Source organism: the organism of the source record quoted next, unplaced genomic scaffold (genome assembly GCF_019419815.1).
Source record: "Pyrus x bretschneideri cultivar Hongxiangsu unplaced genomic scaffold, Pyrus_bretschneideri_v1 Contig18, whole genome shotgun sequence".
NCBI classification, from domain to species: domain Eukaryota; kingdom Viridiplantae; phylum Streptophyta; class Magnoliopsida; order Rosales; family Rosaceae; genus Pyrus; species Pyrus x bretschneideri.
In genome coordinates, this window is record NW_025999479.1 from 5,454,604 (window position 1) to 5,598,782 (window position 144,179).

At 36.9% G+C, this 144,179-nt stretch overlaps 7 protein-coding genes, 2 long non-coding RNA genes and 1 pseudogene across 11 annotated transcripts; 5 read left to right on the forward strand and 5 right to left on the reverse strand.

Moving 5' to 3' along the window:
* The first annotated feature begins 16,057 nt into the window (after positions 1–16,057).
* Positions 16,058–18,838, forward strand: LOC125476227 (zinc finger BED domain-containing protein RICESLEEPER 2-like). Its single transcript, XM_048582087.1, has 2 exons — positions 16,058–18,344; positions 18,441–18,838. Exons 1-2 carry the CDS (start codon positions 16,058–16,060, stop codon positions 18,692–18,694), a joined length of 2,541 nt encoding a protein of 846 aa, XP_048438044.1. The 3' UTR covers positions 18,695–18,838.
* A 7,929-nt stretch (positions 18,839–26,767) lies between these two features.
* On the forward strand, positions 26,768–28,712 carry LOC103954686 (transcription factor bHLH93-like). 2 transcript variants are annotated; one of them, XM_009366515.3, is made up of 4 exons: positions 26,768–27,515; positions 27,828–27,974; positions 28,074–28,241; positions 28,333–28,712. In XM_009366515.3, exons 1-4 carry the CDS (start codon positions 26,868–26,870, stop codon positions 28,417–28,419), a joined length of 1,050 nt encoding a protein of 349 aa, XP_009364790.1. In that variant the 5' UTR covers positions 26,768–26,867; the 3' UTR covers positions 28,420–28,712. The 2 variants fall into 2 exon arrangements, with proteins under 2 accessions (XP_009364790.1, XP_009364789.1); XM_009366514.3 differs by having other exon boundaries at positions 26,770–27,515; positions 27,828–27,998.
* A 1,099-nt stretch (positions 28,713–29,811) lies between these two features.
* On the reverse strand, positions 29,812–34,219 carry LOC103954685. The gene is made up of 2 exons (XM_009366512.3): positions 33,199–34,219; positions 29,812–30,695 (listed from the first exon to the last, which is right to left on the reverse strand). The coding sequence occupies exons 1-2, from the start codon at positions 34,012–34,014 to the stop codon at positions 29,952–29,954; spliced, it is 1,560 nt and encodes a 519-aa protein (XP_009364787.2). The 5' UTR covers positions 34,015–34,219; the 3' UTR covers positions 29,812–29,951.
* Positions 34,220–51,183: 16,964 nt separating this feature from the next.
* On the reverse strand, positions 51,184–52,066 carry LOC103954684 (uncharacterized protein At5g65660). Its single transcript, XM_009366511.3, has 2 exons — positions 51,667–52,066; positions 51,184–51,434 (listed from the first exon to the last, which is right to left on the reverse strand). The coding sequence occupies exons 1-2, from the start codon at positions 51,895–51,897 to the stop codon at positions 51,267–51,269; spliced, it is 399 nt and encodes a 132-aa protein (XP_009364786.1). The 5' UTR covers positions 51,898–52,066; the 3' UTR covers positions 51,184–51,266.
* A 5,241-nt stretch (positions 52,067–57,307) lies between these two features.
* LOC103954722 lies at positions 57,308–61,016 on the reverse strand. Its single transcript, XR_007257553.1, has 4 exons — positions 60,181–61,016; positions 58,533–58,603; positions 58,306–58,425; positions 57,308–58,103 (listed from the first exon to the last, which is right to left on the reverse strand). It is a non-coding gene; the product is annotated as an uncharacterized LOC103954722 (long non-coding RNA).
* Positions 61,017–61,853: 837 nt separating this feature from the next.
* LOC103947647 lies at positions 61,854–65,468 on the forward strand (annotated as a pseudogene).
* Positions 65,469–103,618: 38,150 nt separating this feature from the next.
* LOC103954682 (probable E3 ubiquitin-protein ligase EDA40) lies at positions 103,619–106,183 on the forward strand. The gene is made up of 2 exons (XM_018649270.2): positions 103,619–104,050; positions 104,168–106,183. Exons 1-2 carry the CDS (start codon positions 103,619–103,621, stop codon positions 105,935–105,937), a joined length of 2,202 nt encoding a protein of 733 aa, XP_018504786.2. The 3' UTR covers positions 105,938–106,183.
* A 3,039-nt stretch (positions 106,184–109,222) lies between these two features.
* On the reverse strand, positions 109,223–110,072 carry LOC103954719 (protein RMD5 homolog). Its single transcript, XM_048582088.1, has 2 exons — positions 109,546–110,072; positions 109,223–109,457 (listed from the first exon to the last, which is right to left on the reverse strand). Exons 1-2 carry the CDS (start codon positions 110,070–110,072, stop codon positions 109,223–109,225), a joined length of 762 nt encoding a protein of 253 aa, XP_048438045.1.
* Positions 110,073–121,696: 11,624 nt separating this feature from the next.
* On the reverse strand, positions 121,697–125,196 carry LOC103947645 (protein RMD5 homolog). 2 transcript variants are annotated; one of them, XM_009358576.2, is made up of 2 exons: positions 125,039–125,196; positions 121,697–123,447 (listed from the first exon to the last, which is right to left on the reverse strand). In XM_009358576.2, the coding sequence occupies exon 2, from the start codon at positions 123,388–123,390 to the stop codon at positions 122,230–122,232; it is 1,161 nt and encodes a 386-aa protein (XP_009356851.2). In that variant the 5' UTR covers positions 123,391–123,447; positions 125,039–125,196; the 3' UTR covers positions 121,697–122,229. The 2 variants fall into 2 exon arrangements, with proteins under 2 accessions (XP_009356851.2, XP_009343419.2); XM_009345144.2 differs by having other exon boundaries at positions 121,697–123,404; positions 125,039–125,180.
* A 5,989-nt stretch (positions 125,197–131,185) lies between these two features.
* Positions 131,186–132,600, forward strand: LOC125476154. The gene is made up of 2 exons (XR_007257470.1): positions 131,186–131,691; positions 131,782–132,600. It is a non-coding gene; the product is annotated as an uncharacterized LOC125476154 (long non-coding RNA).
* Positions 132,601–144,179: the final 11,579 nt, after the last annotated feature.

Sequence of the window (144,179 nt, forward strand, 5' to 3'; positions counted from 1 at the left end):
ATTTTTTTTTTTTTTTTTTTTTTTATTTTTTTATTTTATTTTATTTTTTTTATGTTAGAGAATATATATATATATATATATATATATATATATATATATTTTCTAATACATAGTAACATATGTATTTTTTTTTTTTTTTTTTTCTTTTGAAACCAACAACATGTAATTTTTTTTGTACAAAGAACGTAATAATATTGACTTTCATTAATGAAACATTTATTTATTTATTTTGATGTGACTGTACTTGAAGTTTTGAAGTTCCAAGTTGCCTACGTACTCTTTCAAAGAAGAGATCAAGTCATAACGTAGTTCAAATGGGTGATGATTTTGATGATGATTTTGATGATGATTTTGCCGTACACAGTTTATGCTCTTGCGGGCCAGGAGCGTCTTGGTGCCGTTTGCATTTTCAGCTCATGCAGGCAAGGAGTGTTTGTTGTCGCCTTTTATGCTCGTGCGGACAAGGAGCTTTGGTTGTCGCCTTTTAGGCTCGTGCGAACGAGGAGCTTTTTTTTTTTGAATTTGTCAAACAATCTTAGAGGGGCATTCCTTGCAATCTTCATAGCAAGGAGTCTTGACTGAGTGATTGAAGAAGTCTTTGGGGAAGAAATCGCGCATTGTGATGGCAACGGACGATCTTGATGTCATCACTTCATCATCCTCAACACTTTCATGTAGCTTTGAAGGTTGACGGTAGCTGCTTTGCCCCCTTTCCGATTGGTGAACTTGTGGAGGAGACCTATGTTTCTTGTGCATTTTCTTTGGAGTGACATAAGTCCATCCTTCAACTTCACTTGACTTGACTGACATGGTTTTGGAGCATGCCCCCAGCGGTTGAGGTGAAGATTTTGAGTTCAAAGAGCCAGAAGTGACGGTGGTATAGTTTGACTTCACCACATCATTAAGATCTAGCTCGATGATCCCTTTCTGAGCCAACTTCATGATGAGATCTTTTAGTACAAAGCACTTTTCCGTCGGATGACTAATGAAGCGGTGGAATTTGCAGTACCTTGGACTGTCAGTACGGTTCATATCTTCTGGCCGTTTGCACTCAGGTAGGTCGATCACCTTTTTGTCAAGCAAGTCTTTCAACATGGCAACCACGTCAGAGTCGGGGAATGGATAAGTCTTCTCCTCAAGCTCCTTCAAAGTGCGTCTACGTGTCTCTTGATCACGAAAAGCTTCGGTTTGAATCGCCTTGCTTCGTGTAGGGATTTTGACTGGAGTTGTGTTGACCGTCATTGCTTCCTTGGTGGGTTTCCACGTAGCCTTATCCACCTTTGGCCCCAAAACTTTGTCATTCTTGTAGTCGGCGATCTGTTCTTTCTTCCCATGACGGGTGATGCTTAACTCCATATCATGGGCGCGGGTGGCTAACTCCTCAAATGTTCGTGGTTTGATGCCTTGAAGGATGTAATGTAGTCCCCACTGCATGCCTTGAACGCACATCTCAATGGAAGAGGTTTCAGAAAGCCGATCTTTGCAATCCAGACTTAAAGAACGCCATCTATTTATGTAGTCAACGACAGGTTCATCTTTCCACTGTTTCGTGCTGGTCAGCTCTAGCATGCTTACAGTACGACGAGTGCTGTAGAAACGGTTGAGGAATTCCCTTTCTAGCTGGTCCCAACTGTTGATAGACTCAGGTTCGAGGTCAGTGTACCAGTCAAAAGCATTACTTTTCAGCGAACGCACGAACTGTTTGACGAGGTAGTCTCCTTCTGTCCCAGCATTGTTGCAAGTTTCAATGAAATGGGCGACATGTTGCTTCGGGTTGCCTTTTCCATCGAACTGCATGAATTTTGGGGGCTGATAACCCCTTGGCATCTTCAAAGCATCAATCTTCTTGGAGTAAGGCTTTGAGTACAGTACGGAGTCATGCGAGCTTCCTTCGTACTGTGTCTTGATAGTGCTTGCAATCATCTCCTGTAGCTGCTGGATAGAGAGAGATCCCATGGATGTCGTTGCCTGGTCTAACTTCGGCTTCTCTTCGACTTTCTCCGCTGGTGGCTCCTCTTCTTCGTCACCTTCTTTCTTTAATGGGCCAACATTTGGGTCGACTTTCACGTCGAGCTGCGCATCTAGTTGGTTGACGAGTGCGGCAATCTGCAAGTCCTTCTCTTCCACAGTCCATGTGAGCTTTGCAATTGCTTCATTCATCTGAGCTAGCTGCTCCTCGATTGAAGTTGCTCCAGTGGTCATGACTTGCATGGTTGTACTGCCGCTTGAATCAGCGTCGGAGAGTAGGGACTGAGTATTTCCTTGGGCTCTCCCCTTTTGATGCCCTTAGCGAGGCTAAGGTGATCACAGGCTCGTGCCTCAGGTGCTCTTGTTCCTTTGACAGAGTTAATGCAGGGGCGGAAGCTGCGGCAAAAAGATCTCTTGCCTTACTTCGGGTTATGATGCCCGAAATATCACCACTTGCGGCGATGATGTTCTTGTTCTTTGCTTTGATTGCAGGAACAGCTTGATCCTTTCTTGATGCCATTTGCGTTTTTTTGATGATTTGAGGATAGAGATGAGAGGTAGAGATGGTCCCACTGGGCGTGCCAAATTTGTAAACACGAGATATTCCTGGCGAGCGACAAGAATACGTGTACAAAATATATATTTTGTATTAATGATTTTGGGGTTACAATCTCTTTGTAATTTGATCCTCTGATTCTATCTTCGTACGATGTGGGTTTGTGGATGAGTTGTTGATCCAAAGGGCCGTCGGGGCTTGATCTAAGGATGAACAGTTGATGAATGATGAACACTTTCTTCAAGGGGCCGTCGGGGCTTGATCTAGTGTTGGTGGAAGTTCTTCAAGGGCCGTTGGGGCTTGATCTTGAAGGTTGGTGGATGAGCGGATCTTCAAGGGCTTTTGGGCTTGATCTTGAAGGTTGGTGGATGAGCGGATTTGTTGAGGTTGTTGATCCAAAGGGCCGTTGGGGCTTGGACTTAGGATGAACGGATGATGAACGATGAACACTTTCCTCAAGGGCCGTCGGGGCTTGATCTTGAAGGAGGATTTGAAGTTCTTCAAGGGCCGTCGGGGCTTGATCTTGAATTGAACGGATGATGAACGATGAACACTTTCCTCAAGGGCCGTCGGGGCTTGATCTTGAGTTGGTGGAAGTTCTTCAAGGGCCGTCGGGGCTTGATCTTGAAGGTGGATTTGACGAAGAACGAAGATTGCTTCCTTGATCCTTCGGGATTTGCTTGAGAGCTTTAGAGTTTCAAGGCTTCTTTCTTTCTTCCTTCCTTCCTTCCTTCCTCCCTTCCTCCCTTCCTTCCTTCCTTCTTTTCCTTCCTTCTTTCTTTCTTCCTTCTTCTCCCCTTCCCCCATAAAATGAATGCCTTGGCCTTCTATTTATAGAATTCCAAAACTTGATTTTTGGATTTAAATAATCAGATGAAATAAATCATTTCTGCCAGGTATTGACACGTGTCATATTTGATGACTTTTCCAATTTATTTTGATTTTTTGTTGAGTCACACACTACATGTAAAATTTATGTGATATGTGAGCGTTGAAATTTTAATTTTTGGTCAACATTTATTTCATCCAAATTTTGATGTCTACAAATAGTTCTTAATAAAATTCGTTTGATACAAAGCTGACCTTGAGGGTAGTCGAAATAGGTGCCCGCCTAGAGCCCCCACTTTGGAAGGGTCCCCAATTTTTAGGCGGAACTAGGCAGGTATGGACGAAGATATGCAGGAGCTATGCAAGCTTATATGTAAACACCGGAATCTGGAAATCTTTTGTTGCAGAGTCGGCCTCGTACGAAGAAGAAGACAACCATATTCCCAACATCATTTTAATTGCATGATTTTACTTAAGATGATCCCACCATCTTTTTAAAGATGCACGTCTTCTCCCTTTTAAATAGTCCCCATCTTATTTTTACTTTTTTTGCTTCTCTCTTCAATATCACATTTAAGTTTAATTTTATGGAGTTTTATTACCCTATTTTAGGATCACACCACATATATCTTTATTATGTACCTAAAAGATTAAAACTCTCACCTTTTTGAAAAATGACATTATTTAATGTTCAAATTAATTAGTTTATATAATATATAATAAATTATTCAAATCCATCTCATTCGCCTAGGTTCGTATACGAAAATTATTATCCTCTTTACTCTAGTATTTTTACTAGCAATAAGATGTTGTCTCTGTAATCCAAACATTCATTCATTTATTGAATGTAATAAGTAACATTGTAACAATAGAAAAATGATTGGAATTTGGCGTACTGGGTAGGGAGTTCTCTTTCGATTTGAATTGGTTGAAAAATTAGATTATGTAAATTTAATAAGTGCATTTGCATCTAAAAATGTGAGACGAGTAATAATTGAGTAATGTTTGTATATCTTTTTTTTTATATTAATTTTTAATGATATTTGATGTAGAAATAGACTTTTCATGTATTTAATGAATTTTTTTACACATGTCAATGTACAAAGGGTCTGGAGCTAGAGAACTCTAGCACCCCACTTCGAAGGCTCGCCTACGGCCCCCAAATTCTCAAGCCCGACCCTAATTTGATATAAAAAAAATATATCAAATTTAAGAAGTTAATTGTTTTATATTTATATATTACTATCATAAAAGTTCAAATATTAATCTAAATTCATAGTTCGATAACTAACTCCTTTTAGTCTAATAGTATTTCTCCCAAAAATTTAAATCTCGTCTGTTTGATACAAAAATCCACCATGAACATAAATCACATTTTTACATAAATCACATTTTTTTTAAGTAAACTTTCATATAAATAATAAATAAGAAGGATTACATCCAAAAGGGAGAAAACTTAGTCCCCCTCAGAACATGAGCTAAGAAAACTTAAAAACAAAATAGCAAGGTAAAACCCAACCTAACAAAATTGCAAATTGGATGGTCTACTCTAAATTTTGCCAAACAAGCAACCACATGATTACCTTCTTGAAAAATAGATGTTAACTCTGATGCACATAGAAGAGAGCAAAGCTCGATAATTCATCCAACGAACTCTCAAATACTAAGGAACATGATAGTGAGAAGCAAAAATGAAAAGAACAACCAAGGATGAGTCACACTCAATCTAAAGGGAACAACAACCCTTTTCACAAGCTAAGTTTACCACATTGATTATATAGCATACAGTTTAGATCCTAAAGAGGTAGCCACTCCTAAAGAAGTGGCAACAACATCCTAGGCATGAACCAAAATGATCACAAAAGAATACCGTTAGAACCAGCCAAACCCAATGATTCATAAGGTAATGTTTCGGCGCCAAAGGGAAAAATTGTCGTGTATTGTGTTAACATTTGCGTGACGAAATTTGAGTTCACTAGCTTATAGAAAGTTTTTCGATGAACCATTTTGTCGGGCAACGTGTGTTAACCATTAGGCAAAGGTCCACAATGCCCTATCAAAAACCTCATCGATACTTTTTTTACTCAATAGTGTTCTTAGATTTGCCCGGCGAATGTTTTCATCAGGAGAAACCATAAAAAGATTTGTGCCTTCTCTTTCTCATTCTTAATTCTTTTCTTCTTCCACCCACCTATGTGTTGCTTTCTTCCTCAGAAGTCGATGATTTTTCAAGGGCGATGTAAGACGGATAAGAGTATGCCTACCTCAGAAGTTCGGTTATGAACTCAACAGCTTCCATAGCAGAGCTGAGTAAACGAATCAGCGATGCCATCATCATCCTGCTCTGAAATGAGTGGGCGAAGTCAGTTGACTTCGCTGAAATAGACCATTCTTGTTCAACAAGATTTAGGAACCACATCAAGTATGGAATTAGCAGGTTTCTTATAATCTTGGACTCTTCACAATCTAAGGATTAGCGTGCGCCATAAGTATTGACACTCCTAAGAGGATGCAATATCTACTTCCTAGATATCCTCATGGATTCTCCCGGTTTAATACGAATTTCTACTATCCTAAAAGGTTATCTCCTCGACTAGTATAAATACACATTTCTAGGGTTCATCTCTTGTAACACAATTTTTGCACACTTCTTCTCTTGCCTACTACTTGAGTCTTAATATTGCTCACTAACTTAACCTTCGGAAATGAAGGAAATATTTGTGAAAACTAGTTCATTTGAGTAACATCTATGCATGCAATTAACAATTAAAAGGTGGAATTTGCTTGTGTGCACTCAAAAACAAAATTTTACCTATGAAATTCAAGGCCTAGTAATTGTGGTGAACCAAGACTCAACTCACGAACAAAGTGAGTTGAGAAATATTATACCTTTGTTGATTCCTCTTTGCATAAGCAAAGGCTAATCACCCAAAAGAGAGGACCTTCATTCCTAACTTCTTAGCTCCATGGATTTCTTGGAGGAGGATGGATGAATGGATTCTCCAAGTTCCCAAAATAAGGAACCTCTAAGTCTCCACACCAAGGAGAGCATTGAGGAAGAGATGAGTGACCTAGAGGAAGAAAGATTGCTAGCTATTTTCCTTTAGGGTGGCCAGCCTCCTAAGAGAAGAGAGAACTTTCTGTTCTCGTCTTTTCTCTCTAGAAAACCCCTATATAGTCACTTCACTTAAGTGACAAAAAGAACCAAAACCCATTCATTTACAATATGGCTGGCCTTCTTAAGGCTTTAGGCTGTTAAAGCCCTTTTGAGTCTTTAGTCATTAAGTTGTCATACAACTTAAGTTAATGGGCTTGACGGTTCTAAGCCCAATAGGCCTTGAGGTCGAATAATTACTCAAAAGTTAAAAACGAACTTATCTGTTTGATTAATTAACATATTAATTAATCCTAACCATAAATAATTAAACCATTTAATTATCCTTACTCATCTCCGTTGTTTCTTCAATCTCTACCTTACATGGTGTACGATCCATTAGGTTCCTTTTAGCGAGGTAGTGGGCGATTAGAACTCTTCAAATCGATTGTTAATTGAAACATACTTTCAATTCTCTCTTTAATGATTATACACCTTTAGGGCTTCCACAAACTATGAGTGACACCTAACAGTATATCATGGCTACCCAAGCTAATAAGAAGAGGTGGAGAACCTATTCAGTTTAGGATTACAATGCAATATGATCATTCTCTAATACAATACTCATGATCACATTGTTTGGTTTGATAGTTTATTCATGTCTACTATCCAATGTGATTCTTTTACTTATATGATTACCTTGAATGTGATTTGGAACGACTTCATAAATCTCATTCATACTCTGACCAGAGATGCTTAATCATATTATAAAGTATTCTGCCTCAAACGGTTTGAAGGTTAAAGATCCCTTGTTGTGCATTCACTTGCTTCTATGGCTAAGTGGCTTAACCCCAAATATGTCGTGGACACCCTTTGAAGGAGTAACTTTGACATAGTCAAAGATCAAGGGCCTAACCACAAGACAATTGTGATGCCTCAGGTCAAAGGACTACTTTGCATTATCCCAACAATTAGTTCTCATGTGACATGAGTATGAAAACTCCTTGTTGATCGCATTCAGTAGACTCATTCTCTATTAAGCACCTATATGCTTGTCTTGGTGTCAGTCACACCAATGACTCGAGACCAGTCACTCTCTCTAAGAGAAGACATAGCACGTACAGATCTTAACAGATTGTCAATGCCCAATTGGCAATCTTATGATCAGGAACGTTTAGGATATGTATACGAAATAAAATGGTCTCATGAATCTAACTTCTTTAGATCACATTCTTCAAATTACATATTCCTTGGACTTATTGTTTAAGCATATAACATTTATATGAGACGACTTTAAACAATAATCTTTACCCTTTATTTTAAACTATATTAGTTTAACATGTGAAATGTCCATCAAGTATCATCATATGATTGGCTTTAGGGCACATTTTCAATAGGAAAGCCTTAGACTGGCACACCCCCTAGTCCTAGGCTTACTCACGATTGTATGTTCTTTTATAGGTAAACGGATTCAAGCATCTTTGCCATTCACTGTGGTGCACGAATTTGGTTTCAACAATCAGTTATTTTATTGAGAGTTGAACTCAAGAACCTCTTCACCAGATTACTTTACCCTAAACAATGAATGTTAAAGAAAGCTTTGTCAATACCAGCATAAACCAAGCCCCTGATGGCAGCCAACCCGCAGATGACGCATATGGTCGTGCTAAAAAGCCCCCTCCTTGTATGGAATAGGTATGTGATACTTTGTTGAAGATCAATGTTAGAACCAAATATGCGCATCTCTGTGAACGATGGTTGAACACAAATACGAGTAAACCTGAGCAACCTGCAAAACAGTAAAACAACCGTATGTGAACCTTAAGGCGGGGCAATGTGCCGGCCAAAAGCTCTCCAACGGTCACTGTAGACATCAAAATTTCGGTGAAATGAATGTTGACCAATAATTAAAATTTCAACGCTCATGTATCACATAAATTTTACATGTAGCGTGTGACTCAACGAAAAATCGAAATAAATTGGAGAAGTCATCAAATAGGACACGTGTCAATACCTGGCAGAAATGATTTATTTCATCTGATTATTTAAATCCAAAAATCAAGTTTTGGAATTCTATAAATAGGAAGCCAAGACATTCATTTTGGAAAAGAGAAAGGAAGAGGAATTTACATTACACCAAAACCTTCAAGCCTTGAAACTCTAAAACTCTCAAGCAAATCCCGAAGGATCAAGAAAGCACTCTTCGTTCTTCGTCAAATCCTCCTTCAAGATCAAGCCCCAACGGCCCTTGAAGAACTTCCACCAACTCAAGATCAAGCCCCGACGGCCCTTGAAGAAAGTGTTCATCATTCATCATCCGTTCATCCTAAGATCAAGCCCCAACGGCCCTTTGGATCAACAACCTCAACAAATCCATACATCTAATCGTTCTTCAAGATTAAGCCCAAAAGCCCTTAAAGATCCGCTCATCCATCAACCTTCAAGATCAAGCCCCAACGGCCCTTGAAGAACTTCCACCAACTCAAGATCAAGCCCTGACGGTCCCTTGAAGAAAGTGTTCATCATTCATCATCCGTTCATCCTAAGATCAAGCCCCAACGGCCCTTTGGATCAACAACCTCAACAAACTCACACACCCATTCTTCAAGATCAGGCCCAACGCCACTTGAAGATCCATTCATCAATTGTTCATCCTTAGATCAAGCCCCGACGGCCCTTTGGATCAACAACTCATCCACAAACCTACACCCTACGAAGATAGAAGGATCAAATTACAAAGAGATTGTAACCCCGAAATCATTAATACAAAAAATATATTTTGTACACGTATTCTTGTCTCTTGTTTCAGGAATTTTTCGTGTTTACAGTCACATTGGTGAATGATTTCAGACTTAAGCAGTGGACAAGAGAATTCAAGTGTAAAGATTGTGTTACCGTGGATAAACCTTAGATGTATATATTTATACCGTGGGAGATATACCTTTTAAGGATAGAACCTCGTTATAAGTCAGGAGAATCCTAGAAGATATCTAGTAAGTAGATATTGCATCCTCTTAGGAGTTGTGATTACTTGCAGCGCATGCCTATCCCTAGATTATAGGGACTCCAAGACTTATAGAATCTGATTGTGTCCATATCGGATCAGATCGCATGTCTTGTTAACCAAGCATGGTCATCTAGCGGAGTCGTTAGGACTCCGCCTAGTGATCTGTAATAGATTGATGGTGGCACCCTGCTCCGTCTGATAAAGCTCTACATGAGGATGGTGAGCCTATGGTTGGACTTCTGAGGTAATTGTATTCGGATCAGCCTTACTCCGTCCTGAAAAATCATGGCCACCAATCAACTCTGTTTTTGACAAATTACAGCAGGCCTATATTGCCTCTTGCATGGAGAATCATGCAAACTTCGTGGACTTGGAGAAAAGAATGAAGGCTTTGGAGAACTCCACCTAGACCACCCGTAAACTTAAATCTCTATCTCCAGTTATGGTAATATTAGCACCATAACCTTAACGGACAACCCATCGACCCAACCTCTACTTGAACTCTAGTAGACATGGCTGATCCTAGTACTAGCCTGTCTCATGATGGCCAAATCGTCAATCGTACCACTACAGACAAAATGCTAGCTTTGCAGGACTGAAGACCCTCATATGACACCAGGGCACATCAGATGCAGTGTGATAACCTGTATTTTATATTTTCAGCTAGTGGGATTCACCTACATTTGGATCAAATATTTAAGCCCAAGTTTTGAACTATTAGCCTAACCCAATATATTTGACTCCATCTTTTTTCTACATTGACCCGTTTCCTATCCTATTTGTTATGTTAATAGCCTAATTCCTCTCATACCATTTGCATGTTTGCATGCTTTCATCTCTTACATGCAAAAACTAGTGATTAGGCATTTCAAAGACACATGTCTTTATAGCAAAAGCTATAAGCATTATCACCATGAAGTCCGTTGACTTTGCTGTGATAGACAATGCTTGTTACACTAGATACGAAACCTGATCTAGTATGCAATCTGCCATGTTTCCTATATTCTTGAAGATTCCTACAATCTAGTGATTTGGAGTGCACAAGAATTAATCACACTTCTAAGAGGATCAATATCTACTTCTAGATATCTTTTGGAATTCTTATGGTTTAATATGGATTTTATATCCTAAAATGACTCTTTCTTGACTAGTATAAATACACCCTTGTATGGTTCATCCCTGTTATGCAATTATCCCATACTCTATTCTCTAGCCACTGCTTAAGTCTCAGATATTTACTAACTTGACCGTTGGAGAGCCTTTGGCCGACACCCAATTAATCCTAATGTTGCTTTAGATGGAAGAATCTCGGCTTCAAGGTGAAAGAGGCAATGATGGCAGTGCTCTTGGATGTGTGTGTGTGTTTTTTTTTCTATTTTAATACTTTTATTAATCTTACTTATTTATATTGTATTTTTTAAACTAACACTTGTTCTTTGGCTATTTAAGAACAAATTTGAGATCAACCTAGAAGAGCCATTTATGTTCAACTACATAACCTAGTTGTGAACTCTTCGGTTCAAGGAGTGGATGCACAAGCTGCTCACTACTACCAAACTTTTCCATCTCATGATAAAGCTCTTATCAATCCACAACTAGGGACGAAGTTAGAGAATTGTATGAACATGGACATCCTTAAACAACAAAGTCACAACTAAAAAGCTCAAGAATTTATTGAACAAAACACTTATAATTAATCCATTTACTTTTGTCATATAACATATTACAATATTCATCGACTCATTTTCATGTTTTGAAAGCTTTGCATGACAATATCATTATTAATAACATCAAATATCTCTCTCTATAAAAATAGTTATGTTATCATTCATCCATTGATCTCTAAATTAGAAAGCTAAATTCTAATTGTAATGCCAAAAACAAATTAATGAAGTAAAGTCATATAAAATACCTTGTGGAGTAAAATTCTTGTGTCAAATTTTGACACTTGATTACTTGAACTTCAATTCAATTGAGTTTTGGTTTAATGAAAGGAGAGGAAAAATCTGGAGAAGATGAGGAGACTGGAATTGCTCTACCGTACGTGGTGGGATGAGTTCTTGAGGATTAACGACCTAGGATTAGGAAAACGGGGAGGCTCAATTAAATTAACTGTTAATTAAATTGTCATCCGGTAAGTCATTGGGGATGCAAACAATAGACTAGTTTAGTTGTCTACCAATTTTTTTTTAATTTTAGTTTATTTAGGGTTGGTCATTGAGAACTGAAATGCAAACCATACTTCTTCTTTTTCTTTTTTTTGAATGAGTGGGGGCATCTACCCCTTAGGTCTACACTAGCTTCGTCATTGTTCACAGCCAAATTATGTGCAAAGGATGGACGAGTGGCACTGGTTCTGCGGTCATTTTCAGAGCTTGTAATTTCTAAAGGTGAAAATTTTCCAAACTCAAGCAGTTCGACATCAATTAAGAGACAATGCGGCACCGAGAATATATATATATATATATATTTCAGTTTTAGTATATATATATATATAGTTGTACTAACATTTCAATCTCAATATAATTCAATAAATTTTTCTGTGTCGTGATATCTTCTGAGATTAATATAATTAAAGTGATGAAATATAATTACAATTAATTATTGTAAATTAAATATGATTTAAACTAAAAAAACTTGTGACATCCCGTCCCGAGAATATAGAAACGCAAGTATGAAATGACAGTTTTGCCCCTAGTTCGTCACATTTACGTCTAGCGTTATTTCGGGTGGTGTGGACACGTGCTAGACACACACACACCCTGTCATCATTTCTTTCCCTTTTCTTTTCCCTGATTCCCTCTTTTCTGTCTCTTTGTCTCTCTCTCTTCTCTCCCTCCCCGAGTCCTCTACCATTTCATCTTCTTCTCTCTTCAAACACACACGGACACACATACAAACATACTCAAACCTTCACAAATCAAGAAACCAATTACACCATCGAACTCGTGAAGTCGAGAGGAGCACAACCATACCATTTTCAGGTGAGAAATCTTACGTTTTCACGTCGATTCGACGAACTCCGTTTTGAGCACTATTCATGCAAACTTAATCTAGCATGTTTTTGGATATTTTAAGTTTGTAGATGTGTTGGTGAGGTTCTAAGGAGCTTGGGAATGCTTCGTTGGGTGAATTTGGACGTCGGGAAAGCAAGGTTCAAAGTTGGCCGAACTTAGATCGTTGTTGCAGGTATAATTCCTTGATTTTTAGGCCTTAAAACTAGTCTAACGTGATTCTACTAGTCCTAAGCTTCATTTTGGTATAAAGAACATGAAAAATGGTTGAAAAACGAGTGAGAAAACGAAGTTTGAAGTTTTTGCAGTTTTCCGGCGGCGGTGACTCGCCGGAGAGGACAGGGGAATATTCCGTTAAGTTTTAACGGAATATTCCTAAAGGACTAACGGCGTCAGTTAGGGAATATTCCGTCAGTCAAACGGCACGTGACCGCGCGTGGGGGGCGCGTGGGTCCGTGCCATTCCAGGCGCGTGGGGGCGCGTGCGTGGTCCAAAAATTAATATAAAAATATGGTTGTGATCGTGAGGTTGTGTAGATCACTTTGGTATATTCAATTGTCCAATTTGAGCAATGTATGAGAAATTATTACAAGGAATTGGTTATGTGCTTTGAAATTGACGTTTTCGTAGCTTTTTCGCGTATAGGTGATACGTACTCCGAGGACGAGCGTATTCACTCGAGGCAGGGGGCTACGACCCTTCCACTTATCAGTGAGTGGGCTTTTGTTTTCCGTATATACCTATATACTTTAAATTCCCAGAAATAGAATAAAAAGAGTTAATTGATTTATGCCATGCACGTTAGTATTATCGCTCATGCATCATCACATACATTAGTAACGGCATACATTATATATTTGTATTTGGTGCTGTGGACGCACAGGTAAGTGCCAGGTAAGTGGTTTCATGTTGTTATGCAATTGTAGTTTGAGATGCTTAGAGAGCTTATTATCTGCACCCCGGTGTTAGTGCTCCCGCCCGAGGCCAAGGCATAGCCTTCACGTGTATGTTCACCTCCCGCACCACACGCTCAGCTTGGATCCAGGTTAGGTGCACAGCCTGTCGTACAGACCACATTAGGTGGTTCCGACTCGTAGGTGACCCGCGATTTATCGCATAGCTTCACGTGATCGTAGCACTAGAGCGTATATATATTACACCAAGCCTGTCGTACAGACCACATTAGGTGGTTCCGACTCGTGTGCAGATTTGGTTAGTGAGTTGAGATTGGAGCTCTATAGGCCGCCGTACAGGTCACGTTAGGTGACTCCCGGCTGCTAGATTAGATGTTATTGATAAGAGTATTGCTTGAGTATTTATATTTATGATGAATTCCAATGTGACATATTCTCGAGCATGATTGGCATATCTTGGAGCATGATTGGCATATCTATACATATGTACATACGTTCACTTTCTGGGATGTATACAGGTTTTACGGCGAGGGGTTAGAATGTGTTTTTTTAAAGAGTTTTCAAAGAGCTTTGTTTTTGCCCACTCACGCTTTTGTTTTGCGTCCCTCCAGGTTCTAGTTGCTTAGCGGTTGCGGTGGTCTTCCCAGAGGGCGTCCCGGCATTTTTGACAGATACTCACCAATGTAGGGTCACCTTCGGGTGTATTATTGTCGTAGTATTCTCTTTGGACTGTTGTAGTCTTGCTCTGAACTTAATGTCTCACGTACACTAGTACTTGTCTTAGTACTTTGTATTAGGGCTGGAAAAAAATCCCAAAAATCCCAAACCAAACCGAAAAAATCCCGATCCCAAACCAAAAAAATCCCAAACCAAAATTCCCGAAATTTTCGGTAGGTCATCCCGAACCAAACCGAAATTTTCGGTATGGGATTCGGTATTGCATCTCAATTTTTTCGGTATTCCCATACCGAATCGAAATAAATATTATATATATATATATATATATATTATTTTTTAATTATAAGAGAATTATTTCAACCGTTCATTATTTTAGATTTAATCTGTGCCGTTCATTTGTTTTTAGGTTAGATCCCATTTCAATCTTCACTTCCGTTCCATACTTCCACTTCCACAGTTCCACCAGCCTTCCTTCACGGCTTCACCAGAATCACGATCACCCACCAGCCTTCCTTCACGGCTTCACCAGAATCACCACCCAGCTTGCCTTCCTTCGAATCGTCTCTGACTCTCCAGCGGCCCAGCCTTCCTTCACGAATCGTCTCTGACTTCACGACGTTGTAAGTTTATGATGTTTATCCGCTTCATGGTGACTTCACGGCATGAAAAATGCTCCTACTGTTGCTAATTCAGAAAGTAGTCATTATGAGTGAAATACTAGTAGTAATTTGATTAATCCTTTGTACTAAGAAAGTAGCCAAATTCTCTTGCAGCCTTTGTTTCCTGGCGAAAGTGGAGTGGCCAAATAGGCAAATACTAGTTGAGATAATTAAGGTGAGGATGAAGGACCTCGGATAATTAGGATTGGAAATTTTGTATTTAGCAACTAATTATATGGGAAATCATGTCGAAATGGTAAATTATGTATGGGTTTTTACATAATTGTGTTTTTGTGAAGATTTCTATTGCGCCTATGGTGCATTTATTTCACTTTTTTGACATTACTGTAATGATTTTCAATATATTTTCTGATCCCCACTTCTCATTTTGTACAGGAGCCTGAACCCATAGACTGGGAGTACTACAGGAAAGGAATCGGGTCTCGGTTGGTGGATATGTACAAGGAGGCCTAAGTTTGATCAATTGGTTAGTTATCTCTTTCTTGCTGTTTCTCTGTTTATCTGTTTATCTCTATCTTCATCTGTCCTTCAGTCTAACTTTCTGAGGTGTTATGTTTCTGTGGAGTACAGTTGGTGGAACTAAAGGAAGCCGAGGAGAAATCTTTAAAGTAGCCAAATACTAGTTGAGATAATTAAGGTGAGGATGTCAATCTAGTTCTGTGTAGATTGCCATTGTGTATTTATTTAGCGAACTTTGAATATCGAATTAAAATTGTAAACTGTTACTCCTTAGATGTTACTCCTTTGGATGTCAATCTAGGTTCAATCAACTATTATAAACTGTTACTCCTTAGAATGTCATCATTTTTTTTTGGTGGTGAAATCTTCTATGATTTAAAAGTCTACAGTTCTCTAGTCTTTAAGAAGCTGTTGTTTTCATGTTTTCAAATTTCCACAATTATGAAAAGAGGGATGAATAGACATACTGACATACGGTTAATTATACATTTTTGTGCAAGTTTTGGGGACTCCAACCAGGGAAGAGATAAAGTGCATGAATCCAAACTATACTGAATTTAAATTCCCACAGATAAAGCCTCATCCGTGGCACAAGGTGTGTCTTTGCGCGTACTCTTATAGTATTCTTACATGTTATTAAATTGATGACCTGCCGTAATGGGATATGGCCTGAGAGAGCTGATTGATGAATGAAGATTTGTAGGCTCTAACTACTAAAACATGACGTTTTTCATTTTGAGTTTTGTTGCTTCTTTGATTAGAATTTGGATATATGCTGAACTGTGGTTGTGATATATTAATGTGCATTGTTATTTTATTTGTTAGGATGGACGGGTCTAGTAGCCAATCTAGTACACCTATGGTCTCGGTATTAGGAAAACGAAAACAAACCCAACCTAGTGGTACCCTTCAACTAGGCACTCCCTCACCTCAAGATGATTTGCATAATGATTATTATGAAGATTGTTGGGATGATGATCCGGATATGGAGGAGGATATTGCATTAGAACAACTAGAAGAAGATGAGGAAGAGGGGGAAGAGGAAGTAGAAGAAGAAGAAGAAGTAGTGAGACAATGGGAGGGTCCTCCTCGGAAAAAGGGCAATAGGAGAAAGGGTCCAAGTCCGGCGTGGAATGATGCTAAGAGGGTAACGATCACCGATAATAATAGGGAGAAATCTTTCATGGCCGAATGCAAGCATTGCAAACTCTTAGTACCGGCGCACCCTATAATTCATGGGACGACGGGAATTCTTAAGCATTTGAGGAAATGCCCGGGTTCTAGTCTCTTTGAGAATGTGGATCCGAAGCAACCAACATTGACACAAGCGAGGATGGGAGGTCCGGTTGTCACTCACACTTTCAATCAAAAAAGACTTGATAGAAGATGTGTGAGGTGGATTATAATAGCGGAGATGCCTTTTAGGGTGGTTGATCAACAAGACTTTCGAGATTTTATTCATGATTTGAATCCAAAATACAAACTTCCTAATAGGCATAAGGTGGCGGCGGCGGTTTTGGAGTTGTATGTTGAAGAGAAGGCTAAAATAAAAAGTGTGATTGAGGGGTTGAGAGTGAGTATTACAACCGACACTTGGACCTCAATTCAAATGATAAATTACATGGTCATCACGGCCCATTTTTTGGACACTAATTGGGGGTTGCATAAGAGGATCCTAAACTTTGTACAAGTTACTTCTCATAAGGGTGATGATATTGGAAGATGTCTAGAGGTTTGCTTGAATGATTGGGGCATTGACAAGGTGTTTAGCATTACCGTTGACAATGCTAGTGCAAATGACACCGCAATTGCATACATGAAAAGAAGACTCAAGTCAAATGGTACTCTTTTACTTGACGGGGCTCACTTGCACATGAGGTGCGCTTGTCACATCCTCAATTTGATAGTTAAGGATGGAATGACGGAGCTTAGTTGTGAAATTGATGCCATAAGAAATTGTGTGAAGTTTATACACTCATCCCCGGAAAGGTTGGAGTCTTTTAGGGAATATTGTGTCTTGTTGAGATTTGATAGGATGTCAAGTATCCCTTTTGATGTTGTCACAAGGTGGAATGCCACATATGAGATGCTTAATAGTGCTTTCAAGTTTAAAGAAGTGTTCTCTAAGATGGCCTTTGAGTGTGACTCTTTTATTGCTTACTTTAAAAAGGAGGTCTCAAAAGAGGTTGATGGGGTGACAACAAAGACCAAGCGGGTGGGTCCTCCGGAGGTGGATGATTGGGAAAGATCGATGAGTTTTGCTCACTTTCTTAAAAAATTTTATGATGCCACCTTGACATTGAGTGCAACCCTTACTCCAACGTCACACTTAATACTTAGCACAGTGATTGCCTTGCAAGTGGAGATACAAGAACAAATTTTAAACGCCTCTAATGCCACTTTGCAAAGTGTGGCTACCTCAATGAAGCTCAAGTTTGACAAATATTGGGGTCACATTGAAAAGGTGAATCCTATTCTCTTTGTAGCCCAAGTACTCGACCCTAGGTACAAATTTGATATGTTGGAGACAAATCTAGAAGAGCTCGGCTATGGATGGGACAAAATAAGGGAGGAGAAAGTAAGGGTTAAAGGCTATGTAACCGAGTTGTATAATGCATACAAGGAGGGAGTGGTCCTTAGTAGTAGTAGTACTAGTAGTACTAGTAGTAGTGCTACCTCAAATGTGGAGCAAAGATCAAGTGTTGTACTAGATGATGTGGGGGGTGTGATTGTAGATATTGATGTTGCTTTAAGGATGACAAAGAAGATCCAACGAAAGAGAGCGGAGGCACAACAAAATGAGATAGCCAATAAAGTGGATATGTACTTCAATGATCCACATCAAAGCCTAACATATGAGGGTTTCAATCTTTTGGATTGGTGGAAAGGAAATTGTGCTCAATATCCAACTCTTAGTAAAGTTGCTAAGGATGTTTTGGCCCTTCCTAGTAGCACCGTTGCTAGTGAGAATGCCTTTAGTCTTGGTGGGAGAGTTGTTGATCCTTTTAGAACTTCCTTAACACCTAAAACGGTTGAGGCTTTAGTGTGTACTAGTGATTGGCTTAGAGGAAAAGAATTTTGTTTCTACAAGGAGCCTACACTTGACGAATTCCATTTCTACAAGGAGCTTGAACGCTTAGAAAGAAGTAAGTAAACAATTTAATTTCCTCTTTTAATTTCTTAGTATTTATTATCTATTAGACTATAATTCAATGTAAATGATTTGTGGTTTATTGTTTTAGGCACGGCTAATTTGGGAGGTGAGGAGAATACAACACAAGAAAATGAAATGCCACCTCCACCTCCTCGACCACTCCAAGTTGAAGTTCAACAACGTCAAAATCAATCACTACCTCCACGACCACCCATTGCAAGGGGAAGGGCTCAACCATCAACATCAAGGGGAAGAGTACAATTACCAACAAGAAGGGACCAACCACAAGCATCAACAAGATCAAGGGGACGAAGGGGCCGAAGAGGCCAACAATATTTATAGACTTTAAGCTTTGCTTTTTAGCTTTTGGTTTGTAACTTAATTATTGAAACTTTGGCTCATAACTAATTTTTTTGATTTTGGGTTTGTTACTTTATTTATAAACCTTGGCTTGTAACTACTATTTTTGCTTTTGAGTTTGTTACTTTATTTATTACTTTATAATATGTCAAATTTTAGCCCAAAAACATAATATGTCAAATTTTAGTCCAAAAGCCCAAAAACATTTCGGGATTCCCGATTTGTCCCGAAATCCCGAAATTATTTCGGGATTCCCGAAAATTGGGATTCCCGAAAATTTGGTTTGGGATTGGGATTGAATTTGGGATTCCCAAAAATTTCGGTTTGGGAATCGGGACAATGGTTTCGGTATGGGATCCCATACCGAACCACCCCTACTTTGTATGCTAGATTTTAATTTATTCGTACTTTTATATTACTTTACTTAGCTTCCGCACGTGCACATGGTTACGTCACCTCCGAGTGACGGCCAGCACGCCCTGATCTCGGTCGGGGTGTGTCAAAACTAATATGTTTGTCCGACGAATATATTTGTTGAGCATGTATTTTGGTTTTTTTTTAATTTATTTTTTTCTTTATTTTACTTGCCCGCCGAAACTTTCTTTGGGCAACACTTTTTTTATTTAATTTTATTTCCGTGCATACACCGTGGAAAGAAAAAACTCGATCGTTAAGCAAGTTGGCTTCGTCGGGCTAAGTTAGTCAATGTGCTTTGCTCGACGAAACTATTATTAGTAATTTCGTCGGGCAAATATAGTTTGCCTACCGAATTTTAGAGTTCTGTCGCGCAAAAGTTTGCATTGCAATCTTAGCGCGACAAACTTTGCCGACGAAGTTCCTTAAGGCAAAACTGTCGGTGACAAAATCTTATTCGGCCCAACAAATAAGGTTTGGCTGCTCGTGTACATATTAGTTGAAGAGAAATGCGAAAGAAATCCTCTCAAAGTGGGATGAATGACTTTTTCCATTGATTTCATTATTTGTGTTAGCTATCCTAAAAACAGAAGGAAAAGGCAACAAAAAGATTACACCTAAAAATGTCCTAGAAGATTATCGTAAAAATAGTATTATCTTAATGTTAAGCAAATGGTAAGATTAATAATGTGCCACGTACAACTTTTACATGCATAAATAATCAAATTAAGATATACCACTACCATTACGATGTGATATCAACCATACAAAATTCAAGATATATTCTTATTATCCAGCACATATGAATCATGATTATATAAATGTACAGTAGTCTAAATAATGCTGCCACTGCCAACTAAGGGTAGAATAAATCGATGCTTTCTCCAAACCGCGCGGCTATTTTTCCCTTCCCTCTAATAATATTATTGTCGAACTGCGTGTCTGCTTTCTGTAACATATAGATTAGTTTTCCACTGTTTATGTAGACGACAATAATCAAATTTATAATCAAAATTTAATATGCGAGATTAACGTACAATCCCTAGTGGTTTAGCAATTAACTAATGCTCCTTAATTCCAAAAAATATTAAAGACATGATCATCCAATCTCGATACCTAGCTAAGACAAAGCATAAGACAAGATGCGCCCTAGAGAATAATTTGACCCTTAATACAAGATTAAGGATTAATAATTCATTAATTACGTAGTCTCCAGTCCAGGTTGATAAACCTATATAGTTTTGGCATGTGCTTGCTACAATTATATATATAATATATACTAGACACACACACACACACTTTGGGATGTGCTTCCTGAGGCTATTCTTAAAGCATTTCTATGCTTATTAGTGAAAAGAATCAATTCCTAAGCTATAGTCTTAAAAGTTTTCAATTCCTTATATAATTTGGATATAGGCATATATCTATATAGAGCTTGCGAAGGAAATACTGCATATTCATGCCAGAATTATGTTTTCCATAAAAAGAATGATGTATTCAGCTATTCGCCATTTATATTTTCCGTGAAAACAAAAGCGTATTGACATTAATTGGATGTTATGTCCCAAATTCTTGTTTTGGTGACCATAGATGGGCAAGACTATTAGCATATTAGCAAACTTCATTCAGATTATAGATAGGAAGACTAAATAAAGGGTTATTTTGTACCTATTATTTTGTCTAACAAACTATGATATGCCGTAATTTTATACTACTTCACAATCATGTACTTAAACCTCAAGAGGTTTTTAGCGTATATGTAAAGTCACCAAAATTTTGACAAAATTCAACCCCTTATATTGAATGTACTAATTGAATCGATCGAGAGCTATTTGTACAAAATCTTACACATTAAATTACACCATATATGATTAAGTTGAGAACAATGTCGATGTTGATTCGTAATGAGCTGTTGAATTGTCTCTAAGATTTTTCTATTGTGTCCAGGTGGGCTACCTCTAGACCTGGTTGAACTCGAAAAATCCATGAAATCCAAATCAAATCTAATAGGATTATTGATCTGGAATTAGTGTTATGTGTGACAACTCACTAAAACATGGTCTCACGTGATCAAGAGAATACTTACTTTTGCACATATACGATTTACCCTCTCTAGTATCGCCTATATTATTTCTTAGACAATTAGCATGAATGATCATTTTTTGACATTTGGTCTCTAGATTCATCGTTGTGTGGTCATTGTGTCATTGTTGTGGCGTTGATATATAAACAATATGTCATTATTATTAAAAATGATCATTTTTGCAACCAAATGTCAAAAAGTGATCAACCATGCTAATTGCAATATTATTTTTTTTTTGTGAGTTTGTTTGTTAAAAGTTTAGAGGGGAGGGGAAGTTACCTCATCCCATGGCCAAGGCACACCACAAGTTTTTTGAGGACTTATAGAGGAGATCTTAGGCTCTTTTTTTTTTTTTTTTTTAACAGTTCGCCCACCAAGAAAGTTTACCAACAATGAAATTCAAACCTAGATTTTATTCTAGTGAAAGAAATGATAATTGCCAACTCAATTTACCCTCATTTACATTAACCTAATTTTTTTTTTTCCACAAGTTATATCCAATCCAACCGTTCCAAAAGAGCCAACAAACGTTAAAATATTAGCTAATAACTTATATTAATTTACGTAAGAGGAATCTTGTGTGCATGCAACCCTTATTTTCTGTTTTTTTTTTTTTCCTGTTTCCTTATTTCCTGTTTCCTTGATTATTCCTCATCCAGGACTTGAGAAATAATTAATTACGTTACTCGAACTAATCATGTAGGATAAATAGACAAATTGCATTGTTAATGCCAGTTAGAGACAAGTAATGCGTGTTTATCCATGCCTAATAAGTCATTATCAAGAGAGAGAAAGAGATGCATTATGTCTGCATGTTCATCCTGCTTGAGAACTTTTAGAAAAGAGAAATGTCAGAGCTCTTGAAAGTTAGACTCCACATGGATTTGTTTACAGTTTAATTTTAGTTTACATGATAATATTATAAAATATTTAATTCAAAATATGAAGTGATAAAAAGTTTATAAAGAGTTAAATTTTTAAGAAATGAAATTTTTTGTACTTAAAATGAGTATGATCTCTTTATGATCTTAATTATTGATTGACATATATTTATAAATTTTATTTTTTTTAAATTTTATTGTGGCAAATTTTAATGAGAATTGTTATTAACACTCCAAAAATCTCATTCTACACTAAAAAGAAAAATATATTCATAAAAAATGTAGAATGAAAATTTTAAAATGTGAATAACATTTTCTATTTTAATATGCATAAAAAATAATGAAAGCTATACATAGAGACCACACGTATTTTGAGAGCCGAATAGATATCGAAGAGATATCGAAGAGAGTCCACCTAGGATTAATAAATGCCTGACAATCTGATACTAATGCATCCTTTTCCGGTTCAGACAGATTTGTAGGTCAAAGCTTTCAGGGTATCGGATTTTTAAATTATAAAGTTGTCTGATTAATAATTTCGATGAAAAGCACATAAATTCACCTTGAGATTGGGAGAAGGAGCAGAGGAAAAAACAGATTCCATTTCAATATTTAGGGCCATTGCTTAACTATAGGTGCTGCAATGTTTGGGAAATTAATTTTTTTATTAATAAGATTTAAACATGATAATTAATAATTAAATAATAATTTAATTATCAACAACCATATCATTTAATTTACAAAATTAGTATAAAAATTTAGTCTTTGTACCATTATCTCACACACTAATACATTCCATATTCATGTAATGCATTGGAAAAATTACACATAGAGCATACTTTTTATAGTTAAATTTATATTCAACATTTTTTAAACATTCAAGGAGAGACAAACAATAATGAATGTGAAAAATAACAACATTTGTTTTTTTTTTTCCTTTGGAGTTTAACTTACGAAAATACCCTTTATTTTTGGTATCTTTTCATACCTCTCTCTCCAACATTGAGTTGTTTGTGCCACCTAGGCGCCTTATTTCTCGAGATTCAAATAGATGATATAGTATGTGCAGGTTGGGCATCTACATCTTTTAGCCGCAAGAATGAGCGTCACATCATTAGTTGAGGTTGATTAGTACAAAAGCTAAAACAATTATATTTACACTTAGAAAGGAGACTTTAGAAAACCTATTTCAAATTTATTTGTTTCATCAAGTACATCAAATATGCTCTCAAACTTTTAAAAGGATAAAAAAAATTGATCCAAGTAAACAAAAGACCAAATTACAAAACAAGCGTGAATTTTATATCCTTATACATTTGGACACCGTTCAATGAACTCTCAAAGGATTGAACACATGATGGAGCCTACACAAGAGAAATTAAATTAATACACGGTGATTAATTTGATTTGAAGGAGGATGTTAATTAACTTTGAACTTAATTTGATTGATAAAAGGTAAATTCTTTGGAACTTACAAATACCGAGTAAGAATCAATCTAACCCCACACAAACTAGGCTTCCCCATTTACTAATTCTTCTAAAACTATACAAATTGGTTCTATTATAAAATATATAAAACTGGTTCAATTCTGTGCTCTACGATGCTCTCGATTCTTCCATAACCCTCACCTCCTTCGCATGAGTAAGAAAGTTGCATATTTTTTTTGAAAAAGTATCAAAGTCAATTAAGTTGCATATATATTTTTAAAAGTAAAAAAAGTATATAAAACAGATTTTGTATATATTTGAAATTGATTCTGCAAAAAATGAAGACGGTTTGCACTAATTCTGCAAAAATGGTTGAAGGCAGGTTGAACTGATTATGCAAATGGTTGAGAACGAGTTGAACTGATTGTGCAAATGGTCAATGATGGGTTGAACTAATTCTGCAAATGGTCGAGGATGGGTTGAACTGATTCTGCAAAAATGGTCGAAGACGGGTTGAATTGATTTTGCAAAAACTGTCGATGACGAATTAAACTGATTCTGCAAATAGTCGAGGACGGGTTGAACTGATTCTGCAAAAATGGTTGAGTACGGGTTGAACTGATTTTGCAAAAATGATCAAGGACGGGTTGAACTAATTATGCAAAAATGGTCGAAGACGAATTGAACTGATTCTGCAAATGGTTGAGAATGTGTTGAACTGATTATGCAAAAATGGTCGAATACGAGTTGAACTAATTTTACAAAAATGATCGAGAACGGATTGAACTGATATAGCAAAAATAATCTAGGATGGGTTGAACTGATTCTGCAAAAATGGTCAAAGACGGGTTATACTGATTCTGCAAATGGTTAAGGATAAGTTAAACTAATTTTGCAAAATTGGTCGAAGACAGGTTGAAATGATTTTGCAAAAATTGTTGAAGACAGGTTGAACTAATTCTGCAAAAATAGTCAAGGACTGATTGAACTGATTATAGTAATAAATGATACAAACTTATTCTACATATAGTTCAAAACTGATTATGCAGAAATAGTTGAATATAGGTTGAGCTTATGACACATTCATTTTGTTAGAGTTGTGAGAGCTGGGTTCTATTAAAAGCCTAAAATCTTAGGGGTATGGTTGGTATTTTAAAATGTTGCTTTCAAGTTTTTGGGCTGGGCTTTAATTGTTTTTATGCTTTTGTCTCTCCTTGACATGTTTAAAAACTAATGGAGTTTCTTGAAATATAGCAGAAGTTTTTGTCTCTATATATATAAAGCTCCCAAATGCATTCTGATGAGGAGTAAAGATTTTATATGGAGTTCGTTTATCATCACCTTTAGTTTGAATCTATTAGGGTTGGTTTGGAATTGATGTGCTTTGAAAAAAAAACTGTTTCTACTATGTTGTGAGAATAAGCAGTTGTGAAATAAACAACAGAGTGTTTGGTAAACTTTTTTGTAAAAGTGCTTTTAAAAAAAAAATAGTATTATACTGTTTGATAAACTTTTATTTAAAACAGATGTGAAAAAAATTTGGTTTTTCAAAGCTAGGTTTTGCAGCTTTGTGTTTTTGGCTTTAATTTACCCAAAACTGTGAAAAAAAAACTGAAGCTGAATGTTTACCAAACATAAAAAAGCTGGTGATATTGCTTCATCCCAATACCAAATATCAAACACTTGTATTTTAATTTTCAATCAAGGATGCCTGTGAGCACCATCTGTTTTCTTATCAATCGTCAGTAGACGAAATTGAAAATTGGTTTCCAAATTTGAAATAAAATTATTTTCAAATTCCTATCAACATCATTAATTTAAATTCATTATTTTCATCACCACTGATTTTAATTAGCATTTATGTTTATCTCCCAGTCAATTTATTGAGTATCTCAAGTTCAAGGTAAATACCAACCAATCTTTTGTTCAGTTCTTCTTTTGTATATACAGCCTTTGGTATGATATCTGCAAGCCTAATAATCATAATGACTGTAGTCTCGATTGTTGTCCCCATAATTTCTATCATCGTCAATAGACGGTAAGCTTTTGCCCCCATTCCAGCTTTTTTTTATAGCCACTTTTTTCAAAATTATCTCAATACCAAACTAGGACTTATTATAATCATGAGTAGAAGATTTATATATAACTTTGTATTACTGGTTTGAAACGTTATGATAGAGGTAGGTCTATTTCATAACAATGTTATGTGTGTGAAGCCCATAACAATCTCGCTTTGATAAGAAATCATCACTTTATTTTATATTTACACTCTAAGACCATCTTCAACCCTTGGTTTAAAATCTAAAATTTTTAACCCAAAAAATTTGGGTTTTAACCTTCCAATCCTTATGAATTTAATTTTAGCCCGAGATTATTAAAAAATAAATTTAGGATAATTTTTTTTCTTAAAGTAACTTTAAAAAAAAAATTATGTAGACTATCCTAATTTAATTTTATGATCATTTTAACCTAAAAATATTTAGATTTTGATAAATATTGAAAAATCACTAAACGGCACCATGAAACTCGTGGAACACTACGAAAGAATATGAAACACATAAAATAATTTTTTTAATTACTTTAACCATTGGATTTAAATTTGGACCATTAGATATATATTTTTTACCGTTGGATTTTATCAAATTAGATCTTATCTGTTGGATTTAATGAATTTATAAATATAAAATTAAAAAAAATACACATATATGGTAGACTAGCCCCATTGCCCCAGAAATGAGTTTTGGGTTTTAACTCATATTTGCCTCAAGGGTTGGAGCAAGTTGGGGTAAGTTTAGAACCTAAAATTTGAGTTTTACTCAAAGGATTGGAGTAGGTCGAAAGGAATTTCCATTTTTTTAGAATTAAAATTAGCTGTTAGGCCATTTCATATAGAATTTAGACGATTTAAATCGTTTATTTTTTTTTTAAATTGCATTTTATAAAAAAAAATAAAAAAGAAAAACAAGATATTTTATTGTTTAAGTTGCATTTTATAAAATAAAATTGCTCCAAAGGGATGCCCATTTTTCTTAGAAATTAGAATTAGTTTTGGGTTCACTTTATATCGAACTTAAACAATTATTCTTGTAAAAAATTAACTAAATAAAAAATATTTAAGACACCTAATTATGCTAAAACTTTTTACAAACACTGTGTACTGTCCTATCCTATGAAACAATACACACACACATATATATATATACATATATATACATATATATGTATATATATACGTGTGTGTGTGTTTTTCATTTCTTTCTTTCGACTTTTAGTGCAGCTAGTTGGTGCTCTTATGCCTCTGCTTTAGATATTCTATTCCCCATTCCTTAAACAGTGTTGAGAGAGAGAGATGGAGCTTAGCCAACATGGTTTCTTAGAGGAACTGCTGCTGGCTCCAAGAAGAGACAGTTGGAGCAGCTACTCCTCTGGATTGAATGAGTTATTTCCCATCAATGGATGGAGTTTCGATTCTTTTGAAGAGAACCCAGTTCTGGTTTCCTCAATTAATCCTCAATTTGTTGGATTCTCCACCACACAACCAACCTTTGAAGAATGCCCATTCACCACCACCACTACTGCCTCCTCCTCCTCCTACCCTTTTGTTGTTGGTGGCCTCTGTGCAGTCCCAGAGATTAATAACACTACTACCCCTCCTCCATTTCCTCCACAAGATCATCAGGATTACCCTTCAATGGTGGAAGATGAAGAGTTTGGTAATTTTCTTGGGAGTGAAAACCACAGCAGCTGCTTGGAGTTGGAAAAAGGAAAGAACAACAATAATATCAGTACTTGCAAAGTTGAGATGGACCAGCAAGCAGCAGATCATCACATTATTCCTTCAGCTTTTACCATGGGATTGTGTGGTGAAAAGAGAAGCAGTAAGTCTAAGAAGTCAGAAGGGCAGCCTTCAAAGAATCTTATGGCAGAGAGAAGAAGAAGGAAGCGCTTGAATGACCGCCTTTCCATGCTCAGATCAATTGTCCCAAAGATTAGCAAGGTGATCCATCTTTCTTTTGCATTTGTTAAAGTTTCAATCTTTTTTTTTTTTTTTTTAATGTTTTAAAATGGTGGCATTTCCTTTTTCTTCTTGTTTCTTTAATGTTAAACTCTGAGAATTGATTTTCGCTCTTCATTTTCTATTACTTCAAAAAAAAAAAAAATCAAGAGACAGAGACAAAGATATGAATGCAGGAGTAGAAAATGAGAGTGAAATTCACTACCCAAATTCTCCCAACTAATTTTGATAAATTGGGTGAATTACTATTTGGTAAAGATTAATTGAAGGGTTAATTAATGTGAAAAATGGCAGATGGACAGAACATCTATACTTGGAGACACAATAGATTATATGAAAGAGCTTTTGGAAAGGATCAATAAGTTGCAAGAAGCAGGGGTTGAAGAGGGTACCAATCAAATCAGCTTAATGGGCACCTCCAAGGACCTAAACCCCAGTGAGGTACTAGTCAGAAATTCCCCCAAGGTAAAATTCAGTACTTTTTCTTTAATCTCTCTCCCTGTCTCTCTCTCTAACTTTTGCATCATTGGTTTTATACAGTTTGATGTGGAGAGGAGAGACAAGGATACCAGGATAGGCATATGCTGTGCAACCAAGCCAGGATTGCTGCTGTCAACAGTGAACACTATAGAAGCATTAGGGCTTGAGATTCAACAGTGTGTTATAAGTTGTTTCAATGATTTTTCAATGCAAGCTTCATGTTTTGAGGTTTGTCCATAACTTTTTTTTTTTTTTTAATTTTTTTACAGTTAATTTTTTTGATATTAATGCTTAATTAAGTTTCTCTAATGATTTTTAGGGAGCTGGGCAGAGAGATTTATTAAGTCCTCAGGACATAAAGCAAGCATTGTTCAGAAATGCAGGATATGGAGGAAGATGTTTGTAGGAAAATAAGGGATGCAAATTGCAAAAGGAAAAATCGTTTGCTTAGAATTGAAGTGTGTAGCTAGGAGAGAGATGGATTTCGACATGACCCCATGAGATTTTCCAAATAACATTGTCTACTCTCTAATAATTGTGCATGTATTAGATGATCCACCTTGCAGCCTATTCAGTATTACCACTCGGATTTAGGTACATATATACCGACATCTGTGTATACTATACACCGACGTCTGTAGTGGTTGATCTTTTGATTGTTGTATTATTGGCCGCACATCTAACGCTCTATTCATCATATGTCATGCACCAAAGCATTCACTGTTATAAAAATCGTCACCTAGTGGCAACCGCCCCGATTAATGACTAGATGTTTGAAAATTAAGAAAGGGTGCCTAGACTTGCTGAGGCGCCTGCCTAGACTGCCTAAGCACCCGCCTAGCCTGCCGAGACCTACCTAGGTTGCGACTCACTTAGACAGAAAATAGATAACTTTCATTTTGCATTTTATTTTTTTTCAATAAATTGTAAGAGACTTGTTGAATACTTAAATGAACACACATTATATGTTTGTTCCCCATATTTTCATTATATTCCAATACTTCATAAGAAATAATTTAATCTATTTTTTAGTTTATAATGAAATTATATATATTTTAAGTATAAAGAGACACTTATTTACATGACATATAATGTATTTACTTAAATCTGCCTAGTTTGCCTAGGCGCTAGGCTCCAGTCCGCCGTCCGGCTAGCTACTAGCGTCTTTTAGAACCTTGTAGTAGTATTTTAAGCAATTTCAGTCCAAATGCCTTAAGAATTTGTGATTGTTTAATTGTTGTCTTCTTGACCAAAAGAATCTGTGAACAATGTCTAAAGTGCCAGCAACGATAAAACTACACAGAAACCATGACAGCAACCTGAAGAATTCCATTGACCAACACAAGGAAAACCATATCTTGCTCGTAGGATGTCATCAAATATTCTTTTCCCATCATGTACAAGACTTAATGCCAAAACATTTGATTTTTTTTCTTTCACTGTGACATAATGTTGTGACGAGATGAGGACGGCACACGTTTGATAAATGAGCGAACGAATCCGATCATTTGCATGGATTTTGGGTGCCGGGATCTGTTTGACATCTCTTCGATTGCTTAATCGGACGCAATCCCGTACTTCCAATCATAATCAAGGTTTGTTTCGTCGGTATGAGTGTTGTGTTAAAGGCGACGCTCTCTCGACAAGCTTTGTTTTGAATGCGATTCGAATTCACAGGTTGAAATTTCGCTGTCATACCGCAAGGCCACACAAAAATTAGCGGAACTTAAGCCCACGGTTGGTGCAAACACATAAAATGGGATTCTTAGGCTCAAGTTAGTCAAAATAATAGCCGACATGTCTTAGCCATCAGTGTTCCATTTTCTTACTTCTAAGATATGTGTTTAGCTAAAACTGAAATCAGATCAAGAAAAAAAAATAAGGATTTAGCTCTGTTCATATGGTACATTTCTAAGGAAAAGACGAGATAACGTGCTTCTAAGCATCATCTTCACCCTCCTCGTCATCACTTATAATGCCACCATCGTCGAAATCAGAAGAGTCAGCGGTAACATTGGCCTGCAGATGTTGGAGTTTATTGATAGCATCTCTTGCATCAGAAACCAGGGCAATTTTTGCAGTTCTCACTGCATCCACTTCACCAATTCCAGAAGTGGATTGCTGAGTGCGCATAGATGCTGCTTTTCTCTTCGCTTCCCTGGTATGTAATTGGTCTATATACTTCTCATGCCGGACCTTGTTTCTGACTTGCTTCAATACCGGGGGGCTAACGAGAGGTTTACCACATGAGCTACTAAATCTCGACAGCAGCTTCTTATGACCTGAAGAAGATCTTTGACAGCGATTCTGAAGAATTTTCTTCTTTTCCTGTAAATTTTTTGGGGTAGAAGGTATAACACTTGCATGACTCTCGCTAGGTGAACCTAGACTGGGCTCAAGTACCCTAAAAAGATCTCCCTCATAATCTTGGTACACTTGATAATGTTTTTGTAATAATTGTCGGACTGTTTTCTGGGCAACATGCCTCCTCTGTTTACTGCATTCTTGCCTTTTAGACTTTGGCTCACTGGGTTTAAGCAGTTTACTTGCAGAGAGTGAAAACTGTCCAAGGGGGGACGAATTTGTTAATGTGTTTGCCCTCGACCGGGTATGAGGTTGAGGTGGAGTTCTATGCTCAGAATGGACTCTATCAAAGCACTCCTGTGCAGATTTTCCAGGCACCTGAAATTAGTTTGTATTAAACACAAGTTACTGTGGATATAACCTAAATAAAGCAGCGGTGATATATTGGCTATGCATGTCAAAGGACAAAGATACATAGTTACTCACTCAAGAACCAATCTAACTAACTGAGCCCACTAAATGCTCAAGGAACTTAAAACAAAGCATTTATTCATGGCTGAAAACTTTGCTGGCAGCTAGCTGTACAAACAAGTAACTGGCAAAAGATTGAATAAGGAGAGAAATCTGCAGTTGGTTGTAAGTTAAAAAAAAAAGTTCTTTAAAAGCTTTTCAAACTTCGGAACATGAAACAACTGTTAGAGCTATCCACACAAAATTAAAGGTTAGAATGTGATTCCTATCTCATCTGTAGCATGTAAAAGAAAATTAAGATTTTATAAGTGACTCAAATGGAAACAGATGTGGTGTCATTCTGATGGCTAGCCTTAAGTTTATGAATTGTCTGCAACTACTAAACATGACCTTCTCAGCCCTGCTTTGCTGCAAGTAACTTGGTTTTTTGTTGCGAAAAATTAAACGGAAGTGAACTTAAGGAGTACCAATAAGGTGGAAAACCAAAGCTATGCAACATCAATAGATTGGTTATAAAAGAACTATCCTTTCTGCAACGAAAACTAAAACCGTCGCCGAATTTAATCAATAAGACATTGTTAGTTGAAAGATAAATGCCCACGATCATCACAAGAGAGCAATAATGGAATTTTATAATTGCTTTAACATTCAGTCTATTTTGAACATATGTAACAGTTACTAAAGTCATTCCATTTGGTTCTTAGAAATCTTATTCAACTTGTCTATTAGCTTTCCAAGAGTTTTCTGGTATTTAATAAATAATAAGTCTTTAGGATTTGCGTCTTTTGGTTCTATATATGACATGTATAAATTTTATTGAAAGGCTTTGTTACCTTCAACGCTTAAGGCCTTGATATCTCCATGCATCTTTCTCCTCTTTTACTTTTTTTCTACCTCACAAATTTCTCGGAAATTATAGTAACCTCAAAAACTTCACTTTGGTTTGTGTTTTTCCGACATCATTTGAAAAATAATCTTTCACCAAGAGACCTTGTAGCTACAATTGTTATCAGTTTTTCTGTTTGAGAACATTTTGGTCATCAAACTCTCAAGCAAGAGAAAAGAGTTACGAAGTGCCAAAACAATTAATCGAAAACAGTCCCCTTCTTGGGGAGGCCCTACCCAACAGAAGTCCTCTATATACCTAATGTACTAACTTTAAAAAAAGAAAGGCTTATGGTTCTTATTGAACACTGGCATTCTTTTATCAGGTTGAGTCTCACATCTTTATTACAGTCAAACATTAAAAACCCAAGTGCTTCAGTCTAAAAGGTATGTGCTTAGGTCAATTGAGGTAACTACATCCATAGCTGGTTATTCTCAAAAGCCATACCTCTAATATGGTGCTTTGGTAAGCCCAATATTAGCCTATCGCCATTACGGCCTTTCCTTACGATGAAAAGGACTATCAGTCTATCAACCAGGCCATATCACCTTCTTGCATAATAATAAGCCTTCATAAAATATCATAAACAAAACCTTCTCAGGCTGGTAATATTGTTAGAGTTCTATACTAAGGTGGACTACTATATCAGCTCCACTCTATATATCATAAATATCCAAAACTGCAATGAATTTGATAAAAATTGTTTAAGACCAGTTCCCCGCATTGTCACTCATTGGAAATAGCATCATGTACCTATATCTTAAAAATCCTCCTTTCAAGAGTTAGAGTGATCTTCATTCCACAATTGAACTATACGAATTTCGCACTCACTATAATATATTTCCCCCCGCTCTTTTGGCTTTCCGTTGAATTAGAATAACAAAAGACTTGCTGAGATAAAAACAAAAACAAGATGTGGACTCCTAGTCCCACTATATCAAAAAAACTTAAGGACTAATTATCAATGACTCAATATCAGTGACAAAGTTTACAATTTTTATTAATATAATCTAGATTGCAAACTTCAAGATCATACTTAAAGACACAAAAAGATTAGTACTATTATTCAATTTAGCTTTCATATTAAGAGGCTAAATTATACTTTTGATCCCAATAGTGTAAGATTGAGACTCCACTTTAATCTTACAATCCTAATTTCAACAAATTTAACTTTGCAATTTGGTAAGTTTTGGAATGTTGTCCAAAGTATACATTTCCATCACGTTGGTTAAGAAAACCATCAAAAGCGCAAAATAACTTATTCATCGTGGTGTGGTTCTATATCGCTGTCACATTAGTTTTCCCAGCTTAGCAGATATAGGGAAACATCTTTTTCATCAAACAACAGAGGAAATATAGGGCAAACTATAAGGTTGATTTTGTTAAACTTTGAACTACAGAAACTGCACAATTGGGCCTAACAAAATTCAATCTTCTTATTGCCAGTAATATGAAAGAAAACTAAGTAGCTTGACATGAAAACAAAATTTTCTGAATTAAAGGATCATAAGAACAGCAACATACCAGTTTGGAAACCTTCTTCCAGAAGTGGGGTGTTGGCTTTGCTATTAAATAAGCTCTCTGCAATGCCAATTCTTGTTCCTTTGTCCACCCTTGAACAACCCCAACACCTTCTTCGTCCCTCTTTCTCTTCCTCCTAACCCCCACTTCTTTATTTACACCATCGATCTCTTGCATTTTGCACTTTTTCGAAACTCCTTCGGATGAATCAATACAAGCTCCATCTTTTCCAACACTTGAGAACTCCTCTTTCTTCAATGACCTATTTTTTCCACTCTTAGATCTAGACCCAGTTGCCTTATCAGTGCATTGATTCACAACAGATTGCTCAATACAGAACCTGACAGATTTTCTTCGACATTTTGCTGACCCAGAACTCAAATTTCCGCAATTACTCGACCCATTTTCCAATTTGCCCAATTTCTTAAATATTTTTTTCGAGGGACCCTTACCTTCATCAACAAGGACGAGCTGCTTGTTCAAAATCCTTGAAGAACGTCTAAGACTCTGAAACCCCTCAACCCCATTGTTCAATCTCAGAGATCTTCTCGGCCCATCGTGAGATTCACTCGAATTCTTAGAGCTAAGTGGAAGACTCAATGAACGTACGACACGGTTACTTCTGGCTGTGCATTTGGGGGTTCTCGGGTTTTCAGACTCCGCAGCGCTCCTTTCAAGGCAGACAAGTCTCTGAGATTTCCGGACAGTGGCGATGGACAGCTCTGGTTCTTGAGTTTTCTGGTGGTGGAGAAATCTAGGAGACCTTCGGAGAGTTGTGCTCTGTTGTGCTGCCTTGGCTACGGAGGCTCTCACGGCCATTTTCGCAAACACTTGGTGGGCTTTCTTTTCACATGAGACTTTTTAGAGGGAAGAGAATTTGAAATTCAAAAGTTTACCCTGTTCGGCAGTCCCAACCTCATCGTCTAATTACGAATTTACTCGTCAGTCTTATCTCGAGTCCATGTCCGAGTTCATCCAGTCCAAGACCACGCTCTCCTTTTCTCTCTCCTCATCCGTGGGTTCGGTGGTGGTTTTTGCTTTCGAAATGAAAACGAACGGGCTTTTACAAATGGGCTTTAGAAACACTGCGGAATGGGAAAATTGTAAATTGGGCTTACCCTGTAAAAGTCAGACAATTATTGAAAAAGAGTGGGCTAGGAACGAGAAATCCAAACCCCATCTGACCAATTTCCATTTTACGAGTCATTCTCTCTCCTGCGCTCGTGATTTAACAACAATAAATAATTGAATCTCTTTTAGTTAAATATTAATTATTTATTTGTGAAAATACATGTACCGAAGAGAATTACCGTCTACTTTACTATCCTCAAATTATCTAATCTTTTGACTTCACCATCCCTTTTTTTGTCTCATTATCATTACCCAAACTATACTTATCAAATCACTTATAATTTTGTCTTTGTCACTAAATGTTACGATTTAGTGGTATTCCTCTTCATTTGTAAGTGTGTTTGGGCCCAAAATATTATTTTGAGCCGAGCCTAGGATTATTCTCGCCCTATGGCGTTTATCTAGAATTTTCTTGTGGGTCATCCAGTTAGGGCTGGCTAAATCTTGTTGCGAAGGGCATTGGTTTAGATAAAGGGTGAAGTAGACGATTCGTAGTGAAACAAGGAGTTTTGAAGCCGAAGGTGCTTGGGATCAGAAGATGAATCTGATTTGTTATGGGGTTTGGTTCAAAGTCCTATTAGAGCTAGGACTGGCCAAAACCTAATCAGAATGGGTTGTGGAGTTCTAATCCAAGTACGATTCTAGCTCGGCCATGAAGGGGTTTGCTACTATAAATACAGGAGGGGTGCATTGTTCAAAGTCTCTCCAATTCAACACATAAATTGCCCCACGCAAAGCTTCTCAACAACCTGAGATTTTATCCTTCTCCCCTTTCTTCCACCAACACATTTTCAGTTTGGATAAACAGCACTGTGAAGGTAACCAATGACATCTTCAGTTTGGATAAACAGCACTAGAGCCGTAGAATCATCCGATCAAGGAGCACCTTCAGTTTGGATAAGCAACACTGCTTCGAGACCGACTGGTTATTTATCCAAGTCTCGGTCGAGAGGGACTTTCGAGTTCTTGTTAGTAAAGGTCATCTCATCAACCTTCTCGACGAAGTGAGGTGCTACAGGTTTCTAGGCTCGGCATATTGAACACTGAGTTGTTTTATGATTGGATATTAGCAAGTGAATTTCAGAGTTCGGCATTCCGACGACCAAACCACATTTACTATCAAGACATACATCTCTTTCAAGTACTTATGTCCATATAGCATGGTGCCAGTTCAACGTGCTTATACTCTTACCAAGATAATCACTATGACCAAACCCCGCGTCGACGATTTGTGAACTTCACAAAACTAGCAGCCTTCCTCGACTGCAATCGCAGGATCAAAAAGTCAACAACGCGCTCAACGCAACATCAACACATTTTACTCCCTGGTCGAGCTCGGTCGTCGAGTTGGTACGCCCCGCACATAATCGAAAGACGTAGTTAGCTTACTAATTACTCAGTATGCGCGCCACGTAAGCTTGGTATCTTTTAGGGTCAACATTTTGGCATGCCTAGTAGGACCTAATGCTAAAGCTACGAAGTTCATGACCATTGAGACACGGTGAGTAAAGAAGAAAACAGTAATGGGTAAGTCAACGACTAATCTTCCAGTCCAAAACCCATGACAAGATGACTTACCACAGGCACAAAATCTTTCTACTGCCGCGACACCTGAAGCTACAAGTGCGACACGCCGAGATAAGGAAGTAAATCTCGGCAGTCAACCTCGTGATACAAAAATCCCCACCAAAACGACAAAAGGAATTTTTGTTGAAGGATTAGTGAAGGATTGTGACGAGGACGGTGGTGAGGCCTTTGATCCACTGACTAGGTCATTACTTAGATGACGACTTGAAGAGCAATCTTGGCAATTTGAGCAAATGTTCAGTCAAAAGGTGAAAAGCATACTCAAAGAGATGCGCGATAATAGCGCTATACATAACAGGTTGCTCGAAGTAGTAGTTAATAAAGCCCACGAAGGAGGGCCTTCTAATCGTTTCAGGGAGCCTCCATTTAAGAACAATCCCCTTCCAATGGTACAAGCCTAGACAGGATCTGCTTAGCTCAAAATGATCGATTTAGAAAAGAGAGGTGGGTCAAGCAGTAGATCGAATGAATTTAACTAAGAAGCAAAAACGACATCTATTAATATGGTCGAGGTTCAAAAAGTGATTAATTTGACTCTAAAAAGGGGCCGAAGTTTCCGAAATTCATTCGAGTACCCCAAGGGATTCAAAATTTCGGACTTCAGCTTTTTCACTGAAGAGTCAACCCTATCGTTGTTAGAACACGTGACTCAACTCACTGCCCAATGTGGGGACGTTAACAGTTATTTTCATAAGCTTCGACTGTTCAACTTCTCGTTAACCGGCTCAGCATTAGCATGGTATATAAACCTTTCGCCCAATTCCATCCAAATGTGGGATGAAATAGTAAAGAAATTTCATGAGTAATTATATCGACCAAGGATGGAAGTGTCAGTATCTTCTCTAGCCAAGATGGCTCAAGCTTCTGACGAGTCGCCAATGGAATACCTTACAAGGTTTAAGTTAGCCAGAAACTAGTGTCAAGCACCTCTCCCGGAAGTCGAGTTTGTTAGGCTTGAACTAAACGGCCTGGATGTGGAATACAAAAAGAAATTCTTAGGGGTAAACTTCCGAGATATGTACGAACTGGCTCAATATGTCGAGCAATATGATTATTTGCTCCAAGAAGAAAAGATATCGAAGTCCCCATCTTGAGGAACAATCTACAAGAACCCTACGGTCAGTTATGCATCAACCGAAGGCGAAGAATCCCAATATGCCAGTATTGACGTGGTCAACAAGCCATACATATGTAAAGCATTGGCTCATGTTAAGTCTAAGGATGTCAAAACCCGATCAGCATTTGAAGAAGCTACCATCAAAACCTTAAAAGTTTATACTTTTGACATCACCAAGGCTAATGCTATCTTCGACTAGTTGTTGCTCGCGAAAATTGTCAAGCTTCGGCCAGGGGATAACATTCCTAAGGCTGATGAATTAAAAGGCACCACAATTCGAACAAGCATACGACAAATAATTGTTTCGTATTTCGTGATGCCATTCAAAGCTGGATCGACAATGGTAAGCTCAAGTTTCAAGAGAAACAAACATGGTATATGCTTATCTACCAAGGGATAAAGGAAAAGGAAAGGTCGAGTTCATTCCAATGTAATTCGTCCCAAAGTATTGTTGAGTCAATGTCGGACTCCAATATAGAGGAAAATTACAGGCCGATGGTTTTATGTAGTCAATGCAAATAGAGCGTCGTCTTAGCTGAGCCAAAGGAAAAGCCACGTAGGGCTGAAATACCACAACAAGTGCCTACAGCCGCGGTAACATCCCAAAAGGTGTTCGGTACAGGCCAACGTTATAAAGTTTTTGATAGGCTTGGCCCTCAAGTACAAGATAACAAACCATCTTCGCTCAAATGAGGATTATTATGCGCACAACTCTGGCAATCTTAATTCACCTGTAAACTAGCGCACCTTTAGACCTCATGAGCCACGTGATTAGCGCTGGTATACCTACAACTCCCTTACTGGTATATATACAGCATTGTCTAAATCACAGAAACGTTGACGCCAAAGAATGAACTGTATAGCCCGCCGACAAGCAGCTCAGAATACCTCGGCTGCCAAATGGTAGCTGAAGGAAACAGCCGGTAATGAAAATGATCGACAACCTCCGACGATTATGACCAAGCTGCTCCAAGGGAAGAAGGTGATCGATCATGACTTTGAAACCACGATTGAAGAATTCGAAAAGCGAATGAAACTCTTTCTTCGACCTAGGGAAATAAAAGCTATCCTCAAGCACTTCCAGAAGGAAACCGAGAGCAAACTTCCTCTGCTACCTACATAAGAATCGTTGATTAGAGTCAGACGGAATCTCCACCCACTGTTTCTCGGTGAAGCTTTAGAATACATGCGGGAGTTTCACAAGAAGCATTCGGCAAATGACTTATACGGCCTGCCAAAAGCATGCCAAGATACTCCAAAAGACCTCGGATCTAGAGATAAAAGCCAGATTCCATCATATACGTGAGGTTCGAGTTCTTGACTTTGAGGTAGATCCATATATGGATATTAACGCTTTCGAATTTCCCTTCTTCCTCGATGACCTCTAATATCTACAATACCATTTCGAAGTCTTTTCAGCTGTTTCCCTCTTTGGCCTTACAAAAGATGAAAATGAATGCGTAGCACGATTAGATGCTTACCTTGACACGAGAGATGTCTGCATCGTATATTAAGAGCAAACTCGTATAACATCACATGACCAAAACCCAGTTCCAACACTGAGCGAACCCGAGGTTGATGTGAAAAATGAGAAGGCTCCAATAGACATACCTCAGGAACATACCCTGGCGCCAGCCAAAGAAGATCAAGCGAATACTACCCACACACAAGATACCTTGCCCAAAAGTCCAAAAGAAGAAGATCGTGACCCAATGGGTCATTCGGTCATCGACAACATGGAAATTAACATGGTCCATGTTTTACCTGCCGAGTTCCAGTCAACTACACCTTAACCAAATTTCCTGGACGACGACGTGGTTGCTGAGGAAGCCACGTAAGTCGATTTTGTGGTCGCCAAAGAGATTGAGCTGGCAACAAAAGAAGATAAACTTAAAGCAACTCTGGGCGAACTATTTCCTCATTCTTCATCAGTTAATCTCCATTATTTAAAGTCGTTATATGTTATGGCTCATATTGAAGGATATCTGGTCTCCAAAATTTTCATCAATTGTGGAGCAATGGTTAACATCATGCCCGTTGCTATCATGAAGGCATTACATAGTTCCAACGATGAACTTATTCCATCAGGGATCACCATAAGCAGTTTTGTCGGTGACAAATCCTAGACCAAGGGAGTGCTTCCATTGGAAGTAAATATCACAGGTCGTAATCATATGACCACATTTTTCATGATCGATTTGAAGATCGAGTATAATGCATTGCTCGGTCATGACTAGATCCATCAAACAAGCTGTATCCACTTCTCATTATATCAGGTCCTCATCTTCTAGGGCTGCAAATTAGTCGTGGTTCATCCTGCCGACAATCAGCTATTCGAAGCTAATATGATTCAGACTCACTATTATGACGATCACGTTGGCTACATCACCCTATAAGGTTTTAACGAGGAAGGACGGCCGACTCAGATCTTAGTTCAAAAAGCCATTGAGGTAAACTCAGGTTGGCCAACCTGATTGCTGATCCTGATGTCTGATACAACGGTCTAGTTCTATTAGTTGACAAGGTTCAAGCTACCCTAGCCGAGCTTGAAGACAATCAACCCTAAGTCAATGACCTTTTAGAAGAAATAAATATTAGAACGGCCAAAGACTTGCGACCCTTATTTATTAGTGCTTTGTTACCCCCAACCTATGAAAACCTAGCTTTGTAATTTACTCAAGGAATTTAAGGATTTTTTGCTTGGAGTTACCATGAGATACCTGGTCTAGACAAAACGCTTGTCGAGCATGAATTACGCATCAAACCTGGTTGTAAACCACTCCACCAACCTCCCTAACAATTCTCGATCGAAGTACAACTCGGCATAAATGATGAACTCGTTCAACTTTTAAAAGTTGGGTTTATTCGGACAACTAGATACGTCGAATGGTTAGTGAACATCCTCCCAGTTTTAAAAAAAAAGTTGTGCTCTACATATTTGTATCAATCTTCGAAATTTGAATTTGGTAACCCCTAAAGATGAATATACCATGCCAATTTCATATTTGCTAATCGACGCAGCAGCAAACCATGAGATGTTATCCTTCATGGATGGCCATGTTGGTTACAACCAGATTTTCATTGTCGAGGTTGATGTCCATAAAATTGGTTTTCGTTGCCCAGGGGCACTCGAAACTTACAAATGGGTTGTCATGCCGTTCGACCTTAAAAACACCGGTGCCACATACCAACGCAATATGAATACTATTTTTCATGATTTAATTGGTACCATCATTGAGGTCTATATAGATGATGTTGTAGTCAAATCAAAACGTCACCGAACACATTTAGATGATCTTCGGTAGGTTTTCCTTCGTATACACCAACATAACTTTAAAATGAATCATGCCAAATATGCCTTTGGTGTATCAGCCGGCGACTTCTTAAGTTTCCTCGTACATCATCGTGGCATCGAAGTGGACGTAAATAAAGCTCGAGCGATCATTGATGTCCCACCTTCGACAACCAAGAAGCAATTACAATCACTCCTCGGTAAAATCAATTTCCTTCGCCGCTTCATTTCCAATTCGGCAAGGAAGATGAAAGCTTTCTCCACGCTCTTGAAACTTAAGAATTCTGACAAATTTGAATGGCATAAGGAGCACCAATATGTGTTTACACAAATTAAGGTATCCCTCACTACCCCACATATCCTTGTGCCACCTCGATGCGGTAAACCCCTTAAGTTTTATATCTCAGTGGCCGAAGAGTCCGTTAGCTATCTCTTTACATAAGAAAATGACAGGGGATAGGTGCAGGCCATTTTTTATCTTAGCTGGAATCTTAAATCGGCTGAGATAAATTATTCACTTGTCAAGAAACTTTGTTTGGCTTTGTTCTTCACTACGTCCAAGCTCTGACATTACATGATCATTTTCGCTACGCAGGTCATCGCCCAAACAGACGTTATTCGATATATGCTTACTCAGCCGATAGTGAAAGGCCATTCGCTCTCGTCATCCTAGACATAAAGGGGGATTAATTGCCAATTAGGAGATATAGTTAAAATGAAAGAACATAGGAGATTGTCATAACTCTTCTTCCAGGACAACCATTGGAGTCACATTTGGATTAAGGGGAAAGTTTCTCTTGGCTATGGTGGCCGCCACTTCCGCTACAGTAGTTGCTGGGCCGATAATAGCAGGAGCAATGACTAGCTCCGAAAGTGCATGTTCCTCGACCGTAGATGTGGCGACCGGTTCGACCTCAACAATGGCCTGCGTTGTAGGCCGTTGGGGCCAAGGGGTTTGGTGGCACTTCTGTCGAGACCTGGTTAATGGGAGAAGAGAAATATGCACTAGGAGTAGTTGCTCCCGTAGTTTGACTCGAAATAACATGTATCTCCCACTCTCCATTCTTTTCCATTTTCTTAAGGCTTTTTTGGGGCCAGGCAACATTACCAATCATCTCAGCTTCTAGGCGAGGCTGTTTTCTCAGCGCGGTCGGCACAGCAGGGGTCGCTACTCGAGTCGATTCAACTGAAGGAACGGTGATCGCAGCCTTCTTGGGAGGATGAGTGAGTTTCATTTTTGCTGCAACCATCGTAACCACGTCGACCCGTTTTATAGCATGACCCCTTGGAAAAACTGAGTTTAAGTCAAAACGAAGTTTAAATAAATGAAGTTGGAAGGAAAATAATAAAAGTAGAAGATATATACCTTGAGCCATTTCTTTGGATTTTAGGGCGAGAGTCTTCCTTGGTCGGTTCCTTAAGAGTTTTCTTGAAACTTCCTTGACCAAAGTACCGAAGAAATCCTTGACATAGGCATCTCACCAATCGACGAAGGTGCTGGTGCAATGGGTTTCTTGGGTATTCGATCAAAGGCGGAACTTGGTGTATCACTCTTGGAATTCCTGCTCAACGTCATGGCATTCCCTCTCCAAGGAGCCGGAGATGCGTTCTCAGCTCAAAAGCGAGCGAGAAATGAGGAGTGGCATAGGACATGCATAGAGATAGCCCAGTTGACGAGCCATGAAGTAAGGGTGGTAAACCTCTTAGTTAGCCCGTCTAGTATCGCAGTCGAAAGGAAGGTCACGAGCTAGGACAAAAGACCCCCAAGCCTATTGAAGATCAGCGTCTTCTATTTTTGTTCCCACATCGATAAAGGGAGCTTGATGGAAGAAGAGTATTTTAGGCAGCAGCATACTAGAAACTCATCATCCGACAAGTTTTCAAGCCGAAGAAGTACTTAAAGACATCTTTGGCTAAACGAGCAAGACTGGGGTGTGAGGCTTGCTGAAGGCCCATCACTTTAGAGGAATTGAAACTTAGGATTTCCGACCTCAGTGTGCAGAAGTAAACCTGCAGCCACAGTTAGAAGACCTAAAGTGGGCCATTCTGGTGTGGATTAATTTTTCCTATTGAAGCCTATGCTAAGCATCGAGAAAGATTGGCGATGATGGCTGAACTAAGGGCCAGGACGTGGCCATTGGGCAGAGCTTTGGCCACGGGCATGTTTTTGGCCAAGCATTTGTTCGACTTAGTACAAAAGATAAACTTATTATACCAGTAGAACAAGAAGGCTTCATGGTCCCCCTTCTTGAGATCTTCCCCCTTTGAGCCGATGAAGTGGGTGATCAAAGTGTTGTAATTAAAGAAGTTCTTGTGCATCTTGTGCACATCGTCCTTCAACAGCTCCTAACAGTTCTTCATTAGAGTTTCAACAGGGCGTTCGTGGAAAACCGCCTTGAGATTTGGGTTGAATTGATACCTAGAGAAGGCGGTATCAACTGGAAGGCCAGAAGGGAAAGTGCCAAGTATGACCATGACGTCTAGCACAATCGGGCCAATGGGGCCGAAATGAAGGACCATGGTGTTGGTGGCCGAACACCAAAAGCTCAAAGCAACCATTAAGAGCTCTCGATCCATGTTGATCTCAATGGTCGAGAGTTTAATGGCACCGAAGATGCCAAGAATCTTCCATTTGCTTCCATAATGAAGCTCTATCCGAGTAACCCAAGTAGTCCAGGCCGCGGCGGTTGAGGGCCAAACTCCCTTGAAATAAAGGTTCAAGATAGTTGGTTTTCAGCATCTGAGTGATGATTTTTGGGATGTCTCCTTAAAGAAGGGTCTTAGAGTTTGGTGGGAGGCGGTCGAATCATCTTCGAATCAGATGGTTTTGGTGGCGTTCCAATCAATGATGTCTCGGCACTTGTTACACTCTTCTGTAAGCTTGGTGATGAAGGTGTTGGCATCCATTAATGAAGGTTTGAAGGTTTTCTGGGTTTTAAAGTTTTTTTTCTAGGTTTGAGAGCAAATGGCAGGAAAATCTAGAGATATGAAAGCATAAAAAGGTCAAGTGAAATTGGATTGAGTATTTATAGGCATCTGGGAAGAAGATCAACAAGTTGATTTTAAAAGAATAAGGGGTAAGTTCGACCAAAATACTTCGTAATCATGACAAATATTTGAGAATCCAAGTGAAAAAGCCAAAAAGCACGTGGATTGAGGATGCACAATTGAGTGTGACGGAGAGGTTTATGGCAAAGGGACGTTTCAGTGTCTACATGCCTCAAAAAGGCTAAAAAACTAGCGAATTAAGGTTACATGATTGCGTGTGACAGCAAGTTTAATGGCGAAGGGACGTTTCAGTGTCTGCATACCTCAAACGTTATTATTAAGGGACAAACATACCAAGAAGATGCCACATGGCAAGGAATCTGACAGAACTAAGATCATGCAATCGTGCCTCATAAATGCGCTTGAGTGGTTAGTATATTCGAAGGGTTTATTTTGCTTCTTCAAGGTTGAGGTTCGGGCAAGAGTTATAGGTCGAAGACCTCAGAAGTGAGGAGGTAATGTTTGGGCCTAAAATATTATTTTGGGCCGAGCCTAGGATTATTCTTGGCCCAATGGCGTTTATCTAGAATTTTCTTGTGGGCCGTCCAGTTAGGGCTGGCCGAATCTTGTTGCGAAGAGTATTAGTTTAGAAAAAGGGTGAAGTAGTCGATTCATAGTGAAACAAGTAGTTTTGAAGCCGAAAAATTAAATGTGGCCTATAATTCTTGACTAGAGATGACCTTAGTCATCAACAAGATCCAAGAATATATATAAATACATTTATCAGCCATTCTTTTCCTTTCCTTTTTCCTTTCCGTCAATTATTATGCCGTCTCACACACTCCCACCATGTTTAAAGCAGTGATTAGGACAATATATATCTAATTAAACATTTGATTAAGGAGATGGGTAATCTCATGTGTGATAGCCTGTAAGAACAAAACTGCACGTTACCTCAGCAGGCATTGTTGAGATAAGACCACTACGATCCACTAACAATTGTCCATCAAAAGCTTCTCTCTACTGTCCCCATGTGATTTTAGTGCATTTTGGGACCAGATAATGCATATATAGCTTGCTTATCACTCGTACGTTTACAAACCCTACTTTACACTTGATTTTCTTCGAATATATATGTGTGGGAAACAAATTGGGTTGGGAGGTCGAGACAGCGGCTGGTTTTGGGTGGCATGCATGGAAGGACAAATATGAAATGAGATCTCTTAAAAAAAGCTGATGTGTTGAGCGGTTGGGATCTCTTAAGAAAAGCTGATGAGTTGAGCAGTTGGGATTATGTAAGATTAATTGGATCAAGTCACTTGTGCTTCTCCAATGTAATTTGTATATTGGATCCCAAGCATTAATTGGATCAAGTCACTTGGATCATCATGGCTTATAATAATGTAAAATGCGTGGGTTTAAGCATAATCCGAGTGGGTTTTCTTAAGGTGGTTTGAAAGTTTCCTCAAGGATTTCCTCTTTTAAGATTAGAAAACATTGGTCATGCACTAAGCACCTAATAGCACACCACACGGCACATTACAAAAAGTAATGCTAAAAGAATTACATTAATTTTGAAAATATATTAATTGACCGTTGACACGTAAGAGTTGGTTGTCAAATTAATACATCATATATCCTGTAATCTAATGTATACATATGATAAGAAAACATCTTTTTTCTTAATTAACATGCAAATCTCGTGAGTTCTGCTGAAAGCAAGACGTATGTCTACGACAAAATTTGACGCTAAACATTTCAAAAATAAAGAAAAGAGTGGAAATAAGTTTGCTATCTCCTACATGGCAAGAGTGCAAAGATATTTATTTGGTCCCCAAAAATCCTCTATGACCTAGGAGAGAGAAGGTCGGTGGAGATCTGTTGTTTGTGTAAAGACAAACAAATTTTCATGAGAGTTGTTTTCACAACACACCAACTATTTGCCCACTAACTAGCTAGTTTGTGATTGCAACGAAGAATCCTGAAAATGGCACAATAACAAAGAGAGAGAGAGAGAGAGAGAGAGAGAGAGAGAGAGGGTACAAAGTTTCAGTACAGAGAAGAAAAAGGTCGCGAGTACTTCATGGATAAGCACCATGGTCCACGGAAACAGTGAAGTTAGGACATGAAAGTGAAGGATTATCGGTGGGAGGGTGGGAGAGATAATAAAAGTTTGAGTGGTTGAATGTAAGATAGTCTTTGTTGGCCATCATGTACTCTTTTGGGTCTTGAAATATCACTTTCCATGACGCCAAATCAATCGGTTAATTAATTAAATTGTTTAATTTCCTTGAAACTTCTTGCTTTATCTTGCATGTCATATCATTATCGGGTTTTTTCGATTTCAGATTCGGAATGTTTACTTATTGTTTTTCTCTTTCTGCACCTTTGTGCTTGTTTTGATCTCTTAATTCTCCTTTATTTTGTTCGATTCAAATGTCAAAAATAAACAAAAATGTGCATAAATAGAAAATTAGAAAAATCGTTTCCCCTTCAATTTCTTTTGGTGTGGTGCAGTTTATTCGTCAAAAATAACCGCCATCACTATCATGATGCATACATTAAACATATTTCTAAGCATGTATATCTTATTCACATTAAAATAAAGAAACAAATTTATTTGTACCACAAACTACAAATACTGGCAATTATGTAAAGAGGAAAAACACGTATAAGAGGAGGCTTGAGAGATTCTTCAATCGCAATCACTAATGTAACACTTTCAAAGAACAGAAGAATTCTTACTTGTGCCGGAAGCAATCGATAGTCATGCATTTCGATCCACCATAAACAGTAAGTTCCCCGCATATTTTTGTGAGATTCATTGCGTTTTGTAGACAGCATTTTTCTTGATGGAACCATTGACAATCGTGTACAAACTGTTAATATTACAATCTACAGTTATCGCCTTGCGTTTTAAATGTACACAGTCGGAAGCTTATAATTTAAAAAATAAAAAATAAAAACTCAAACGTGATTACGTCGATCCACTACCTAAATGATTTGACAAATAAAGAAAATTATGGACAGGAAAAATAATAAAAGATTGGGTACTCCAGGGTACTCGGTACTTGAGATGTTTTAATTATTGAATCTTAATATTTGTATATTTAAATAAAAATATAATAATTAAAGCACTTAAAGTATCAGATACTCCAGAGTATTCAAGAAAATCCTAATACGAATTGGAGATTATTCGTCTTCATGTCTGTCACTATACAATAGCCTGTATTGCACATAATTGTGTGCTTTGTCTACTTGTTTATTAGCTGGTAGTGGTGCTTATTGGTCTTGATTGGGTACTTAAAACACTTTTCGGCTCAAAATTGGGTCGTTTCTCGCCATGTAAATTGATCGACTGAAGAGTAAATTATTGGTCCTGAAAACAAAAGCAAACCGGTGATTTGTTTTCCTTTTATATGTAAGATATAATTAGACCGTACTAATATATTTTTTGGTTAGAAGGATATCTAGACCAAGTCTTTGAAAGATTTTGATGTGCTTATCACTTGTCGGCCATCATTAACAAGGCAAACATGCTTGACTTCTAACCATAACATGAACCCAGTAAAAAAGTAAACCTTTCAAAGAAAATGAAATTCTTAGAAGCTGAATCTTCTATATATAAAGCTGGAAGGCTCTTTTGGTGTCACGGCTTCGACAAAAATATTAGGATAAAATTGCCCCTCAATCCAAAAAATCCAAAAGTAACCTAATACAATATATCAAATAATGCAGGGCTAATTTGGTAATCATAAAATATAATCCATATATAAGTGGGAAGAGAGAAAAGAATAAAAAATAAATGGAAGGATGAGTGAAAGTTGATGTGCCCATGTGAAGGGGATAATAAAAAAAAATAAGGAAAATCATGAATATTGTGTTCAAAACATCTTAAGAGACGTGTATTACCGTTGATAAATTAGTAAAGTTTTTTTTTTAAAAAATAAAAATAAAAATTAGTACCTTACAATAGGGTAGCAATAATGTGATTCAATCAATTGTTTATTAAATATTATTTTCTTTATAAAAAAAAAATTTGCACACAGATAATAATGTAATTAAATTAATTGTCAAATAATTGTTTTATTTTATTTTAAAATAAACGATATTATCTACACTAAAGGATAGGGGGTGAGCTTAGCCTCACAATGTGTTAACAATAATGTGATTCAATCAATTGTTTATTAAATATTATTTCTATTCTTAATATAAATTCTATAAAAACCGATTTTATTATATGAATTCAGCTGCGTTAATTGATTTATGACAGGTTTCTTCTAGCATGATCTAAAATTATTCGTTTACTTCAAATATTTGACTTTCCTTTTATCAATTTACACATATAAATATATTTAAAATATGTAAATCGTGCATAGCATGCTGTGATTTAAAAAAATATCTTCTGCACGTTCGTGAGCACGTTCATAAAGGCTATATTATATATGAAAGATGTTGGAATTTAATAATAACCCTCAAAATGGAGTAAAGCAAACCAGTCGGTGTGCTTGACAGATGGCATGGGATGAGTCCAATGGGGAAAAAGGTAACAAAAGCAGGCGGGGCCTGTGCCGGGCCGTAGTCCTTTGTCACCAACTCCCCTGCTTCCACCTTTCACGTCTTTTACCCAACATGCTCATCCAATTTACATGACTTCTATTATTTATTTATTTATTGTTTTATTTCTGGGTCAGATGAGTTCGAAATTAGATTCCACCGCTTGTATTTACTTAATTAGGGGCCATTTCTATCATTTCGTACCAGACTGGGAAAGGGTTATATGTACTTGAATCATGAGAAGGGTTTTTCATGGTGGAAAGTTTGTAAAGTTCAATTATAATTGTCTCCACTTGGTTGGAGAAAGTATATTTTTATCTTTATTCATGCAAATAATATATATTTTACATCAAGTTTTAGAGGAGTTTTTAAGCACTTAACACTACGTTTTAATAGTATTTCTCTTCATTTATAAATGAAAAGTTTTAGGTTTAAGATCCATAGATGGCGAGTTCGATACCAAGTGATTGTCTTGTTATGTGGCTTGGTCCAAATATCGCTCTTCACTTATAAGTGACAGATCTTAAGTTCGACTCTAGTAGATGGCAACTTTGATACCAAATGGCTGTCTTATTAGAGCAGCTCCACTGTCAGCAATAGCCCGATGGATTGGCTCTCAAATAGGGCCAAAAAGCACAAGCAACTTGGTCTAGCGTGTGCTGGCTATGGAGCCCGAGCGGGCCCGAGGGAGAGGCCCGACAGGAGTTGCCAGCCCGAGAACCCCGAAGGGCATGTAACGCAAGGCTGACGTCAGCCACGTGGTGAACGGGCCTGGACAGCTCTTCGCAGAGGTCGATCTCGACGCCGGTGACGCCGATATCTCAAAGATGGAGGGCGAGCTTCTCGTCGACGCAAGAGGCGACAACGACTCCTCTCCCCAATGCCTCCTCATCCCTTCACAAAATGATGCCCAGCCGGATTCTTCCACATCCGCAACACATGTCCCGCTCGCCAACATGTCGATCCTCCTGCTCGTCTACTTCCACAAGGCGCTGCAGGCCGAGCTCCTCGATCTCCACCTCGTGACCATCGCCGCCTTGGAGAGTGGATCGCATGACCACCAAGACCGCGACTTCGTTCTCCTGCTTCTGCGGCGATTTGAGTACCTCAAGCTCGTGTATGAGTACCACTGCTCTGCAGAGGACGAGGTCAACTCAAAGTTTCCGAATTGATTAACAGTTTCTAATTTTTCGTAATTTAACTAATTAACTAAATCAAATTCTTTAAAGCTGAATTCTTTAGTTCCGAATTAGCTAATTGTTTCTAATTTCTAATTAGAAATTAGAATTGCATAATTTGATTAGTTAATTGCTTGAGCAAATTGTTTTAAAGATGAAAACTTTAGTCAAAATTTGACGAGTATGAGAAGCTGAATTAACTTTGCAATGGAATTTGTATCTTTAATCTTTAATCTTTAATTTTTACTTTTTTTTAATAATTATTTTGTATTATTTTATAAATAAAAAAATACTATTATTTTATTGCCTATTGCTAGGGCTATTCAGTATAGGGGTGGAGATGCAAAAGGTAGTTATTGTTTATTAAGGGCAGTTACTGTTTATTAAGGGCAATTACTGTTCACATGGTGGATTAAATAGTGAATAGCCCTAGGGGGGCCTTAGCAACGATGGAGTTGCTCTTATGTGGCTTAGTTCAAATCCCACACCTAATGAACCACAACAAGTGGTCCAGTAGTAAGGGTGGAGACTGTAACTCCACAATAAACAAAAAAATGTAGGAGGTCCCCGAGTTCGATGCTCCGAGCTGGCAAGTCTGCTTACTATGGGTACAGGTATGGTGAAATTCCTTATAGCCTCTTTGAGCCCAGAAGGGTGAATAACCATAACTTATCACCAGTTATCCCCATTGAAACAAAAAAAAAATAAATAAAAATATTCCCACACCTAAGGTACATTTATTGTTGTATTTTAAAAAAAAAAATTCTTGTAGGGCCCACTCCGTAGCTTTTTTTAATAATCCGAATAGTTTATATTTCAATTCATCATTAATATATTATTGTTGCAAAAAATTAGGCAAATCTAAAACCAATAATACACTTATTTATAGTGAACAAAATTAGACAAATCTAAAACCAATAATATGATTTTACAAAGAAACACAAAAATGTCTATCAATCTAACAATCATATGGTTTTGGATTTAGGTGTTTTTATTTATTTATTTTATTTTTATTTTTATTTTTTTTAGTAGATATAATCCTTGAAGGAAGACCTAAATGACAAACGATTAGATCGTTGAAGTACAATATAAAACGAGTCGTACAAAAATCTGTATCAAAAAATAAATATCCCCGATCCTATCTCATATATATAATATGAGTGGTAAGACTTTTTTCAGGTTCCTTTTTTCATATATTCATACAATAAATCAATCTGCACCTGCTTCAAATCCAAAAGCTGGTGTTCCCTTCAACTTCAAGCTGGCTTTTCACGTTAAGTACACTTGGCAATCCAAGTCTGAATTGCATATTTGGCAGCATATTATTACCGCACCGAATGGCGAATGGTTCCACTTCCATTTTAATCACCATCATTTAGGTCTTTCGAAAATGTTAATCAACATTCGTAGTACTTGAAAGGATATCATATGCTTAATTAGCTAGAAAGCCCTAGAAAAGAAAAGTATAGCAATTAGCAAAGCACTCTATTGACACACACTTTGCGTCTCTGATTGAAGCACTTTCCCTTCCATTAGTATAGATTCGTGTAGAAGGATAATAATTGCATCTATAGGTAAGGATGCACATATTTTCCATTTGTGAATACCATATCTTTGATTGAATAAAATCAATGGTTAAAACCGTTCAATTTATAAATCTTCATTAAAGATCACTTATGAAAAGAAAAAAAAAAATATTTGAATTAGAGATTGTTTAATCATCCAAACGCATCAAATAAATGGACATTTCATCACGAATATGTAATTTAATTACTACACCGTCAATTCATTTTATACATTTGAATGACTAAATGGTCTTCGATTTAAATGATTACTTTAGGGGTAATCTTCAAATGAAGATTAAAAAATTGAACGCTTCCAATTATGAAATTTGTACGGTCGAAATACATTATTTACAAGGAGAATGAGTTCATCCTTAAAGAGGAGAATGCAAGTATTATCCAGTTTAGCATCTCACTTTTAATATAAAACTGAGCTACAAATGTAATTAAAATGGTGGTAGATAAAACAAGTGTAAAATAAAACAGGTAATGGTGGTGGAAAATTTGTAATGTATCCCTTTGTCTTATAAAAAAAATGACTAAAACGTAATTTTCAAATTTTTTTTTTTTTTTTTGGTATAGAAACTAGAATGTAATTGAATGTTACATATTATATATGATTATGTAGCATGTACGCACACCAAATGGTCAACAAATTGCTAATACAAAGGGACAGGAAATCGAGGTGGCTTGGGCTGCTTTTGCACCTTCACCAGAGTCTTCTCATCCCTCGGAGGTTCTCTAGGACATGGCAATGCCATAAACTTTGGAATCTGGTCACCTGCCATTATCACCGGCAAGCTTTCCCTCTGCTTCTGCTTCAAATCCTAATTAAGAAACAAATAACATCATTAATCTCTTCAACATCCGACATGTTATGATGAGTTTAACCGCATTTCAGATCCACAGTCTGATAACATAGGATACGACATGTTATGATGGAAGACTGTGACAGTATGATAACATAACTTCGTATAGTAATTTGTCGAGGGAGGGAGTCAGAGGGCAGTATTGATGAAGTAAAATTACTGAATTTGTTAAAAGTAATTAATTAGTTACCAAGTGGGCAGGTTTAGATTTGGAGGGAGATGGCGGTTGGACATCGGCCTCGGGGTCAGCGTTTTGGTTGAAAGATCTACGGAGTGATCTAAGCTTGTCCCAGTGGTAGCAGCACGAGAAGATTCCACTGAGGCTGAATATGATGATCAAGAGAAGAGCCGTGCCGAGAGGGAAGCCCAAGGACGGCCGAGATGCATCTACGTGGGGTGGTGAAAAGTTCTGGCTCTCCATCACTTGAATCCGATGATAACAACGACGATGGCAGCTGTAACGGTGGTGGCGATGCTCTTCTTCCCTCACTCATGTGTTGGGGAGGACTCAGAGGAGCCAGTGTTGTTGTTGGGTGAAGGAACTGGGATTTTGGTTTTGGTTTTGGTTTTGGGGAGTTTGGAAATGAGGGATTTATTTATAAGAAAAAACAAGAAGAAAGAGTACGCGTAAAGACAGACTGAGGTCCTTGTTACGGGATGAGAGTGGGGTCTAGCTTTAGATGGTTGCTAAGCATACGGAATTAAAGAGGGAATTTGGTCTATTGGATCTAATTGTAAAATCATTCGCCCGCTTAGTACTACATTATAGTAATATTAATCATTTTTATTTGTAAGTAGAGGATTTTAGGTTCGATTCTTATTAAAGATGAATTTGAACCACATTATTACTAACTCATTATGAGACTTAGTCCATTTTTTCACCCTCTTAGCATAGATAGTATCGCTTGTTAAAAAAAAAAATGTGAAAGCATTCAATTTAGTGTTCATGAATGGATGGCTATGCCCGTGCTGCATGTTATTGGTGATTAACATGTGCAAAAGCATTAATGGGTACCCAAACTTTTATAATCGACTCCTTCAATCAGTGTTGCATGAGGTTGGTGAGTAATTCCCTGCAGATTTATATTTTTCATTTGTCTGTCAGCGAGAGGGACAACGAGGGAAAAGATAATCGATCAATAACAATATTTCAGGCATAAATTTTTTTAACTACTTTGGGTTACACGACACTTGCTTCAACTAAGCTTTCAAATTAAAAATGCCTATTTTTGCAATGCTTATCCCTTGAGGATGACGGTGGAGCTAGGGGTAGGCATGGGCCGGACCGGGCCCAAATTTAAGGGGATTGGACCGGACCTGCTTAAAAAGAAAACGGGCTAGGCCGGGTATTGCAAATCTGATCATTGGAACCGGACCTAACATGACCCGTTTCAAACGAGCTGGTTCAGGACGAGTCCACAGGTCCTCTTTACTTTTTTTTTTATCTTCTGGTTTTGATCGTCTCCCAGACTCGCTCATCCTCCTGATCTTCAACTCCCTCATCGTCTCAGCCAAGCCCGAACCGACCCAGGCCCAGACCCGCTCCACCATCACCATTGGATTCGTCGTCACTACAACCTTCCTCTTGCACTTGTCGAGCACCTCGAAGCTCTCCGCCCTCACATCCGCCGCATAAAATCTAACAATCATTTCATAAATTCAAAGCTAACATTTTAAATTAAAATATTTAGATACACATATACGTGTGTATATAAGTGTGTGTGTGTGTGTAATTTTACTGTACCTATGGAGGACGGCGGGGGAGGCGGAGCTCAATGTCGCGGATCTTGAGCAGATTCCTGGGTATATGTCTGGTTATGCTTTGTGAAGGTTGGAGAAGACAAAAGGAAGAAAGGGGTTGAGTTGGGTTTAGGGCGGGTGAGATGGGAGAGAGAGAAAGGGAGGAGATCGAGAGGTAGGAGATCGGGAAGAGATTGAGAGAGATCGAGAGATGAGGGAGGAGACTCGGAGTGGACTCGGGAGAGAGAGTGAGGGTGAGGCTTGAGTGAAATTAGGTCTGAGAAGGGTAATAAACAATAGTCAGTAGGAATGAACGATCAGGGTCGAGGACCCGTTTTCTCTAACTTTTAGAATCGGCCCGCCCTGTTATTTACCAGGAACCGGCCCGACCTGGCCCGTTTTGTATTTATAATTTTTGGACCCACCCCGACCCGTGGGTCTAGGACCCGTTTGCCCACCCCTAGGTGGAGCCTTAGTCTTAGTCCTTTTCTTTTGGGGGCTAAAATGGTAGACAACTAAGATACGTGAACTTTTTCGAGCGGAAGTTGGCAAGTAGGGGTTTTCCACTTATGAGGCTGATACAACTTTTCCATTCAAAGCTGCACACTCAACTCTTGGAGATGAAGAAAAATGTTGCTTGGTGTTGTGTAGTCATGTAAATGAGCAGTTTGGCTTAAAAGTACAAATGTACTTCGGTGCATCTTAAGAAAAGCACTAAAATCATGAACCTCTCAATTAGCCTCCAAACCTACAGCTACGCTTCTTTCCGAGTGTTTTTTCTTTTTATCTTTCCTTTTTTTTGTTTGTTTGTAACGCTTTGTGTTGTGCGTCGTTGATGACTAAAACTAGTTCAATACTACCAATTCAGATGTTGGCCATTAGATTGAATAAAGCAAACAAAAACAAACATATTTAAAACGCTAAAGGAATGTGCGTTTATCATCCCTATTATTATAGGGATTGTTTGGAGTATAATTAACAATTGAGTAAGAAAAACGAATTAGGAATGAGAAGTGTGACTTATAGTCAATTCATTGAGTGTGTTGTTGAAGAGATGGTTAAGGTCGTGTAAATTAACTATAAAGAGGAAGAAGAAAAAATGCACCAAAACGTCCAAAACGGACAACAGAATTTGTTACTAGTACTGCTACTGTCAAAATGTCTTATTCAGTAAAGCAGCCATTATGCACATGAACCACAATGGGGTTGCTGTCTTTGAGAAGATATGCCGTGTGGAACTCAAATTTTGAAATATTGTTTACCAGATAATTGGCCTGTATTTTGACTAATTTTTCTTAGACAAAGACTGGCAAAATCCGTCCGTACTAATTTTTCTTGATGATGTAGACTTGTTAACGTGCAAATGAAGCTAAAAAAAGTGACCCAAATGATTCAATAGTTGTGTCTCTACTTGCCATAGAAAAGTTCACTTGATCTACAAGTTCCTCTCACCCGTAGAAAGAAGAATTAGAAAGGAGGAAAAGCAAGAATTCGAACTCGTGCAATTTTCAAAAAGAAAATGAAACAAAGATGGAGTTGCCAAATTTTGTTTTGGTACAATTAACCATAGGTCCATAGTATTGTCTCGTATCGAGAAAGTAAAACTTGGACAGCAGAATAACGATTTTGGTATTTTAGACATCTTAAAGGTACATCTAAGTTTCACTCGGATGAGTTACAGTTTTTTTTTCTTCTTTGTATTATGTATGAGTGACGACTGGTGTTACATTGAAAGTTGCTTGGTTGGAGTGCATCTGCTTTTGTTGTGGGGGGAGCTAATTTCTAGCGAGTGGTGTAGACAAGCCAAAAATTTGCACCCGGTTTCTGGGTTTAAAGAAACCTGCACAAAGCTAGAGCCACCCTAGTCTAAGGGTGGCTCCGCTCTTGAACGTACCAACTCGTTATCAGTTAATTTCAGTTTTGATTTAATATAACGATATAAATACGAAAGAGTGAAAAACTTGAACTAGGTCACATAATGGGGCAAACCTTAATAATTTGGTACCAAACTTGCTATCTACAAGAGTTGACCTTAAGAGGTACAAATAATGATAAATCATCAGATCATAACTAGGGGCCGGGGAATTAATTTTGAATTAGATATGCTATCGTACCATGGAATTTGGCCAAAGCACTTAAATCAAAACCCAAAAATAACATCAGCAACTAGGTTGGTTATTGCTTGTCGGAACAAAGTGAAATATGGCCACCCTCTCTATTGCGTACACCTGCTAAAACTCTGAAGCCTGAGCGCTCCGCTATCTGCTAATTTTGGGTCACATTTGCGGACCCATCGAAGCTGGGTTGCTTTCCAAAAAACGCAGTCTCCTTTCTGTTGGAGAGCATTGAATCGATGATTCCCGCATCTACGCAATTTCGTGGTAGCTTCTTTTTTGTTCTTACCTCCTTTCACTTTCAAGACAAATTTCATCCATGCAAATGGTAGGCCAAAAAAAAAAAAGTTGTGAAAACATATCATATTATATGTGTGGATCAAAATTTCACCCAAGTCCCTGTCTTATGTTCCTTTCTGTATCAAAGGATTTCCCAAAAGGTTACAAAGTTGGAATTTCAGTTACCCTAAGAGCAGTTTTAACCATTTTGGTGGATTTGGCTCCCAAAAGAGGGTTGGGGGAGTTATTATTAACATGAATAGTGAACTGCCTTACCAACGATTAATTTACTCTCCACCCATTAGAATAGGTTGCTATAGTTGTGCTATGCGCCCACATTTTATATTCGATAAGAAAATTGAAACTTTTTTTTAGTTAAAATACATTTTTTAAATTTTAATAGGTTTTTCATTTACCAAAAAATAAAGATCTTTGAATTGAAATTACCATTAAATCAGAATGCCAAAAAATTATCACGTGACAAATTCAAATCAGAAGGCCAGAAAAGTGTCACGTGGCAAAGCCTGATGCATTTCCAGCTTTCTATCGGGCTCCATGTAGAATGTTCACATGGGTGACTTTATTCTGCCATGGCTGCGAGTTGCCAAGGCTCACAATAATGGGTAAAGGGTGTTTGGAGTGGTTTTGTCACCTTGCCATGACAAAAATGATGGGTTGGAGTGCTCTAAACAACATCATCCCAAATGAAGTGTCTTTGGCAGGTTTTTATTAGGTCAAGTTGTTCGAGGAGTGTGATACACTATTCAAAGTCAAGTTCGAACCACCATTTTTGTAGTTTAGATGAATTTGTTGTAGTTATTTAATCATTTGTAAAAAAGTAAAGGACCCAAACTTTAAATACCAACCCAATTAAACTGATGTTGTTATACTCAATTCGGAATTGGGTCTAATCATTCAAGACCTAATTTTATTTACAATGATATGGATCAATAGTACTACAACATATGTCCTCTTGAGTTTTGAAATTTAGTGGAGTACTAGATAGTGATGTCCGCGATTAGATGGATAATTATATTTCTAACATTGCAGTATATAAATTTTAATTAATAAGTGTGTGCAAAGAAACAATTTGTCATGATATAGTGAATATTTGCTAAACTATGCCATGAGATCATCTTGCTGAAGATGAAAAGAAATTTATACAAACAATTAGAAATCATATAATTGTAAATGCCAAGTCATGTGATCTAATGGATAAAAATTATGTAAATTGTTTTATGTATCAAGAAATGGAAAGCATATGGAAAGTGAGTAGTTACTTGAGCTGAGAGTTTACATAATGATAGAGCGGCAAAAGTTTTGTTGGATTGTGCTGGTTGCATGTGCACACGGACAAGTTTCAGATATATGTTAAGATTATTAGGCTAATTTAGATTTATAACGTTTGAGGCAAAAAATAAGAAATTGAAATAGCTATTCACTTTTTAACACTCGAAAACCTGCAAGCCAGTGGTTCTAAGATGGAAAAAAACTACACGAACCTAAATCAACTAAGTTACAAAACAACTAAATATGCAAACAACATAATAGTTTGTGTAGTGATCTAGTTTTTTATTTTGAGTTAAATTTAATCTCAAATTTTTGCCCAACAATGGAACCATCAGAGATTGTGCAACAATGGTGTAGTAAACACCATAAGAGAGTGGGGATAAATTGAATGCTAATACATACACATCTATCTATATAGTAAAACTAAAAGAAACTGAACATGTAACATAATTTCTTACATGTTAGTAGAGAAATTAAACCCGAAATGTTAGTAGAGAACAATTTCTTACATGTTTCAATATATCCAGAAAAGAGAAGTGTTATTGGCACTCCAAAAATCTCATTCTACACTTCTTACAAGTGTATTTTTCTTTCAAAGTATAGAAAGTTTGAAGTATATAATGAGAAATTTGGAGTGTCGATAACAATTTCCCTAAAATAATGGTTCTTTTTCTTTATGAATTTGACATGGACACCTGCAACTCCCCTATAGAAATAAATAAACAACTTGAAAAATTAAAGGGAAATGATCAGACCCAATACTCTCTAATGAATTCTAGCAAATTGAATTGGGGTTCAGATAAATTGGCAGAAATAAAAAAAAATGCTTTCAAATACATGAACAAAAGACATTAGAACAACAAAAAAATCATGAGAATTCAACTTTGCAATAAACTCTGGATCCCAAAACAAAAAGAATTATCCCTTCTCTATTTCCTTAGCTAGCCACCACTCTCAAAATTCCTCAATCCCTTATATCTCACAAAAAAAACACATGCATGTCCATTTCAGCTCTTAAAATCGAAAGAAATGTTAGGGTTTCTTAGTTTCTTACCCAAATCCACCAATTTGAATCAAATCTCTGCAACACTGATGTGCAACTATCAATGGTTCTTTTCCGCGTCTTCTTTAGATGAATTTTTTTAGTAGAAGAATAGAACCAATTGTACAAAGGCTAAAATTGTTCCTCAATATCATTTGGCATCTGCATCCAAAATATTGAAGAAATGAACTTAATGATTATGCAATGCAAGTGTGATATGGTTGATTGGTGCTTAATGTGAAGGACATTCAACCACGTTTTAAGATGCCATTAGGACCAAGAAATGAGAATGACAAATAGGTGCCTTGATGATCGAGATTATATAACTGCTGAAATTCTGGATTGAATGATATATAGTACTTACATAGAGAGAAAGGTTCACCTTGAACACTCCCTGTGCAATGAATGAGAAACTCACTACGAAATTTGCAAAGAAAAGATTAAATGGCATGAACTCAACGCTTTTTGTTTTGATCACCAAATTCTAAAAAAAAAAAAAGGCATGAGTGAGAACAAATTCAACCATCTAAGAACAATCTGAATGAAGATCATTCGACACGAAGTTATGATGACAATCAATGGCAAACATACATGAAAATTAGTGAAGGAGTACTCAAGTATCCAATGAATAATTGCCTCCCATTGTAGTCCAAAAATTTAAGCTGACAAAGACAATGGACACAAATAGAACAAAAACTGCTATTAATTAACAATGTCAAGCAATAAACATTTTAAAGAATAACAAATAGTCAGTAATGCATAGTTGTAAAAGGTACCTTAATAAGAAGAGATGCAGGTTGATTACCTTAAGAACTCTTTTAGTATAAGAAATGAAAATGCTCAAGTAGGCTACCTAGAAAGCAGTCCAACTGAATTGACTATAGTCCTAGTATAATGCCACTCTTCACTCTAGGCATTCTATACCAGCAACATATCAAACAATTCGAAAGTCCATATATGTAAGGCATTCAACAAAATTATTTTGTTGACTTGTTCCTAATAAATCTGTTAAATGTTCACCCGAAATTAGAACATCAAAGATTCAACAATTAGTAGGGAAGTGCAAAATATTGAATATTAATTCAATTCAGGAACTAAAAATTTCATAAATGGCTCTTAAATATTGAACCCTAAAAATTCAAACATCAAAGACAATATATCTAAACTATGAAAGATCAAGTCAATTACCACCCAAGGTTACTACAACATGAAGCACAACCACTTTGCATCACTCATAGAGAAATACAAAATTTTAACAAAACCCCATTAGTTAAAATTGAAAATTTCATAGAAAATTGAGAAAGAAACACAAATTTACTAATAAATTCAAGAATTTTAGTCAAATCCAAAACACAAAAATCCAAATTTCATAAGAAAATCAAGAAAAAAAATATTAAAATTACTGGTAAAAATCAATAATTATTTTCCTTCTAAATATACCTTGTGAGAATTGCAACACTATTTTGTGAGATATAAAGGAGTCAATTTTGGAATAAAAAGTATCAACTTTGGCCACGACGAACTCGTCCTCGGAACTTCAAAAACCCAAATAAATAAAAAATCAATTTTTCATTCTATAGATGTAAAATTAAAGCAGAAATCAATTATATGTATGTACATAATGTATACGTAGATATACTTGTAGAAAAAACAAAGCAGATGACCGACTGAGAGGAGAGAAGTTGATTTGAAGCTACTGTGAAAAAATTCATCAATGGAGTCAAGTTAAAAAAAGAAATAATTTCAAGTTAAAAATTGCTTACCCACAAACCCAAACCACATCCCTAAACATTACACACCATGAAACCCTAGAAATCACTAGAATTGAAAACCAGCACCAGTGGGATTCCCATGGTGACGAACTCCGATCATTTTCATCGATATTCACACCAGTCACGACTTTCATCTTTCATTAGGAAAAAAAAAGATCAATATCATTAGTGTATTGTGTTATAGATATCCTCTGCAATTAAAAAGTGCATAAACTATAACTAACTAATCATCAAATAAAACTGAACGAAATATGATATTGAAGGGAGATAATAGGCATATCTTGGAGAACAAAAAGCTCTTAATTGGCAAACTAAATTATTTTATTATGATACTTTTGGTTGGTTAAATGCTAATATGTATGCAGTAGAATTAGTTACTTTAGCATTCTAGACCATAGAGATTGAACGGAAGAAAGAGAGAAATAGAGAATCGCAAACAAAATTCTAGACAGTGCGAGATGACTCACTATGAATTCAAAGCCGCTTGAAGAATTTTCTTCAAATCGGGACATGATCTGTGTTAGGTCGTCATTGTTGACAAAAAGCATACGAAATCTTCTTCGACATTGAGACCTTACGAAATCTTGGCGTTAGGGACATCGTTGACCGAGTGCTTCTCGACCTCGAACTGGAGCTGGTGACCACCGGGGCGTTCGATGTTCTATTTGGCCAAGAATTTGGAGCTTCGAAGACAAAAAGATATGTAGGAAAGTTAAAGTAGATGGAGTTGACGAAGGGTAGCTAAATCGGAGTTGGACGATAACGGCAAATGGAGAACGAATGGTTTCTGGGATAGAGATTTCTAGTGATTGTGCTTTCTGGAAGCGACTGGAGATCGAAGAGCCTTTTCATCCCCCTTCCCTCTCCAAGATGGCTGACATGTGCATAATAGGGGAATAGTGCTTTGTCGAAGTGGTAAAAAATGGCCGATAACAAAGGAATTGGAGGGTACTTTAGTCCGTTTACTGTTAATGAACAATATTTTTGTGCTGGGTTTTAGCATAGGTATAATTTAAAACTTCTCAAAACATTATGGAAATTTAAAAAAAAAAAAACATGCGTTGTAGTATTATTGGTCCACAAAATGAAGTATGTGCTCTTTTGAAAATCGTTTATGTAGGAACAACTTACGTTCATAAGCACTGCACTTTAGTTAGAAGTGCTTTTAGTTGAACCGTTTATTAAAAATTCAAGTGATTCTTGGGGTAACATCTCACAAGTGTTTCTCTATAAAGCGCATGTATGATAAACATAATTTTGTTGTTGTTGGGTGCTCAAATCCCAAATAACTGACCACTTAGCAATGCACTAACCAAAGCTCAAGGCTGAGGCCCCCAACTTAATAGCCAAGATGCGAATTTGGATCCGTAAGACTTCAACTTCAATCTTGGAGGTGAGGAAATTGGATTTTGGCCTGGGACTCTGGTAAGAGTTTTGTGTTCATGTATGAATTTTTGAGCAGTGTGGTCTCAATTCACAATAGACGTTAACATTAGTTGTACAAGAAGAGGTGGGTAAAACATTATTAGTGACTAAGTCGGTGAATATGAATTTATCCGCCTAATTAGTCATATCTAGGTCTTTACGCATCTCATCATTTGCACAGCTAACGTTAGTGGCTATTGTTAATTTGTTTTTTTGCAGTGATCATTAGGTTAGAGGCTCAAATTTTGTTCTTGCACCAAAGATTGAGAGCAATAATGCGCTATGCCATTAATTACTGTGTTTTAATCTCATAATACATCAAAACATGCATAGTTAAATGATCCCCTTAAACGAAAAACACTAATACTAAAAGGCCAGTGAGAAGAGAACACAAGCACTCATTTCATTGCATTACTAAACTAATGAAAATGATTTGAAAATTTTGAATTTTAACGAATAAAGGGTAAAATGAATAGTATAAAGATTGACTTTTTAATATAAAAATATAATTTTTCGTTAAAATAATTTTAACAGTACGGATAATTTTTTGTTAAAGTTGCATTTTTTTTATCTCTCTCCTTTTTCTCTGCTTTTACTATGATTCTTCCATTGCTTTTTCTTTGAGAATTCAGAAAAAGGGTTCGTCGGTCTTCTTCTGTCTGATGCACGCAAGTTCATCAGGTACGTGCTACTCCCAATGTTCCCATTTCCCTGCTAATTAAAAGATTTTTTTTACAGTCTTAATAATTATTTATATATAATAAACATTGTAGATGGTTGTAGCTGAGCTCTTTTTTTGCTTGTTTGAATTCTGGGTCGTCGAGTTTTGAGATCTGGATGCTCTGTAACTTTTGAGTTCGTTCTGAAAGCTCAGTGTTCTGTGATTTCTCTGTAATCTTGCCTCTCTGGGTTGGCTTTATTTATTTATTTTGGGTTTTTTATTTTTTCACAATTGCATATTGTTTTGTTCAATATTTGAAGGAAATTCCTGGAGCATTTCAGTTCAATTTGCTCCCCTTTTTTGGGGACTTTTATATCGTAGTGGATCTGTACAATTTTCTCTATTTTCTTTTCAAAGTTGGTTTTGCATTTTCTGTTTGGTTTCCCAGAAATTTTAGGGAGATGAGAAAATGGAGAATAAAAGTATTTAAAAAATGGTAATGCTCTAATGCAAACAATATGCTAATAACCCAGTTGACCTTTTTCCTTTTAAAGAAAGTATAAAAACGCGGTTCTCTTTTCAATTTGTTTTTAATGGTACATTTGGTTTGACTTCTGATGGAATCACATTACAAGCAGCAAAGTTTCCTATTAAGCTTGTGAGGTGAAGTTGTGGAGGGAGGATACTTGTTGTGTTTGTTACAACCTTTCGTTGCCGGGGAATTTACTTTTCCATTTTTGGTGTGATTTTTGTGCAAATTGCTTCCTGAGATTCTTTCATTCTTACAACTATCTTAGGCTGTTCATAATGTATTGTTCATGTTTAGTGTTTGCTTAAATTTATGGATTTTTTTTATATGGAGCGGTATTTGAGGGAGGCGGAACCGAAACTAGGATCTTGGGTGCAAGGCTAAATGCTCCTACCCAGTTGAGCTACAAGTGCCTTTCATCTGATCCTTTAATTTGGGCTATATGGTGGCTTGTGGTCTGATTTAAAGCCCCATTAAGATCTGTTGTCTGGTTCATTGATTATATGTGCACTACCAGTGAGCTCTTTCCCAATCTGGGTTTTGTTCCCCTTTCATGGATTTGATTGTATTTCAACTAATCTAGATTTCCCAGACGGATCCTGTCAAATGTTTTAATTTTTTGTATGAATACTTACTATATCCTATGAATTTCATTGCACCGGAAACTACTACAGGAGAAGTTCGAATCTGTTTTGTTCAGATATTGATCTGTCTTGGTTTGACATGGATTATGCATTACTGGTTTCTGGATAGGCACTGTTTGTTTTAGCAGAAAGTTTTGTCTACTGAAAACCCCTTTATTCATGCCTTCAATTATTTTGGTGGCAAAAGAAAATGCATGATGCTCAATCGATTAAAATTTCTTAGAACTGTTTTTTTTTTTTTTTCACATTTTGTGAATTTAATTCAGATGACAGTTAAACCTCAACCTTAATGAAGCTTTCTGATCTTGTGCTATTGAGATCTTCATGTTCTGGTTTCAGTGGTAGTTTTACAAGCATGAATCTGATAATTTGGTTCTGTTTCCCTTTACAGCAGTGTAGTTGCTAATGTCTCCACCACTATTGGGTGGTGAGGAGGAAGGGAAGAGCAATGGGTCTATGGACTGTATCTCACATAATGGCTCTGGACTGAAAGAACTTAACTACCATGGGCTGTCAGATTGTTCTTCAGTCGACAGCTCTGTGGTCTCAAACTTGTCAGAGGGGAATAAGAACAATCTGAATTTTAAGGCTCCAGAGTTGAGGCTCGGTCTTCCTGGATCCCAATCACCAGAACAGGAATCAGATCTTTGCTTGCTGAACTCAGGGAAACTTGACGAGAAACCACTGTTTCCTTTGCTTCCTTCAAAGATGGAATCTGATCCTCATCACAGAAGGATGGGGTTTTGGGCAACAAAAGGGGCTTTGCTGACACCATGGACGGATTCTCTGAAGTGAAATGTTCTGCATATACTCAAAGAATAATGATGAAGTGAACGGAAAACCTGGTCCCGGTGGACTTTTTGTCAAGTTCAGCATGGATGGGGCTCCCTACCTGAGGAAGGTTATAACACCTGAGAACATATTCTACATTTCAAGATCTGTCTTCTGCTCTGGAAAAGATGTTCAGCTGTTTTACCATAGGTGAATTATTGCCGTATTTAATATTGATATCATATCTTCTTTTTTTCTTTCGTACCAATGTGGTCATTTCATTTTACATATAGAAAAAACATTCCATTTCTGCTTGGACCCAATTTGCGCACTTTTAATTGTGATTTCAGTGCAATAAGGGTCCCGTGGAGCTCCTGGGAGGCAAAGACTGAGTGAGAGTAAGCTGAGAGATGATCTTCATGGATCAGAATATGTGCTTATATACAAGGATAAGGATGGTGACTGGATGCTTGTTGGGGATGTCCCGTGAGAGTAAGTTCTGATTCACGGCTTTGCCATTCCTGTATTTTTCTTAAAAATTGAAGCTTTTGTTTTGAAGTTAACCCTTCTCACACAAAAAAAAGTATAGTTTGATGTATTGCGTACAATTTACATGTATGGTTTGTAAAACGGGGAATGTTAGGATTCCCCCATCAATGAGAGTGAGGACTTACCTTGTGAAGGAGGGTGATACTAAATTTTAGACATATGAGAAGGATGAGAATCTTCTTAACAAAATGCTACATTACCCCATTGTCAAGATGACAATACCATATTGTATACTTGCAAGAAACTAGAGATCTTAATCATCTGAAGGACTGGATAGTCTGGATTAATCTACATTTTATCCTTCTTAATTCCCAATTTATCCACTAATTTGTATCCATGTGATGATTATGTATGCATGCAAGCTATGGTATTGGACGTCTATGATGTGTGTAGGATGACACGAACAAAAAGTTTGTGAAAGCATACATGAATCTTAGTTACTTAGCATATAAACTTTTGAGGTCCAAATGAACCCTTGCATACACTAATTTGTATTCATTTTCAGTATTTTTTGTAGGATAAAATACAAAAAGATACGGTGGTGCTATCCAGACACCTCTTTTTACCTTCCACACACTCCTGTCAATTTCCGGCTGTTCGATCGAAGAATGGAACTGTGGTATTTGTGGGAAGTAGAATGATTTGGCATGCACTTCAGTAACTCAGTTAGCCTTACGGTAGACAATTGCTTTTATTTTTGCTAGTTCTATTTGGCTCTGCTGTACATAATTGTAATGTCTAGTATTTTACGAGATAAACATTCTGATCTTTTCACCTTTTGATTTAAATGATGAATTGTACTCTTATCCCATCTCATCCTGTTTCTTTGTTCCATAGCTCCTAGGGCCATGGAGAAGTCCAAGAACCGGAACTAGCCAGTGGCAGAAATCGACTGCTTCAGGTTGCCAAATTCAAAGTAAACATCTGAGCTATGGGGAAAGAGGTGTGAGCTGCTAAAGTCGGAACTTTGGAAGGATACACTGGCAGTGGCCTTGGGCTGGATGGTACATGGTAGCATCTCGGCGATCAACTCGTCTTGTTCATGTTTTGATGTTTGAGTCGGGTCGTTTTGTGTCTGTTTATTATAAAACATCTTAAAACTGGTTAAGAATGTTAGTAATTTGTGGAATTGATAATGTTATAGCCAATTTAGTTGAAGTTGTTTAATTTGATGAATCTGTGATGCTGATTATTATTTTTGCATTTCCCTTCTTTTTAGTAGTAATAGTTAGTTCTGTTCTTCCTTTCATCTCTAGATTGGGCTGAGTTGGGCCGCACCATAACTACGTTTTAAAACGTGTTGGCATTGGGCGGCCCGGCCCAGTACACTCAGGGTTACATATAAAACTCAGTCAAACGTTATGCATAAATATTATTCTCAACAAACCGTATTCTAAGTTTCCATAACGTGCAGAATGGATTATATAAGAATTGATCGGCCGACTCCGTCGGGTTGGATTCTCTTCCTCTCTGCGCCTTGACTACCGCCCCATGTGGTGGCCTGTTATATAAAATTGCTAGACAACGTTGCTCAAGTGAGAACTTCGACAACATTGTATATATAATAACTGAACAAACAGTGTGTCGTGTCTTAATATTTTGTTTCCTTTGTCCTATTGGTTAAACAGGATTTAGCTCCTGGTAACAGATATGTCATGTTTTGTTTTTACCACTATTAACTTTTAGTACAACTTAATTAGTTTATTAAACATTTTTTAATCTCCGATTCGTTCGTCGATGTGAATTCGACAGAACTTGGATCAGAAGGATTTATTCTGATCCATCTGACATAATTTTCCGTTCTGAAATTTGTTGTTTTTCTTTGTCATTTTCTCTTCCATTCCGATTGGATTGGTGGTAACAATTTTCGCACTTTCGTTTTTTGTTTCCATAATTCTTCCTTGTTCCTTAATACTTCTATGATTTATTCATCCAAAGGTTAGAAAAGAAAGGAGTGCTGGGAAATAGATAGGATGTTTTAGGTTTGATTCTCGTTAAAGACGAATTTAAACTACATTATTAAAAAAATTACGATATTCAAACCGAAAGTCGAGTTTGCTATTTTTATGATTCAAGTGACTATAAGATCCAGTAACTAAAATAAAGTGCATATTTTATAGATCCAGTTGATTGGAATGTTATATGACTTCTGATGAAGCAAAAGCAAATCCTTCACTTTTCTTGTGGTGGAAGAATATTTGCTAGATTTGCCAACAAAGTATAATGGGGTACGTATGTCAACAAATACATTTTATGCCACAAAGAAAAACAATTCAAATGCATTATCACAAAAAAATTAAACTTTATTTGTCATTATATTTGATGTGACAATTATATCGACTTTGATTAATGAACCTTTTGACTTTATTTCTTGTGAAATGCTGACCATTTTGGTTGGCAAAGCTAGTGATCATCATGTGTGGTATTTTATTTTGGATTTAAGCCATAAATTCCTTAATTTAATTATTAGTATTATTGTGAGGCCAGTGAGTTAGTTAGTGTTAAGCATAATCATGACATTTCATTTTAAATAATATAATTTCAAACTAATATTTTGATTGTAGTTGGATTTGTTAATTTGTAGATAACATGAATGATCATGTTACTTTTGATTTCAATCATATGAAGTGGGTGGCTTATTTTCATATAACCTTTGACTAAGAATTAACATGATGTTTTTTTGTTATTTTCTTCCCATTTGCCATTTATTATGGAGAATGGGGACTTAATTAGTGTGACAAAGGCAAGACATTTGATTTGTAGTACAAGCTTAATCTTTTGGTAGAATTGTTTAAACATATCTAAAGGGTGATTTTGATTAATCTTATTGTATATTTGTACATCAAATCAAACTATTAAACTCTATTTTGTTAAAAAAAAAAAAATGCAATCTCACGTTATAAATTTGACAAAAATTAATTAAAATTTATATTACACGGTTTTACTTCTAATTGTACCGATACTTTTTGTGTAAAATTTGACACTTGATAACCTATGCAAATTGTTAAATTGGAACAATATAGATGTAATCAATAGTAAGCCACATATCTGATTTTGAAATCTTGACATTAGATTTTCAAATCTTAGTTCACCACCCAAAATCTTCCCATTACATTTTCAATGTGGAATTATAATATCATAGTTCACCTTTTAATCGATCTCAAAATCTTCCATGTATATAAAAAATACAATTCAAGTTGACTTTAGGATTCGTAACCATTGCTTCATTACCCAAAATATTCTTATGCGCATTTTCGATGTGGAAATTTTGGGCATCACAACTCCTCTTTTCACTTGTAATCTTGTACCTTGTTTCACATTCACCACCAAAATAACCGGTTCTTTGGCTGATCCAAAATAAAAGGTAAAGTGAATAGTATCATTATTGATTTTTTAATGTAAAAATATAATTTTTTGTAAAATGAACAATATCATAAATTTTTCGTTAAAACTCTTAAAAATTTAAATTAAATGTTGGGATTTTAGTTTTTTGACGAGGACCAATAATGGGCTTATCATGTGGCTCAAATCAAATCTTCTTTGAAGCATAGACAGATGCGCTGCTGATGGGTTGCGGTCAAAGTAAATGTGATTGACGGCAAAGGTCATTCTTTGTTGGGGCTGATGTAGTACCTATATCTATCTGTATATACCTTATATATATATATATAAGAGGTATTCACCTAATTCCCTCCTGAACTTGTAAAGAGCTGTCAATTTCCTCTTTAAACTTTAATTTTAGTCAATTACTATTCTGAATTTGTGTAATTCACCAATTTACCCCCTACCGTTATATCTTAAAAATTTCCATCCAATTTGGTCACATGCTCAGCACATGCTAATGGTGTGAGGGCAAAAAGGTAATCATATACCACAACCAAACCTAATCGTTGTCGGGTATATGGGGAAGCAGGGGAAGGCAAGCCGCATCCTAGGGTTACAATCTGAGAAAAGATAATCAAGAAGCAGGGGAACGATGAGTATTGTGGTTAGAGATGGTGGGCATCCTCCAAGATACAGTAGGTCTTCAATTTTTCCTTTTCAGTTTCCTCCGAGATACAGACCAAGCAAATAATTAGCAAATTATTCTCTCTGTCTATCCCTCATGTACGCTTTCTAGGTGTTGTTGCAATTGTCCATGTTGGGATTTCAGTGCTCTTCGGATTCATCTTTGCATTTTCAATCAAGGCATTGAACTTCCAAAAGAGATGAAAACAACCCTTATACATGTACATGTGAATAAATTAAGGGACTTAATGATCTTTAGTTTTGCTCAGAGTCCATGAACATGTCCTACAAATTAACGTGTGACTGGATTTAACATACTTGGGTTTAGGGTTTAGGGTTGCTTCACACTTTTGTCGACATAAAAGACACATTTAATTGGGTGAACCATCTTCTTGTTGATTATATTTTGATGCCTTTGTTGTAGGTAATCATGACCTATTCACACTTGATATACACCAAGGTGGTTTCTTTAAAGCTGGTCAATATGTGGATGGTATTGTACAATGGGTTGACAATTATACTAAAGATTATATGTCCATGCTTGATCTGTATGAGGCTGCTACAGTACTTGGGTATAATAAAGACATTGCAGGTTTTTACTATTGGCACCAAATAAACGGTTTTTTTTTTTTTTTTTTTTTTTTTTTTTTTTTTTTTTTTGCAAATTGAATGCGATGCAGATGTGTTTCAGTGGGTTTCACTCATATCTCCTCAAGTTAGGCTGCATTTGTTATACTTGGTTGACTTAAGAAAAATCACAAACAATCTTGGGAGTGATTCGTGTACAGCTTCCTTTGTTGATGTGGATATTCAGTTTGAGGGGTTTAATGCGGATGATGAATACGAAGAAAATAAGAGTGTGGAGATTGTTAGAGACACTATAGAAAGAATAGATAAAGAGGTTACATATTCAGAAAAAGAGGAAGATGATGATGGGGTTACTTTTAAGTTCAAGGATTCTGACCATGAACAATCTGAGGAAGATGATGATAAAGGTACAAAAAATGTAGAGGCAAATGACATCTTGTTTGATCATATTGTAAGAACTTGGTGAGATATGCACCAAAGAATACAATTCAGAAGATTTAGATAGTGTTAGGTTTGAGTCTGAAAAACATAAAGCCAATGTGAGGGTTAGAACAAGACTCAAAACACCTAAGCTACCTCAATATAGTTGAGAGTTAGATAAAATTAATCCCACTCTTCATCTAGGGTTGGAATTTCCAAACATGAAACAATCCAGGGAGGTAGTAAGGGCATATGGCGTGTTTGTTTGTCTATCACTAGATTGGGCAATGAATGATTCCAACAGATTGCGGATAAAGTGTCTAGGAAAAGCTGCAGTACCTTGTCAATGGAAATGGTATGCCTCTTTTGTGAGGAAGGGACCAATAGTTAGAATTAAAACCTTGTCACGTCCCGACATGCGAATAAAGACTATTTAGGAGCTAGGGTGTGAGACATATCTTAGCTATAGGAATAAATTCTACAACCAAGATATGGTGGAAAAATTAAAGTAAATTTATTTGGAGCTGGTTACACAATACATCATATAACACTAGTTAACAACTTTTGCATACTAAATGCTTGAGTTTACTACATATAATTTATTGAATGCGCAATAGAAATAAAATATTAGTATACAAAATTAATTCATAACAAAAGTACCAACAAAAATAATAATTGAAATGAGTAGCTCTTGAAAATACATAAAATGTATGCAATGAGATGCATAAATGTACTCACTCCCTTCTAATCCCATCAACACATACCTAAGGCGCCCAAGCCTGCACGTCTCATACCATACTTATACCACTTGGTTCCAAGTACGTTAGAATATGAGTTAACTCCTGTTCATCCCTCAAACCCAGTTTTTGTAATTAAACTCTCAGTTTCCACTTTATTATACAAGCACTTCCCCTGACGCCCAATTGTATATTCAAGCTCTTCCCCCGACGCCTGACATATACAAGATTTCATGATTTTATAATCAATTGTTTGTATACTCAAGCTCTACACTCGACGCCTGACATATACAAGGTTCATTATTTTTATATTCAAGGCAAACTTCAGCCCTTGAATATCCTCACAACTTAACTCTTTACAAAAGTGAGCATTTGACACAACACAATTCTTTTTTTTTTTTTTTTTTTATTGCTTTGCAATGCATATGTATATGCCATGTAACAAGGATATCAACAATCACATGCTCTATAACATCTGCAACACTAATCAAACTGTTAGTAGCCAAACTTGTATTGTATTATCAATAATAAAGTATTGATAACACACAACAATATAGTTGAGAAATACTACTTTACCATTTTACTCCATCTCTCTCTAGGTGATATTGATGCATGACTCCATTTGAGTTCCATAAAGCAATTCTGTTGGGTAAGCTCTCATGCATTTTCTGGGATTTGTCTCTCTTATTTTACAACATTCTCAAGGAAAGTAAACGGATATTTTTGATGGTTTGATGGGAGTGCTTCTTATGGAAATGATCTCCAAAATATAAATACATAAACAACACAAGATTTAAGTGGTTTGCTAAATCGACTACATTGACTGGGTTTACTTTCATTATATTTCACTATATATGAGAAACTTACAAATACAATGAAAGATGGCTTAAAACCTTAACAATATGTATATAAAAGATAAGGGGTAATATGAAAAAGGAGAATGGCTTTGGAGTTGTTTTTCTTTTTTTCTTCTTCTTCCTCTCTCTTTTCTCCTTGTCTTCCGTTGGTTCTTGCTCCTTCCTTTATAAAGATTGTATGACATCTTCCTCTACAAAGAATCTTCACACGTGTGCCAATAGAAAGAAAGCAAGTGTTGTGCCAATCATTAGACATAAAATGTGTTCCAATAGAAACACACCAATTGTTAACCTAATCATCACCATGAAATGTGTTCCAATAACAAGGCAACAAATGTTGTCCCAATCCTTAGCAATAAAACATGGTCCAATAGAAAAACAACAAATGTGAAGCTAATTATGAACTAATGAATAATGCAAGATGTTCCTTGCATCAAAGGCCACGTGAAATGTTCTACCCACAATAAGTTGTCATCTTCCTTTATTTAGAGTGGTGAATATCATGCAAAATGGACAAAAGCTCAAAAGCCACATTCAAAATCTAAGGGATACGAATCCCACCTCTTCAAAATTTGGAGGGATGAATCATCACCAAACATTTAACTCTTAGATTCCTAATGAATACAAACTTGCCAACTCACCCTTAAGTAGACTTCCACCTTCACATTTAGAGTGGTGAGTAATCACCAAATCATTAACTCCTAATGTTACAAACTCTCCACCTCATCTTTGAGAGAAAATATCAAGATAAAATTACTCATTTAGTCCAACCTCAAACTCTCGGCCCTTTTTGAGGAAAATCAAACCAAACTCATTTAATCTCCCTTCTCCAATTCAAACTAAAAATATCTTTAATTACATATGAACATGAAATAGCTAGTTGTTGAAATAATTTGTAGCAAAAAGGATTTTACATTGAAACTATTTTACGTATCGAAAATAGGTTCTTGTACGTAAAAATAATTAGCCACATACATACACATATACATATAACCTTATTTTTTTTAAATACAGGGTATTACAAACCTATAATCCTGAACACATTTGTGTAAAGGAGAAGCATTCTAAATTTGCCACCTCCTCATGGTTAGCTGATCGGTTCAATGAGGAGCTTAGATTGAAATCCGATATGAGTGTGACTGGTTTCATGGAACTTGAAAGAAAGCATTATGGTATTGACATAACAAAAAACCAAGTTTACATAGCAAAGAGAATTGCCAAAAAAGTGACAGAAGGTAGTATAGATGAGCAATATGCTAAGCTTTGGGATTACCTGGAAGAGTTGAAAGTGACAAATCCTAGGAGTACTATCAAAGTAAAAACAGATTTCCAAGGTGAAAATCCTATTTTTAAAAGGTTGTACATATGCTTTGCTGCATTGAAGAAAGACTTTCAACAAGGGTGTAGGTCTATACTGGGTTTTGATAAGGGACCCCATCCTGGTCAAATCCTAAGTGTTGTTGGTGTTGATGCCAATAACAACATGTTTCCAATAGCATTTGTTGTTGTGGAGGTGGAAAATGGGGAGGCTTGGACTTGGTTTTTGGAGATCTTTCTTTAGGATGTGGGAATTGAGAATGGAAATGCTTGGACATTCATCACTGACAAAAAAAAGGGTCTAGGCGATGCTATTCGGAGTCTGACTGATGCCAATTGCAGAACATAAACATTGTGTTAGACATTTGCAGAATAATTTTAAAAGTGTAGGTCACACCAGACTTGCCTTAATAGAGATTGTGGGCAGCAGCAAGGGCAACTACTATACCTGCTTTTGAAGCTGAAATTGAGGTGATGAATAATCAATCTGATAAGGCAGTGAAATGGCTAATTGATAAGCCACCTTGCCATTGGAGCAGATCTTATTTTAGAACATCGATAAAATGTGATTTGTTATTGAATAACATGTGTGAGTCATTTAATTCTGCAATTTTAGATGCAAGAGATAAACCGATTATTACGATGTTACAAAGGATTCAAAAATATTTGATGTTGAGAATGGCTAGGCTAAGAGAAGCTAAGTGGACGCAACAAGTTGGACCTAGAATTTTAAAGATTGTTGAAAAAAATCAAATGGATAGTTTCAATTGTTTTGGCAATTATTTAGGGAATGGTCAATATCAAGTGCATACTTTCATTGGTAGTATGTTTGTAGTAGATTTAGAAAGCCACACTTGCTCATGTAGGAAGTAGTAGCTATGTGGCATTCCTTGTCCCCATGCTATATCCACAATTGCTAGGAAGGAGGCTAGTCCACAAGAGTTTGTTCACTCACTTTACAAAAGGCCAGCTTATGATGGGTGTTATGAAGGGTATATTGCTTCTATGACTAGAAAAGAACAATGGAAAAGAACCTACCTTTGGCCTATTAAACCCTCTTTTTACCACAAGCAACCTGGAAAACCTAAAGGTAAAAGAATAAAATCACCAGATGAGATAAAGAATGGGGCAACAAAGCTAAGGAAATATGATGTTGTAATGCATTGTCAAACCTGTGGAGAGGAAGGACACAACAAAACAAGTTGTCCACAAAGGTTATTACAATCATAACAAGGTTTTGGACTCACAAAAAAGGTAATTTGATCAACAAGGATTGTATTTATTTTGAGTCTTGTTATATCACTTATCTAGTTGCTAAGTGAACATAAATAATGCAAAGTCATAGGCAAACAGTCGGTACAAGCATATCTAAAGGGTCTAGCTCAAATGCAAAAGGACCTAAAGCAACAAAAGGAAATAACACAATAAGAGGTCTTAGCTCAAAAGCAAAAGGATTGAGCACAATTGCAAAGGTAATTGTAAATTGGACTTGTATCAAATACTCATATTGTGTTTGACTCTACTTTATATGCAATTGTATGAAATTAATAATTGGGTATAAATGTTTTTGATGTAGGAAACTGGTGCACATCACCACTCGGGGGCTGCTCCATCTCAAACTAGGCCACAAGGAACTTCTAAACTACATGTAATAACAAGAATTTATCTTTTTTAATTAAAAAAACATTTGTTATAGATTAATTTCTGTTGTTTTGGGTTTGCTAACATTTTTGTTACTTCTGTGCTGAATTGAAATAAGTGAATCGAGGCGGACGTGTGAACCAAGTCACAAGGAAGGCTAATGAAATGGCATCACCACCCCAACATGTTGCCAAAAAAGCAAGACCATGGAGAGTGTAACTATGATGTGTTGGAGGGCCTTTCGCACTGTTAATATAAACCTTCGGTGTTGAGGTTAAGTTGTTCTTTTAATGGGATTATGCTGTAGAACTATAAATTTGATAGGTTTTATTGATTTGGGTGCAAGTCTGTTGCATATTTTTTGTGGATGATGTAAACTTTATTGTAGTAAGAATCATTAATTTCATTTTGGTAAACTGGGCACAGAGCCAATATTTTGCAGTTGCTAATTAGACTTCTATGGCTAATTTAGATAAAACTGTACGAAGTGAACTAGCAGAAGAGAAGAAGAAGAAAAATATAATGTCCACATTATGGATAAAATGACCTTTTTACCCTAAAAAAATTGGCATGTGCCCTGCGTGCGACTGAGTTGGATGGAAAATTCTCAAATCTAACATCAGGGGATAAATTGGCCAATTACACAAGTTCAGGGGGTAATTGGCTAATATTAAAGTTCAAAGGGGAAATTGGCAGTTCCTTATAAGTTCAGGGGGAAAACGACAAATACCACTATATATAAAGTCAGCTGCCCTAGTTTCGGGCCACGATCATATAAACAGTATTTTTTTAATAATTAATTTTTTTGTACAATTAATTTATTTATTTTTTTATAATTAGTACCTTATAATAGGCAAGCAATAGTGTGATTTAATCAGTTGTTTATTAAATATATATATTTTTATTTTTAGACACGTTCAAAACATTTTAAGAATTGTGCAGTGCCGATTATAAAAAAAAAGTTCATCAAAAAAATACCCTCTGCACTGCATGAAAGCTAGTTATATACAGTGGGATACAACTTACATGTTGGTAAAATTCGTACTCGGTAATGAATTACTAAACTTTGGAACTAGTCTCCATGTAGGATGTTCGACAATCTTGAGGTGACATATTCCACTAAACTTGGTCAAATTTTGCAATGTCCGCAATTATCGTTCCACTTAATTTCCAATCTTCAAACATGAGATCATAACTAAGATTGTATGTTTAAAAATCGCACCCAAAATAGAAAACATATGTGATTTAAATTTTCTTGAATTGTACCGAAGTTCATATAGTTTTAATTTCATGCCTATAATTTTTATTGCTTCAATAGCTCAATTTGTTAAAAAAATTATTTATAACATAAGTGGACAATATAGTGACATGTCACACACTGATGAAGGCATTTGAGATTCATGTAGTTAATTTGTCCCAATTTCAACTAATGCCTTATTTTGTCCGACGAAACCCTTTCGCCTGAATTTTTTTTGTAGTGTGACTACTTAAAATGGGCTTAAATAACCTAACACGTATAAAGATGTGACCACGTCATCCGCTCAATTCAAAGGATACAGGTTTGTATTCAAACTGTGAACTCTAGACAACAACAAATTAAGGTCGACTAACAAAACCGAAACTACCAGGACATGACCAAAGCTGAGCAAATTATCATACACAATTCATTGAACAATCGCTTTAGGCTCTCGGCCGGGCACCCAATGTTTTCCAAAAATGTTCAAATTATACCTTGGAAATAATATGATCATTACTCTTTTTCTCCATAAGTGATATAGAAGTCCTTCTAAACTGGGGCCTTTGATGGAGCTGTCACACGAGAGGAGCTGAGTGATCATTTTCAAGGCAACAACTCATATACAATTGCCCTGAGTGAGTGTGACATTTCGTCATTGGATTATTGGTGTTCGCATTTGTATAACAACGTATTCATTTTATTTTGTTTCATTTGCTTTTTAGGGTTAACAATGATTCATAGGAAAAATATGGATAATATTTTGAAACAAGGGTTTTACACATTTACACTTTCTCTGTAAAAAATTATATGGCACTTCGGAACATCAAATACTTAAGATTTTTTTAACTGGTATGTAATATCACTACTACGTTTTATTATTTGTGCCACAAACCAAAGTTGGTCGTGCAAAGTGTATTTTCGTCACACGAACTTTTGGATGACGGAAACTTCGTCGCACAAAATCCGTCGCACAAAGATCATGAAGAAAGACTTTGTGCGACAAAAAATATCATTGGTCGCAAGAACATGGCGCAACGGTTTAACCTTCGTTGCATAATTTTTTTTAGGAACGAATGCGTTCGTTGCACAAAATACTAGGATACAAACGTGGGACAATTAATATTCGTCTCTCAAAACATTGTGTGACAATAATTTATTCTTGTGCGACGAAACCTTGTTAGTAGCTAGAATTTTGAGAGACGAAGGTATTCGTCGTGCAAAAAGAATAATTATTTTTTTTAAAATTAATTCTTTGTTATGTTTTTTTTTAATTTTGTAATAAAATAATAAAATTAAATTGCAAGTAAAAAATGTAATGAAGACAAAAATAATTTATTTAAATAAATATAAAATGTATGTACAAGGAAAATGTTTAAAAAGTAAAGGAGTACAAAACTAAGAAAATAATGTGGCGTAATCTACAGGATCGTCATTCGAAGGTGGCTAGAAATGTTGGGGTAAGAAGGTCGAAGGGGGGCAAAGTTTTGGGCATGCTCGGGTTGGAGGGACTCAGATGTCGACGAGGAACGAAGTTCTGGGAGACGAATGTCGGACTGACTGAGGGCCTGTATAATCTATGACATTTGGCTCTTATAAGAGGCAAGCTCAGTTCTAAGGTCGGTCACCTCTGCTGTCAAAGCTATCACCTGACTCTTTGACTGGGATGATGAAGAGGCTCTAGGTTCTTGCCACCGGGCATTCCCCATCCCCCTACAATACATCCCTGGCCTTTGCCTGAGAGGTTAATCCAAGGTCTCTGTAAGGATTTGAAACCCAGCATCCTCTGGGGGAATCTACATACTTGAGCGAAATCTTGGGAGGAAGCTGGGAGGTGGACTCCTGAATAACCAACTGCCTTTTCTCCATCATCGTCGTCTGTGTAATATAACATCAAATATTAATAATAACATTCAATTAATAACCATGAAATTTGAATGTGTAAGATAGTAATTACAATTGATGAATACTTACATGAAGGGACTTGTCCAACTCATCCCTAGGTCGAACATAAACGTCGCTAAAAACATCAATCTCCGGGAATTTTGAACCCTCCTGAATAGAACAAGAGAAGGAAAATGTTAGTAGGAAAAAAAAATTAATCTTATTGACATATTAAAAATTGAATATGAAAAACTTTATTATTATCTGCCGATGTGCCTCCATCCTATATGAGAATGGCCTCGAACCAGAATGGTGGAGAAGTGTCTTCTTCTTCTGATTGCTCTTGTTGGCTTTTGTCTCCTTCTGTTGTACAAAAAATAAACGTATTAGTTATAATTTAAATGAAATATAAAAAAATAAATAAACACTAGTAAGAAACGTATAATACTTTTAAACTTAATATAAAATACCACATAGTCGGGCTTTCATTTCTTCCACTGTTTGTACCGTTCAGCTAAGAGCCTATTAACGTACGCCAACATAACATCGTTGATGTCGTCAAAATTGTAGTTCGTCTGCAATGTAACAAATTAATTACATACATTAAGTAATATAAATATATAAAATTTAAAGGAAAAACAATTAAAAGGTAGGATACTAACTGACAACTGTGTCCGCACCTTCATCCTCACCTCGTCTGGCATCGCCTTCCAAGACTTCCATTGCATAGGGCAATAGGTTTGAACAACGTGACTAATGTCGTGGGCTAATGTGCTATGCTGCTTCGCCGTTGGTGTAGCCCGATGCCGATCATCGTATCTAATTGTAATACGTCCGTTGGTCACTCTTCAACTGGCAACAAAGTCTCCGGGTATTTTTCATTGTTGCAAAAAATAAAAAACAGTTAAACAAACACAACAAAGTAAACCAAAATTTCTTTCTACTTTAATTACCAGCGGTGGAGGCACATCACAACTATTGGACTCTAAAAACATATAACAAAATAAGAACATATTCAACACTAGTGGTATAAAGTTTATGTGGAGGAAGTGGTGGTGTGCGATCCCTCACCATTTTCACCCTCTTTCCTCGTTGTATTGGAGCTGATAATGCAGATAGACAAACAAAAAATACATTACTTTGGCAAGATTTGTGACAACTTTACTAAGATAAATATTTATAAAGAGTTGTCATTTAGTATTTTTATACATGGGTTATTGTTTACTAGTTCTTCAAGTGATTGTGATGGTGATAGGGGTCGTGGTGGTGATGGTGGAGCTAGTGGTACAGGTGCATCATTTGGAAGAGGTGGTGTGCGATCTATCACCCTCTTCACCTTCTTTCCTCTTTGTGTTAGAGCTGCCATCTAAATAAAGAAAAGAAACAAGTTAGAACATAATAACATCACAAAATAATCTTACATATAAGCATAGCATACAAACCTTTTTATTTTAGAAAAATAAAATTAACGTATCATGCATGAATCTCACCAAAATCATTAGTCATAATCACTATATGTATCAGTTGTTTCACCATCTTCATTCTTTCCAAATAACAAGTCCTCATCCTCCTCTTCCTCCTCCTCCAAATCTTTCTCCCCTTCCCCCTCCTTATCTGTCTCCGCCTCCGCCTCCGCCTCATCCATTTGTTGCCCCATTATTACACCAAGCATTCTTTGAATCATTTCGTCAACATCAATTGATTCTGGATCAATGTCCTCCCTGCATAATGATATAGTACCTTCATCATTGTCATCTTGAACCGATCGTATTGAATTATCATTTTCATGCTCATACTCATCATCATCTTCATCATTTTCGTCATCATTATCATCTTCATCTTTATCAAGAACATCCTAAACATGCCTATGTTGAATCTTCTGCACAACTTTCCAAGGATGACCCAACTTTAAATCGTTAATATAAAATACTTGTTGTGCTTGTGTAGCTAACACATATGGGTCACTATCATACCACCGATTGTTTACATTCACCGATGTAAGATGAAAATCCTAAATGATCTTTTTTCCTTTGGTATCTGTATTGTACCAATGACATTTGAAAAGAATTACCTTAAAACCTCTTGTAAATTGAACTTTAATGACATTAACTAAGTTGCCATAAAAGTTATACGGTTCACCATTATATGATCCATATGTCATTACCCCACTATTCTGTGTTGTTCGGTTTTTATCAACAAGTGTGACCAAATACCATATGATGTTCACAATACACCCTGTGCATTGGATAGTGCGTCGATCAAGACCTTGGGCTAATGAAAAATTTTCTTCACTTACCAATTTAGGTTCTTGAAAATATAATGACATGACTTGCTTCCTAAACCTGTCTGGAAACAATTGTTTATGTCTCTGTTCTACATTAGCATGATTCTCTCTTTCCAAAAGTTGAATATGCTCACTACATAAATATAAAAAATATTAGTTAAAATAATGGAATTACAAATATCATAAGTGAATCTTGAACTGCTAAAATCACATACTTTCTGAAGTCTTCAATTTCGTCACAATTGTCTAAGATATACCAATAAGCCATTTCTATATCTTTCCTCGAAAGTTCAACCATTACATGACCTCCAATTAGACGTGCTTTTTGAGCAAAAACAAAGAGGAGTGCATTGGTATCATCACCATCATTGTTTCTTTCTGGTCGGGTGAATTCCATCTCAACATCACATAGATACATCAAGCAAAATGTTGAAGATTCGTATGCCATGTGCGCTTCCACAATAAAGCCTTCAAGTCGAGCTTTGTTACGAACAAATTTCTTGTACGTGCCTAACAATCTAAAAGTTAAAGTATTGTTACTATGTAGAAAAACAAACTAAATTAAACTAAAGCAAACATAATGACACATTACCTTTCTACAAGATACATCTAGCGACATTCAACTGGTCTTGCTAATTTAGATTCTAGTGGAAAATGCACAGTTAAATGAACCACGGGAACAAAGAAAGCAGGCGGGAACATTTTTTCTAGTTTGCACAATATGAGCACAATATCTTCTTCCAACTTATCAAGATCAGCAACAGTAACTATCTTTGCACATATTTGTTTAAAGAAATTTGACAACTCAACAATTGGTTCATATATCTGCCTTTTCAAATGTTTCAGAATACCCACGGGAAGTACATGTTGCATCAGCACATGACAATCATGGCTCTTTAAACCTAGAACTTTTCCTTTATTTACACGCACATTTCGTGAAATACTAGATGCATAACCATAAGGAAATTTAATTGATTGCAACCATTGCAAAAAATCTTTACGCTAGGAAGGCTTGAATACATACTGAGCTGGTGGCTTATCCAATTTATTATTTTCATTCAATTCCAATTGCAAACTTTCCCTGATATTCATGTCTTTTAAATCCGTCCTCGCCTTGAGTGTGTCCTTTGATTTCTCTGTGTTCAACAATGTCTCAATCAAAATATCAAATATGTTCTTCTCAATGTGCATGACATCAAGATTATGCCTAATCTTCAATTTCGACCAATATTCCAACTCGAAAAAAATACTCTTCCTTGTCCAGTTTAATTCTTCAGCATTTCACTTCCTCTTTTTGTCTTTATTATCACGATGCTTACCAAATGTGCGAGGAACAATATAATCTAATTGATCAAGTATGTCCTCACCTGAGAAATCTCTCGGACGATTTCTCATCTCTCGATGACCATTAAAGAGTGCAGTATTCTTCCGCCATGAATGATTCATTGGTAAATAACGACGGTGTCTAATATGACAATACTTACTTCTCAGGTTAGTGTATGATCCATCCTCATTACATACTGGACATGCCAACTTACCGTGAGTGCACCAACCTGATAAATTTCCATAAGCAGGAAAATCATTGATGGTCCATATCACAGCTGCATGCAAACTAAAAGTACATGCAACCATCTTATCATAAGTTTGAACGCCACTTTCCCATAATTCCTTAAGCTCATCTATTAATGGACACAAATATACATCAATCTCATTTCCAGGTGCATTAGGTCCAGGAATTAACAAGGTGAGAAAAGGGAATGGCTTTTTCATACATTTCCATGGGGGTAAATTATACGGAAACAATGGCCACATACTAAAAGGCTTGCTCATATCCGAAAAAGGATTAAACCCATCAGTTGCAAGGCCCAATGTAACATTTCGTGGGTCTTGAGCAAAATCAGGGTATATTTTGTCAAACTCTTTCCAAGCAATAGAGTCAGATGGATGCCTCATTGTGTTCACATCATTGACTCTTTCATCCTTGTGCCACCTCATGTCTTTGCTCATATGTCTTGACATGAATAACCTTGCAACCTTGGTTTAAGTGGAAAATACTGCAATACTTTTCTCGGAACTTTCTTTCTTTGCTCACAAGCACTAGCCTTATACCTTGGCTCATTACACACTAGACATCTGTCTTTCTTTTCATGTTCTTTATAAAATAATGCACAGTCGTAGTAACAAGAATGGATATTTTCATACCCGAATCCAAGACATCTCAATATCTTCTTGCACTCATAGAATGATTTAGGAATGTGGTTGGGTTGGGGACACATCTTCTTCATCATTACCAACATCTTATCAAATGCCCTATCAGTCATATGGTTGTTAACTTTGTTGTGAATTAATTCCACAACGTAGGTCAAAACTGTATATTCATTGCATCCATGGTATAGTTCCATTTGAGCTTCATGAAGGAACTTCTCATAGTTATTAAAATCTACCCTATAAGCATTATTCACCTCACCACTCCACAATGTATCTTGCTCATTATCATTATCATTATCATCCAATATTTGAAATGCATCCTTAATCATATTGACCATGTTGCCATTAGGATTACTAGTCTTCTCGTCATTCGTAAATCCTGAAGTTTGTCGTTGCACTTGATGGATCCTCTCACCATGATATATCCATGTATCATAATTCATATCCATACCAGAATTCAACAAATGAAGATGAACATCTTCAACAGAATGAAAAAAATCTGTTATGGCAAATTTTACAAGGACATGATATCTGATTATTCTGGTTCACATGATGACGAGCAATGTCAATGAATGACTTGACCCCTTCTCTATATTCCAAACTAAGGAGATTCCTATTACAAATCCATTGTTTGTCCATGATGTCCAACTATATTTTAACACAATATTAACTTACTAAGACTTATTTTTCAAACACTATATGTTTTAGATTAAAATAATTTCGAGTAGCTAGATATGGAATTTACATAAACTAGGAAAAGATATATTAATTTCAACAACATAGGATACATGTCTTTCATAGGATGTGTGTGTGCATACATAAAAGCCATATGATATTATTAAAGTGACAGAATTAATAAAATTTGTATCCTAAAATTCCAAATATTGTATGCATTAATAAATAAATAAAAAGTATATAGATTGGTACATGATTGTTCTATTCTCCAAAGTATTGTAAAATGTATCTTATCCTCCGTGCTGATTCCCTGAAAACACACAGCAAAACACACCACATATAGGTCAAGGGTTTGTTTTGTTGCTAATGAGAGAGTGAGAATTAAAATACTCTGATGCTAAAAACAAATATGCAAAACTACACTCTTGCAAATTGGAAACTTTAACAAAACTTAGAGTATTTCAATTTAAATGGATCCGCCAACCTTAAATTTAGTAGAGTTTTAAAATTGTATTACAATTTTTTTTAGCTGGGTTTTCGTTAGCAGGAAATATAGTTGGAGGACGTTGTTGCAATAAAAACTTTGCCCCCTCAGTCGTAGTAATTGATGCATACTTCACCAAAGCCTTCCACAATGGATGAATGCATACAAGAATTTCTCACATCAAATCGTCGATACAATTGATAATCAAGTTCCTTTGTGACAAAGATGTAGGGAAAATAAATGATTTTTTATGCAAGCATTTGTTAAAAAATACAACACCAGCCTAAAAAACCCAAAGAATAAGGTTCATCTCATTATAGAAGTCTTGGTGTTCTAGGAGAATCATGCATGGGATTTTGCTAGAGAATTCTAGCAAGCAAGTTTGGTGCATCATGCACAGGGCGAATCTTTTAAAGGACCAGGGTGGTCTCGGGACCACCTGAAGCTCGGAAAAAATGGCTGTGAGGATCTTCAAGGACCACCTATGTTAGTGATGCTGCACAAGTGATGTTGCACAAGTGATGTTGCACCAGTGATGCTGCACAATGTGCTTGAAATGATTGTTGATGATAATACCATTGATAGTGTGGCCGAAGCAAATAAGTTATTGAAAGACATGCAATCTTTTGAGTTTGTGTTTCTCATATTTTTGATGAAATCTATATTGGGAATCACGTATCATTTATCACAAGCATTACAAAAGGATGTTCAAGAGATTGTGAATGCAATGGCTTTAGTAAACACATGTAAAGAACATGGAAGCTCACATATAATCATTTCCAGCACTAAATACATGCTTTACTACATATATCAGTGAAATCATATATAGCATAAATGTATGCAGCTTGATAACTAACTTGGAAGCTTACAAATCCATGACAGATAAACTATTATATAAAATTAAAAGCAACACGACGGATAGACAAGAAAATAGCTATAGAAAATGTAAGGGAAAACTAGGGATATGTCATAAACTTATCAAGGGTATTACGTCAAAATAGATTTTTTTTTTTTTTTTAAATGAATCAGTTGGTAGATCAACTGATATCACACAGCCCTTTCAGCTTTCGTATGAAAACGGCCAACACAAATATGTAGTGCATAAAACCAAATGGATTAAGATTTCCATCAATATACTTTTTAGCTTCTATAAATTGCCATAGTTCATTCAAACAAAAGTTTATGTGCATAACCTAAAACAAAATTAAGATGAGGTAAAACCTTACCCACTTACAACCATCAAGTTAGATGCAAGTATCTGGGTGTTGAGGAGAGTGAGGCAAATTAAAGTGCAATGGGAAAAAAAAAAAAAAAAAAAGGTGCGATCTGTGGGAGATGAAGGGGAGATAGGTGGTCGCCGATGATGGCAACCACCGAAGCGCAAAAGAGGGAGATGAAGGGGTGGGGTGAAAAGGGACGAAAGTGAGAGTGGGTACTCTCTGTTTAGAAAACCAAAGGAATATGAAGGTGGACTCTGTGGAAGAACTTCAATTATTTTATTCTTCAATTATTTTATTTTAAGTTTTCATATTTGGCTTTTATGAATAATTTTTTATATATAATCAGTGAGGCATCTTTAGCCTCACATTTGAGTATGTCATATTATTTAACATTATGAGATGCATTCTACAATTCATCACCAATAAACTTTCATTTGGGCGGTAAAATTTCCCGCCCATTATTATGTGGCAAATTTGAAAGTTACATGTGACGGATTCAATCTAAAAAATCATGTTGGTCCCGCGAAAGTTTTTATGTGACGCTTTCTAAAATCTCCTCACTTATTCTCATCATATATGACTAATTTCTGGGCGCCACCATAAATTCCGTCATATATTCCTTGTTTTCTTGTAGTGATTATAACGAAACCGAACCTATCATAATGAAATTGTCTATCCCTCCCAAACACTAAACCTTATATGTTAACAAACTAATAGACTTCAAATGCAGAATGTCTACATTCCATTTTGGGCACTCAAAATCACGACCCATACGGCTCCACCTTATCACCTCCGTAAGCATAAACACTGTTGCCATACCAGCATTGGGACCAGCATCATACCGCTTCCCATATGGATCCAAACCCAAATCGGATTGGCGTCGGTTGTATCCCCCATACCTATCATCTAAATAGGAGCCACCACCGTGATTGAATTTCAAAGAAGTCGTATGGATTTTCATATACAGAACATATACATGAGCATATTGGAACAAGCTTTGGGATTTTTACCTTGCACAAGAAGCCGCGGACTTGGGTGCGCAATCAACGGAAGGGAGGACGAGTTTGCGAGGAACTTGCCGGGTTTGCAATTAGAGATGGTTTTGTTTCTGATTTCGAAAAGGTTGAATTGTGCTCGGGTATGCAAAGGTGGAGGCGTTTGGAAATTTCTGAAGAGTAACAGAGAAGCTGCAAGTGAGAAATGAAAATGAGGAGGGAGAGCTAACGCGCTCTCTTTGAAAATAAGGAGTCAGAGATTTTGGCCGCCATGCCAAAATTTTGGCAGCCCCTCCAAATTTTTAATCTCCCGCCTCCTCCAAATGTTTTCAATTATGAAGATAAAAACATCCACCACAGGTCAAAGACGTGGTGAATTCACAAAAAACGATGTGATAGTTTGAAGTAACCACTTCGAACATATCTCGTGGTAATTATGATATTTTATCACGGATATAAATGTCTGTTGTAGATTATTCGCTTTTAACAACAGGCCAAAATTTAATCGTGGTGGATTAATATTATCTACCACAAGTTAAACTTGACCGTGGTAATTGAATAGTTTTTACCACGAGCTATATATGCCAGTGATAGAATTGATGTGGTAGATGAACTGTTTTGTTCTAGTGAAACCTTGCAAGTCAAAGAACTATCGTAAAGGCACCACAAGAAAAAAACCTGACCAAACTCTAATGATCTATCATCAAAGAAGCATTGCTATGAGTTACTTCAAACAAGCATCAAACTTCTACTTCAGAATCTTTTACCAAGCACACAACCACAATCCAAGATATGAAAAAGTCATTGGTCTATGATTTAAAATTAAGCAGTCAGTCATATCAGCTACAAAAGGCTCTCATCAGTGGATCGAAATGGTAGAAGATAAGAGAAGGGGCGCCGCCCCTAGGGGGAAGGGGGCGGTGGGAAGAAGAAGAGGTAAGACACTAAAAGGGGACTGTCACCAATCCCAAAGCCAAAGACAGGGGGTCGGTGGATGTGGATGTGGATGGTTGGGCAGAAATATTGAAAGTGAAAATTCACTAAGATGGTATATCTGTTAAAAGACGAGATAAGTATTTAAACAAGTATGGTATTTTGCATCGCAATTGTTGTTGTCCATGTTTCCGTCATTCTCAGCAGTCCCCCCTTATGCCCTAAATAGTAGGTCCACAAGAATAATGAAGATTTTAACATAGAAATAAGAGTTGTTTGGCTGCAATAATGCTTCTTCCCATTGAAATGTTGCATATTCATACATTCCTTTCGAGTCCTTAATACAACCCTCACCACCCCCACCACATTCATTAAGCTGATCAAAGCATTCACTTTCACCAGTGCCATGATGCTTCAGTCACCTAATAGATATAGTGCATATACATGATCTCTATACTGCCACATTGCTGTCATTGTGCTATGTACGTGCTCTGTGCTATGCCACATTACTACTAGCTCTCTATACTAATTAAATGGCTGCAAATCTTTCCCTCTCAGTCTCCCTTTCAGTGAAGCGTGCTTGTGCCAAAATCTACGTATTTAATTTATTCAACTAGCTACATATGACATGTATTTAATGATCATCTTTGTCAAAGTTTTGCAGATGGGCTAGAGGCCAACTACTAATCACATTGATTTTGTTCTAATTTAACCATTTGTACATTCCGACAGATGTGGGTTATATGATAAAAGACCTCCGTTTAATTGTAAAACAATTCATTAAAAATTAGAATTATTTTGTCACGTTCACTATATAAATAGATCGATTATTTTAAGTGTATGTCATATGTTGATTTTGATGCAAAATTATGCCATTCTAACTAATTTTCTAGTTACAAATCTGTTCAGATGTTATAATTTCTCTCGTTTGTTCACATCAACCAAGTTTTAAGCAGCTTTTTCAAGAAAATGAAGTCCTGGGAAAATAAAACATGGAAACACGCGTGCATATACTATTTAAATACGTGATAATTATTCATATTATCAATAGTGCCATTAAGCAGTATATTAGTTGCAACAGAGTCTCTTTAACAACACCCTTTACCTTCACACTTCACAGTATATATGAATAGAAGTCATCGTCCTAATCAAGGCCTTAGAATCTCATAACAAAATGAAAGAATTCTACGCATCTTCTGATGAATGAATACATTATTTCTCTTTTCGATTCAATTATTACGATTGGGTGACAGCCACCACAGGGATCGTAGCAGTTATATATGCATGGCATTGGCTTGTGCCCCAACACCAACAGCGACTACCTCTCGCAACTACCAACCAGAGGCCGGGCATAATCTTTCACAGTTTCATCACAATTTTGAATGATTATTATTAGTCCTATTTATTATTTATTTGCCAACTGATTAATTATATTTATTAGTCCTTTATTTAATATGATTAACTGTGCATGCATGCATGTGAGTCTGTGACCTTACCTCGATCGCTAGGTTTTACCAAATGGCACAGACAGAGTTACCTAATACAGTACTTTTGTACTTTAAAGTAGTTCAATTTCGTTCATCAAATCTTTCTTAGGAAAATGTTAGCAACCTTTTCATTTAGACCTTCTCGTATACCTTATCAAGTCTCCCCTCTTATCTTGCAAGGCTACAAGATGATCCAATCTTTATTTTTGCAGAATTGATCTTTAAAAAGTGATTTAAATAGTAAACGATTCAAATCATCAAGCAACATTGTAGAATTAAAACCAAAATGAAAAAGTGACTTGAAAAGAGGTTGCCAACGTTATTATTGCACATTTTTTGGTTAAAAGAAAATGAAAGGTGTAAAGATTAATTTAATTTTTCTATCTTGGTTAGGTTAGGGAGAAATTGTATGTCTCCACCAACCATTGCCACGGAGGTATACATTTTAGAGCACTTTGAAACGTTAGTAAACTATACATAATAATTAATAAATCTATTGGTTTGCAATTATAGAGATTGTTCAAAAAAAAATAAAAAATAGAGCTAAACTACACATACTTCATACATACATATACATATATATATATATATATATGTATGTTTGTATCATTGGATGCATGCACGAGGATAGGTATGTGAAAAAATAAGGCTACGATTTAAATAATATAAAAAGTTAATTATTATGTTTGGACATGTAGACCGAGTAATTTAGTTAACTCATCATTGGGTTCTGTCGTTTTTTGGGATGAATTTCAGACTTTTGGCAAGCATTCCCACCAGAAGCTGGTGGAAGAGATGATGTACTATAAACCTTTATCTTTTCTTCACCAAATTCTTATGAGCATCAGCTGTTTATTAACCTGACAAATGCTTATTAATCATCCTCTTCTTTTTTTTCAACGAGGATCGTCTTCAAATCTTCTTTGTAAAGATTTAGAGAATTCTTTAATTGTGTCCGTTTATCGTAAATTATGCGGTTAATTTTTGTTAAATACTATTTGTATCCAATTTTTTAAATATAAAATTTAAAATAATTTTTTATCGCGCGATATACGATGAATAGATATGATTAAAGGATTTTTGGGATCCTCCCAAAAATGATCTGAATAGTATCCTCATTCCTTTTTTTTCAAGTGGTATCTTAGTGTTCTTTTCCAACATTAGTGCTTATCCACCCCACATCCTCATTATGCAAACTTGCTTTTCGAAAACTTGGGTTTAGAAAAATTAAACATAAAGATTTTCAGAAGTTTTAACGAAAAGTTCATGGTACTGTTCACTTTAATGAAAAACTATATTTTTACACTGAAAAGTCAAACATGGTACTATTTATTTTATTCTTTATTTTGTCCTTATCGTTAAAACTCAAAATTTTCAAGCCTTTTTCATTAGTTTTCCTAAGATTTTTTAGTTTTAACCTTATGTAACGGTTATATCTGTGACATTCCCTCAAAAGAATGGGAGAAATTTTTTTTTTTTACCATCAATTGTATGCAATCATGTATCTCTCTTTTATGACAGGACTAAATCATATAACACGAAAGATAGACAACCGTTTACAATAGGTTAGCACTTAAGTTTGCTTGTGATGATAATGATATAGAAAAAAAAGAAAAGGAGAAGAAGATATTAACAACGGCAAAAATGTGCATCATCTGTCTATATTGGTTAACCTTCTACACATGAGAGATTATCTTTTGAGAAAGGAGAAAAACTTCTTTATCACCTTGCATGCAATTATGTGTTACCTTTATATTTAGGGGTGTGATATCCACACACCCCTTTTACTTCTTACACATTTTTTTAATTTTCGGTTGTTGAATCGGATGAATTGAAGAAGATCGAATGACAGAAATTAACAAAAAGTGTGTGTAAGAAGTAAAAAGGGTGTGTAGATAGCACACCCCTATATTTATTGCGAGACTAGTCATATGTAACTAATAAGAAAGATAGACAGTTGAATATAACCGGTCAATACTAACGTTTCTTATGGTGAGAATGATATTCATTATAAATAAAAAATAAAAAATAAAAAATAAAGGAGAGAGATATTGATGGCTGCAGGAATGTGCATCAATATGTCTATAATATGTTACCGTGTAGGCTTAATGCCTTAACCAAGATCTAAGCAGATATGATTATGTTGTCCTAAACTTTGCAAAACTTAGTTTTAGAAAATCAACTTATTTAAGTATTACTGGATCGATCTATCATGTGCGTTGGGTCAAATTTTATGTGCCATGGTCATTTATTAAAATTATATATTAAGAACGGCAGTGGTATGGGTGCCCAAATGACGTTCAATTGCAAGATACCCATTCTTTATACGAGAGAATTTTTAGTATATTTGAAATATGAGTTGGTACATCATATATATAATATAAGTGAAGGGACATTAAAAAAATACATTTTTTTTCCACTTATATTATTATTATACGTGATATACCAATTTGTGTATATACATAGAAAATTCTCACGGTTGATACAAATACTCTTGTGTAACCAAAAACATAACCAATCCATCCTTGAAAAATACGGACAACTCACACGCCCTTGTACCATCAGGTGCATTGGAAAATCCCTTGCAAGATTATGATAACATGCATACATACATACATACATACATACATACATACATATATATATATATAGGGGTGTGATATCCCCACACCTCATTTTACTTCTCACACACCTTTTTAATTTTTGGTCGTCGGATCGGATGAATTGAAGAAGATCAACGGACATAAATTATCAAGGGTGTGTGAGAAGTAAAATGAGGTGTATAGATAGCATATCCCTATATATATATATATATATATATATAAGGAAAGGGATATATATATATATATATATATATATATATATATAAGGAAAGAGTTTCTCCACTTAAATATATTAATAATTAATTTTATAGTCAAAAGAGAAATGGGGTAGCTTAAGTTGGTCTGGTCAATGGTCACAATATTGGGACCTTTACTATTTTTAACATTGATAATTGTTAATTATTATAAAGCTCACCAATACATAATATTATTGATATATATTTTTTGTCAAATCCTTTACTTACATGTATTCATGGAGTGGTCAAAGGCAGGTGTTCCCTTTAATATACGAGGAAAGGGTTATCTTATTGGCAACATTTACCTTACCATGTGGATTTTCTGTGTACGGGCATGGGGATACACTAAACCATTTAAACGGTCGATAAAAATATAGAAGAGAAAATGATTTGGGTGGAACCAAGCAAGCAACTTGTGGCCGATCTTTTGATTTTGTGTCCTCACAAAACTCAAGCACAAGGGCATGATAAATTATTACCATATACATGAGGTGCATTGATAGTCAAATATAGCCCCAATTTTATAAATATTTTACGTTGTACTTCAAAATTAAATTAAGATAGGTTTCATTGAGACGATTTAGTGATTCGGATATGAAGAATTCATTAGACAGTAGACGGATGAGACAAAATGGAAGGGTTCCACTAACCAAGCTTAATTTCACCGATAAGCGATGGTAGCTTGCTTCCTGTTAAATGGTCCAACACGAGTAGTTTGTCTAACTTAACAAATTTCACATTTCAACAAGTGTGAGGTTTTATCAATAGTCGAACAACTCATTTATGTACTTATATATTTAAATTTATCAAGTTTTAATGTTAGATTTTAACATTCTCTGGCTGCATGTAACAATTAAGTGATATTTTTTTGCCTGTATAGGAGGAAAATTTGCAATCGCCATATATGAATAAATGAAATTCAAATTATGAGTAAAATATTTGGGATCACCAATTATTGAAGGCAACAACATTTGTCATATCTTTTTGTTTCCTTACACAGATTAGAAGGAGAATAAAGCAAAGCTCGTGGAACATGATTTGTACTTAACAATCATAGTAGCTAAAGTAGCCAAAAGAACCGCGAACCCTTTACCGGAGTTTGATTTTAATGCCAATATCTCAACCTAATCTAGGTTTTTGTGTTTAGTACATGTTTATGTACTTGGAAATGGAAAAAGAAGCAATTGTAACAAGAGGTAAGCAAGCAGTAGAAAGTTTATTGGTATAATGCAGTATGAATCCATGAGACGTAACTTTCCTCTGAAACTCCATACTAACCCAAAAGTGTGTTAGAAACCTTAAAAACTTATTTTTAGCTATTGTCCTCTGTACTCTGATAAAATCTCGTTTTACTCTTTACACTCCGTTTTATTGCACTTTACCCCTTTGTGCTTGTTCTTTGTGTTTTACGCTACTTCATTCCATCGATTGGGTTGAGATAGACGTTTTTAAGTCTTTATACCAATGATATAAGGATAGTTCAATCAAATTTTTTAGTTATGATTATTGGTTTTTTTTTTTTTTTTTTTTTTTTTGCTACGGTGATTTTTGCGGTTTCAATTATACCAAATGAAAAAAACTGTTTGAAAAGACCAAGAAGCTCTTACTACTTCAGTGAAACTAAAGTCTCTTTCAGTGTAGCTGAGGAATAGAGACTATTGAGTAACGTAAGGTGCAAATGAAGAGTACAAGAGACAAATTGCGACAGAACAAAGTGTTATAACGAAGGGTATTCATTAACATACATCAGATATTCAACGGAAACAAAATTACAATAAAGCGTAACAAAACCTACTGTTGACTGTACTACACACACCAACAACAGCCCTTGATATCTTTTCTTTTTTTTTTTTTTTTCAAAACTGTAAAATACATAAATAATAAATTTTAGAACGAGATATCACTTCCTTCGTGCCTTATAAAAATTTTGTCATCAAAATTTACAACTTGTTATCCTTAAAATACTCAAATTATACAAAAGAAATGTAAAAAAGAAATCAAATTACACCGGTTTCATATATAGTGTCAATCCGTTGCGATCAAAATGTAATGATTCTTTTATCATGCCTCCGAACTCACAATCACTTTTTCCTTCTGTATAATACTTATATAATAAAATAAATGAAAAGGACTAACACTGAAATAGAAAGCTGAAATCCAAACTGAAAATAAAAATGACCTTTACACTTCCAACTTTCCCACTTACCCATTGTCGAAACTAATAGATCCACCTGAAGGCTCAACTAATGAACTAACTAATACAGATCGAGTTGCCTTGTCTTTATAGGCACACAACTTCGCAACAGAAACACACAATGAACAAGAAAGATGACAAAAGCAGTCATGTATGGTGGTATTCTTCTTCATTCGGAAGTGAGAGATCTTAGGTTCGAATCTTGTAGATGGCGATTTCGATGTCAAATTAGATTGCCCATTATATAGCTTAGCCGAACTTCCCCTCCCTTTAGTGTAAAAATATCAATGTACTAAAAAAAAAAAAAAAAACAATCTAAGACAACCGCTTACGTAAAGTCTTAGCTACCGAAGTTATTCCCCATAGACTAGATTCTCTAGTCTCACACTTTAGGCCATGTAAGTCCAAATTCTAGGTCTCGACGCAACTGATACAACAAGACATGTTGTACACATGCAAATTTCGATGAATAAATGATCACCAGACACATTAAATTTTGGCATGCAAGGGCTTACGTGGCATGCAAGGATGGCTTACGTGGCATATGCCTCATCAAGACCGGAAATTAATATTTGATTTTAATTAAAGCAAACAGAAATGCCAAATTGGGCAAGATTGATTATTTAATTTTTATTTAAATTAAATAATTGATTTATTGATGGAAATAAATCACGAACCAAGCCACAAATCAAGTCCAAATTCATCCATGGGCAAGGCTTGGAAAGTATATAATACAAGGCCCCAAGGCAAAGGAAAGGGATCTAGAAATCATCAAGCACCCAGACGTTGTCAAAGCTCAAGCACCCAAATCCCCAAAACACTTAGAAGAATTCATAAAGTTCTCTGCGCTCTTCACCAAACTTTCGAAGAATCATCAAGCACTACTACTCATGTCCATCCTTCAAATTGCCAAGAGACCAAAACCTCGCGGCAACTGTTCATCTGAGATCAAGTCATCACAACCTTTGGATCAACAACCTACACATCCATACATCTTTCGGAGATTGAAATAGAGGAAACTTGCAAACAAAGATGGTAACCCTACAAATTTATTTTGTACTCGTGTTCTTGTTTCATTTGTCACATGAATCTCCTTGGCTGAAATGCAAAGGTTCAGGAACCAATGCTCTGATACCACCAAAAGTTGTCATGTCCTGATCCCGAGATACTGCCAAGATCGACACGTGACAAAAGGAAGTAGCAGTAGAATAACTCATAGAGGCAACTGAAACACATACATGATATATATCAAATATTCAGCGAAAACAAAATTACAATAAAAGATAACAAAAACCCACTCTGAGTGCCTGCACACACCAGCTATACCCCTTGATATCATTCTTTCAAAACTATAAATAAAGAAATATAAATTCCAGAATGGGGTGTCACAGTGCAATTGACATAGCTACAATTTAGTCAGCATTAGAAGTGTAGACGGTTTAAACCAGAGAGTGGTGGGCTTAAAAGTAACTTTCATGGGGCTTGGGAGGAACATAGTGGTGTAGGGGCTGTGTGAGTCGTAATCGCGATGTCATGGGCAATTTTGTGGCAACTATGGCCACGAAAAGGACGGGGATTTCTCCCTTGTTGCACGCAGAGATGGAAGCAACACGTGCTGCTGTTGTTTTTGCCCAGGAAATGCAGACCGGGAAGATGGAGTTCGAGGATAGTACTATCATGTAATTTTGGTACGAGACGTTCTTTTTCCCTTCGATTAGTTTGAAATTCCCAACAAAATTTTTATTGAGATTCATTATTGCATCCTATACTCCATTTTTGTATGTATTCGTCAAATCTTATCAATTAATATCGTATTTTTCTCAATTAAAAAAAAAATATGCCAACATTAGTCATATGTTAGTACATAATTCAAGTACAATCGTTGATCAATATGATATTTACATGAGCAACTGTCACTAGAATAACTCATTAAACCTAACAAATATGTGAGGTATAAAAGCTTAAATTTAAATTTGAAACACATCAAATTACACTATGGTTTTTCATTAATATGCATTAATATATGTCACTAATTTATAATTTAATTTAAGTTGAAATTTTATTAACAAATATAATAAAAATGAAGAAATGTTAAGAAGACTCTCTTAAAAGTGAAACTCTCCGCCACCTCATCTTTTTCTCACAGTGTTTTATAATGTTGGTAAGAGAATTAATGTTAAACTGTGAGGTAGTAAAGAGTTCATTGTGAGTCCCACTTTGAGAGAGTCTTTTTAGCATTTCTCATAAAAATTTAGAGAAAGTTAATGAGACTCTTTCAAAGTGAGACTTTATATAGACTTTCTGCCACATCACAATTTAATGTCAATTTCTTTGCTAACATTATGAAATATTATGTCAAAAACATGAGGTGAGGAGAGTCTATACAGAGGCACTGGTTCATTATGAAATATTATGGAATTTTTGGGGTGTTGGTAGCGCGGTTGGGCTGGGGATTTGGGGTGTCGCCAGCACCAAATGCTTGAGGGAGATGGCACTGGTTCATAATTGAAATTAAAAAGGTAATGCTTTCTCAAGAAGAGGCACTGATGTGATAAGGTTTTTCAAGGTTCTGATGCGATGGATCAGGATCCTCTTCTGATCTTTGTATGAGGATTCTTATAATCAACAAGTGTGGATCGTTAGATGAAAATCTAACGGCTATAATTATTATAATTTTAAAAGGACTCCCTACTTGTAACCGTTGGATGTTCATCCAATGGCCCACACTTGTTGGCTATGAGGATCTCCATACAAAGATCAGGAGAGGATCCTGATCCTGATGCGATAAGTTGTTTTGAGGAAGATCGAGAAGTTAAGATTTTAAATAAAATAAATTATTATTTCAATATCTAATATTATACATTTTTCAATCATTTAATATAGTCATAGTAGTTTTATGTAAAAATTTACCAAACAATTGATTATGCTTTTTTTTCAAAGCATTTTTACAAAAATAAAAAAAAATAAATAAATAAATAAAGTTTACCAAACACCCTACTTTTTTATTTTACAACTTTTTATTTTTATAACACAGTAAAAATAGTTTTTGAAAAAATCACAGCAATACTTAACTAGCTATCCATATCATATATAAAAGTTAAGCTGCTTCAACCTTAAGAAGCAAGACCAGCATCGCCAGTCATCCCTGACAGGCAACCAAAGCCTAGGCTTGCTCGTAGGGAGGAATCACGTGCCACATGGCAAATACATGTAACCTACTGAACCATCCACTGTAGCGGGTATCCGGTGAAAATTACAATGCTCTGATTACAAAAAAAAATTACTTAATACTACAGAATAATAATATTTTTTTTTTATTTATAAATTTTAGATTATATTCTCGTTAAAAATAAATTTTAATTATAATCCTCTTTTTTTAATATAAATAATATTGTTTTTTTTAATAATAAACAGAAAAATGAGTTTTCGGTTTGGACCAATTAACGAGGAGGTTAAGTCTTAATTATTTGTCATTAATTACATCATCCAGCCATTGCACAAATTTTCACGGTGACGTTAATGATGACTGAGCCAGTTCCAACTTCCGAGGTAAAAATAAAGACGACCAAAATGTGCATTTGTGACTTGGTGTGACTTGTGAGGCAGTTGACTAACGCCGTCCAAACGACCCGGTTTCCCAGTCGGTAGGAGGTTAACGAGTAGATGACGGCGTAAGTGCTTGGAGAGGGCACATGAGTGTCAGTCGTCTGTCAAATAGTGTCAATAGTCAAATCAATGCCCCTCCGGGGTTGCTCATTTTGGGAAGGGTACTACACTTGTCCTTCAGCTAAAAACAGGTTGAATTATTTGAAAAAATTGTTGAAATATATAATAAAATTGGAAGTAAAATCATAAATTAAAATGGTGATTAACATGAGTAATCTCCTTGGCTCATTTAGTGGCGGATAAAAATTCTTAGCAGTGCAGTGAGGAAATTTTTAGTGTGATATCTCATCGATCAATCAATAAGCTATGATCATCTGTCGAGCCATATTGCGCGGTTGTTAATAAATTTGACAACTTCTGAGCAAGTCTTTCAATTGGTGTCGACATACACAGTGAAGTCTTATCATTAGATGTCGACAGCAACGGACACAAAGGCAATGCCAAGTGTTGCTAAGTCTCACTTAGGCATTTTATCAAGACCTATGTGCACGAAGTGGTTACACCGGACGACTAAGGGATCATCTAAGGCAGTCCTGAATTTTTCAACTGCCACAGGTTTAACTGACCCTGTCGACCCCAATGTGAATCCGCTGGCAACCTCAGCCATGGTTTATTGGGGGAATGTCAGCAACATTTTTAGTTGGGTCTTCATGTTACCTTGCCACTTCTATTCATTATGCAATGTTATATGATAAACCAAGTTGTTTAATTTCTAGACCAACGTTAAAGATTAGCTTACCTAAAATTAATCAACTTTGAAACCATTAAAAGTCATCTAACAATTACTTAATAAATAAGCAAGGCCATGATAGTCAATTAATTACTAAAACATTGATAACACAAGTTAAACGATTTCTTATTTAGTTAATTCTCTGCAGAGTTAATTTTTAAAGAATAAACTAGAAAGTGGACGATTTTGATCATTCTGCAATATTTAAAATTAGAAACGGAGCTAAGAAAAAAATGAGAATTTTCGAATAAGAAGGTTGTTAACATCTCCACGTACTGTTGTAGTGTTTGAATTTTTTTTTTTTAAACTGATTTATTAGTTACGCCTTCTTTGTACAAATCAATACTTTGACTTGTACTTTAAGATTAAAATTTTGAGAGACCATTAATAAAAAACTAAAACATGGGAGATAATATTTTCTACACAAACTAATTATTGATTTAAGGGGAAAATGTGTTGACCTTACGACACATTTACTAATTCGTAGTTAAAATTGGTGGAATTCAATGAAGGAGAAATTTGAACAACAATTTTTTAGAATCAAAGTAAAAATGGTACTAATTGAATATAATTATTTATTAATTCACTTGAATCAGAATAAAAAATGAAAACTAGCTCTTGACGGCAAGGATGCTGTTTTTTTTTTGTTCTTTTTTTTTTAATTTGTAGAATTTTAGTAATTATGTGGGACCATTATTGGTCAGCAATCGAAATTTAATTTCTTATTATGATTCCCATTACTGACACACCCCGACCGAGATCAGGGCATGCTGGTCGTCACGAGCTCGAATATGGCCTTGGTTTCCTCGATCTGTAAAGGTTTGATAGGTTTTGTGGGTGTGTCCGTACGTTTTCAAAGGAAATGGAAGGAATGGGGACTCGGGACAGTGCAGGAAACAGGAGGAAAAAGGCTGTGGGGTGTGTGGGAGTATGTGTGTGGCTCGAAACATGCCAACAAAACCCAAAAACAACTACAAAACATGGAGAAAACGCACTAGGGGCAAAACTATCTTTTTACACGTACGCTTTAACATTCCCGGGACGGACTGTCACAATTACAGTACGTAAACACATCATTAATATATTAATGTCGTTCCGAGAGTCTATCCGTCATTAGGTTTGCCACAAGATTCAAGAAAAGCTGCTTGCATATATTTATAATATGGAATCAGAACCCCTTGTCACAGTATTAATGGTGTGCCTATGTTTTTCATAAACAAAGCTGGTTCCTAGCTTCTAAAAATTAGTAGAGTATAGCTTTGTCAATAATTAGATAATTATTTTGGCAAATGTAGGCAACTTGCTGGGTTGCTAAATTGCTATGGCCAATGGTAACTTACATGTTCAATCACATGGGATTTATTTAACGATTTAGGTTTGATTAAAAGGAAAACTAATTAAAAAGGTTTTAAAATTTTGAGTTTTAACGATAAAGACAAAATAAAGGGTAAAGTGAATAATACCAGTATTGATTTTTTAGTGCAAAAATATAATTTTTCGTTAAAATGAATAGTACTGGGTGTTTTTCGTTAAAGTTCCCTTAATTAAGCTATGGTCAACCAATCTAAACTTATAGGCAATTTAGTAAGCTCATTAACATCCCAAATATGACCATTCATCCTAATTAACATATTTATTTGCTAATGAATTACGTTTCCAAAACTCCAACAAAAAATTAATTAATTTTTATGGCCTGGATTGAATGCTAAGGCATTTCACAATAATTTAGGTGAGTACGACTCTTTTCATAACTCTTATAAGTTTGATAAAAGTAGATTTATCTTTCATGTAACTTAAATTTCTCGGTTCTCTATAAAAATTTAGTTTCGATAAACTTAAAAAATTAAGCTTAACTTTACAAACCATTGTGCAGCGATTTGGAAGGCTCGATGTACAACGATTTTTTATCAAAAACCTCCCTCTCCAAATCAGGTCATTCACTCTATTTCTTGTGCGGTGAACACCTTTGTGGCCGCTAATCTCAGGGCTGAGGCTCCCTCTAGTCTCAGGCAAAAGCAACACCAATCTTCCTTTAACCAACGCTCACGCTTTGTCGGTTACAACCGACGCCGGGTTTCAAAATATTTAATAAAAAAGTAAAACCTATGTCGGCTACAACTGACACCGGCTTTGAAAATAATTTAAAAACAATCATTAGTGTCGGCCAGAAGCGACAATAGTCTTCTTTTAACCGACGCTAATGTTATTTCTGTTAAAAGCGACACGGTTTTTTTTTTTTTTTTTTTTTTTTTTTTTTTTTTTTATTTTATGTGACGCCACTATTAAAAACTGATAAAATATATGTCGGTTATAAGCGACATTAACAGTTTATGTCGGTTACTACCGACAATAATTCCGACACCATGTTAAGTAGGTGTCGGAATGTCTTATCTACCACTATGTTATAAAACCGACACTAACCGCCGACACAATAAGACCCCTTTGTAGTAGTGCTCCTCCCTTTCCTTTACGGAAAGTTAATGTGGATGTTAATTGTTGCATGACGACGAGGCAGGGATACTTGGGGATTGTTATCAAGGTTCACGCGAGAGTGTTTGTTGCAGCTCGGCGAGGTCCAATTCTGGCATTGTCGGTGTTGGCTGCGAAGGCTTTGGCGGTGCTTGGGGGGGTGTTTGTTAGCTAGGGAGATGTGGTTTTCCAATATTGTGGTGAAATCAGATTCGAAAAAGGTTATCTCTTCTTTGGAAGGCTCGATTCACCTTGGAGGTTGGGAGGTTTTCTCGACCCTTGCCAGGGTCGTTCAGTTGGGAGAGTCCCTTCAAGCTTGTCGCTTGTCTTGGATTCCAAGAACAGGCAACTTGGCAGCAGACATGATTGCGTCAAAATTGTTTCAGGAGATGGATGCTAGCACTTAGGTCGTGAGACCTCCATCTTCTTTGGTGCATGTTCTTAACTACAACGGTTTGCCGTGTCCTCCTACTAGTTAGTTTTCCTTAGATTTTTAGAGGGTGACGCTTTGCACTCAATGTAGTGTCCGAGACTCCTTATACCCTCAACATTCCAGTTGTTGTTTGTAATCTGTTATGCTTTCTATTAGCCATGTGTCTTTAGGCTTTCCATGTACTCAATTGGCTTTTGTCCTGAAAACGAATTTACCAGTTTCAACTAAAAAACAAAAACCACTGTTAAAAAGCTCGAGTACAACCTAAAAATAAGATGAATAATGGGTCAAATAATATAAGCAACAAAAATGACAAGTGACCTTCTATCACAGTCAGTTCGCTAATTTAACTTGTAATCTAACAAAGGAGAAAAAAAATATAAGCTACGTAAAGACAGGTTGAAAAATACATGAGGCACTAATCTAACTTGTAATCTTACCAGGGAGAAAAAAAATGTAGCATCTCTGCTCTCACAGCGCTGGGATTTTGGATTCCTGGGGATCGATGCGACAATAGCAACGGCAAATAATAGTACTCTATCACAAATCAGTGAGTGCAAATGACCATTATGGCCCTCGTAACGAACGATTCCAACGGAGCGGACCCCACATTTGAGCGGATAGGAGGAGCAGGCAGGAATCAAAGTTTTGTGGGGCCAGCCTCAGCCGAGACTGTGTGTGATGCACACTGCAACGATACCAACATGACTGAAATCAATTCATGGCAATAACAGGTCATTTCAAAGGGAATCACCAATTTCGATATTTTGTATTTTGCTTTGTCAATAAAAGCTAAAACATGTACAAGAACAAGACTAAAACTTCAATAATTGAAATTTTTTGTTTTAGTGTATCTTAAAAATGTAATTTTTTGTAATGAAATTTTTTATAATTAGACCATCGATGAAGGATTAGCGGCTAGAATTTTATGTGTATTAACAAAACTAGAGTAAAATGATTTAACCATTTATATTTTTAATGCACAAGATAAAAATTAGAGCGTATGGAAAAATTAGAGGGCCATTGAATGAAATCGTCTAATCTAATAATAATTTTTTCCATTTATAAGTGATATTGTAAGTACACCGTATGTCATGTTAGAGAGGAGATTTGTGTGCAGCAGAGGTCGGTGTCCATGACATCGTAATGGGGGCAATGATGCCTCAATTCCAAGAGTGGATCCCGTTGACTTGTTACAGTGGTTGGGTAAAACTAAAAACAATCTTCACTTGCCAGTCACCTAAATTAAAAATGTCGATCTCCATTAGAAACGGAAGTGGTCATTTACTATAATAATGGAAATGTGTTGAGTTATTGTATGATTATGTGAGTTTAAATTTCGTCAGTAACTAATTTAACATTTAATCTAATAAAATTTATAGTTTGACAAAAAAAAAAAAAAAATTAGAAACGTTAAGCTTATGTGGAAATGGTTGAACCCCTTAAGTTAGCAAACGTTAATCAATTAGAGCGGGTCCCGTTGACCTGTTACTGTAGAAATGGTTGAACCCGAATGACCTGAACAGATCAACCGTTTCACTCGTTTATATCTGTTAGCAAAAAGTAACTTTTACAAAAAATTCAGATCCGTTAAAAAGCGTCCAGACCCAGTACCTTTTGAAGCTTTATGCTCTCTCTCCCTCTCGCCAAAAAGTCAAAAAATTAAAAAGAATAAGAAGCAGCTGCTGAACTTATTGCAATTTTGCGGGTAGATAATCAAGCTTTTTATAATGGGAAAATTTGAAATAGGTCTAATTTTATAGATTACTTTTTGAAATAAGTTCAATTTTTAGTGACTTTTAACTTTTAAAATAGGTCCAATTTTTAGTTACTTTGGACCCATTTCAAAAAACTCCTTTTATAATTTGGTCATATGGCACTTCGATATTGTCTGAAACAAAAAAATTTAAAAATGTTAAATGACTTTGTATATATTTTTTAACTTGTCATATAAACCAAAATTTTAAGCAATTTATTATATTAATTTTTCAAAATTATTAATTTGTCACCTCACTTCAACTCAGTTATGTTTTCCATTTAATATTTTCAAGGTTATTTCAATCTTTTCAGCATCTTTTCATAGTTTTATTTTTTTTCATTAGTACAAACGCTTAAATTTTGTGTTCGTGAGTACTCACGGGGATCGGTGTGAACAAAATCTCTGAGATCAAGTATAGCATAGCAGCAACCCCTTCTGTGGCTTTAGAAACCTTAGATTTTTTTTTTTTTTTTTTTTTTTTTTTTTTTTTTTTTTGTGGAATACAACTTAATAAAAGGGAACTTATAGTGGATGAAAAACTTAACGGATTTTGGGTAAGATAACAAATTAATGATTTCAGAAAGTTGATATGACAAATTGCTTAAAAATTTAGTCTATATGACAAATTGAAAATTATGTACAAGTTCATATGGCATTTCAAAAATTTTCCCTTGCTTGAAATCCAAAGCCTTCAAATGGAGGAATGTGAATGTTTGTTAACTGTTTCAAACTATTAACGGATTCTTAACGGTTTTGTACTTTGACCAAATCGAACCGTTAAGTAATGGTTCATTAACAGGTTCATTCATTATCAATCAGACCCGTTAAGCATCTATTTAAATACTAATTTTAACGGGTGGGTTGATTCGAGTTAATGGGTTGCATGCAAATTGCCACCTCTAATCTCGATGGTATCAATTAGAGGTGCAACTAGGCCGGGTTGGGTGGTTAGATAGTCAACCCAATCCTAACCCAACATTCCCAATTTAGGTTTGTGTTAGGTTCGAGCTTACTCGGGTTGGATTTAGATTTCTCCAATTTTATCAAATTCAATCTTATAACACATTATTTTATAAGATAAATATCAAATTATGAACCAAATAACGGAAAACTATTTAAAATTCAATTTTACACCACCATTCATACAAATAACATGAGACACATTTTTCAAGTTTCAACCATGCAAAGTTAAAATTAAATGACAAGACAATACCAACATTTTAACCAAAAGAATCGTAAAAGCAACACTATGCTCATTTTCAAATGAAAAGCAAACAACAAACTTCCAAATAGAACTCTCCCAAACTTGTATCTAGCTCATGTAATATAAGGTGGAAGGAAAGGGATCGCCTCTAGATCCCTTCCACCTAATCCTCCTCATCAAACAATCCGGGCCCTTAAAATTTGATCTAAGGGCTAAAAACACGAGCTCACTCTAAAAGTTATAATAACTTTAGCTGTTGGATCAAATTTCAAGTGTTTGGATTGTTTGATGAGGAGGATTAGATGGAAGGGATCCGGAGAGGACGGGCAAAGCAGCAACCCAATCCAACTCAACCCAATAAATAATCAAGTTGAGATCGGATTGAGTTTGGACGGATTTTTACTTCATTCTAACCTGCTCAATCAAATTTGAATTCACGTTGAACATATGCAGATTTTAGTTGACTCAACTTAAATTGCACCCCTAGTCTCCATCCTCAAGTTTTTCCAAGTACATAAATTGCATTAATAGAAACCAGTATAAATATCATAAATAATTCTTGGGTAACAAAAAAGACTTCTTGTTAATAATAGAAAGGGAAGGGAAAGGAAGCCTCTGTAGTTTGTCTGTGTATTGTGTATTACATATTGGCACATGTCATATCTCTACCATCCTATAGCTAGAGGCCCAGAGAGAGAGAGAGAGAGAGAGAGAGAGAGAGAGAGAGAGAGTTTTAGAGAAAGAAGCATTGGATAGAGAGAGAGAGAGACAGAGTATTGAATTTTGGCAAGCGCAGTGAGGGCTTTTCAATTGCTGTGTTGTGTTTCAGAAAGAAAGAGAAAGCACAGCGGAAGACGCAGAGCAATTGATGCAATAAGAAAAGCAGAAGTACTTCTTACTCAGAAGCTGCAGAGTAATAAGGAAAAATGGACACATGAGAGAGACCAAGGTGACAAGCCTATCTACTTCTTCCTAAATCCCACTCTATTCCATGTCAAACCCCCTTTTCCTTTTTCCAAAAGTGCTTATTTGAGAAGCAGATTTTGAGAGAGATTCAAAAATGGTGACTGGCTGGCGAAGGGCCTTCTGTACATCCATTCCCAAAGACAGAGACTCAAAAGTGCGTATTGAGAAGCAGCAATGCAACGACAACGGCAATCAGCAGAATCCCAGAACCAGCTCCAAATTTGGCTTCTTCTCCAACCCATCAACCCCACGCCTGCAATCTCAACCCCAAACTCAACCTGTAGTATCTAGCCCCGGCGGCCTCCGCTGCCGAACCACCGCCACCTCCACCGCCACAAACACCCCCACTTCCTCACTACCTAACAGCCCAAAACTCCAATGCGACGTCTCGTCCGCCGCCACAACCCCCCAAAAAACCACCAGCTACAGCCCGAGACTGCTTTTCCAGTTCCAGCGCTCCAACCCATCGTCCCCAAAATCTCCCTCCAGGTTCTCAATCCTCAGGTCCACCCTACGCCTCTCCAAAGTAAGCATCTTTTTCCACAATCCCCTTTTCATAATTCCCTTTTTTTTTTAACAAAAGAAATTCAACTTTTAGTACTAAAAACTTTTTAGTGACGATTGTTTTTTCTTCTCTTTGCAGAGTAGATGCGGAATCTGCTTACAGACTGTGAAAAGTGGTCAGGGCACCGCCATTTTCACGGCGGAGTGCTCCCATTCCTTCCACTTCGCCTGCATCTCCGCCCACGCCAAGAAGAACAGCCTCCTCCTCTGCCCCGTCTGCAGCACTGCCTGGAAGGAACTGCCGTTAATCTCCGTCAACAAACCACAAACCCAGCAGCAACCGCTGCCATTTTCATTGCCCAAGAAGCCCAGAGATGTTAAGACCAAACCTCCGAGAGTTTACAACGACGACGAGCCGCTTTCGTCCCCGACTTCCGGTTCCCAGTTCAACCCAATACCAGAAGAGAACGATGACGAAAACGACGCCGTTGAATTCCAGGGGTTCTTTGTCAATGCGAGTTCCAGGCTTCAATCACGTTTCCCTTCGGCTGACCGGAATGTGAAGAATGTGGAGGTCAGTCTGTTGCCGGAACTGGCGGTTGTGGCTGTCGGAAGGAGTTACGAGACGCACGCGGTGGTTCTGAAGCTCAAAGCACCGCAAACCAATGAGTCCAAGACGGCGTCGTTAGAGCTTCGCGCTCCGATTGACTTGGTGACGGTGGTGGACGTGAGCGCGAGCGCGAGCAATGCAAAGATTCAGATGATGAAGCGCGCGATGCGACTTGTAGTTTCGTCGCTGCGCGACACTGACCGTCTCTCAATCGTCGCATATTCCTCCACTTCGAAGAGGCTGTTGCCGCTCCGGCGAATGACCTCCGCCGGCCGACGTTCTGCTCGTCGGATTGTGGACGCGCTCTGCGCCGTCGGCCAGAGGATGTGTCTCAACGACGCGCTCAAGAAGGCCGCAAAGGTGATCCAAGATCGGCGCGAGAAAAACGCTGTTGCGAGTATCATGCTTCTATCGGATGCCGCTCAACCAAAAACCAATCAGAAGCGATCTTCTTCCCCCGTCGTGTCCTCCACGCGCTTCCCTCACCTCGACATCCCCGTCCACACAGTCGCATTCGGGGACGGTTGCGACGACGCGCTTGTAAGGTGCATTGGAGGCTTACTAAGCGTCGTGGTCCAGGATCTTAGTCTCCAACTCGGCGTCATTTCGGGTTCATTACCTGCCGAGATCGCCGCTGTCTACTCACTCACGGGTCGGCCCGCAGCTCTAGGATCCGGTTCGATCCGACTCGGCGACCTCTACGCTGGAGAGGAACGAGAGTTATTAGTCGAACTGAAAATGCCGTTTTCCGCCACGGCGGGGCCCCACGCATCCCAGAACGTGATATCCGTGAGGTCCACACACAGGGTCCCGTCGTCCAATGAGATTGTGTGTTCAAAAGAGCGGGTCCTCCTCCTACCTCGATCGCAGACAGTCCGATCGTCATCGTTGAACCCGAACATCGAGCGGCTGAAGAACCTCCACGTAGCGGCTAGAGCTGTGGCGGAGTCGCGGAGGTTCGTGGAGAGGAGCAGCGACTTTTCGGGCGCCTACCACCTGCTGTCGTCGGCGCGAACGTTGCTCCTGCATTCGAGGTCAGCTTCGGCGGAGGAGTTCCTGCGTGGTTTGGAGGGGGAGATGGCTGAGTTGCAGAGGCGGCGGCAGGTTCAGCTGCTGGCGAAGGTTGAGGCGAAGCAAAGCAAGAAGGGATTCAACAACGGACAGGTGGAGGAGAAGCAGGATCCGCTAACGCCGACGTCGGCTTGGCGCGCCGCCGAGAAATTGGCTAAGGTGGCTACGTTAAGGAAGTCCATGAACAGAGTCAGCGACTTACACGGCTTCGAAAATGCCAGATTTTAGTTCCTGTGTTTTCTTTTTAGATTTTATTTTAATTTATTTTTGATATATTTTGTAATTGTAATACAAAAGGGAATATAATGATATCAAAAAATTTCATGGCGATGAAAAAAATATTTGAAAATATGGGCCCAGGCCCATAATGGCGACAAGTAGTAACGGACGGCTTGGCCCTTTTGGAAAGGAGAGGAAAAGTAAAAAACATTGAACAAAAACCCCCCAATGAAAAAAAATTGAATATGAAACGTTTTGTTGGTGGGGATGACTCCTTTGATTTTGTCTCTATCAATTAGTATATTCCCCACCAAAACCCAAGGAGTTGTGCTCATCAGTCGCGTAGCGTCATAGCCGTTGATGAGGACGAGACCCACGGTGAATCCACAATCATCAACGGTTATATTAGCATTCGCTTGCAACTGAAACTAGCACTTCTCATGCATAAACCTCCAATAACGTGATATTCAATGAACTCTTTCCATATATTTATGTAAAGGAGCACCAAGGAATGGGTTGTGGAATTCTTAAATAATGAAGCATGTTTTTGGTTTTTTTGGATATGGTGGTTGGGTCTAATGAATAATGAGTTGCCGGTGATGATGTAGGGGCTAGAGTTTGTAAGTTTGTGTGAGGTGGTGTCATGTTGGTGTGGTTTTTGGTGGGTTTAAGACAAATGGCTTGACTGCATGACAAAGAATCATGCTTTTGCAGGAGGCAGAGAGTGATGCCAAGACCCAAAACACTTACAAATTGGTTATTTATTTATTTATAATTATACTACTCTGCTGGAGTATAGAATATTTTGTACGGTAGTGATTTCTGCGTTTCTTTTGTTACTTCTTGCGTTCCTCTATTTTTCCCTAGCTATTAGATTGAATTAATACAAAGAGAATTAAGAGATCCCAATTAATCTGTGACTGTATTATTTTGAAATTATTGTATATAGCTTAAGTAGGTAAGAACATCTTACAGTGCATCCGATGTGCTGTATTTGGATCCACCTACATCACTTGTTTCATAAAAATAAAATCTGCATAACTAACAAAAAAATTAAAAAAAAAGAAAAAAAGAAAAAGAAAAAGAAGGATAGGAAAGAGAGGTGGAATGCACATGTTCCCTTTATCCATCATAACGTTAGGAGAAGGGGGGGGGGGGGGGGGATCATTCCCAATCAATGGAGACCCCACGATTGTCACAAATGAAATGGGGGTGATAATAACTTGTTTGGAATTGGATAGCATGCATGCACTGTTCTTTAATACAAATTACACACACACACACACACACACACATATATATATATATAGTTATATATGCGCGCACACACAATGTTTCCAGATTGCAACCTAGTGCGCTCTGAAACGTTTGCGTTGCAACAAAACAAATAGAAATGTTCTCCCAACCACCAAATGAAACACTAAAAGCACATCCACACATCCTCCGTTCTTGATATCCAATTCAATCCTTGGTCACCAGATAGCCAAGAGAATGAGACTCACAACACAAAACTTGGACGGTTCATTGAGCTGTCCAAATCTTTACCTTTAAACAGGAAACATGATATGCTTTGCAAAATTAAAAAGGAAATAATCTTTCACAAGGTCCCCTCCAAAGAAGTAACTAGTAAGTAACTAATCACATGCTTATATTCATGGACCACTTGCATTCCCATCATATTAACCTGAGACTACTTCTAATACCATGACCATTTTTTTTTTCTTCTTAAAAAGGGGACCAGCTAATGGCTTCGCCACAGTAATCCATCCTTCTAGGGTAGGGAAGACTCAAAGTTGCATTTTAGTCTCCCTCGAGCTGCCATCGTGTGATTCACTAGTGCAAAAAATCTAACTCAGGACGTGTTATGTGAAATACGGGCCTGAAATTCATCCCCAACCACTGGACCGTGGTGATTCTAATACCATAACTTCAGTTGCACGTTAGTAAAACGTTTAAAAAGATGAAAAAGGTTCCAAAAACGCTTTACAAGTCTAAATCTGCGTGAAGATTGGTGACAGTAACTTGAGCTTGAAAAAGGGTTTTGATTTCTTCCGAAACACAGACACTTCCTTCTTCCATGGTTCTGTTGTGGCCAGAGGCCAGGGAGAGAGCTCTTTATCGCACTTTTTAGGGGGAAAAGGAAACTCATAATTTCCTTAAATTTCGCTCACTTTTGGAAGCACTTTTTCTATGAGTGACTGCTTTTTTTATTGCTGCTGCTGCTGCTTTTCAAATGTGCTTATCTCAAAGCTCCACCAACAACTTGTATATAAATTATATCCCTAAAGCCACTTCGTCTCTGCATAAATATGTTACCACCATGACATGATTACATGTGTGTGTGAGAGAGAGTGTGTGGTGGTGCTGGTGTACGATTACTTAATCCCTTCTCTATCTTGTGGTCGTTGGATTGAATAAATCAAAGGAGAATCAAATGACGGAAATTAACGGGGTGGGGAAATCCTTTTTCTTCTTAAATCAAGGAGGCAACGAGAAAAGAGGAAAGAAGGGAAAAGTGCCACTCACTAGCTATCCTGAACAACAAACAAGTAAGAATCCAAAGATCTATCCAAAATTTGTTTGCTAAGACAAGAAATTGAGAAAACTGACTTGATTAAATTACTAAAAGTACAAATTCACAGTCTCTGTTGTGTTGGTAAAAAAGATGCAGATAAGAGAAAAGTGAGAAATTATGGAAGGGCTCATTATTCTTCTAAAGGCAGGCAGGTCATTTGGGTCAGTTTAGATGCAATAGACTCTACACTGCCCCAGACGACGCAGTTTTATAGTATCGGCCTGGATTTGAGATCCATGAATTGAGGAGCCAATTACAATTTACATGACCGAGCAGGAGAATTAGAACTTATTCATGAGAATGAGCCAGCATGTCCTTGTGTTGGGGATCCTGAATCCCTGATGATGATGATGCATTCAAATTAGTCCCAGGGGAAGTGGATTGATTTAACCGCCAGAAAGTAAAAAGAATATGTATTCACAAACAATGCTTCAACACACCAAATAAACCGGCTTTTGACACCATAACCACACATCCTACCTATGCGACACAGGATGACTAGTTTCTACAAGCTTAACGAGTGGCCTGCACTGTGCTGAATCAACGTCGGAAGGACAATATGGACACTTGAAAGCTTTTGTCCCGTTCTTTGACATCTTCGTAATAGACTGCTTGCAGAGCACATGTCCACATGACATCAACATAGGCGGATTTTCTTCAGTCGACTGTTCCTTCGACACAGGACACACAAAAATAGAATGGAATTGAAACTCATGGTCTTACTCTACTAGCACAGGTAACTGCTTCTGAGACTGCCATTCCTGTCTCTTTCCTGCCATTACATTCACAAACTTGAGAAGAGGCGGCAAGCCCTGAATCCCTGCACCCATGGTCACACTCAACGGGCTCTTGTAAGATTGGCCCAGAATATTGCGGGACTGCCTGGTTAGCTCCCCGGTAACTTTGTCCCAATTGGCTGGTGATAATAAGTGAGAGTATGGGGAGTACTCAAGCCTTCCAGTCCACAGAAGACCCCCCCATGAGCTTTTGTATTTCAGCCATATAGTCTGAAGCAAAAGGAGCAAGACAAGTTTTTGAGTACTGGAGAGCTCTATATCTGTTTCCCTTTTGCAGTATTTCGACAAATTGCAGACTGTGAAGTTTCAGTAACATGTCTGATCCATTTGGTTTGAGTTTATTGGAATTAGTCGCGGCCCAGCTCAGTGCTGGCTCCAGATTCCGATGTTTCATTGCCTCAACCATCCGAAATAATTCCTGAAACTGAGATTTCAATGCAGCCGCAGCTTCTGATTCCTCAGTCTCACTTATAAAACAGTCGCCAACTTCGAATAGGCCCTGCTGATAGAAATGGCCGCCAATAATCGCATTAGTTGTGTGGGTATCAAAGTCAATGTTTCTATAAGCCTTGGTAATATCAGGAATGAGGGATTTCTCCATAATCTTTGGATATTTGCTAAGTGCTAGGTTCAGTTCCTTCTGCATGCTTTCCAACTGAGTGAGGGGAGCTATATCTTTTATCTTGACTTTAAGTTCAGCAAGAGAAGACTTACAATCAACCTGAGATTCACAACCATTAGACGATTGTAGCTTTTGTAACGTCTGCTTCATTTCTTTGTCGATCAGATCGAACACTTCTTGAGCTTTAGACCTGGAATATCAGATGTTTTATCTGGCTCTATGTTGCGCTATATTTTTTTCCCTCTCAATGGGGGATCTATATCAGTTCAGAGCTAGTTACGCATTGGATCCACACCGCAGAGGCTACGACATAAGTCATCTTACAAACTAGAACAAACAAAGCTTGACAGTGTATTTCCAACTTTTTCCCACAGTTGTCTATTGCCCAAAAAATGTACAGCCACCTTAACATACAAACATTTGGATATGCAAGTGTACAAGAAGTGAAAGAACTATGGGAGTAGTGTAGAAAATAGTGAGAGAGTTAATTCCTTACACTAATCACCTTTCATGTTGGCAATGGTAAAAATGGGAGAGCTTCAAAGGGTTGAAAAACGGAAGGCCCTAGATTCCAAACCAGTTCAAGGGTCAACCATTTTTCTTTATGTTTTTTTTATTTTTTATTCCGCGATACTTTACACTACCCTAATCTACACGGAGAGAGATTCGAACTCGGTTGCAATGGAACGGGCACACTGTCCTAGACAACTAGCCTAACCCGCATCCAAAATCAGCAATATGGTATGAAAAGGGAAAAGCCTTGACATATAAAAAGTATCTAAACTTGACATGTTGGGTCAATTTTAATTGCAATTTCCCAAGATTCTTGATAGGTGCATTATTTATCATATTTTCATATTAATTATCCCTAAGTTTTGTTAAGGAATTGATTATATATGAGCCTTATTACTTTCCTTTTCTCAGTTTCAGCCATTCTGTGCACTTAGGACGTTTTTGGTGATAATTCAACTTCCCGGAGAAGTTTTGATGCAAGGCCAATTGGAGAAGGAAGCTAAGAGGTTGAAGATCGTTTTTCAAAATTTCATAATTTTCCATGGAGCCATTCATTCCACTTTTACAAATCAATTCCGCAGAAGTTGTTTTCCCTTCAGAATTGCACAGCTGTGGGAGAATGAAGATTTGGAGGCTTTCCTGATTTTTCCTAGTGGTGTGTAATATATGTCTGGAAAGATAAGAGATAAAGCTACGTTTCCCATATTTTTACAGATTTTTCCAAAAGATAAATCGACCCTAAAACTAGCGTGCAAAACAGATGACGTGTTTCCCAAGTCAACAAGGATTCTTTCTTAGTTTGTGTCATTAATTGTTTAGGAGTTTGTTTTATTTTAGGAGACTTTCTCCCAGACCTTTTAGGGTTTTTCTAGTATAAATAAGTGCCCTAAGCTCTCTCTAAGACATCCATCAATCCATCAATCCATCAATCCATTGATCCATCCATCCATCCACCACCGCACCATACTACCATTCACCATCTCCGCAATTTGTGAGGAAGAGCTTAGGGACGTGCTTTGCCATGGATTCCGGGTTCCATCTTTCTTTTATTTTTATTTCTATGTGTAACTAAGTTATTTTCTAAGGTTTATGATGAAGCCATGTACATGAATATTTGCGAAGTACTTTGTTGATTATTATCCGATTATACGCCATGTTAGATTCTTAATCTTTGTGGGTATTTTATTCTAGGTTCGAGTTTCTAATGATTGATCACCTTTAGGAATTTTGCATCTAGAGATTTAGATAAATCTATGAGGATGAACAATATCAATTAGGTTTATTGGAACTAAGATTAAGAAGAGTAGACAAACTAGTGAGGATGACCAATATCAAGCTAGTCCTACTTGGTTGACAGGATTCTTCTATGCTTATTGGGTTTTTATGTGTTTAATTGTATGCCTAACCAATAGGATATAATTATCATGTAGAGATACAAGAGTTGATGTCTGACCACTGATTAATTCATATTTTAGAAAGAACAACATTTAACATTGGCATGGTAATTGGATAGTAATTGGCTCTAGGAAAAGTAAATAGGATTGTTATTGGTAGATTCATAACCTTAGGCTTTCTTGTGTCGTGTGTTTGTTTTAATTCATTGTCTTTTCTTTTTCTTGTTAATTATAGTTTTACTCAATTATTCAATTCTATCTATCCTTTGTTTGTTTAATGAAGTCTAGTGTGATTAATCGGTTAAATTGGTGTTAAAGCAATCCCTGTGGGATCGACCTCGTATTTTCATATATTACTACAATTGATTTGTGCACTTGCGAATTTAATTTGGTTTAAGTTAATCTATTATTTAGGTTAGTTTAAATCTACATCAAGTTTTTCTCATTAAGCATATCAATTTCAAGGGTCAACTAAGTGGGAGCTGCATGTGGATGGGTCATTTTAATTTCCCTTGAGGGGGTAGACCTGGAGTGTTCAGTTCGGTTAGATTTTCCAGCATCAAACAATGTGGCGGAATATGAGGCCCTGATATTGGGCCTCGAACTTGCGAAACAATTGAAGATAAGCCACATTATCATGCATAGTGATTCACAACTCATCGTTGGCCAAACAAATGAAGAGTACACAACCAAAGATGCAAGGACGGAGGCATATCAGGAGCTGGCAAACAGATTCAAGTATTTCGAACATAACCAAATACCTAGGGAGATGAACAAAAGAGAGGACCAGCTAGCATGCATTGTGTCTACAATTCAAGATAACTTAACAAGGGTAACCGCGGTAGAGGGTTTATACTCTCCGAGTATTGGAACCATGGAACCAGAAGTGATGCAGATAAACGGGCAAGAGTCGAGATCTGACGACACGTTGCCAAAGCAAGCTCAAGCTGAAGATGAAGAATGTTGGGTGATGCTGGTCGTAAACTACCTGATGAAAGGGATCAAGCTAGAAGATCCGGCGGAAGCGAGGAAGCTCCGAATAAAAGCAGTAAGATACATAATCATCAACGACACGCTTTATAGAAGGTCATTCTTAGGACCTTGCCTTAGGTGCTTAATCTAAGGCAATCTGAATAGGTTATAAGAGAATTGCATGAAGAAATGTGTGGTAATCACTTTGAAGGAAAAAGCTTAGCACATAGAGCATTAACTCAAGGCTACTTTTGGCCGTACATGGCTCGGGACGTAGAACAGTACGTAAGGAAGTCTGATAAATGCCAAAAGTATGCCTTGGTTGTCTTACAGCCTGCTGAAGAACTCAATCCAATCGTGGGACCTTAGCCATTTGTAAAGTGGGGCATGACATCGTAAGCCCGTAGCCGAGGGCACCTAGGAATAACAGATTTTTCCTTCTCACCACAAACTATTTCACTAAATTGGTAGCAGCATAAGCGTACATTTCTGTTTCACAAGATGATGTAATAAGATTCGTATGGCGGAACACAACATGCCAGTTTGGCATACAAAGGGCAATAGTGAAGGACAATGGAACACAATTCGATAATTGAAAATTTAGAAGTTATTGCATTGAGAAGAGGATCACATTACAATTCTCTTCCACAAGTTTGGCATACAAAGGGCAATAGTGAAGGACAATGGCCAAACTGAGAAGACAAATCGAACGAATTTTGATTGTTTAAAGAAAAAGTTGGAACAATGCAAAGGAAAATGGCACGAGGAGCTACCCAATGTACTGTGGGCTAATTGCACCACGAAATAGAAGCCAACGGGTGAAAGCCCATTCTCCCTCGCTTATGGCACTGAAGTGATCCCACGGAAATCAATCTACTTGCAATTAGAACATTAGTGGTGGAAAATGGCAAGAACGATCAGCAGCTAGCCTATGACCTCGACTTAGTTGAGGAACAAAGAGAGATTGCTGCACTGCGACTTGCGAACTACCAGAACCAAGTTGCCACTTACTTCAACAAACTGGTTAAATCAAGAAGGATCAACGTAGGTGAATGGGTATTGCAAAGGTCATGAAAACAAAAAAGATTTGAATGCAGGAAAGCTTGGACGCATATGGGAAGGACCATACGAGGTGACTGAAGCCCTTGGAAAGAGTAATTAGTTATAAAACAAAACAATAAAAATAGTCACACAACTTATTATCCTATTTTGTAAGGGTAGTGAATTCTGCATTTCTTTTTTACTTCGTGCACTCCTCTCTTTTTCTCTAGCTATGAGATTGAATTTATTAGAAGGGAATCAAGAAATATAATTAAGCACAAGAGTGCAAAAGATTAAAAGGGAGCGCGGAAATTACTTCCCATTTAGTAGAGATCCCAATTAATGTGTGAGTGTATTATTTTGAAATTATTTCATGAAGCTCAAGTAGGTAAGAACTGTAAGAATATGAGCATAAGTATGAATTTGTGATCTTGGTTATTGGAATTTGAGATTAAATAGGAAGTCTTATTGGGAATGGATTTGTAATCCATATTATACTAAATTACTATTTGTAAGGGATTAGTTTTCTATAAGAATTCTAATAGGGGAATCCTTATAGAACTTGGCAAGGATTATGTTATGTATATATATAGTGGCCTCTGCTCTTGAAGTGTATATGCTCTTTTTCTAGATTAAGACCTATTATTAGTTAAGAGCAAAACTGATTACTGAAGAGAGGAAAAGGTGCACATCTGTTGTATTGCAGAACTCAGACATGGCAACTCTTCTAATTCATCTGCAGGTATGGTTCTTTTCTTTACGTTGTGTTGGTGAATTATGGTTGTGTTTTGATTGCAGTAATTTATATTACTTGTTCTTGGTTTTATGTTTATTCTAACATGTGGTATCAGAGCTTGGAATTTGGAACATTTGCAATATCGTTGAAGACCTTGAATTTGTCAAATATTCCAACACTCACCCGGGGGGGGGGGGTAACTACAAGAAGTGGAAGAGAGAAATTGGTTTGATGCTGACAATCAATGAATATGATATAGTCATTGATACTCCAAAACCAGTGATAATAGATCAAAGTACTAGAGCGGAGAAGGCTGATCATTAGAGGTGGACCAGAGCAAACAAAGTTGCTCTCTCTATTCTTGAAAATGGAATGACTGATACAGTTAGATGAGGGATTAAAACACATGACTTGGTAGCAGAGTATTTGAAATCCATTGAAAAGAAGTTTAAGGAGTCTCAGAAAGCAGAGATCAGTCAATACATGTCACTCCTAACAACTTACAAAATCGATAATGCTGGTTCAATCAGAGATCATATTATGAAAATGACTGATGCTGCTGAGAAGTTAAACTTCATGGATGTCAATATTGGTGAAACACAATTGGTTTTTATGGTTTTGCAAGCCCTCCTAAATGAGTATTCTCAATTGAAGGTGTTTTATAACACACAAGATAAAAGTTGGGATGTGGATGAGCTCATTCGACAAAGGCAAGAGAGAGGCAAGGACAACTGAAATTGGGAAGAGAGGAAATTCAATAATGCTAGAAATCATCCAGGCAATGCTGGAAATAATCTAGGTAAGAGTTTCAAGCACCTTAAACCTTATGATAAGACTAGAGCTTCTGCTAAAATGCTTGAAACCTTTAAAGGATCTAACAATCTTAAACCAAAAGTTAAAAATGTTGCTAAACTTAAGTGTATTTTTCTGCAAAACTCGAGGTCATTTAAGAAATCAATGTGAACTTTTTAAGGATTATCTGAAAGCTAATAAGAAAGATATGGTTAATGTCTGTGTAGAGTCAAACTTGATTGAAGTTCCAATTGATTCATGGTGGTTTAACACTGGTTGCACAGTACACATAACTAATTCACAACACGGTTTTGAAAAACAAAAGGACTCAAGTTTTAACTATTATAATGTTTTTGTGGGGGAAGGAACAAAAGTGGCAATTAAGGTTGTTGGGACAGTCAAGCTAAAATTGTCTTCTGGTTTTGTTCTACAATTGCATGATGCCCTTTATGTGCCAAAGATGAGGAGAAACCTATTTTCAAGCTCTAAACTTGTAAAACATGGTATTTTCTTTTTGGATGATAATGATTGTTTGAAACTTTATCAAAAAAGGTTGTATTGATTCAATCTTTGCTACTTTGGCTGAAAATCTATGGCAATTGGAATGTAGTGTAATTCTGAATGAACATTAAACACAAGCACCAAGAGAATGTTAAACACAAATAGTTCTTATATCCTTTGGCACAAGAGACTAGGACACATTTCAAAAGACAGAATCACTAAGTTGTCAACAGCTAATTTGATTCCATCATTTGATTTATCAACTGAAATTGAATATGTGGATTGTTTCAAAAGAAAACTCACTAATTTTCGAAATCTTAAAGCTAAAAGAAGCAAAGATTTTGCTTGAGATAATTCATACAGATGTTTGTGGTCCCTTTCCAACTAAAACAATTTGTGGAAACAGTTATTTTGTTAACTTTATAGATGATTTTTCAAGATTTGGTCACACTTTTCTCATAAGTGGAAAGTCAACAGTTCTTAAGTATTTCAAAAATTTTAAGACTGAGGTGGAAAAACAACTAAATAAGACAATTAAGATTGTTAGATCAGATATGGGTGGAGAGTATTTTGGCAGGTACATAGAGTCTGGTCAACATAAAGGTTTATTTGCCCTCTACCTTGAAGAACAAGGAATTATGGCTCAGTATACAACACCTAGCACACCATAGCAAAATGGAGTGTCAGGAATGAGGAATATAACAGTAATTGGAATGGTGAGAAACATGATGTCAAGGACAAGACTACCTGGTTTTCTCTGGGGTGAAGCACTCAAGACTGCCAATTATATACTTAATAGGGTTCCTAGCAAATCAGTTTCGACTACCCCATTTGAAGTCTTGTATGGAAAAATGCCAAGCTTTGGGCACATATTTGGGGATGCAAGGTAGAGGCTAGGTTCTATAATCCAGAAGAAAGAAAGTTGGACCCGAGGACTGAATCATGTTATTTCATTGGTTATTCTGAGAAATCTAAAGGGTTCAAGTTCTATTATGCACAGGCTTATACTAGAATCAAAGAAACTCACAATGCTAGATTTTTCGAGGACCAAGATGTTTCACACTTTACTATTGAGAACTTCGTTTTTGAAGAAATTGAATAGCAACAACCTGAAAAACTTTCCATTGATCATTGTATAGTTTTGGTGTTTCCTCAATCAAGGGTTCAAGACATTGAGCATGATTGTTCTGAAGAACTTGTTTAGTTAGAAGAGTCTTAGGAGCTACTGAAATAAGGGTTACTGAAATGGAAACTGAACCAAGTCAATATATCATAGATCAAATAGCAAGTGTGCAAATATAACCTGAGATTAGGAAATCCACATGAACAAGAAAACTTGTGATTTTAAAAGATTTTATGTGTTATCATCAAGAAACTGATTACAATATTGGAGACATTGATGATCCAGTGACTTATGCACAAGCTATGAACAGCTCATAGTCAACCTTATGGCAAAATGCAATGAAAAAAGGACTGGAGTCCATGTTTAAGAACAAATTCTGATCATTGGTAGAACCGAAGTCTAAACTCAAGCCTATAGGATGCAAATGGGTGTTTAAGACAAAGAGTGATGCAAATGGTTAGATTGAGAGGTATAAAGCTCAACTTGTGGCAAAAGGATTCACTAAAAGAGAAGGTATTGACTATAATGATACATTTTCACCCGTATCTTCTAAAGATTCAATGAGAATAATCATGGCAATAACTGAACACTATGATCTCGAATTACATCAAATGGATGTAAAAACTGCATTCTTGAATGGTGATCTTCAAGAAGACATATGTATGGCACAATCTCTTGGATTTATTGAAAGGGGGAAGGAGAACATGGTATGTAAATTGAACAAGTCAATCTATGGTCTAAAAAATGCTTCTAGACAGTGGTATTTAAAATTTGATCAAGTTGTCACATCAAATGGTTTTATTGAAAACAAGTTAGATGATTGCATCTATCTTAAATTCAATGGAGCAAAATTTATTATACTTGTGTTGTAAGTTGATGATATTCTGCTTGCTAGCTTTTGCACACAATTACTAAAAGAGACCAAGTCTGTGCTCAATTCGAAATGAAGGATCTTGGTGAAGCACATTTTGTTCTAAGGATTGAGATTGCAAGAGACAGAAATAAAAAGTTGTTCGGATTGTCACAAAAGAATTATATTGAAAGAATTCTAGCCAGGTTCAATATGGAGAATTGCAATGGATGTCATGCACCATAGAACAAGGGAGATCGGTTGTCAAAAGACCAATGTCCTAAGATTGAATTTGAAGTCAAGAAAATGGCAGAAAAACCATATGCATCTTTGGTTGGAAGCTTGATGTATGCAAATATTTGCACGAGGCCTGATATTGCTTACATTGTAGGGTTATTAGGCAGGTTTCAATCCAATCTAGGAAAAGCTCACTAGAATGCAGCCAAAAAGGTTTTGAGGTATCTTTGACAAACTAAAGGTCATATACTTATGTATGGCAAAAAAGACAATCTTGAGGTTGTAGGGTACACAGATTCCGATCTAGCAGGTGATTTAGATGACACAAAATCTACTGGTGGTTATGTTTTTCTTTTTGGTGGGGGTGCAGTGTCCTGGAAAAGTGCCAAGCAGACAGTCATTGCAACTTTTACTATGGAAGCCGAATTCGTAGTTTGTTTTGAAGGAATGAAACAAGCAGTTTGGTTGAGAAATTTTGTGGCAGAACTTAAAATTGTAAGATCAATACAGAAACCTTTAAAGATGTATTGTGACAACAACTCTGCAGTTTTCTTTGCAAAGAACAATAAAAGAACATCTGCTTCGAGACTCATGGATGTTAAGTTCTCAAAGGTGAGAGAAAAAGTCAAACAGGGAGCTATTGATGTGCAGCATATAAGTACAAGCTTGATGGTTGCTAATCCCTTGACTAAAGTCTTGCTAGTTGGTGTTTATAAGATGCAAATCTCTCGGATGGGTTTACTTGAGTCTTTTGATCAATGGGAGTAGTTTGTTGTTCTGTTTTAGAAAGAGGAATTGTTGTTTTGAAGACAGTTGCAATAATAAAATTTGAGGAGTGCTGCTATTGTGAAGTTCGAAGCGCTGGTGTAGCAGTAATGTTCTTCTCTAAAGATAAGTTTATGTTTAGCTAGTATAATTATCAGTTAGTTAGCTAGTTCTATTGCAATTAGAGATTCAATTTTTTGTAATTGATTGGTCTGATATATATATATATATATATATATATGTGGTTTTTGAATTCAGTTCGATGCTTTGAGGATCTTTGTGATTTGACTCGAGCAGTTGTTTGAATTCATGCATATTGATTTGGAATGGATTACAAGTTTACAGTTTTGCTATCTATGTTAGGCTTAATTGTTTCAAATTAAGTTATGAAATAGTGGGACTGGATATTTGGATCCACTTATATCAGTTTGATCATAATGTTATAAGTACAAATTGAACATAAGTAATCTGAGAACGTTAGTTACATGTTGGTTGTGATTATAAGCTTTTGGATTTAGTGTTTTGAAATGTACGGATAGATTGTTTATGATGTTACTCAAAAGGCTTGGTGATCACCTTATTGGAATCTTGATTGAACTAAGTTTATTTGGTTCATACTGGCTCAAGTGGAAGAATGTAAGAATATGAGCGTAAGTATGAATCTGTGATCTTGGTTATTTGAGATTAAATAAGAAGTCTTATTGGGAATGGATTTGTAATCCATATTATACTGAACTACTATTTGTCAGGGATTAGTTTTCTATAAGAATTCTAATAGGGGAATCCTTATAGAACTTGGCAAAGATTATGTTATCTATATATATAGTGGCCTCTGCTCTCGCAGTGTATATGCTCTTTTTCTGGACTAAGACCTATTATTAGTTAAGAGCAAAACTGATTACTGAAGAGAGGAGAAGGTGCACTGTTGTTGTATTGCAGAACTTGGACATGGCAACTCCTTCTAGTTCATTTGTAGGTATGGTTCTTTTCTTTACATTGTGTTGGTAAATTATGGTTGTGTTTTGATTGCAGTAATTCATATTACTTGTTCTTGGTTTTATGTTTATTCTAACAAGAACGTCTTACAATGCACCCAACATGTTGTATTTGGATCCACGTCCATAACTTGTTTCATAAAAATAAAATCTACATAGAATTAAAAAAAAAAAAAATTAGGAAGGGAAAGAGAGGTGGAATGCACATGTTCCCTTAATCCATCAGAACGTTAGGAGAGGGGGATCATTCCCAATCAATGGAGATCCCACGATTGTCACAAATGAAATGAGGGTGATAATAACTTGTTTGGAATTGGACAGCATGCATGCACGTTTTTTTAAATACAAATTTTATATATACATATACATACATATACATACATATACAGACATATACATATACATACATATACATACATATACATATACATATACATATACATATACATATACATACACATACACATACATATACATATATATATATACATATACATATACATACACATACACATACATATACATATACATATATGTGTGTGTGTGTGTGTGTACAGAGTGTTTCCAGATTGCAGCCTTGTGCGCTCTGAACGATTGTGTTGCAACAAAACAAACAGAAATATTCTCCCGGCCACCAAGTGAAACACTAAAAGCACATCCACGCATCATCCATTGTTGATATCCAATTCAATCTTGTCACCAGATGACCATGAGAATGAGACTCAACACAAAATTTGTACCGTTCATTGAGCTGTCCAAATCTTTACCTTTAAACAGGAAACTATCACATGCTTTGCAAGTTATTTAAGGAAATAATATTTCACAAGGTCCCCTCCAAAGAAGTAACTAGTAACGAATCACATGCTTATATTCATGGACCACTTGCATTCCCATCATATTAACCCGAGATTACTCCTAATACCATGACTTTAGTTGAACGTTAGTAAAAAGTTGCAACAACGACAACAACAAAGTTTAATCCCACTAAGTGGAGTCGGCTATATGAATCTTAGAACGCCACTGTACTCGGTTTTGTGCACGTTAGTAAAAAGTTTGAAAGGTAAAAAAATGAAAAAGGTTCTAAAACACTTTACAAGTCTAAACCCGCGTGAAGATTGGTGACATAACTTGAGCTTGAAAAGGGTTTTGATTTATTCTGGATCACGGGCCCTTCCTTCTTCAATGCTTCCGTTGTGGCCAGAGGCCAGGGAGAGAGCTCTTTATTGCACTTTTTAGGGGGAAAGGAAACTCATCATTTCCTTAAATTTCGCACGCTTTTGGAAGCACTTTTTCCATGAGTGATGGCTTTTTTTATTGCTGCTGCTGCTGCTGCTTTTCAAATGTGCTTATCTCAAAGCGCCACCAACTTGTATATAAATTATATCCCTAAAGCCACTTCTCTAAGACTTACGACTATACCTCTGCATAAATATGTTACGACCATGACATGATTACATGTGTGCGTGCGTGTGAGAGTGTGTGTGTTTAGTGGTGGTGGCGAGGGATTGCTTAATCCGGTTTCGACTTTGAACTGGAGTTTCGAGCGGCATATGTTCGAAGAACCCTTGTAAGAGTTGAAAATCCAAGGTTATAGAGACTTTTCTTAATGGGAAATGATTTTCACAGCCCTATTTTCTCTCCTCACACACCCTTCCCTATTTTATGGCCGTCAGATTGAATAAAGTAAAGGAGAATCAAAGAATGGAAATTAATAGGGGTGCGGAAATCATTTTCGTTCTTAAATCAAGGAGGCAACGAGGAAAGAAGGGAAAAGTGCCACTCACTAGCTATCCTGAACAACAAACAATATAAGAATCCAAAGATCTATCTAAAATTTGTTTGCTAAGACAAGAAATTGAGAACACTGACTTGATTAAATTACTAAAAGTACAAATTTACAGTCTATTATGTGTTGGTAAAAAAGATGCAGATAAGAGAAATGTGAGAAATTATTGACGAGGCTCCTCATTCTTCTAAAGGCAGGCAGGCCATTTGGGTCAGTTTAGATGCAATAGACTCTACACTGCCCCAAACGACGCAGTTTTATAGTATCGGCCTGAATTTGAGATCCATGAATTGAGGAGCCAATTACACTTTACATGACCGAGCAGGAAAATTAGAACTTACTCATGAGAATGAGCCAGCATGTCCTCGTGTTGGGGATCCTGATGATGATGCATTCAAATTAATCCCAGGAGAAGTGGATTGATTTAACCGCCAGACAGTAGAAAGAATATCTATTTACAAACAATGCTTCAACACACCAAACAAACCGGCTTTTGACACGATAACCACACATCCTACATACACGGCACAGCATGACTAGTTTCTACAAGCTTAACCCAGTGTGGCAGAAACACAGTTGCAACTAGTTCCTTTGCAGATACATCAGAAAATTAGTGGCCTGCACTGTGCTGAATCAACATCGGAAGGACAGTATGGACACTTGAAAGCTTTTGTCCCATTCTTTGACATCTTCGTAATAGACTGCTTGCAGAGCACATGTCCACATGACATCAACATAGGCGGATTTTCTTCAGTTGACTGTTCCTTCGACACAGGACACACAAAAATAGAATGGAATTGAAACTCATGGTTTAACTCCACTGGCACAGGTAACTGCTTCATAGACTGAAATTCCTGCCTTTTTCCTGCCATTACATTCATAAACTTGAGAAGAGGTGGCAAGCCCTGAATCCCTGCAGCCATGGTCACACTCAATGGGCTCTTGTAAGACTGGCCCAGAATATTGCAGAACTGCCTGGTTAGCTCCCCGGAAACTTTGTCCCAAATGGCTGGTGATAATAAGTGAGAGTATGGGGAGTACTCAAGTCTTCCAGTCCACAGAAGACTCCCCATGAGCCTTTGTATTTCAGCCATATAGTTGGAAGCAAAAGGAGCAAGACAAGTTTTTGAATACTGGAGAGCTCTGTCTCTGTTTCCCTTTTGCACTATTTCGACAAATTGCAAACTGTGAAGTTTCAGTAATATGTCTGAACCATTTGGTTTTAGTTTATCAGAGTTAATCACGACCCAGTTCAGTGCTGGCTCTAGATTCCGATCTTTCATTGCCTCAACTATCCGAAACAATTCCTGAAACTGAGATTTCATAGCAGCCACAGATTCTGATTCCTCAGTCTCACTTATAAAACAGTCACCAACTTCGAATAGGCCCTGCCGATAGAAATGGCTGCCAATAATCTCATTAATTGTGTGGGTATCAAAGTCAATGTTTCTATAAGCCTTGGATATATCAGGAATGAAGGATTTCTCCAGAATCTTTGGATACTTGCCAAGTGCTAGGTTCAGTTCCTTCTGCATGCTTTCCAACTGACTGAGTGGAGCTATATCTTTTAACTTGACTTTAAGTTCAGCAAGAGAAGACTTACAATCAACCTGAGATTCACAACCATTGGATGATTGTAGCTTTTGTAATGTCTGCTTCATTTCTTTGTCGATCAGATCGAACACTTCTTGAGCTTTAGAGCTTGACAGCTTTTGTTTCTTTGTCACATGATCAAATCCATCTTTAATAGTGGTCAGCTCCATTTTTAATTATACGACTGTATAATTATAGCTTGTGATGAGAAACAAAGACGAAAGGATCTACAAAAAAAAAAAAAACAAAGTGGAAAGAACTCTAATAAGCTTAAAGTATTATAGTATAGCATACAACTGTAACTGATGAAAATGCACACGAGAAAATCAAAGGATCAATTGGAAACTGCCAAATATGTTCCCATACACAAACATTAACAAACAACAGAAACAAGGTTAGTTTAACTTTATGCTTCGCATGAAATAGTTTCTTGACATGAATAGAGAAATACCCAAAAAAAGATAGGGCTTTTCACATTTAAGCCCTTGATAACAACACACTTTAGGAAAAAACAGTTCAAACTCAATACTTTATAGAAAAAATCAACTTACTTGGTAACACCAAAAGAATTTCACAACTAAGAATCAATTGGAACATGACAAGCGAATAGAAGAGAGTTTGTCGTTCTTTCTCCAATTGAGCTCTTCAAGCGTTTTTCTTATAACAAAAAAAAAAAAAAAGTTGTCGTGGTGTTTTTTTTTCTAATTTAAAAAGAATGATATGGAAGTACAAAGGCTGTGAAAGGTCATATTAATAAAGCAACCGAAAAATTCTTATAAGAAAAAGCTTCAGCAAACACAGCCACTCAGGTCTAACAAATTTATCAAAAGGTAGAAGTGTCTCTTGACTCATTGAAATGATACTGGAAATTGAATTTCTCATATGTTTTGAATATCAGATGTTTTATATGTGGTTCAAAGTCGTGCTATGTTTTTTTCCCTCCCAACGGGGGTTGTATATCAGTTCAGAGCTAGTTAGGCAGTGGACGCACGCCGCAGAGGTTATGACATAAGTCATCTTACAAACTAGAACAAACAAAGCTTGACAGTGAATTTCCAACTTTTTTCCACAATTGTCTGTTGCCCAAAAAACACACAGCCACCTTAATATGAAAACATTTGGACATGTGTACAAAAAGTGAAAGAACCATAAGAGTTGTGCCAAAAAAATAATGAGAGAGAGAATTCCCTACACTAATCACCTTTCATGTTGGCAGGGTAAAAATGGGAGACATCAAAAGGGTGAAAAACCGAAGGCCCTAGATTCCAAACCAGTTCAAGGGTCAACCATTTTTGTTTATGACTTTTATTTTTTATGCCGCGATACTTTAAACTACCCTAATCTACACGGAGAGTTATTCGAACTCGGGTGCAATGGACCGGGCACTATCCTAGACAACTACCCTAGCCCGCATCCGAAATCAGCAACATGGTATGAAAAGGAAAAGCCTTGACATATAAAAAGTATCTAAACTTGACATGTTGGGTCAATTTTTTTAGGGTAATTGACATAATACTAGGTATAAATTACGAGAATTGAACACCAACAGTGCTGTATAGAGAATTCGAATACAAGGATGAAGCTTTTTTTTTTTTTATTCCTTTTTATTTGAGAATCAAGTAATCTGTTATTCTTTTGTTTGAGATTTTCAAGCGATGCATATAAATTAAATTGATCAACGCAAACTAAAGCTCCAGTGAACAATCACATATGGTATTACATTAAATCTTTCATCTTTTTCAACTTTGCACAATTGAAATTTCATAGTTCTGTGCCCCGTGTGTGTACGAGAGAGAGAGAGAGAGAGAGAGAGAGTACCGCGAGATGAATACGAAGTTGGAAGAGTGGCGAAGGGCTTCGGGACGTCAGCCGGAAAGAGGGCGAAAGAGAGTTGCAGATGAGCGACAGAGATGGAGAATTTGTGTGATTTAGGTTTTGTCAGTTAAAATTGTTCGGGGTCGATTTTGTAAGAACAAGGATTATAAAGGGTAAAACGGTACAAAAACTCTAGTTTATAAAAGTTGATTATAAAATGAATAATTTGAGTAAATAATTATAAAAAATCAAAATGATCTGAATTTTTGTGAGAATAAGTTCGAAACTCTCAAAATAAGTTTGGAGTAAAAATTTCAAAATGATTCAAAATTCTTTTAATTTTCATTCTTAAGTTTTTAGAAAATATTCAAATTTGGGATTTCGGGTTTGTATTCAAAAAATTTACTTTGACAATCGAAAACGCCATTCCAATTTGCACCCTTTATTTAGGTAAGCTTTTTTACTAGAACGCATTAGAAACACATTGTTCCAATTTCAATTTAAAAAAGTCTCAGAAATGAATATTAATTCCAATTTTTTAATCTAATTTAGCACCTGCAACTAGGGGTTACAATTTTTGGTGATTATTTTATTAGAGAGAGAAAGAGTTGTCAGCCAAAGGAGGCCGGAGGTAAAACTAACGATTGAGAGTTGCACGCGAAGCCATTTCGACAAGGTATTTAATCTAATTTCACACTTGATTTTTATGTATGAGAAAGTAGACAAACTAGACCATCCTCAACTCTTCTAAGTTAAATTTTTAGCCTAATATTATTAAAAAATAAATTTATGATAATTTTTTTCTTAAAGTAACTTTAAAAAAAAAAGAATTATGTAGACTGTTATAATTTAATTTTATTGCATTTTAACTTCAAAATATTTAGATTCCGATAAATATTAAAAACTCACTAAACTGATGCCATGAAACTCGTGGAACACTATGAAAAAATATGAAATACATGAAATAATTTTTATTAATTACTTTAACAATGAGATTTAAATTTGGATCGTTAGATCCTTTTTTTTTTTACTGTTAAATTTGATCATATTAGATCTTAGCTATTGAATTCAATGAACTTATAAATATTATTGATGCACAAAATCAGTGAGACTTTGGAACAATGTAAAGTGTCAAATTTGTGACATCACTCGGTTGCTCTAGTCACCTAGTGAGTATAATATGTAAAGAGATAGAGATAGGGAAGCAAACACAAGATATACGTTGTTCACCCTAAGTTTGACTACGTCCATAGAGTCGAGGAGTTCTCATTAATAGTGAAAGGTTTACACAATACATATGTTCAAGCATGATCATCAGTAATGAGTTCTAATGATTAGTTTAAGTACAATAATGACATTAGAAATTAATTGTAAGAAGATGGTCTTCTTTTATAGTTGAGCAGAGTCTCTAGCTTTCGTCTGCGGTCGATGTGGGACTCTATGAGCTTTATTCTGATGTTAACATGTGTCGTGCTATAACTGGCCACCTGATTAGAGGGAAACTCTTGGCGCTTCGGCAGGGGGTGCCTCAGCATGAATCTCTCAGTGGGTCCTTGAATGTATGAAATTGACCGGTGCTTGGTAGTTTCGGAATTGGTCAAGTATGGTACAAATAGTGTTCCCCTAAGTTCTTGAGTGAAGAAAACTTCTCAGTTGGGGACTTAAAAAAAATTCAAGTCACTGTGTAATCATGAAACTTTTGAGTACCGAAGTGTAGTAGCTTATAAAAGGAATCTCCTAAGTCTCTAAACGAGGAAGGTTGCCGTAAGAGGCGCCTCTAAAGTTCCTGGGTCATTGAGAAAGGAAAGGCTTCAAAAAATTTTTCCCGTTTCCTTATACACACACAAACATTTATATATATATATATATATATATGATAAATGTGAAGCCCAAGAAAGAGAGACCCAACGGGTTGTAAGTGTCCCTCATTTCCTTTGGTCAAATGCCCCTCTTAATTGGGCTCCTTATTTTTTTTATATATATTTTTTTGTCATGGGTTGTCACCCTATATTTTGAGGCCTAGGTAAGAGTAGCCCAGCCTTTGTTTGAAATCGGCTTGAGGCCTAGCCTTTGTTTAAAACCCTAACCTTCCATCCTTCCCTATCCTTTCTAGAAAACAAGCTCAAGGCCGTCCCTTCTAAACACGCCGTCCCCTACCCTTTTGTCTTCACATATCGTAACCAGGCCGTCCTGTTCAGTTCAAGATACCTAGAATTTGTGTTTTCCAAGTCATTGTTCGCACAGATCCTCAGGTGGGATTTGGAGTGGAGATCCTGAGTTCGTAAGGGCTGAGCTCGCGGTGGTCACAGCTTCTCGTGCCTTCATTCTCCTGCCCCTCCTTCGTTTAAAACCCTTGTTGTTGCAGCCGCTGCAGCCTCAAGCCGCAGAGACTACCGAGAGAGAAAATGCTGCTGGGGACAAACTCAAACTGTCACCTGCTGCCAATTTGGAGGTGGTGTTGAGGTTCGAATGAGGAGTGGTTGCTGCAGAAAGTCGTCCTCATTTTAGCTAGCCATGACGGTGGTGATCCCTAAGTCTGATAGGTTGAGGGTAGGTCGGGGAAGAAGATCCCGCGTTTGAGAGATTGAGGTGAGATCGAGGAAGAAAATGTGGGTGGCTGGGTAATGATAATTTTGTTTTTGGGTTTGGGGCTGTTCAATTGCAGTCGGTGAAGGTGAGGTGAAGGTCTTCCCGAGGAGATTTGAAGGTGGGTGAAGTCTGAAGCTGCAAAAACAGCGGGGAAACTTTCTGGTTGTTGAATGGATTAGAAATAGACAAATTGCTTAATTGTGCTTCAGAGGTCCAACACTCCTCCTTTTATTTGGGTGTCAAAATACTTGGAATTTGATTGTTTAATTGTTCATTTGTTTATAATATACCTGAATTGTATATGAAATAGGCACCAATGTGAATTTACTATGTGAAAGAGGTTTACGTTAATGTTTGTTTGTTGAATGGAGAAGAAAAGGACGGATTGAAAAGTTTCTTGGGCTTTGTGAATTTTCTGAATTTTGTGGCTAAAATTTGCGTCTGAAGAATAATTTAGTAGTAGAAAATTTATGTTTGTGGTTTAATGGGTGGAGGTATGTTGATTGTAAATTTTGGTTGTAGGTTTTTTGTTTGGTCACATAGCTTGAATAGTTGAAGCTATTTCTAGGACATCATAAATTGATTTTGCTTCACACTATCTTGATCAAGAGTGTGAAGCTTTTACATGTTTTAGTGTTTAAGTTTTTTTTTTTATTAAAGCTTTATAGGGGAAGCTTTGTGGGTGAAGTTTTTAGATTGAAGTTTTGTGGGTGAAGTTTTTAGGTTGAAGCTTTGTAGGTGAAGCTTTTAGGTTGAAGTTTTGTGGGTGAAACCTTTAGGTTGAAGCTTTGTAGGTGAAAGTTTTAGGTTGAAGCTTTGTGGGTGAAGCCTTTAGGTTGAAGCTTTGAGGTGAAGCTTTTTGGTTTAAGCTTGTAAGTAAAACTTTTAGGTTAAAGCTTTGTAGGTGAAGTTTTTTTGTTGAAGCTTGTAGGTGAAGGTTAGGCACATAGCTTGAATAGTTGAAGCTAATCGTTGGGCACCACAAATTGATTTTGCTTCGCACTATCTTGATCAAGAGTGTCTGAAGCTTTTACATGTGGTTGCATCTTATGTGTTGAAGCTTTTGTTGGGTACCTATAAATTGATTTTTGCTTTACACTATCTTGATCAAAAGTATGTGAAGCTTTTACATGTTGTAGTTGCATTCTATGTGTGAAATTAATTAATGATTATTAATCAATTAATTAGTTGACTAATAATTAATTAATTAGTAATTAACAATTAATGATTAATTAAATAATAAGTAATTGATTAATTAATTTTTGGTTTTTTTTTTAATTATTTCTTTTATTTTGAATTTTCCTAGCTTGTGTGGAAGTCTCAAGGCTACACATGTGGGGCTTTCTCATGGGTTGAGTCTGAATTTCTTTGCCTATGTTGAACTATATAAGAAGAATGAGCTTCCACTTCTTACATTGATTTCATTTGCTCCTTTTGTGGTGATTTTTTTTAAGATAGAATGCTCTCTAGTTGAGAGGGATTTCGACAGTGCTTAATACTATCTTTAGGTTGGTTGTCTTCTTGATTAGATCAAATGCTTTCATTCTTGTTGAATTTTTGAGTTTCTATGCATTTTGGCTAAGAACATGATGAACTGGTTGTGCTTTCCTCATGCTCTAGTAACCTTTTAGGTTTCGATCCTTCACATAGTGATAGAGTTTGTTTTTGTTTGTTGTAGATGTTAGAGCCTGGAGGTCCTAGTGATGAGGGCTCCCCTAGCTCTAGCTCTAGGTTTGAGCCTGCAATATCTGAGTCTTTAGGGTCTTTGTTAGAGTCTTGTGAAGAAGAAACATTGGATGACCTTCACGATCATCGAACATGCATTCCATTTCTTTCTCTCAAAGCTTCCGATGAAGGGATAAGTGAGCAGTGTAGGTCTAGGGATGTAACCTTAGCCTTGTAGATATTGAAATTTCAGTGAAATAAATGTTGACCAATGTATTAAAACTACAACCTTTATTCATTTCACCTAGAACTTCCACTTACTTCTCCAACTTCACACACTTATTTCACCTACATCACACACTTACTTCACCTACCAACTCCATTTATTTCACCTACAAGATCCACTCACTTCACCAAAAAAATGGATGATGGTGATTCACTCTCAAAGCATATAAATAGGCTTCTCTATTAAGAGAAAAAAGAGGAATTTACATCACACAAAAACCTTGAAGCTTTGAAACTCTAAAGCTCTCAAGCAAATCCCGAAGGATCAGTAAAACCCACTTCGTTCTTCGTCAAATCCTCCTTCAAGATCAAGCCCCAATGACCCTTGAAGAAACTTCCCTCAACCTTTGAAATCAAGCCCTGACGGCCCTTGAAGAAAGTGTTCATCGTTCATCACCTGTTCATCCTAAGATCAAGCCCTAACGACCCTTTGGATTAACAAAAATCAACAAACCCATACACTCATTCTTCAAGATCAAGCCCAACGGCCCTTGAAGATCCATTCATCAACTATTCATCCCTAGATAGATCATCCACAAACCTACATCTTACGAAGATAGAATCAGATGATCAAATTACAAAGAGATTGTAACCCCAAAATCATTAATACAAAATATATTTTGTACACGTGTTCTTGTTTCAGGAATTTTCGTGTTTACAAGCCTATATTGGTTCTACCTTCTATGTGTCAGGGGGTGAGAAGGTTGCTCTTGATGCCATACCCATCTTTCACTCTGAGTTCATAGCGAACCACTTAGATATAAACTTGTTAGATAGTAAAGAGCAGCTTGAGACCTTAAGGCAGTCATGTAGCATACCCAGCAGTGTAGGAATGCATTTAGTGTGTGATGAAGAATTGTCCACTAAGCTGCCAAAGGGTTATGTCATGTTCTACACCCAGATACTAGTGACGTTAGGGGTGAAACTACCTTTGCACCCATGGTTGCAAAATGTGTTATCTCTCATTGGATATGCACCTGGACAACTCAATCCTGGTTTTTGGGATACCTTGGTCAAGTTTTATATTATTTGGATGGAGTGTGGATTAGGTGAGCCTTCCTTCCATCAGTGGCGCTGCTGCTATAAGATGCGTCTGGTGAAGTCAGGCATTGGCTATGCCGAGTGTGCATGTCGAAGCAAGAGAGAGTGTATTGTCCTTGGTAAAAAAAAGGCGTATTGCACTTGAAAAAACCTTTGGTGCTTTCTTTATAAGGATTGGGATCATGCTAAGGGTATCACACTTGAGCGACGTGTTCCTACCCACTTCCAGACCGTAGGTTGTAATGTATCCATTGTTCGTATGCTTTGCTATTTGTTGTGATTTCTACTTGCTTCTAACATTTTATTTCATGCAGTGACACAAGGCACCATCAAATTGTCTGGACAAGAGCTTGCCGATGTAGAGAAGGTGTTGAGGGTGCCAAAATAGAATAAACACTTGGGCAAGCTACGACCTTTGTTTTAAAAATACAGTTTCTAGCCCCTAATGTCTGAGTCCCAGAGACGAGCGAGTAAGCCATATCCTACGTTTGCCCTCTTTTTTTATATAAAGTTGTCTTTCTTTAAACAAAGTTGTATTCCTTACTTTGATTTTCCTTGTTTAGTGGAGAAGGTGAGCAAGAAAAGGGAAACTAGCACCAAGAAATGGAAGATTGGCACCAAGAAAGGGAAAGCAACCATGTTAGTTTCTGTAGACGACATTCTGTTTCATAAGGGAGCTCGCAAGCATAGGGTGAAGCCAATCTCTAGACTGAGAAGAGGTCCTCAAGATTGCTGCCTCCAAGAAGGCTGAAGCTAAGGCCATCAAATATGCTGCTTATATAGTTGGAAGGGAGGAAAAGCGATTGTTGCTTCCTCCTCCTAACATCGATTTCATCTTTCCTCCAGTCATGGAGCACGCTGGCTAAGATGGTAACCCTAGCTCCAACCGTAAGAGGAAGTATAAGGAAGAGGCTGGTAACATCCCCTGGAAAGACTTAAAGGTTGCCATGCAGCCAAATAACTTTAGGTACGTTAACAATTACCTTGCAGGGCGTCGAGCCACTGTTGACGAGTTCGATGGGCCACTAGCCGAGAACGAATCGGATCGTGACCGGATGATGAGGCTATCTGCTTATGTAAGTGTTACTTTGTCATTTCTTTAGTTTCTCTTCCTTTTCTTTCGTCTTCGTTTTCCTTTAGCACTAACACTCATCTTGTCATGTAAGTTATGATTGAGTACGATGATAGGCTACGAGAGGTCGAGCGATACAAGGCAAAGTTTTAAGAGAACAAGTAGCTTGTGGATGACGCCAGGAAGAAGAGCAATGCTTGGATTGAGGCTGTCTAGCTCAAGGACCAAACCTTAGAGAGGTTGAAGAGGCGAAATGATGAAAACTTGCGGCTCAAAAAGCAATTGGAGGCAACTATCCTTGAGGCTTCCAAGGTTAGAGAGAAGCAAGATAGTGCCTTGGCTAAGGTTTCTGAGCTGAAAAAGAGCCTTCCAACTGAAAGAGAAGCTACCGTGCGAGAGTTCTTACATTCTCAGGCTTTCCGCTATGTCATTAGGCCTCTACTACACCCGAGAGATTTGGCTTAAGAAAAGGAAACGAATGGCACTCCTTGAGCGATACGATTGCGGAGGCATTATCGACAAGTACCATGAGGAGATGAAGGAACATCGATGAAAGGGTGAACCCTTTCATCCTTGAACTCAATCCTAGTAGTGATAAGGAGTCTGAGGATGGCACCAGTGCTGATGAGCAGACTCAGCAGGGTGAAGATGGTCCTAGAGATGCCGAGGATGTCGGTGATGACGATGGAGGTAAGACATAACATGATATTATCGAGAGTTCGACCTTAGATGACGATGATTCGTAGTGCCTTCACTTCCTACATGTACTAGTTTGTTGTATGTATGCCATTTGTTAAGTTAGCTGCCTAAGGGCTTTTTGTTTATGGATGTTTACGACATTGCTCCATTTATTTTGATGTTAAGTGCCAAGTATTTGAACTATCATTTATGAATGCTTGGCTATGTTCGAATAGATTTCCTATTTGGATATAATCTATGACTTGGGTATAATTGAATGAATACAATTTGAAGATTTTTGTTTATTTGTGTAGTCTTGTTGACATATACTTAGGCTTTATTTCACGTTAAAAGCATTCATGTTAAAGCTTTAAACTCGAGTATGCGGTGTCATTTAAGTTGAGGTTTTGAGTTCGGATTTTATTAGGTCAGGGTGAGACCAAGTGTTTCAGTGTTAGGAATGTAAAAGAGTTAGGACCAAGTTGTTTGAATCACCTCTTTATTGAGTTCATGTTGGATGGCCTTTATTACAAAAGATGTTGAACGACTATAGCTCATCACTTGCATAATGTGAGTCTACTTGTAATAGTACTTCAGGTAATCAGCGTTCTATAGATGGCCAATGGTCTTGCCATCGGAACTTTTGAGTTTGTAGGAACCAGGACGACTGATGCCAACATCTTCAAATGGTTAATCCTAGTTTGGACTGAGTGTGCCTTCGCTTATAACTCTGTCACAGAGTAGTCTTTTCTTCAATACCTAGTCCATCACTTTGAAAGAGCGAGGTTTGACCCTAGAGTCATAGTAGTTGGAGATGCGCTGATTGTAATGAACCTGGTCCCTATGTTCCTCGACTAGATCCAAATTGAGGGTGAGTTATTTGTCATTTTCACTTTGCATGTAGTTCTTAACTTGGTATGTTGCTTGCTTAAGCTCAACTGGGACAACTGCCTCTATACCAAAGGCAAGTGAGAATGGAGTTTCTCATGTTGAAGTTCGATACAAAATTCGGTATGACCAAAAAACCTGGGGTACAAGTTCTGGCCAACAACCTTTAGCCTTGTCCAAGCTGGTATTCAAGGTGAGCTTGATTATCTTGTTGATGGCCTCAACTTGTCCATTACCTGAGGATGGGCTGGGGAGGCGAAACATAAGTTGATGTTGAACTTAGGGCAGAAAATCTTGAACTTCTTATTGTCAAACTATCACCTATTGTCAGTGACAATTGCATTAGGAATGTCAAATCTGCAAATGATGTTCTTCCATACAAAGTTTTCTATCTTTGCCTCAATAATGGTTGCTAAGGGTTCAACTTCAGCCCACTTTGTGAAGTAGTTAATTGTAATGATCGCATAACTAACCTTGCATTTCCCCATAAACATTGGGTTGATCAAATCACGTCTCCACTAGGCGAAGGGCCAATGGCTGATCATAGGAGTGAGAGGCTTACTAGGGGAGTGAAGAATAGTTACGTAGCGTTGACATTTGTCACATGAGTGAGATATTTTGATGGCGTCTTGGTGAAGTGTTGGCCAATAATATCCCTGGCGAAAAGCCTTGTGTGCTAGGGACCGAGATCCAGCATGATCTCTGCAGACTCTCTCATGTATCTCTCAAATGACAATTTTCCCCTTAGCAGGTGTAAGACACCTCAAGTATGGTAGGGTAAAACCTCGTTTGTAGAGTTAGTCATTGATGTTCAGGTAGCGGATGGACTTGTATCGAATTTTCTTAGCTTGGACTTTATCATCTGGGATGGTGCTATGAGCAAGGAATTTATAAATCGGGGTGATCCAACTATCCCTTTGTTGTAAGTTGCACACTTACATGGCCATGGTGCTTGGTGCTACCAAAAACTCGACATGAATGTTTCTTCTAATCTAGTCTTCCATTGCTGAGCAAGGAGAACCAAGGCGTTTGCATGACTGTTTACCGCTCGAATGACTTGAGTGATCTGGTAATGGAAGTGCTTGAGCAAGATATGCTATCATGGAGCTATCCTTATCATCAAAGTTGTTCGTGACTTAGGTTAACCACTAACTGAGAGTCGCTGAAGATATTAAGCTGTTTAACTCTAAGGTGTTTGGCCAAACGTAAGCCTGCCATAAGGGCTTTATACTAGGCCTCATTGTTTGATGCCTTGAATTTGAAGCGTAGACCATATTCCATTGCAACTTTTTCAGGCGTAGTAAGGACTAGCCCTGCTTCACAACCCTATTGGTTGGATGAGCCATCAATATATAGAGTCCATACTAGAAGGGTTGGTTTTACTTTCTGAGCTTTTGAGGGTAACGAAACGAATGCCTCAAGTGTAGGAGAAATGTTAATAGGATATGTAAATTCAGCGATGAAATCTGCAACTACTTAACCCTTCTCAGCTAGCATTGGTTGGTAAGAGATGTCAAACTCACCTATTGATATCGCCTACTTAATCATTCAGGAATCTGGAGTATCTGTCGAATGGGGTAATTGGTAAGCACGATGATGGAATGTGCTTGAAAGTAAGGGCGAAGTTTTTGAGCAGACATGATCAATGTTAGAGCCAATTTTTCAATGTTAGAGTATCGTGTCTCTTTATCTTGTAAGGCCTTATTAGCGTAGTAGATGGGTCGTTCAACATTACCATCCTTTCGAATGAGAGCATAACTGATTGTTAAAGCCGAAATAGATAAATAGATAATGAGAATGTCACTAGCTTCAAGTTTGGAGAGTATGGGGCTTTACTCATGTACTCCTTAAGGTTTTTGAATGCCTCAACATATTCGTCAGTCCATGTAATGTACTTCTTACTTCCCTTAAGTGCTTTGAAGAAAGGAGCACATCTATCTGTGGCCTTAGAGATAAACTTGGTCAAGGCTTCCACCTTGCTAGTAAGGCTCTGGATGTTTTTTAAAGTTACTGGCTCTTTCATGTCAAGGATTGTTTTGATTTTTTTGGGGTTAGCTTCGATACCTTGTAGGCTAATCATGAAGCCCAAGAATTTGCCAGAGCCCACGCCAGGCACATTTGTTAGGGTTCAACCTCATTTGGTACCTCCTCAAGATGAAGAAGGTTTTAGACAGTTTGGTGATGTGTTGGTCAGTATGCTTACTCTTGACTAACATATCATTAACATATAAATTCCATGCTCTTGCCAATTTGTTTGGCGAACATTGAGTTAATTAATCTTTGATAAGTTGCCCCTACGTTCTTGAGGCCAAAGGGCATGACTTTATAACAATATAGTCCTATGTTAGTAGTGAAGGTTATGTGCTTTTGGTATAGAGGATACATGAGGATTTGGTTGTACCCTGAGTAAACATCCATGAAGCTCAAGAGTTCATACCCTGTCGTTGAGTTTATAAGTCTATCGATGAGAGGGAAGAGAAAGCTATTCTTTGGGCATCCTTTGTTGAGGTCAGTGTAGTCGACACACATTCTCCACAAGATCTTTTTCAGCAGGAAGCTTTCCTTGGTTGGATTTTTCTTAACAATGACAACATTTGCTGTCTACATTGGATAGTTGACTTCATGGATGAAGCCTATTCGACTTCTGCTTTCATTGCCTCGTATCGTTCAATGTCATAAGATCTTCACTTTTATCTCACTAGCTTGGTCTTGGGATCAATGCTCCAGCGATGACAAATGATATCGGGTGAGATGCTTGACATGTCCTCATATGCGCCTAAAGATGACATTGTACGCCGTTAGGCAGTCGACCACTAGGAAGTTTGTGGTAATAGTAGTTATGTAAGGGCATGTACCAATGGTGAGTGGTAGGTGTATACTCCCCAAAGGTTGCACAATATCACCAGAAAAGCTTATCAGGGGAGTAATTAAGGGATCGAGCAAGTGTTTAACTACATTAAGTATGTTGAAAGCTTTGGCGAGCATGATATTGACCAAATCACCTATGTCTACAAGGATTCGTTGCACATCAAAGTTGGCTATGTGAGCCTCCACAATCAGTGGGTCGTTGTGAGGGTAGATGATGCCGCTTTCCTCCTCAAGGTAGAAATATATTGGATCCCAGTTAGGCTTTTGATACTTGCCTCCCCTAATGTCTTCCACATGAAACACTTGGTGGCTAGACCTCAAAGTTCGTTCACTATTTTTCATGGCCCTGTTGGAAGATTCAGAGAGGAGTAAGCCAACACTAATAGAATATATCATGTTCACCTGGCGTTGGTTACGATTATCCCTTGGAGGGTGAAGAAGAAATTGATCAATTTTCCCTTTGCGTGCTAAAGCTTCGATATGGTTATGGAGGGTGATACACTTCTCGCTGTCATGGTCATTATACTCGTGGTAGAAGCAAAACATGCCCGTGTTCTTCATGTACTTATAATCTGGATGTCTCGGCTTGGCTTCAAGTGAGCTATACTAGGGTAAATGGCTACGCATATGGCATTCAAAGGTGTGTATGTTTCATACTTTGGGGTAGGGCCTGTCTTAATCTGCGTTTGGCCTACTGCATTGACTGCTTGAAGGTGGGCGTTATCATAACGACACCCTTGGTTATCTTGATAGTGTCCCTTATTATTCTTATTAAAATAAGACTATTAAGGATGAAAATCCTTCCTCTTACCCTGAGATTGATATGTCTATTGTCTTGGCGAAGTGTTAGGTAAAGCAGGGGAAATGTAATAAGTGTTTGGAAGGTTGAGGTTTTCTCACTTGGTTGGATCTGGTTCCTACCTCCCACTTGTTGATAAGGGATAGCCATAAAGGGTTTCCCTTGATATGTCTTTACTTCGGCGGATGTATGGTTGTAAACCTGCGCTATCACCTCAAAGTAAGTTTTCTAAGTGTTGGCATTGATCATGTATTTGAATAAATAAGCACGAAAGCCTGTTGTAAAGGCTTTGAGGGCAGTCTTATCATCTGCCTTAGCGCAACGAGAATACTCATGGCTGAAGCGGCTGGCATACTCACGTAGTGACTTGTCTGGCTTTTGGCAAATAATGTACAAGTTGTCTTGCGGAGTGCAAGCAATAGGTCTAGAAAATGTGTTGAGAGACAAATAGTTTCCTCCACTCCTCAAAGGAATCTATTGTCTCAGGTGGAAAGCGGAAATACCAGTTCAAGGCTCCACCAAAGAGGGTGGAAGGGAAGAAAAGACATTGTTCTTCATCAGTATGCATCTAGTATGCCATGGTGGACTCAAAGAGGTCAAGGTGTTCAATTGAATCCTCCCTTCCGGTATATAGTTGTAGGCCTAGCTTTTGCTTTGTCTTTACTTAAAGAAGCGTGTCAAGGATCCTCCTTGTAAGAGGGCTGGACCTTGGTTGATTCCAGTCAAGTATCTCAGCCTAACGTTCGGCCTTCAACTTGTTTGCTTCCTCAAAGAGCTGCAGGACAAGAGAGTCCTGAGTGGAGTCATGTACTATTGAAGCTTTCCTTTGTAAGTTTCCATCACTTCTTGGAAGTAAGGAAGTTTGATCAATAGCATGTGGTCTTTCCTTGGATTCATCGTACTGGCTTTTAGGCCTTGTCATTCGAAAGACCTCCGAGTCCCCTATACCCTTATGTTTCTCTAGGACTTGTCATTCCTTCCTTGGATTGGTAGCTGGCCTGGGCCGTGGTAGAGGACCGAGTTTTTCGAAGACCCTTGGGTCATTGATCTTTGAGCTTATGTGAATGGGGTTCTCTTGACGTTGCCTTAAAAAGTCTCAACAATCACGATAAACTGCTTTCGATCCTTCCACTCCCTCTGCAAGAAGGTGCCTCCCTCCACTTCTCCTGCTTCAGGTTGAAGTAGCTGGGTTGAGAGAAATCTCACATTAATCAACACATTGATGAGTAACTTGCTATTTATCAGGAATATCCATGTTGAAAACCAGTGACCCCCCTTGTTGGAGGGCACCCAGGTGATGGTTGACATCCACAGGGGCAATGGGCTCGTGTGATTGAGCATGTCTAGCCTCGTGGAGCATTTCGAAGAGTTTCTCATACTGCTCCTAGAAGATTGCATTCTTCAATTCTATTTTGTTGTTATGAGCCTCCAACTCTTCGACTTTAGCTTAAAGAGCAAACTTCTTTCGTTCCTTCCTTCGTTGCCTCACACTAGGCACGAGGGGAATGTCGTTCTGTGTGATGTGGCTCCCTTCGCTCCCCATGTTGGGGAGGGATGCTTGGTCAAAGGAGAGTGTACGAATGGTGGAAACTAGCTCGATAAAGCTGAATAGAGTAGGAATAAGTGTCTTTCCCACACATGGCGCCAAATGTTGCCGCACAAAATCAGTGAGACTTTGGAACAATGTAAAATGTCAAGTTTGTGACATTCGCTCGATTGCTTCAGTCACCTAGTGAGGATAATATGTAAGGAGATAGAGATAGGAAGCAAACACAAGATGTACGTGGTTCACCTTAAGTTTGGCTACGTCCACGGAGTAGAGGAGTTCTCATTAATAATGAAGGGTTTACACAAGACATAGGTTCAAGCATAATCATCATTAGTGAGTTCTAATGATTAGTTTAAGTACAATAATGACATTAGGAATTAACTGTAAGAGGATGGTCTTCTTTTATAGTTGAGGAGAGTCTCCTGCTTTCATCCGCGGTCGATGTGGGACTCTATGAGCTTTATTCTAACGTTGACGTCGTGCTATGATTGGCATCCTGGTTGAAGGGAAACTCTTGGCGCTTTGGTAGGGTTGCCTTAGCATGAACCTCTCAGTGGGTCCTTGAAGGTATGAAATTGATCAATGCTTGATCGTTTCGGGATTGGTCAAGTATGGTACAAACAAATATAAAACTAATATATATATATATATATATATAAATATATATATATATATATATATACATATATGGTGAGCCAGCTCACTAACCCAGGAGAATTCTAGCCTAAATTTGCTCCAAAAAAGAGGTTTGGGTTAAAACTTATATTTGGCCCGAGAGTTGGAACAAGTTGGGGTAGATTTCGAACCTAAAATTTGAGTTTTACTCCAAAGGTGTAGGTAACAGTTCTAGAGGCTCAAGAACCATTGTAAAATGCTAAGATTTCAAATGTCTATGAATTTTACAAGTTGAGTCTCACTCACTAGTGCAATGTCTTTGATCAATAATGTACCAAATACCTTTGGACAAACTATATCTACATGAATGAAAAATGGGTTTTGACCATATATGTGTATAAACCGGCGAATTGAGGACACTTAAAATGCATAAAACTGCGAGACCAACCAAACAATCAAGTGTAAGTGGTGGATTGCTCTAATAATTAGAGTTTTTTTTTCTTTTTTTTTTTCAACTCAACATGTCCTGAATTCAAACTCTCTTCCTTCTATTGGTGTAAATTAATTTAATAATATTACTTGTAATAAATAAATAAAACCAAGCAATCAAGTTACAAGGGGGCCAACACAACAAGTTAAAACCTAGGCCCCAACATTAAAACTTAATCTATCAAGAACCCATGAAATAACAAAACAGGTTACAACACGAAGGTCCATAATTAGAGCAGCCACATTTCTCTAGATATGACCTCCTCCTTAACACATGACGTAAACGTTTGTGGATCAAATGGTTAAAGTCTGACATTTCTTTTTAGTTGCAAAAGCACTTTCAGTTATATTGAAAAAAGAAAAATATTCACAAGAAGCACTTTTAGATCCTAAAAGAGTATAGGTCATGGTCATGGCAACTGATATGCATGTCAAATAATCCAAGACGGTTAAGACACTTGAATAATTCAGAGGTTATTTGATTAATCATTTCGTTTTAAGGAAAACTAATAAAAAGTAAAAAAAAAAACTTTAGTTTTAATGAAAAATGACAAATAAAGGTGTAGTGAATAGTATCAAAGAAAAGTAAAAATGTGGTTTTTCGTTAAAAGTGAACAGTACCCGGAGTGTTTCGTTAAAACTCCCTTGGTTTTAATTTTTAATTTTAATTTTTTCGTGCTATGGATATATTAAAAAAAGGAAAGTGATTTTTGCACACTATATTTTACTTCTCTCCCATCTATTTTTATTTGTGGCCATCTGTTGGGGGACTTATAGGTTGAGATGGACTTAGGCTTTGAGAATGTCCTCTTGTCTCCCTTGGTTTGATTTCGTACCAAGTTTCGGAATATCTCGAAAGAGTTATCTTGTCTTAGGAAATATTCCGGTTAGATCAATGACTTGAAGATGAGCATGATTGAACAAATAATGAATTGTTCAAGAAAAGCATGGTGTAGAAGCTAGAAGTTCATCAATTTTTCATGAAAGAGAGAGATTGGATGGTTGTATAGTGTTTTTTGTTGGATAATCTAGGCTTCCTAAGGTGGTGGCAGGGTTTACAATGGCTGGGGTACTTAGAAGAAGGATATGGAAAAAACTAAGGTTGCAAGGTGGTGTTTCTGAGCTTCTCTAGTTCTCTACGTGAAAAATGGGGGAATTGGAGGATCCCCTCTCTAAGGTTCTCCTGCTATATTCGTAGTTGAATGATCCCTTCACAAGGAATCTCTATTTTGGACTTGTTTTTCTCCCCCCTTTCTCTCTAGTTCTCTTGCTACCCCTTATAGGTGTAAGGAGGACAGACTCTCGGACCTGGCATGTCTTTTTCCTGAGGCGCAACTTTCCGCATACGCTACTTTTACACTATGTTTAGATGAAGAAATTTAAGAATTTTAAAGAATTTTAAAATGATGGAAATTGAAATGCCGGGATTTTATTTTCTAGAATTTGTGAATTTCCTTGTTTAGTTAACCAAAAAGAACAATGAATTGAATACAGAATTTGTTATTTTTAAACTCTCAATCATAGAAATTGGGAAATGACACCTATTTACATGGAATTTGAACTTGGGAATTGGAGATCCCAAATTCCAAGTTTTTTTTTTCCACGCGAAAATTCTAAATTTCTATGTTTATGAATCCAAACAAGGGAATTGGTACATGTCAATTTATAAATTCTGACTTTTATCCAAATTCTAAGTTTATTTCGCTCATCTAAACATAGTGTCAGTAGCACGCCTTATGGTTTTCGCGCGTTGAACTTCTGCGTAAGCTGGGAAGAGAAAGTCCGCATTAAATGTCTGTTTTGAAGTGCTTTCACGTGAACTTAGGGTTGGAACCTGGTTTAATCCCAACTGAACTAGCTAGCTTGCTAGGGAAATAGATAGACTAGGCTTATTCTCTCTCAATACCTACCTACGTGGACATCAAAGGTTATGGGCTAGGATCTTTGGGCTCCCAAGTAGCCCAAAGTCTTCCATAACCTGGATCCCACATAGGCCCAATGAATTCCTGTAACCATCCGCACCACAATTCACTTGACAAGCCCCGAATATGTGACTTGGGCTTATTTCAGCATGACAATAAGCATGGCTTGGTTTATGAATATCCGGTTTAACTACCGTAGCATGGCATGTTTGTAAATATATTTCTTTCTTGATCCCGCACCTTTGCACGTATTTGGGCTAAAACATGGTCTTGTACAACAATTGGGTTTCGAGGCTTGGTTGGACTTGCTCATGACATTTTTGGGCCTCAACACCATCATATCAAACATAATCAAAATTAACGATTATAATTAAACACGGGTACATAAGAGGCTAAAAAGAGTGCGTCAAAAAAGAAAGTATATGATACTTTTTGGTTAATTTGAGGCTCCCAGATTTCATTTACTATTTAGGATGTGTTAATGGAGTACCTCTGTTAATGATTTACTATTATATGCAAACTTTTATTAAATCTCTTTACAACTCTCATGTGATGCATTTCAAAGCTGCCCTCCTATTTATTTTGTCATCCATTATTTACAAACTTTACCTCAAATCCTTTGAGAATTAAAAGTCTTCACCCACATATCAAGTTTCCGAGCAATCAAACACACAATTAAAACATGTGACTTGTAGGTGATTAAATGAATAAGAAGTTTATTCGAAACTTTATTTCGGAACACAAATATTAAATTTACCATATTTTATATACTCCATTTGTAACACTTATTTAATAGATGTGTGAAATCTACTTGTGGTGGGCATTATCACTATTAAAAAGTTAATGCAAATGTGATACATTAAATATAATAAGTATAGAATTACTCATTTAGGATGACAGAATACATTGTAAACTGTTTTATTATTGTCTAAAAAAGAAGAAGAAGAAGAAAATTTGAATTTGATAAATTTATTCATATCCCATCTCTCGATTGATATATATATATAGGCAACGATTACATACTTTGGGGCCACTCGCGGACATGAATATGATCTCCTCCAAGCTTGGAACTTCCCACCATCTTCTGTTTTGTTTATTTATTACTCCAAGAAATAGAAATATAAATATAAAGAGTAGCCACTTCCCCCCAAATCAGACAAATCTTGGCCATGCCATCTTATCATATATATTTAATATTCACACTTTCATTCTTTTTATTTTTATTTTATTTTTTTAATTTTTAAAGACGATATGATTTTCATTCAATGCCATAAATAAGCTACTCGGTATAAGCGATGAAGATATCCTCCTCAATTAAATAACAAATCAAAGAGAGAGTTTCATCAAACCAAGTACAATCAACCTTGAACGGAGTTCAATACGAACAATCTTATGGGCAACATAGTTTGCTTGACCGCGGACATGGGATGCAGCTTCAGCTGTCAGTGTCCCAATTGCCTCTACCGCATAGTCCCTTACGAGCTGGTTACTTTCCTTTCCTCCTCTAAATTAAACCACTACCAAACTTCACCTTTTGAATTCAAGAAGCATATAGTTCTTGAAAGTTTCCCTCCATAATTGTTATTAGTTTATGGTTTATGCGAAATTATGCAGATGGATCAATTTAAAGTTCATTAATCAAGATTTACATTGGATCTCTAATTGTTACACATTACTACCTCTCTATTATTGCAAATACGCAAAACGATGAAAAATGTATCAGATTTTTCTTAACGCCAAAGTCAAGTGGACAACAACTCCTTTCATTTGGTGAAGGATCCATACGATTGACGTTGTGCAGAGTAAATGAATGATAAAGATATAAAGATGTCAGGGCTAAAATACCAATAAGTGAATATGTATACAAATAGGGGTGTGGTATCTACACATCCCTTTTTACCTTTTACACACATCTTGTTAATTTATGTTCGTTGATTTTTTTCAATTCATCCGATTTGATAGCCGAAAACTAAAAAAGTGTAGGAGAAGTAAAAAGAGATGTGTGAATATCACACCCTTACAAATAAATGGATGATCATTGACAAAATCAAAGCCGGAAGCGTAGAAAGAGAAAACCAAAAGTGTGAAAATCACTATCCTAATACGATCACTGCTCTCCAATAGTGGGGCAATAGTGTATTGACCCTAACGACATTTCTTTCAAAAGTATTTACCTTCACACCCTATGTTAGCGTTTGAACCCTCCTTTGTATTCTTTTGTGCGTTCCAAGAAGGGATGAGGTGGTAAAAACTTATTTGTATAATATTAGGCGTTTCCAAATAAATGTGAATTTGCCAATGAGTCTCAACTCTAATGACAAAAAAATGAAGGAATTGAAGGTAAGAAAATAGGTGTTCTCATTTTACTTTGAAAACAAACAGATTACAAAAGCCAATATCCAAATCTCACCATATCTGTTTATGCATACATATATAAGTTTTTATCACAATTGACCTCTAAAATTGAACTACTCAATTAAGATGGTCTTTGAAATTGAAAATCGATCAATGTAATCCCTGAAAATGGGTGTCATAAATCAATGCGATCATTCCGTCATAACTTCGTTGAATATTCTGTTATATGATGATGTGTCGCTTAGCTAGGTCCCACAAATATAATTAAATATTGTCATATAAATTAAAAATATTTAAATAATGAAATAACAATTTTTATTTTGTGTAAT

Bases quoted from the DNA above. Each gene is read 5' to 3' on its own strand.
- LOC103954684 (XM_009366511.3), bottom strand. From the start codon at position 51,897: ATGGAGAGCCAGAACTTTTCACCACCCCACGTAGATGCATCTCGGCCG. The intron at 51,435-51,666 runs GTAACTAATTAA...TTTCTTAATTAG, and splicing joins AATCTAAACCTGCCCACTTG to GATTTGAAGCAGAAGCAGAG.
- LOC103954686 (XM_009366514.3), top strand. From the start codon at position 26,868: ATGGAGCTTAGCCAACATGGTTTCTTAGAGGAACTGCTGCTGGCTCCA. The intron at 27,516-27,827 runs GTGATCCATCTT...GAAAAATGGCAG, and splicing joins TTGTCCCAAAGATTAGCAAG to ATGGACAGAACATCTATACT. The intron at 27,999-28,073 runs GTAAAATTCAGT...GGTTTTATACAG, and splicing joins TAGTCAGAAATTCCCCCAAG to TTTGATGTGGAGAGGAGAGA.
- LOC103954685 (XM_009366512.3), bottom strand. From the start codon at position 34,014: ATGGCCGTGAGAGCCTCCGTAGCCAAGGCAGCACAACAGAGCACAACT. The intron at 30,696-33,198 runs GTATGTTGCTGT...AACTAATTTCAG, and splicing joins GGAAGAAGGTTTCCAAACTG to GTGCCTGGAAAATCTGCACA.
- LOC103954719 (XM_048582088.1), bottom strand. From the start codon at position 110,072: ATGAAGCAGACGTTACAAAAGCTACAATCGTCTAATGGTTGTGAATCT. The intron at 109,458-109,545 runs GTACTCAAAAAC...GTGGACTGGAAG, and splicing joins AACAGATATAGAGCTCTCCA to GCTTGAGTACTCCCCATACT.
- LOC103954682 (XM_018649270.2), top strand. From the start codon at position 103,619: ATGGTGACTGGCTGGCGAAGGGCCTTCTGTACATCCATTCCCAAAGAC. The intron at 104,051-104,167 runs GTAAGCATCTTT...TTCTCTTTGCAG, and splicing joins CCACCCTACGCCTCTCCAAA to AGTAGATGCGGAATCTGCTT.
- LOC125476227 (XM_048582087.1), top strand. From the start codon at position 16,058: ATGGTCTCGGTATTAGGAAAACGAAAACAAACCCAACCTAGTGGTACC. The intron at 18,345-18,440 runs GTAAGTAAACAA...TTATTGTTTTAG, and splicing joins GCTTGAACGCTTAGAAAGAA to GCACGGCTAATTTGGGAGGT.
- LOC103947645 (XM_009358576.2), bottom strand. From the start codon at position 123,390: ATGGAGCTGACCACTATTAAAGATGGATTTGATCATGTGACAAAGAAA.